Raw genomic sequence first — 144,179 nt, 5'->3', positions numbered from 1 at the left:
AGAGGACACAGGGGATTTGTGCATGGTTGTGGGGGTGCTGACTGCTTGTGAGGGGTGTGTTGTGATAAGCGTGCTGGTGATGGACGTAGTGGATGAGGATGTAGTGCATGCAGGTGTGAGTGGAGACGATACTGGGAGGGGGTGGACGAGGAGGAGGGGGACACAGTGGAGTCAGTGGGTGTTGGTGTGTGTGCATGGGCATGGTGCTTGCATGAGTGCCTGTGTGATGAAGTGTGGTGCTTGTGTTTATCTGGGCCACTTCTGTGTATTGTTTTGGGTGATTGTTGGTTTGAAGGTGTGCTTGGGATAGGCTGGGGTTGAGGGGATTGGGACTGGGTAGAGGAAGTTGGAAGGGAGAGGCTAGACACAGGAACAATGGCTGCCATCAGCCTGAAATGCTCTCTGTTGGGCCGCCATGCCAGAATGAATGCCCTCCAGGTATGCATTTGTTTGTTGCAAATGCCTCTCAACACCCTGGATGGCATTCAGAATGGTTGACTACCCAAAAGGTGAGGGATCTCAGGAGGTCAATAGCCTAGTCTAGGGCAGCAGGGCTAACTGGGGCAGGGTCTGAGGTGCCTGGGGCAAAGGAGATGCCCACCCTCCTGGGTGAGCGGGCACGGGAAGCACGCTGAGGGGCTGCTGGGAGGGCGGTGCTGGTAGGGGGGGTGACGGCTGTACCTGTTGTTTGTGTGGGCACAGAGGTGTCCGCCAGGGAGCTTCCATCGGAGGAGGAGTCGCTGTCACTGGTCTCCCCTCCTGTCCCCGATGTGGTGCTCCCCTCGGTCTCCACCCCATTGGTGCCTTCACCCTCGGTGGATTCGACCTCATGTGCCATGTGGGATGCATCTCCCGCCATCGCCAGTGCCTCTGCTCCTCCACCAGATGACGCTAATGCACACAAGGACAGGGTGACAAAACAAAATGGGGGGGGGAGACAGAGGCTACACTTGGTCAATGCCAGCAACAACACTACTGTTGGTGTACACAACACAGTGGACGCTGCCCTATGCACTAGGCCATGCCCAACCAGTCACTAAGGTAGTCACAAGCCCATGGGGTACAATGCCTAATGCCAGCATCTGCACACCTGATATCCACAGGACACTGCCCAGTAGCGTATGCCCACTTACACCATTGGGTCTGGAGTACGTCAGAGCCTGCATACAAGGGGCCTACACTGCCATGATCGCAGGGGCACCCACAGCCCACATCCCCCCCAGCTAGCTCCGAAAGTGCACAAAGTCAGGAATCAGAATATGTTATCACCCCCTTGTGGCTGCTGTGATGCCCTCAAGTGCCCATACAACTCCGGATAGGCCACCGCCAGGATGCAGAACATCAGGGGGGTCATGGTGCGACAGGCACCCCTTCCACGTTTGGAGGCCGGCCCCGGCTGGTCCTCTGCTGTTTTCTTGGTCCAGAGGTGCAGGTCCTCCCATCTCTTGCGGCAGTGGGTGCTCTGCCTGTGTTAGACCCCCAGGGTCAGCACCTCCTTGGCACGCCAAATACCCTTTTTCTGGTGTGCGCTGACCTAGAGGGAAAAGACAGCAGAAAAGGAAATTCCTCACCCATCCGGACCGGCATACTCATTGCCCCCCAGTTCCCATCCATGCCCTGACGCATATACACTGACCGGCTCTCATGCAGAACTCAGGCCAAGACGCATCAGCACCCCCCAACATGTGGCTTATATCCAAACATGCATTGCCCACACATCATGATAATAGTGTACACACCTGTTTGTCTGGAGGACCATAGAGTAATGTGTACTGGGGTAGGACCCCATCCACCAGTTTCTCCAACTCCTCTGCAGTGAAGGCAGGGGCCTTTCCCCAGCCATTGCCACTTCCAGACTCAGGTCACTGTAGCATTTGCAGTGTAGGTCCTCTCCTGTTGATGGTCAGGTAGCAAGTGAGTGAATAGTTAGAAAATGGCAGTGACGTCTGCGACGGTGCGTACTGTCACCACCAGCGTACATTGCCATTGGCTCCTGGAACCCGTAGGGCCCAATGATAACCAATGCGAAGTTGCGCGGTGGTCATCAACCACCTACCGTGACGGCGCACAACGCCAGCACACTTATCTCATTTCCACTTGTCCCTCCTCACAGGTCAGGCAGCTGCCATTTTAGGGGGGCACATGGCATGGCACCTAACTGCATCACAGCAGACATTGGCCCATCAACTGACTCTCGACTTCACATACTGCTTGTGTGACCTAAGTTCTGCAACAGTTGTGCATTCTGTGTGGAAATATGACCTTCTGTTCACCGTTCTCCTCCATAGGCTACAACCGATGAGGCAGATGATGAGATGGCGGCATCCTCCGTGTACAGACCCCTGGTGGACCTGTCGACAATGGAGGACAGACACATTATCATCACATATAGACTTGATCGTGCCACAATTCAAGAACTGTGTGCCCAATTGGAGCCAGACCTGATGTCAGCCCACAGGAATTCCCCCTCTAGTGCAGGGTCTGTCAGTGCTGCATTTTCTGGCAAGTGGTTCATTTCAAACTACAGTGGCCATGGCATCAGGAATGTCTCAGACAATGTTCTCCAATGTGTTGTCCAGAGTGTTGTCTGCCCTGCTGAAACACATGCACTGCTACATCGTGTTGCCCCAGGTGGATGATTTGGCCACAGTGAAAGCTGACCTCTATGCCCTGGGACATATCCCCAACATCATTTGTGTCATTGATGGTACACATGTGGCATTTGTTCCCCCCCAGAGAAATGAACCGGTTAACAGGAATAGGAAAAGCTATCAATCGATGAATGTGCACATTGTGTGTTTGGCGGACAGTACATCTCCCATGTGAATACCAAATATCCTGGGTCTGTGCATGACGCCTATATCTTGAGGAATAGCAGCATCCCTTATGTGATGGGCCAATTCCAGAGGCACAGGTTGTGGCTAATAGGTGAGCCCAAGGTCCCACCCACTATAAGTAGGTATCTGGGTATGGGTGTAGGAAGCTGGCCTGGCTTATAGTGGGTACCTAATGGTACTTACACCTTGTGCAAGATCCAGTTATCCCTTATTAGTAGATGAGTAGTGTTCTAGCAGCTTAGGATGATAGAGGTAGCTATACCAGAGCAGCTTAGGCTGAACTAGGAGACATGTAAAACTCCTACTATACCACTTATATCATATAGCACTATATCATAAGAATCGCAATACTCAAAGTAAATAAAAAAATAAAGGTACTTTATTTTAGTGACAATGTGCAAAAATATCTCAGAGGATATACTCCTTTAGGAGGTAAGTAAGATACAGAAAAAATACACACAAACCAAAATCAGGTAAGTAAACAGTTGGAAAAGTAGTGCAAACACTGTAGATTCCAATAGGATGAAATAGGCCTAGGGGCAACAAAAACTATATAACAAGAAAGTAGAATAAGAAACCACTTAGGGACCCCAGGACTAATGTAGAGTGTAGAGGGTCGCTGGGAGTGTAAGAAAACACTAAGGGTGTCCGAGATCCGAGATACCCCACCCCAAGACCCTGAAAAGTAGAAGTAAAGTTACCCTACTTCCCCAGAAACACACTAAAGTTGTGATAGGAGATTCTGCAAAGACCACAACAGACTGCAAAGCACTGAAGATGGATTCCTGGATCTGAGGACCTGTAAAGGAAGGGGACCAAGTCCAAGAGTTGTGGAAGTGTCCAATGGGAGCAGGAGCCCACTAAACCCAAGGGGGAAGGTGCAAAATGGCTGCCTTTGGGTGGAAGAAGCTGAAGATTCTGCAACAACAGAAGATGCCAGGAACTTCTCCTTTGCACAGAAGATGTTCCACGGCATGCTGGAGGATGCAGAGTTGTTCCGACGCAGAAAGATAGCAAACAAGTCTTGCTAGCTGCAAAGGTCGTATGGGGGGATGTGCAAGGGGCTGGGGTGATGGTAGAGGAATGTCCAGTTAGAGTCCAGTCTCTTGGTATCACAGGTGCATTATCGAAGGGGACATAGGAAGTGGAGCAATGGCAGTTCAAGGTGGACAGGGTGACATAGTGGGACAGAAGGTTGACAATCAGGAAGGTCTTATTTCCTGGCGGGGGTCTTTGCAATGTTCTCTGTCTTCTGCCTGGATTGCAGGGGCCGCTTGCAGTGTGGTTCTCCTTCTGCAGGGGGTGGGGTTCTGGTGGCCTGTTGGTCCTGTGGCAGGGCCTCCTGTCCACTAGCGCCTGCGGAGGTGGAAGGCTGTTCCTCAGTTTGGCTAGTGTCAGGCGCCCATTGTTGTGCCACTGCCTCCCTCATGGTCTTGCCCATGTCAGCCAGCACCCCTGCAATGGTGACCAGGATGGTGTATATTTTTGTTTGGTTCTCCCTGATCCCCAGGTACTGTCCCTCCTGCAGCCGCTGGGTCTCCTGTAACTTGGCCAGTACCTGGCCCATGGTCTCCTGAGAATGGTGGTACGCTCCCATGATGTTTGAGAGTGCCTCGTGGAGGGTCGGTTCCCTGGGCCTGTCTTCCCCCGTCGCACAGCTGTCCTTCAGCTTCCCTGCTGTCCTGTGCCTCTGTCCCCTGAACCGTGTTCCCACCTCCATTGACCCCAGGTCCCTGATCGTCCTTGGTTTGTGGGGTTGCCTGGGGTCCCTGTAGTGGTGGACACACTGTTGATTGACGTGTCCTGTGGACGGTGCATGGGCCCACTGGGTGGGTGCTGTGCTGGTGTTTCCTGAGGAGGGTGGCTCAGTGGTGGTTTGGGACTCTGGCAGGGTATCCGACTGTGCGGAGGTCCCTGATGGGCCAGGTTGGTCATCGTGATCCAGGCGTGCAGAGCTGCTGTCACTGTGGGCCTCTTCTGCGGGAGTGGATGTGGCTGGCACCTCATCTCCGGTGACGTTGGGTAGGGGTCCTGTTGGGAGGAAAATGCATTGTCAATGTATCTGCATGTGCCATCTTTCACATGGCTGTGTTTCCCTCTATGAATGTGATTTCCCTATCGGCTTCACCTTGTGTGAGTGGTGATTATGTGGGCTGGGTGAATCTCTCTATGGGGCATGCTGGCGTGATGGGTGCCCATGCAGGTCTGTGATGGGTGTCCATGCATTGGGGTTGCATGCAGGGCTTGGTATTGGGATGGGTGGTTTGTGTTAGTGGGGTATATGTGAGTTGGTGGAGTCACGGGGTAGGAGTTTGTGATGGCATGCTGGTAGGGGGGGATATAGTAGTAAAGCTTTGACTTACCAGAGTCCAGTCCTCCTGCTACTCCTGTGAGGCCCTCAGGATGCATGCTTGCCAAGACCTGCACCTCCCATCTTGTTAGTTGTGGGGGAGGAGGTGTGGGTCCACCACCAGTCCTCTGTACAGCAATCTGGTGTCTTGAAACCACAGAACGCACCTTCCCCCGTAGGTCGTTCCACCTCTTCCTGATGTCATCCCTTGTTTTTGGATGCTGTACCACAGCATTGACTCTGTATACAATTCTCCGCCATAGCTCCATCTTCCTTGCAATGGATGTCTGCTGCACCTGTGATCCGAATAGCTGTGGCTCTACCCGGAGGATTTCCTCCACCAGGACCCTTAGTTCCTCCTCTGAAAACCGGGGATATTTTTGGGGTTCCATGGACGTGGTGTGAGTGATATGTGTGAGGATGTGTGGGGTGAGGTGTGGGGTGCTATGTTGTGGTGTGTGGTGTGATGTGTGTGGATGGTGTATGGGTGATGGTGTTCTGTGGCTCAGATTGAGTGAGTGTTCCTGGCTTGTGTCTATCTCTGTTTGCAATCTTTTTTTCTCATAAAGGGTAGTGGGTAATGTGGGTGTGTGTGTTATATTGGATTGGGTGTGTGGTGTGTGTATATGTGTCAGGTGTGTATAGTTTGAATTGTCCAATATGGTGGTATTTAGTTAGTGTGTGTGTATTTTGAGCGTGGCAGTGTGTACCGCCAATGGTATCCCGCGGTTGAATGACCGCTGCGTTGATTCGTGTGTCGTGATACTGTGGGCATATTCCTGTTGGCGTAACGGTGTGAGGTTTGCCATCGCCAGTTTATCAATGACCTTTGGTCTGGTGGACTTGTGCGGGTGTCTGTATAGTGGCGGATTTCTATGTGTAGATCATAATACCAGTGGCGGATTACCGCCACGGTCAAGGTATGTTGGCGGCATTTACCAGCAGGGTTGTAATGAGGGCCATAGTCTCTCAAGTCTATCAAGGCGGTGGTTTGCCCACTGCTTGGTCCTGGGGAGTGCAAAGCCACAGTCTTTCAAGTCCCTCAAGTGGGTGGTTTGCCCACTGCTTGGTCCTGGGGAGTGTAAGGCTACAGTCTCTCAAGTGGATGGCTTCTCCACTGGTTCTGGAGGTGTAGGAAAGTACCATCTTGCCTGGCATGTTACCCCCATTTTTCACTGTATATATATTGTTTTAGTTGTATGTGTCACTGGGACCCTGGTAACCCAGGGCCCCAGTGCTCATAAGTGTGCCTGAATGTGTTACCTGTGTAGTGACTAACTGTCTCACTGAGGCTCTGCTAATCAGAACCTCAGTGGTTATGCTCTCTCATTTCTTTCCAAATTGTCACTAACAGGCTAGTGACTATTTTTACCAATTTACATTGGCTTACTGGAACACCCTTATAATTCCCTAGTATATGGTACTGAGGTACCCAGGGTATTGGGGTTCCAGGAGATCCCTATGGGCTGCAGCATTTCTTTTGCCACCCATAGGGAGCTCTGACAATTCTTACACAGGCCTGCCACTGCAGCCTGAGTGAAATAACGTCCACGTTATTTCACAGCCATTTTACACTGCACTTAAGTAACTTATAAGTCACCTATATGTCTAACCTTTACCTGGTAAAGGTTAGGTGCAAAGTTACTTAGTGTGAGGGCACCCTGGAACTAGCCAAGGTGCCCCCACATTGTTCAGAGCCAATTCCCTGAACTTTGTGAGTGCGGGGCACCATTACACGCGTGCACTACATATAGGTCACTACCTATATGTAGCTTCACAATGGTAACTCTGAATATGGTCATGTAACATGTCTATGATCATGGAATTGCCCCCTCTATGCCATCCTGGCATAGTTGGCACAATCCCATGATCCCAGTGGTCTGTAGCACAGACCCTGGTACTGCCAAATTGCCCTTCCTGGGGTTTCACTGCAGCTGCTGCCAACCCCTCAGACAGGCATCTGCCCTCCTGGGGTCCAGCCAGGCCTGGCCCAGGATGGCAGAACAAAGAACTTCCTCTGAGAGAGGGTGTGACACCCTCTCCCTTTGGAAAATGGTGTGAAGGCAGGGGAGGAGTAGCCTCCCCCAGCCTCTGGAAATGCTTTGTTGGGCACAGATGTGCCCAATTCTGCATAAGCCAGTCTACACCGGTTCAGGGGACATCTTAGCCCTGCTCTGGCGCAAAACTGGACAAAGGAAAGGGGAGTGACCACTCCCCTGACCTGCACCTCCCCTGGGAGGTGTCCAGAGCTCCTCCAGTGTGCTCCAGACCTCTACCATCTTGGAAACAGAGGTGCTGCTGGCACACTGGACTGCTCTGAGTGGCCAGTGCCACCAGGTGACGTCAGAGACTCCTGCTGATAGGCTCCTTCAGGTGTTAGTAGCCTATCCTCTCTCCTAGGTAGCCAAACCCTCTTTTCTGGCTATTTAGGGTCTCTATCTCTGGGGAAACTTTAGATAACGAATGCAAGAGCTCATCCGAGTTCCTCTGCATCTCTCTCTTCACCTTCTGATAAGGAATCGACTGCTGACCGTGCTGGAAGCCTGCAAACCTGCAACATAGTAGCAAAGACGACTACTGCAACTCTGTAACTCTGATCCTGCCGCCTTCTCGACTGTTTTCCTGCTTGTGCATGCTGTGGGGGTAGTCTGCCTCCTCTCTGCACCAGAAGCTCAGAAGAAATCTCCCGTGGGTCGACGGAATCTTCCCCCTGCAACCGCAGGCACCAAAAAGCTGCCCTACCGGTCCCTTGGGTCTCCTCTCAGCACGACGAGCGAGGTCCCTCGAATCCAGCAACTCTGTCCAAGTGACCCCCACAGTCCAGTGACTCTTCAGTCCAAGTTTGGTGGAGGTAAGTCCTTGCCTCACCTCGCTGGGCTGCATTGCTGGGAACCGCGACTTTGCAGCTACTCCAGCCCCTGTGCACTTCCGGCGGAAATCCTTTGTGCACAGCCAAGCCTGGGTCCACGGCACTCTAACCTGCATTGCACGACTTTCTAAGTTGGTCTCCGGCGACGTGGGACTCCTTTGTGCAACTTCGGCAAGCACCGTTTCACGCATCCTCGTAGTGCCTGTTTCTGGCACTTCTCCGGGTGCTACCTGCTTCAGTGAGGGCTCTTTGTCTTGCTCGACGTCCCTTCTCTCTTCAGGTCCAATTTGCGACCTCCTGGTCTCTCCTGGGCCCCAGCAGCGTCCAAAAACTCCAAACGCACGATTTGCAACTAGCAAGGCTTGTTGGCGTTCTTCCGGCGGGAAAACACTTCTGCACGACTCTCCAAGGCGAGAGGGATCCGTCCACTAAAGGGGAAGTCTCTAGCCCTTTTTGTTCCTGCAGAAACCTCAGCTTCTTCTGTCCAGTAGAAGCTTCTTTGCACCCGCAGCTGGCATTTCCTGGGCATCTGCCCATCTCCGACTTGCTTGTGACTTTTGGACTTGGTCCCCTTGTTCCACAGGTACCCGAGATTGGAAATCCACAGTTGTTGCATTGCTGGTTTGTGTCTTTCCTGCGTTATTCCTCTAACACGACTTCTTTGTCCTTAGGGGAACTTTAGTGCACTTTGCACTCACTTTTCAGGGTCTTGGGGAGGGTTATTTTTCTAACTCTCACTATTTTCTAATAGTCCCAGCGACCCTCTACAAGGTCACATAGGTTTGGGGTCCATTCGTGGTTCGCATTCCACTTTTGGAGTATATGGTTTGTGTTGCCCCTATCCCTATGTTTCCCCATTGCATCCTATTGTAACTATACATTGTTTGCACTGTTTTGTAAGACTATACTGCATATTTTTGCTATTGTGTATATATATCTTGTGTATATTTCCTATCCTCTCACTGAGGGTACACTCTAAGATACTTTGGCATATTGTCATAAAAAGAAAGTACCTTTATTTTTAGTATAACTGTGTATTGTGTTTTCTTATGATATTGTGCATATGACACTAAGTGGTACTGTAGTAGCTTCACACGTCTCCTAGTTCAGCCTAAGCTGCTCTGCTAAGCTACCATTATCTATCAGCCTAAGCTGCTAGACACCCTATACACTAAAAAGGGATAACTGGGCCTGGTGCAAGGTGCAAGTACCCCTTGGTACTCACTACAAGCCAGTCCAGCCTCCTACATTGGTTGTGCAGTGGTGGGATAAGTGCTTGAGACTACTTTCCACTCTTGTCATTGTACTTTTCATAAGAGAAAAATATACAAAACAAGGTCAGTGTATATACACATAGCCAAAAAGTTTTGCATTTCCTCTTTTCACTCTTTTCTAAGTGCTGAAAAGTACTTCTAACTTTCTAAAAAGTTCTAAAAAGTTTAAAAAGTTTTTTTTCTCTGTCTTTCTAAAAGCTCTGACAAACTTTTTATCTTTTACTATCACTTTTACTCTCTCTAAAAATGTCTGGCACAGGCCAAAATGTTGATCTGTCCAAACTTGCATATGACAACCTTAGCTGGAAAAGAGCAAGGAGTCTCTGTATAGAGAGAGGTTTGAGTGTAGGGAAGAATCCTTCCTTGGAACTGTTACTTAACATGCTTAGAGAACAGGATAAGGCCATAGGTGCCTCATCTGTTGAAAAAGTACCTAATAGTTCTCAATCTGATTCAGGGACTCCCCCAGGAAAAGATTCAGGAAAGAAACTTCCTAGCCTGCCCATTACTAGACAGTCTAGCATAGTTGGTAATGATGATGAGCCACACCATACAAATAGTGTTGTCTCACATCATAGCAAAAGCATTTATTCTCACCATACTGGTAGTAATGTTTCTGTTAACCAAGCTGTTAGGGTGGCTTCTGTAAGGGACAGGTCTCCTTCTGTTCATTCCCATCATACCTCTGTATCTAGGAATGTCCCTCCCACCAACCCTGATGACAGAATGTTAGAGAGGGAACTCAATAAGTTGAGGGTGGAACAAACCAGACTGAAGCTTAAAAAGCAACAGCTGGATTTGGATGGACAGTCTTTTGAACTAGAGAAGGAAAGACAGAAGTTGGGTTTAGAAACCCATGGTGGCAGCAGCAGTATTCCCCATAGTCATCCTGCAAAAGAGCATGATTCCAGGAATCTGCACAAGATAGTTCCCCCTTATAAGGAGGGGGATGACATTAACAAGTGGTTTGCTGCACTTGAGAGGGCCTGTGTTGTACAGGATGTCCCTCAAAGGCAGTGGGCTGCTATCCTATGGCTATCATTTAGTGGAAAAGGTAGGGATAGGCTCCTTACTGTGAAAGAAAATGATGCTAATAATTTCCAAGTTCTTAAGAATGCACTCCTGGATGGTTATGGCTTAACCACTGAACAGTACAGGATAAAGTTCAGAGAGACCAAAAAGGAGTCTTCACAAGACTGGGTTGATTTCATTGACCATTCAGTGAAGGCCTTGGAGGGGTGGTTACATGGCAGTAAAGTTACTGATTATGACAGCCTGTATAACCTAATCCTGAGAGAGCATATTCTTAATAATTGTGTGTCTGATTTGTTGCACCAGTACTTGGTGGACTCTGATCTGACCTCTCCCCAAGAATTGGGAAAGAAGGCAGACAAATGGGTCAGAACAAGAGTGAACAGAAAAGTTCATACAGGGGGTGACAAAGATGGCAACAAAAAGGATGGTAAGTCTTCAGACAAGGGTGGGGACAAATCTAAAAATGAGTCTTCAACAGGCCCACAAAAACACTCTGGTGGGGGTGGTGGGTCCAAATCCTCCTTTAATCAGAACAAGGAAAAGAAACCATGGTGCTATTTATGTAAAATAAAAGGCCATTGGACAACAGATCCCAGTTGTCCAAAGAAAGGCACTACTGCTCCTACCACTACAACCCCTACTGCTACACCTAGTGTCCCTACTAATAGCAGTGGTGGTGGGAGCAAACCTACTAATAGCCAATCCAAGGGAGTAGCTGGGCTCACTTTTGGTAATTTAGTTGGGGTTGGCCTTGTAAGGGAGGCCACAGAGGCTGTGTTAGTCTCTGAGGGGGCTATTGATTTAGCCACCTTAGTTGCTTGTCCCCTTAATATGGATAAGTACAAGCAGCTACCCCTAATAAATGGTGTTGAGGTTCAGGCCTACAGGGACACTGGTGCCAGTGTGACTATGGTCATAGAGAAACTGGTCCACCCTGAACAACACCTACTTGGTCACCAGTACCAAGTAACCGATGCTCACAACAACACACTTAGCCACCCCATGGCTGTTGTAAATCTCAACTGGGGGGGGGTTACTGGTCCAAAGAAAGTTGTGGTAGCTTCAGATTTACCTGTAGACTGTCTATTAGGGAATGATTTGGAGACATCAGCTTGGTCAGATGTGGAGTTGGAGGCCCATGCAGCAATGCTGGGCATCCCAGGGCATATTTTTGCTTTGACAAGGACTCAGGCCAAAAAGCAAAAAGGACAGGGAAGCTTGGATCCTGGAACAATGGACCAAGTGCTCCCTAAAGCTAGGGCTAGTAGAAGCAAACCACTTCCTACTATCCCTCCCTCTACAGTGGATTCTACTTCTGAGGAAGAAGAATTCCCTCCCTGTGCAGAACCTACACCAGAGGAGCTGGAAGCAGACACTGCTGAGCTTTTGGGTGAAGGGGGGCCTGCCAGAGAGGAGCTGAGTGTGGCACAGCAAACCTGTCCCACATTAGAGGGTCTCAGACAGCAAGCTGTCAAACAGGCTAATGGGGATGTCAGTGACTCTCACAGAGTTTACTGGGAGGACAACCTCTTGTACACTGAGCATAGGGATCCTAAACCTGGAGCTGCCAGGAGATTAGTGATTCCTCAGGAGTACAGAAAGTTCCTCCTAACACTGGCACATGACATTCCCTTAGCTGGGCATCTAGGACAAATGAAAACTTGGGACAGGCTTGTTCCCCTGTTACATTGGCCTAGAATGTCTGAGGACACAAAGGAATTTTGTAAGTCCTGTGAAACCTGTCAAGCCAGTGGCAAGACAGGTGGCACACCAAAGGCACCCCTTATTCCACTGCCTGTGGTTGGGGTTCCCTTTGAAAGGGTAGGGGTTGACATAGTTGGCCCCCTTGACCCTCCAACTGCTTCAGGCAATAGGTTTATCTTAGTGGTAGTGGACCATGCCACAAGATATCCTGAAGCTATTCCTTTAAGGACCACTACAGCACCTGCACTGGCAAAGGCCCTCCTGGGAATATTTTCCAGGGTGGGCTTCCCAAAGGAAGTGGTATCAGACAGAGGAAGCAATTTCATGTCTGCATACTTAAAGGCCATGTGGAAGGAGTGTGGTGTAACGTACAAGTTCACAACACCCTATCATCCACAAACAAATGGACTGGTGGAGAGATTTAATAAAACTCTCAAAGGCATGATTATGGGTCTCCCTGAAAAACTCCGCAGGAGATGGGATATCCTTCTACCATGCCTCCTTTTTGCCTACAGGGAGGTACCCCAGAAAGGAGTGGGCTTCAGCCCCTTTGAAATTCTTTTTGGACACCCTGTTAGGGGTCCACTCACACTTGTAAAGGAGGGTTGGGAACAACCTTTAAAAGCTCCTAAGCAGGATATTGTGGATTATGTACTTGGCCTCAGATCAAGGATGGCTGAGTACATGAAAAAGGCCAGTAAAAACCTTCAGGCCAGCCAAGAGCTCCAGAAGCAATGGCATGATCAGAAGGCTGTTTTGGTTCAGTACCAACCAGGGCAGAAAGTGTGGGTCTTGGAGCCTGTGGCCCCAAGAGCACTCCAAGATAAGTGGAGTGGTCCCCACACAATTGTTGAAAAGAAGGGAGAAGTCACCTATTTAGTTGACTTAGGCACTGCCAGGAGTCCCCTTAGGGTGCTCCATGTCAACCGCCTGAAACCCTACTATGACAGGGCTGATCTCACCCTGCTCATGGCAACTGATGAGGGACAGGAAGAAGACAGTGATCCTCTAACTGATCTCTTCTCTTCCACAGAACAAGATGCTCTTGTGGAAGGTGTAGTTTTGGCTGATTGTCTTACTGCTGAGCAGAAAGATAATTGCATAAATCTCCTAGATCAATTCTCTGAACTCTTCTCTACTGTGCCAGGTACCACTTCTTGGTGTGAGCACACTATAGATACTGGAGACAGTTTACCTGTCAAAAGTAAGATCTATAGGCAGCTTGACCATGTCAGGGACTGCATAAAGCAAGAGGTCCAGAAAATGTTAGAACTAGGAGTGGTTGAGCACTCTGACAGTCCATGGGCTTCTCCTGTGGTACTGGTACCAAAACCCCATTCCAAAGACGGAAAGAAGGAAATGCGGTTTTGTGTAGACTATAGAGGTCTCAACTTGGTAACCAAAACTGATGCTCACCCTATACCCAGGGCAGATGAGCTCATAGATACACTGGCATCTGCCAAGTATCTAAGCACTTTTGATTTGACTGCAGGGTATTGGCAGATCAAATTGTCAGAAGATGCTAAACCTAAGTCTGCATTTTCTACCATTGGAGGACATTACCAGTTTACTGTAATGCCTTTTGGTTTGAAAAATACACCTGCCACTTTTCAGAGGTTGGTGAACACAGTCCTGCAAGGGCTGGAAGCTTTCAGTGCAGCATATTTGGACGATATAGCTGTCTTTAGCTCCAGCTGGGATGATCACCTGGTCCACCTATGGAAAGTTTTGGAGGCTCTGCAAAAGGCAGGCCTCACTATCAAGGCTTCAAAGTGCCAGATAGGGCAGGGTAAGGTGGTTCATCTGGGACACCTTGTTGGTGGGGAACAGATTGCACCACTTCATGGGAAAATCCAAACTATTATTGATTGGGTTCCCCCTACCACTCAGACTCAGGTGAGAGCCTTCCTAGGCCTCACTGGGTATTACAGGAGGTTCATTAAGAACTATGGCTCCATTGCAGCCCCTCTTAATGACCTCACATCCAAGAAAATGCCTAAAAAGGTATTATGGACAGCAAACTGTCAGAAAGCTTTTGAGGAGCTGAAGCAGGCCATGTGCTCTGCACCTGTCCTGAAAAGCCCTTGTTACTCTAAAAAATTCTATGTCCAGACTGATGCATCTGAATTAGGAGTAGGGGCAGTTCTATCACAACTTAATTCTGAGGGCCAGGATCAACCTGTTGCTTTTATTAGTAGGAGGTTGACCCCTAGAGAAAAGCGTTGGTCTGCCATAGAGAGGGAGGCCTTTGCTGTGGTCTGGGCACTGAAGAAGTTGAGGCCATACCTGTTTGGCACTCACTTCATTGTTCAGACAGACCACAAACCTCTACTTTGGCTAAAACAAATGAAAGGTGAAAATCCTAAATTGTTGAGGTGGTCCATATCCCTACAGGGAATGGACTATACAGTGGAACATAGACCTGGGAGTAGCCACTCCAATGCAGATGGACTCTCCAGATATTTCCACTTAGACAATGAAGACTCATCAGGTCATGGCTAGTCTTATTGTCCTTCGTTTGGGGGGGGGGTTGTGTAGGAAAGTACCATCTTGCCTGGCATGTTACCCCCCATTTTTCACTGTATATATGTTGTTTTAGTTGTATGTGTCACTGGGACCCTGGTAACCCAGGGCTCCAGTGCTCATAAGTGTGCCTGAATGTGTTACCTGTGTAGTGACTAACTGTCTCACTGAGGCTCTGCTAATCAGAACCTCAGTGGTTATGCTCTCTCATTTCTTTCCAAATTGTCACTAACAGGCTAGTGACTATTTTTACCAATTCACATTGGCTTACTGGAACACCCTTATAATTCCCTAGTATATGGTACTGAGGTACCCAGGGTATTGGGGTTCCAGGAGATCCCTATGGGCTGCAGCATTTCTTTTGCCACCCATAGGGAGCTCTGACAATTCTTACACAGGCCTGCCACTGCAGCCTGAGTGAAATAACGTCCACGTTATTTCACAGCCATTTTACACTGCACTTAAGTAACTTATAAGTCACCTATATGTCTAACCTTTACCTGGTAAAGGTTAGGTGCAAAGTTACTTAGTGTGAGGGCACCCTGGCACTAGCCAAGGTGCCCCCACATTGTTCAGAGCCAATTCCCTGAACTTTGTGAGTGCGGGGACACCATTACACGCGTGCACTACATATAGGTCACTACCTATATGTAGCTTCACAATGGTAACTCCGAATATGGCCATGTAACATGTCTATGATCATGGAATTGCCCCCTCTATGCCATCCTGGCATAGTTGGCACAATCCCATGATCCCAGTGGTCTGTAGCACAGACCCTGGTACTGCCAAACTGCCCTTCCTGGGGTTTCACTGCAGCTGCTGCTGCTGCCAACCCCTCAGACAGGCATCTGCCCTCCTGGGGTCCAGCCAGGCCTGGCCCAGGATGGCAGAACAAAGAACTTCCTCTGAGAGAGGGTGTGACACCCTCTCCCTTTGGAAAATGGTGTGAAGGCAGGGGAGGAGTAGCCTCCCCCAGCCTCTGGAAATGCTTTGTTGGGCACAGATGTGCCCAATTCTGCATAAGCCAGTCTACACCGGTTCAGGGGACCCCTTAGCCCTGCTCTGGCGCGAAACTGGACAAAGGAAAGGGGAGTGACCACTCCCCTGACCTGCACCTCCCCTGGGAGGTGTCCAGAGCTCCTCCAGTGTGCTCCAGACCTCTGCCATCTTGGAAACAGAGGTGCTGCTGGCACACTGGACTGCTCTGAGTGGCCAGTGCCACCAGGTGACGTCAGAGACTCCTGCTGATAGGCTCCTTCAGGTGTTAGTAGACTATCCTCTCTCCTAGGTAGCCAAACCCTCTTTTCTGGCTATTTAGGGTCTCTGTCTCTGGGGAAACTTTAGATAACGAATGCAAGAGCTCATCCGAGTTCCTCTGCATCTCTCTCTTCACCTTCTGATAAGGAATCGACTGCTGACCGCGCTGGAAGCCTGCAAACCTGCAACATAGTAGCAAAGACGACTACTGCAACTCTGTAACGCTGATCCTGCCGCCTTCTCGACTGTTTTCCTGCTTGTGCATGCTGTGGGGGTAGTCTGCCTCCTCTCTGCACCAGAAGCTCCGAAGAAATCTCCCGTGGGTCGACGGAATCTTCCCCCTGCAACCGCAGGCACCAAAAAGCTGCCCTACCGGTCCCTTGGGTCTCCTCTAAGCACGACGAGCGAGGTCCCTCGAATCCAGCGACTCTGTCCAAGTGACCCCCACAGTCCAGTGACTCTTCAGTCCAAGTTTGGTGGAGGTAAGTCCTTGCCTCACCTCGCTGGGCTGCATTGCTGGGAACCGTGACTTTGCAGCTACTCCGGCCCCTGTGCACTTCCGGCGGAAATCCTTTGTGCGCAGCCAAGCCTGGGTCCACGGCACTCTAACCTGCATTGCACGACTTTATAAGTTGGTCTCCGGCGACGTGGGACTCCTTTGTGCAACGTCGGCGAGCACCAATTCACGCATCCTTGTAGTGCCTGTTTCTGGCACTTCTCCGGGTGCTACCTGCTTCTGTGAGGGCTCTTTGTCTTGCTCGACGTCCCCTCTCTCATTAGGTCCAATTTGCGACCTCCTGGTCCCTCCTGGGCCCCAGCAGCGTCCAAAAACACCAAACGCACGATTTGCGACTAGCAAGGCTTGTTGGCGTCCTTCCGGCGGGAAAGCACTTTTCCACGACTCTCCAAGGCGAGAGGGATCCGTCCACCAAAGGGGAAGTCTCTAGCCCTTTTCGTTCCTGCAGAAACCTCAGCTTCTTCTGTCCAGTAGAAGCTTCTTTGTACCTGCAGCTGGCATTTCCTGGGCATCTGCCCATCTCCGACTTGCTTGTGACTTTTGGACTTGGTCCCCTTGTTCCACAGGTACCCGAGATTGGAAATCCACAGTTGGTGCATTGCTGGTTTGTGTCTTTCCTGCGTTATTCCTCTAACACGACTTCTTTGTCCTTAGGGGAACTTTAGTGCACTTTGCACTCACTTTTCAGGGTCTTGGGGAGGGTTATTTTTCTAACTCTCACTATTTTCTAATAGTCCCAGCGACCCTCTACAAGGTCACATAGGTTTGGGGTCCATTCGTGGTTCGCATTCCACTTTTGGAGTATATGGTTTGTGTTGCCCCTATCCCTATGTTTCCCCATTGCATCCTATTGTAACTATACATTGTTTGCACTGTTTTCTAAGACTATACTGCATATTTTTGCTATTGTGTATATATATCTTGTGTATATTTCCTATCCTCTCACTGAGGGTACACTCTAAGATACTTTGGCATATTGTCATAAAAATAAAGTACCTTTATTTTTAGTATAACTGTGTATTGTGTTTTCTTATGATATTGTGCATATGACACTAAGTGGTACTGTAGTAGCTTCACACGTCTCCTAGTTCAGCCTAAGCTGCTCTGCTAAGCTACCATTATCTATCAGCCTAAGCTGCTAGACACCCTATACACTAATAAGGGATAACTGGGCCTGGTGCAAGGTGCAGGTACCCCTTGGTACTCACTACAAGCCAGTCCAGCCTCCTACAGGAGGGGCTTTGTGCCCAGTGTGCTTCATCCTGCCAAGGAGGGGGAGAGTGGATGTAGGAGGCTGGCCTGGCTTATAGTAGGTACCTGATGGTACCAGATCCAGTTATCCCTTATTAGTAGATGAGTAGTGTTCTAGCAGCTTAAGCTGATAAAGGTAGCTATAGCAGACCATCCTTCTTCTTGCCATCCTTGTCACCACCTGTTTGAACTTTTCTGTTCACTCTTGTTCTGACCCATTTGTCTGCCTTCTTTCCCAATTCTTGGGGAGAGGTCAGATCTGAGTCTACCAAGTACTGATGCAACAAGTCAGACACACAATTATTCAAAATATGCTCTCTGGTCCCTAAGTGGTTCACATTCCACTTTCTTAGTATATGGTTTTGTTGCCCCTATGCCTATTGCATTCTATTGTATTTTACAGTGTTTGCACTACTTTGCTAACTATTTACTTACCAGATTTTGGTCTGTGTGTATATTTTGTGTATTTTACTTACCTCCTAAGGGAGTATATCCTCTGAGATACTTTTGGCATACTGTCACTAAAATAAAGAACCTTTATTTTTAGTAACTCTGGGCATTGTTGTAGAAAAGTACCATCTTGCCTGGCATGTTACCCCCATTTTTCACTGTATATATGTTGTTTTAGTTGTATGTGTCACTGGGACCCTGTTCTCCAGGGCCCCAGTGCTCATAAGTGTGCCTGAATGTGTTACCTGTGTAGTGACTAACTGTCTCACTGAGGCTCTGCTAATCAGAACCTCAGTGGTTATGCTCTCTCATTTCTTTCAGATTGTCACTAATAGGCTAGTGACCAATTTTACCAATTTACATTGGCTTACTGGAACACCCTTATAATTCCCTAGTATATGGTACTGAGGTACCCAGGGTATTGGGGTTCCAGGAGATCCCTATGGGCTGCAGCATTTCTTTTGCCACCCATAGGGAGCTCTGACAATTCTTACACAGGCCTGCCACTGCAGCCTGAGTGAAATAACATCCACGTTATTTCACAGCCATTTTACACTGCACTTAAGTAACTTATAAGTCACCTATATGTCTAACCTTTACCTGGTAAAGGTTAGGTGCAAAGTTACTTAGTGTGAGGGCACCCTGGCACTAGCCAAGGTGCCCCCACATTGTTCAGGGCCAATTCCCTGAACTTTGTGAGTGCGGGGACACCATTACACGCGTGCACTACATATAGGTCACTACCCATATGTAGCTTCACAATGGTAACTCCGAATATGGCCATGTAACATGTCTAAGATCATGGAATTGCCCCCTCTATGCCATCCTGGCATTGTTGGCACAATTCCATGATCCCAGTGGTCTGTAGCTCAGACCTTGGTACTGCCAAACTGCCTTTTCTGGGGTTTCACTGCAGCTGCTGCTGCTGCCAACCCCTCAGACAGGTTTCTGCCCCCCTGGGGTCAAGCCAGGCTTGTCCCAGGATGGCAGAACAAAGGACTTCCTCTGAGAGAGGGTGTTCCACCCTGTCCCTTTGGAAAATGGTGTGAAGGCAGGGGAGGAGTAGCCTCCCCCAGCCTCTGGAAATGCTTTCTTGGGCACAGATGTGCCCAATTCTGCATAAGCCAGTCTACACCGGTTCAGGGACCCCTTAGCCCCTGCTCTGGCGCGAAACTGGACAAAGGAAAGGGGAGTGACCACTCCCCTGACCTGCACCTCCCCTGGGAGGTGTCCAGAGCTCCTCCAGTGTGCTCCAGACCTCTGCCATCTTGGAAACAGAGGTGCTGCTGGCACACTGGACTGCTCTGAGTGGTCAGTGCCACCAGGTGACGTCAGAGACTCCTTCTGATAGGCTCCTTCAGGTGTTAGTAGCCTATCCTCTCTCCTAAGTAGCCAAACCCTCTTTTCTGGCTATTTAGGGTCTCTGTCTCTGGGGAAACTTTAGATAACGAATGCAAGAGCTCATCAGAGTTCCTCTGCATCTCTCTCTTCACCTTCTGCCAAGGAATCGACTGCTGACCGCGCTGGAAGCCTGCAAAACTGCAACATAGTAGCAAAGACGACTACTGCAACTCTGTAACGCTGATCCTGCCGCCTTCTCGACTGTTTTCCTGGTGGTGCATGCTGTGGGGGTAGTCTGCCTCCTCTCTGCACTAGAAGCTCCGAAGAAATCTCCCGTGGGTCGACGGAATCTTCCCCCTGCAACCGCAGGCACCAAAAAGCTGCATTACCGGTCCCTTGGGTCTCCTCTCAGCACGACGAGCGAGGTCCCTCAAATCCAGCAACTCTCTCCAAGTGACCCCCACAGTCCAGTGACTCCTCAGTCCAAGTTTGGTGGAGGTAAGTCCTTGCCTCACCTCGCTAGACTGCATTGCTGGGAACCACGACTTTTGTAGCTACTCCGGCCCCTGTGCACTTCCGGCGGAAATCCTTTGTGCACAGCCAAGCCTGGGTCCACGGCACTCTAACCTGCATTGCACGACTTTCTAAGTTGGTCTCCGGTGACGTGGGACTCCTTTGTGTAACTTCGGGTGAGCACCGTTTCACGCATCCTTGTAGTGCCTGTTTCTGGCACTTCTCCGGGTGCTACCTGCTGCTGAGAGGGCTCCTTGTCTTGCTCGATATCCCCTCTCTCTCCTGGTCCAATTTGTGACCTCCTGATCCCTCCTGGGCTACAGCAGCGTCCAAAAACGCTAACAGCATGATTTGCAGCTAGCAAGGCTTGTTGGCATTCTTTCGGCGGGAAAACACGTTTGCACAACTCTCCACGGCAAGAGAGATCCGTCCACCAAAGGGGAAGTCTCTAGCCCTTTTCGTTCCTGCAGAAACCTCAGCTTCTTCTGTCCAGTAGAAGCTTCTTTGCATCCACAGCTGGCATTTCCTGGGCATATGCCCATCTCCGACTTGCTTGTGACTTTTGGACTTGGTCCCCTTGTTCCACAGGTACCCTAGATTGGAAATCCACAGTTGTTGCATTGTTGGTTTGTGTCTTTCCTGCATTATTCCTCTATCACGACTTCTTTGTCTTTTTCGTAACTTTAGTGCACTTTGGACTCACTTTTCAGGGTCTTGGGGAGGGCTAATTTTCTAACTCTCACTATTTTCTAATAGTCCCAGCGACCCTCTACAAGGTCACATAGGTTTGGGGTCCATTCGTGGTTCGCATTCCACTTTTGGAGTATATGGTTTGTGTTGCCCCTATCCCTATGTGTCACCATTGCATCCTATTGTAACTATACATTGTTTGCACTGTTTTCTAAGACTATACTGCATATTTTTTGTATTGTGTACATATAACTTGTGTATATTTGCTATCCTCTCACTGAGGGTACACTCTAAGATACTTTGGCATATTGTCATAAAAATAAAGTACCTTTATTTTTAGTATAACTGTGTATTGTGTTTTCTTATGATATTGTGCAAGTGACACTTGTGGTACTGTAGTAGCTTCACACGTCTCCTAGTTCAGCCTAAGCTGCTCTGCTAAGCTACCATTATCTATCAGCCTAAGCTGCTAGACACCCTATACTCTAATAAGGGATAACTGGGCCTGGTGCAAGGTGCAAGTACCCCTGGGTACTCACTACAAGCCAGTCCAGCCTCCTACATTGGTTGTGCAGCGGTGGGATAAGTGCTTTGAGACTACTTACCACTCTTGTCATTGTACTTTTCATAAGAGAAAAATATACAAAACAAGTTCAGTGTGTGTACACATAGCTAAAAAGTTTTGCATTTCCTCTTTTCACTCTTTTCTAAGTGCTGAAAAGTACATCTAAACTTTCTGAAAAGTTCTTAAAAGTTTAAAACGTTTTTTTTTCTGTCTTTCTAAAAAGTTCTGAAAACTTTTTTCTCTTTTTCTATCACTTTAACTCTCTCTAAATATGTCTGGCACAGGCCAGAATGTTGTCCTGTCTAAGATTGCATATGATCACCTTAGCTGGAAAGGAGCAAGGAGTCTCTGCATAGAGAGAGGTTTGAGTGTAGGGAAGAATCCTTCCTTGGAACTGTTACTTAACATGCTTAGAGAACAAGATAAGGCTAAAAGTGCCCCATCTGTTGAAAAAGTAGCTAATGGTTCACAATCTGATCCAGGGACTCCCCCAGGAAAAGGTTCAGGAAAGAAACAACTTAGCCTGCCCATTACAAGACAGTCTAGCATAGTTGTTACTGAGGTGGAGTCACATCATACAGATGATGTGCTCTCACATTACACTGTCAGCCAAGCTGTTAGGGTGCCCTCTGTAAGGGACAGGTCTCCTTCTGTTCATTCCCATCATACCTCTGTATCTAGAAATGTGCCTCCCACCAACCCTGATGACAGATTGTTAGAAAGGGAACTCAATAAGTTGAGGGTGGAACAAACCAGACTGAAGCTTAAAAAGCAACAGCTGGATTTGGATAGACAGTCTTTAGAATTAGAGAAGGAAAGACAGAAGTTGGGTTTTGAAACCCATGGTGGCAGCAGCAGTATTCCCCATAGTCATCCTGCAAAAGAGCATGATTCCAGGAATCTGCATAAGATAGTTCCCCCTTATAAGGAGGGGGATGACATTAACAAGTGGTTTGCTGCACTTGAGTGGGCCTGTGTTGTACAGGATGTCCCTCAAAGGCAGTGGGCTTCTATCCTATGGCTATCATTTAGTGGAAAAGGTAGGGATTGTGAGAAAGTAGCCTCTTTCTAGCCTTGTTACCCGCACTTTTGGCCTGTTTGTGAGTGTATGTCAGGGTGTTTTCACTGTCTCACTGGGATCCTGCTAGCCAGGGCCCAGTGCTCATAGTGAAAACCCTATGTTTTCAGTATGTTTGTTATGTGTCACTAGGACCCTGCTAGTCAGGACCCCAGTGCTCATACGTTTGTGGCCTATATGTATGTGTTCCCTGTGTGGTGCCTAACTGTCTCACTGAGGCTCTGCTAACCAGAACCTCAGTGGTTATGCTCTCTCTTTACAAATTGTCACTAACAGGCTAGTGACCAATTTTACAAATTTACATTGGCTTACTGGAACACCCTTATAATTCCCTAGTATATGGTACTAAGGTACCCAGGGTATTGGGGTTCCAGGAGATCCCTATGGGCTGCAGCATTTATTTTGCCACCCATAGGGAGCTCTGACAATTCTTACACAGGCCTGCCACTGCAGCCTGAGTGAAATAACGTCCACGTTATTTCACAGCCATTTTACACTGCACTTAAGTAACTTATAAGTCACCTATATGTCTAACCTTTACCTGGTAAAGGTTAGGTGCAAAGTTACTTAGTGTGAGGGCACCCTGGCACTAGCCAAGGTGCCCCCACATTGTTCAGGACCAATTCCCTGAACTTTGTGAGTGCGGGGACACCATTACACGTGTGCACTACATATAGGTCACTACCTATATGTAGCTTCACAATGGTAACTCCGAATATGGCCATGTAACATGTCTAAGATCATGGAATTGCCCCCTCTATGCCATCCTGGCATTATTGGGACAATTCCATGATCCCAGTGGTCTGTAGCACAGACCCTGGTACTGCCAAACTGCCTTTCCTGGGGTTTCACTGCAGCTGCTGCTGCTGCCAACCCCTCAGACAGGTTTCTGCCCCCCTGGGGTCAAGCCAGGCTTGTCCCAGGATGGCAGAACAAAGGACTTCCTCTGAGAGAGGGTGTTACACCCTCTCCCTTCGGAAAATGGTGTGAAGGCAGGGGAGGAGAGAACCTCCCCCAGCCTCTGGAAATGCTTTCTTGGGCACAAATGTGCCCAATTCTGCATAAGCCAGTCTACACCGGTTCAGGGACCCCTTAGCCCCTGCTCTGGCGCGAAACTGGACAAAGGAAAGGGGAGTGACCACTCCCCTGACCTGCACCTCCCCTGGGAGGTGTCCAGAGCTCCTCCAGTGTGCTCCAGACCTCTGCCATCTTGGAAACAGAGGTGCTGCCAGCACACTGGACTGCTCTGAGTGGCCAGTGCCACCAGGTGACGTCAGAGACTCCTTCTGATAGGCTCCTTCAGGTGTTAGTAGCCTATCCTCTCTCCTAAGTAGCCAAACCCTCTTTTCTGGCTATTTAGGGTCTCTGTCTCTGGGGAAACTTTAGATAACGAATGCAAGAGCTCATCAGAGTTCCTCTGCATCTCTCTCTTCACCTTCTGCCAAGGAATGGACTGCTGACCGCGCTGGAAGCCTGCAAAACTGCAACAAAGTAGCTAAGACGACTACTGCAACTCTGTAACGCTGATCCTGCCGCCTTCTCGACTGTTTTCCTGCTTGTGCATGCTGTGGGGGTAGTCTGCCTCCTCTCTGCACCAGAAGCTCCGAAGAAATCTCCCGTGGGTCGACGGAATCTTCCCCCTGCAACCGCAGGCACCAAAAAGCTGCATTACCGGTCCCTTGGGTCTCCTCTCAGCACGACGAGCGAGGTCCCTCGAATCCAGCAACTCTGTCCAAGTGACCCCCACAGTCCAGTGACTCTTCAGTCCAAGTTTGGTGGAGGTAAGTCCTTGCCTCACCTCGCTGGGCTGCATTGCTGGGTACCACGACTTTTGCAGCTACTCCGGCCCCTGTGCACTTCCGGCGGAAATCCTTCATGCACAGCCAAGCCTGGGTCCACGGCACTCTAACCTGCATTGCACGACTTTCTAAGTTGGTCTCCGGCGACGTGGGACTCCTTTGTGCAACTTCAACGAGCACCGTTTCACGCATCCTCGTAGTGCCTGTTTCTGGCACTTGTCTGGGTGCTACCTGCTTTAGAGAGGGCTTCTTGTCTTGCTCGACGTCCCCTCTCTCTCCTGGTCCAATTTGTGACCTCCTGGTCCCTCCTGGGCCACAGCAGCGTCCAAAAACGCTAACCGCACGATTTGCAGCTAGCAAGGCTTGTTGGCGTCCTTTTGGCAGGAAAATACTTCTGCACGACTCTCCACGGCAAGAGGGATCTGTCCACCAAAGGGAAAGTCTCTAGCCCTTTTCGTTCCTGCAAAAACCGCAGCTTCTTCTGTCCAGTAGAAGCTTCTTTGCACCCGCAGCTGGCATTTCCTGGGCATATGCCCATCTCCGACTTGCTTGTGACTTTTGGACTTGGTCCCCTTGTTCCACAGGTACCCTAGATTGGAAATCCACAGCTGTTGCATTGTTGGTTTGTGTCTTTCCTACATTATTCCTCTATCACGACTTCTTTGTCTTTGGGGGAACTTTAGTGCACTTTGCATTCACTTTTCAGGGTCTTGGGGAGGGCTAATTTTCTAACTCTCACTATTTTCTAATAGTCCCAGCGACCCTCTACAAGGTCACATAGGTTTGGGGTCCATTCGTGGTTCACATTCCACTTTTGGAGTATATGGTTTGTGTTGCCCCTATCCCTATGTGTCCCCATTGCATCCTATTGTAACTATACATTGTTTGCACTGTTTTCTAAGACTATACTGCATATTTTTGGTATTGTGTACATATAACTTGTGTATAATTGCTATCCTCATACTGAGGGTACTCACTGAGATACTTTGGCATATTGTCATAAAAATAAAGTACCTTTATTTTTAGTATATCTGTGTATTGTGTTTTCTTATGATATTGAGCAAGTGACACTAGTGGTACTGTAGTAGCTTCACACGTCTCCTAGTTCAGCCTAAGCTGCTCTGCTAAGCTACCATTATCTATCAGCCTAAGCTGCTAGACACCCTATACACTAATAAGGGATAACTGGGCCTGGTGCAAGGTGCAAGTACCCCTTGGTACTCACTACAAGCCAGTCCAGCCTCCTACAATTGTATTTCTTATGATATAGTGCTATATGATATAAGTGGTATAGTAGGAGCTTTGCATGTCTCCTAGTTCAGCCTAAGCTGCTCTGCTATAGCTACCTCTATCGGCCTAAGCTGCTAGAACACCTCTAATCTACTAATAAGGGATAAATGGATCTAGCACAATCTGTAAGTACCATAAGGTACCCACTATCAGCCAGGCCAGCCTCCTACATTGGTGGTGCAGGGGTGGGCTAAGTACTTGTAACTGCTTTACCACTTTGTCATTTGTGCTTTTCATAAGAAAAACATATACCAAATACTTCAGAATATACACTGTAATCTTAACAGTTTAACTTTCCTTCTCTAAAACTTTCTAAAAAGTTTCTGAAACGTTTCTGAAAACTTTCAAAAGTTTTCAAAAGTTTTGAAAAGCTTTTTTCTTTATTTAAAAAGTTTCAAAACCTTTTTCTCTCTCTGTCCTAAACCCTTTCTGTCATGTCTGCAGTAGAACTTACTTCCACAGTTGTCCAGGCAACATATGGGAATCTAAACTTTAAAAGTTTGAGGGGTCTTTGCATTGAAATGGGTTTAGCAATTGGTAAGAATCCTACCAAAGATCTCCTCCTTAGCCTTCTCTTAGAAAATGACTCGAACCAGTCTGGCCCATCCTGGGATCAGGAGGTAGGGGAGGAGGGTACCAGGCAAGACTCAGAGGAGTCCCCTGAAGATGCTGGGGAGGGTTCTTCCTAGGACCTGCCAGCTAACAGGCCATCTAGTGACACTGGTAGTGGGAGGGGGGTCACACATTAGTAGGGCACCTTTCAATCCTAAAGGCCAGGTTACCAGAGTACAGCCAGTTAGGGACAGGTCTAACTCTGCCAATTCCATAGATCCTGTTAGAGTGCATGATTCCAGAAACCTGCATAAGATAGCCCCCCCTTAAAAGGAGGGGGATGACATTAACAAGTGGTTTCCTGCAATTGAGTGGGCCTGTATGGTACAGTTGGTCCCTCAAAGGCAGTGGGTTGCTATCTTGTGGCTATCTTTCACTGGTAAGGGTAGGGATAGGCTCCTTACTGTCAGAGAAAGTGATGCTAACAATTACAGTTTTGAAGGATGCACTCTTGGATGGATTTGGATTAACCACTGAAAAATACAGAATTAAGTTCAGAGACACCAGAAAAGAGTCCTCTCAAGACTGGACTGACTTTGTAGACCGTTCAGTGAAGTCCTTAGAGGGTTGGTTACATGACAGTAACGGGAATGACTATCCTGAGAGAGCATATTATGAACAATTGTGTGTCTGATTTGTTGCACCAGTACTTGGTAGACTCAGATCTGACCTTTCCACAAGAATTGGGAAAGAAGGCAGACAAATGGGTCAGAACAAGAGTGAACAGAAAAGTTCATACAGATGGTGACAAGGATGGAAAGAAGAAGGATGGTAAATCTTCTGACAAGGGTGGGGACAAAGATAAAAAACATTCTGAGTCCTCATCAGGCCCACAAACACCGTCTGGGGGTGGTGGGTCTAAATCCTCTTCTCACAATCAGAAAAAGTCATGGTGTTATTTATGTAAAGTAAAAGGCCATTGGGCAAGTGATGCCACTTGTCCAAAGAAAAACACCAAGGCTCCCACTATCCCCCCTAACCACAACTGCAACCTTTGGTGTCCCTAGTAATAGCAGTGGTGGTGGGAAGTCTACTACAAATAGCAAGTCCAAGGGTGTAGCTGGGCTCACTATTGGCAGTGTAGTTGAGGTTGGTCTTGTTAGGGAGACCACAGAGGCTGTTTTAGTCTCTGATGGTGGCATTGACTTTGCCACCTAGGTTGCTTGTCCCCTTAATATGGGTAAGTACAAGCAACTACCCCTAATTAATGGTGTTGAGGTTGAGGCCTGCAGGGACAAAGGAGCCAGTGTAACTATGTTCACCCTGAGCAACACCTACTTGGTCAGCAGTACCAAGTGACTGATGCTAACTAGAACCTCAGTGTTTATGCTCTCTCTGCTTTTTAAAATTGTCACTGCAGGCTAGTGACTAATTTTACCAATTCTCATTGGCACACTAGAACACCCTTATAATTCCCTTGTAAATGGTACCTAGGTACCCAGGGTATTGGGGTTCCAGGATATCCCTATGGGCTGCAGCATTTAATTGCCACCCATAGGGAGCTCAGATAATTCTTACACAGGACTGCCACTGAAGCCTGAGTGAAATAACGTCCACGTTATTTCACAGCCATTTTTCACTGCACATAAGTAACTTATAAGTGACCTATATGTCTAACCCTCACTTGGTGAAGGTTAGGTGCAAAGTTACTTAGTGTGTGGACACCTTGGCACTAGTCAAGGTGCCCCCACATTGTTCAGAGCACATTCCCTAGACTTTGTGAGTGCAGGGACACCATTACACGCATGCACTACATATAGGTCACTACCTATATGTAGAGTCACAATGGTAACTCCGAACATGGCCATGTAACATGTCTAGGATCATGGAATTGTCACCCCAATACCATTCTGGTATTGGGGGGACAAATCCATGCATCCCCGGGCCTCTAGCACAGAACCCGGGTACTACCAAACTTACTTTCCGGGGTCTCCACTGCAGCTGCTGCCAATCCCTCAGACAGGTTTCTGCCCCCCTGGGGCCTGGGCAGCCCGGTCCCAGGAAGGCAGAACAAAGGATTTCATCTGAGAGAGGGTGTTACACCCTCTCCCTTTGGAAATAGGTGTGAAGGGCTGGGGAGGAGTAGCCTCCCCCAGCCTCTGGAAATGCTTTGATGGGCACAGATGGTGCCCATCTCTGAATAAGCCAGTCTACACTGGTTCAGGGATCCCCCAGCCCTACTCTGGCACGAAACTGGGCAAAGTAAAGGGGAGTGACCACTCCCATGACCAGCACCTCCCAGGGGAGGTGCCCAGAGCTCCTCCAGTGTGTCCCAGACCTCTGCCATCTTGGATATATAGGTGTTGGGGCACAATGGACATCTCTGAGTGGCAAGTGCCAGCAGGTGATGTCAGAGACCCCTTCTGATAGGTGCTTACCTTTTTAAGTAGCCAATCCTCCTCTGTGGGCTATTTAGGGTCTCTCCTCTGGGCTACTCCTCAGATAACGAATGCAAGAGCTCACCAGAGTTCCTCTGCACTTCCCTCTTCTACTTATGCCAAGGATCGACCTCTGACTGCTCCAGGACGCCTGCAAAACCGCAACAAAGTAGCAAGAAGACTACCAGCAACATTGTAGCGCCTCATCCTGCCGGCTTTCCCAACTGTTTCCCGGTGATGCATGCTCTGAGGACTGTCTGCCTTCACTCTGCACTGGTAGCCAAGAAGAAATCTCCTGTGGGTCGACTGAATCTTCCCTGTGCTAACGCCGCACCAATCGTCTGCATCACCGGTCCTCTGGGTCCCCTCTCAACCTGACGAGCGTGGTCCCTGGAACACAGGAGCTGGGTCCAAGTGTCTCCCACAGTCCAGTGGCCATTCTGTCCAAATTTGGTGAAGGTAAGTCCTTGCCTCCCCACGCCAGACAGTAATCCTGTGTACTGCGTGATCTGCAACTGCTCGGGCTTCTGTGCACGTTTCCACGACTTCCTTTGTGCTCAGCCTAGCCCAGGTCCCCAGCACTCCTTCCTGCATTGCCGAACTCGCTGAGTTGGACTCTGACGTCGTGGGACCCTCCTTTGTAACACTGAGTCAACCGCTGTCCTCAGATCTTCTAAGTGCCTGTTCTGGTACTTCTGCGGGTGCTGCCTGCTTCTATGGGCTCTCTCTGAGTTGCTGAGTGCCCCCTCTGTCTCCTCCTCCAAGGGGTGACATTCTGGTCCTTCCTGGTCACAGCAGCACCCAAAATCCTCAACTGTGACTCTTGTAGCTAGCAAGACTTGTTTGCAGTCTTTCTGCGTGGAAACAACTCTGCATCCTCCAGCACACCAGGGGACATCTTCTGACCCAAGGAGAAGTTCCTGGCACCTTCCGTTGTTGCAGAATCTTTGGCTTCTTCCACCCAGAGGCAGCTCTTTTGCACCTTTATCCGGGGTTTAGTGGGCTTCTGCCCCCCCCCAGACACTTGCGTGACTCTTGGACCTGGTCCCCTTCCTTTACAGGTCCTCAGGTCCAGGAACCCATCTTCAGTGTTTTGCTGGCAGTTGTTGTTCTTGCAGTATCCCCTTTCTCGACTTTACTGTCTTTCTGGGGTAGTAGGGTAACTTTACTCCTACTTTTCACGGTCTTGGGTTGGGTATCTTGGACACCCTTAGTGATTTCTAACAGCCCCAGCAACCCTCTACAACCTACACTAGGCCTGGGGTCCATTTGTGGTTCGCATTCCATTTTTGGAGAATATGGTTTGTGTTGTCCCTAGGCCTATTCCTACCTATTGCATTCTATTGTGATTCTACATTGTTTGCACTACTTTTCTTACTATTACTTATCTGGTTTTGGTTTGTGTAGGAGGCTGGCCTGGCTTGTAGTGGGTACCAAGGGGTACTTACACCTTGCACCAGGTCCAGGTGTCCCTTATTAGTGTAGAGGGGTGTCTAGCAGCTTAGGCTGATAGAAAAGGTAGCTTAGCAGAGCAGCTTAGGCTGAACTAAGAGGCGTGTAAAGCTCCTACAATACCACTGGTGTCATATGCACAATATCATGAGAAAACACAATACACAGATATACTAAAAATAAAGGTACTTTATTTTTATGACAATATGCCAAAGTATCTCAGTGAGTACCCTCAGTATGAGGATAGCAAATATACACAAGTTATTTGTACACAATACCAAAAGCTGCAGTAATAGCAATAGAAAAAGGTGCAAACAATGTATAGTCACAATAGAATGCAAGGGGGGCAACACAAACCATATACTCTAGAAGTGGAATGTGAACCACGAATGGACCCCAAACCTATGTGACCTTGTAGAGGGTCACTGGGACTGTAAGAAAACAGTGAGGGTTAGAAAAATAGCCCACCCCAAGACCCTGAAAAGTGGGTGCAAAGTGCACCTAAGTTCCCCAGAGAGCACAGAAGTCGTGATAGGGGAATTCTGCCAGGAAGACAAACACCAGCAATGCAACAACAATGGATTTCCAGACGAGAGCCTATGGAACAAGGGGACCAAGTCCAAGAGTCACGATCAAGTCGGGAGTGGGCAGATGCCCAGGAAATGCCAGCTGTGGGTGCAAAGAAGCTGCCACTGGATGGTAGAAGCTGTGGATTCTGCAAGAACGACAAGGGCTAGAAACTTCGCCTTTGGAGGATGGATGTCCCACGTCGTGAAGAGACTTGCAGAGGTGTTTCCGTGCAGAAAGACCGCAAGCAAGCCTTGCTAGCTGCAAGGGTTGTGGTTAGGGTTTTTGGATGCTGCTGTGGCCCAGGAGGGACCAGGATGTCGCCAATTGCGTGAGGAGACAGAGGGGGCGTCCAGCAAGACAAAGAGCCACTCAGAAGCAAGCAGCACCCACAGAAGTGCCGGAACAGGAACTACAAAGTGGAGTGAACCGGAGCTCACCCGAAGTCACAAAGGAAGGTCCCACGATGCTGGAGGACAACTCAGGAGGTCGTGCACTACAGGGTAGAGTGCCGGGGACCCAGGCTTGGCTGTGCACAAAGGAAATCCTGGAAGAGTGCACAGGAGCCGGAGCAGCTGCAAAACACGCAGTTCCCAGCAATGCAGTCTAGCGTGGGGAGGCACAGACTTACCTCCACCAAACTTGGACTGAAGAGTCACTGGACTGTGGGAGTCACTTGGACAGAGTTGCTGAGTTCAAGGGACCTCGCTCGTCATGCTGAGAGGAGACCCAGAGGACCAGTGATGCAGTCTTTTTGTGCCTGCGGTTGCAGGGGGAAGATTCAGTCGACCCACGGGAGATTTCTTCAGAGCTTCTAGTGCAGAGAGGAGGCAGACTACCCCCACAGCATGCACCACCAGGAAAACAGTCGAGAAGGCGGCTGGATCAGCGTTACAAGGTCGCAGTAGTCGTCTTTGCTAATATGTTGCAGTTTTGCAGGCTTTCTGAGCAGTCAGCGGTCGATTCCTTGTCATAAGGTGAAGAGAGAGATGCAGAGGAACTCTGATGAGCTCTTGCATTTGTTATCTAAAGAATTCCCCAAAGCAGAGACCCTAAATAGCCAGAAAAGGAGGTTTGGCTACTTAGGAGAGAGGATAGGCTAGCAACACCTGGAGGAGCCTATCAGAAGGAGTCTCTTACGTCACCTGCTGGCACTGGCCACTCAGAGCAGTCCAGTGTGCCAGCAGCACCTCTGTTTCCAAGATGGCAGAGGTCTGGAGCACACTTCAGGAGCTCTGGGCACCTCCCAGGGGAGGTGCAGGTCAGGGGAGTGGTCACTCCCCTTTCCTTTTTCCAGTTTCGCGCCAGAGCAGGGCTGGGGGATCCCTGAACCGGTGTAGACTGGCTTATGCAGAAATGGGCACCATCTGTGCCCATGAAAGCATTTCCAGAGGCTGGGGGAGGCTACTCCTCCCCAGCCCTGACACCTTTTTCCAAAGGGAGAGGGTGGAACACCCTCTCTCTGAGGAAGTCCTTTGTTCTGCCTTCCTGGGCCAAGCCTGGCTAAACCCCAGGAGGGCAGAAATCTGTCTGAGGGGTTGGCAGCAGTAGCAGCTGCAGTGAAACCCCGGGAAAGGCAGTTTGGCAGTACCCGGGTCTGAGCTAGAGACTCGGGGTATCATGGAATTGTCTCCCCAATGCCAGAATGGCATTGGGGAGACAATTCCATGATCTTAGACATGTTACATGGCCATGTTTGGAGTTACCATTGTGACGCTACACATATGTCGTGACATATGTATAGTGCACACGTGTAATGGTGTCCCCGCACTCACAAAGTCCGGGGAATTTGTCCTGAACAATGTGGGAGCACCTTGGTTAGTGCCAGGGTGCCCACACACTAAGTAACTTAGCACCCAACCTTTACCAGGTAAAGGTTAGACATAGAGGTGACTTATAAGTTACTTAAGTGCAGTGGTAAATGGCTGTGAAATAACGTGGACGTTATTTCACTCAAGCTGCAATGGCAGGCCTGTGTAAGAATTGTCATATGTCCCTATGGGTGGCAAAAGAAATGTTGCAGCCCATACGGATCTCCTGGAACCCCAATACCCTGGGTACCTCAGTGCCATATACTAGGTAATTATAAGGGTGTTCTAGTATGCCAATGTAAATTGGTGAAATTGGTCACTAGTCTGTTAGTGACAATTTGTAAAGAGAGAGCATAACCACTGAGGTTCTAGTTAGCAGAGCCTCAGTGAGACAGTTAGGCATCACACAGGGAACACATACATATAGGTCACAAACTTATGAGCACTGGGGTCCTGGCTAGCAGGGTCCCAGTGACAGATAACAAACATACTGAAAACATAGGGTTTTCACTATGAGCACTGGGCCCTGGCAAGCAGGATCCCAGTGAGACAGTGGAAACACCCTGACATACACTCACAAACAGGCCAAAAGTGGGGGTAACAAGGCTAGAAAGAGGCACTTTCTCACAGTTTGTGTACATATAATTTGTGTATATTACTTACCTCCTAAGAGGGGGTATCCTCTGAGATACTTTTGGCATATTGTCACTAAAATAAAGTATGTTTATTTTTAGTAACTCTGAGTATTGTGTTTTCTTATGATATAGTGCTACATGATATAAGTGGTATAGTAGGAGCTTTGCATGTCTCCTAGTTCAGCCTAAGCTGCTCTGCTATAGCTACCTCTATCAGCCTAAGCTGCCAGAACACCTCTATTCTACTAATAAGGGATAACTGGACCTGGCACAAGGTGTAAGTACCACAAGGTACCCACTATAAGTCAGGCCAGCCTCCTACAACAACAGACTGTGCAACCACATAAAAGCTGTAACGCAACTGATGGCTCAAGAGAAAAAACTGTCAACCAGCTGGTCACACACCTGCATACCGTGCACTCTGTGTGAGACCATGGCCCTGTTTCCTGGACTCAGACCTAAATGTGGTTCAGAGGTATGTGCAAGCCCTGACATATTGCAATATTGTGCAAGCCACAACAGGCTGCTATTACCTTGCATACAACTTTAGGGGTGTACAAGGGAGTGCAGCAGCAACCCCCCTGTTTGGTCAAGACATCTAAATCATAACTTTAGGAGTCGAAAAGTACGCTCTATGATGGCCCGTGTCTGTATGGGTGCTCTATTGTACGTACACTGAGGTACAGTGATTGCACGTCTGTTCGGTGTGAGGAGATGAGGGTGTGACGAGGTTCCTAGTTTGGTAATAGGACTGCATGTTTAAGATGCCAGAATAGTAAAGTGTGGGAGCCTGAGTCTATCCATGCTCCTAGTAACTACCAGCCTAACTCCTGGCTAGGTCACAGTGCCTCACCCAAACCTTCAAACCCACTGGGGTAAAAGGTGATTATGGCAAACTGGACATGACACTTTTACTCCCCAGGGAGCCATTGAGACAGAGAAGTTTTCAATACATTTATTGAAACAATCGAAATCTAACATATAAAGAGTGATCTTCAATATTTAGGCAGATGAAACAAAGCAAGGTAATTACAATTAAAAACATGGTGAAGAAGATGAGCAATCAAACCATGATGTCTGTGGTTCTAGATGTGCTATAGGTTCCTACTTAACCCTATGTCTACTTCTGAGAGAATAGCAGGTGTAATCCTCCGCCCGCCCCGATTTAAGGGATTAGTCCCATCCTCATACCTGGAATGAGTGTAAGGAGTGTGAGGCGGGCTTGGAGGGAGGTAACAGGCAAGTCTGAAGGCTGGTGTCTTTTCAGTAGAGTACAGTTCCATGCACACACCATGAGGGCAAGCTGAGGGAATGAGAGGGGTGCCAGCGATCAGAGCAAGTGACTCGAGTACAGCCTATGGTTGAGGGGGTTACAGTAAATGGACATTGAAGCATGCAAAAAGATGCTTCCATTGGAGGTCCACTTACACTTTCTAAATTGCCAACTTCTTTTCAAGGGGCTTTTCAATGTCCTTTGTGTAACTTAGATTAACTCCATGGCTGGAAGAGGATGTTATATATCTTAGTTAAATAAATCTAAGCGAAAGAGGGTGGAGAATGCCAAAGGCACTCGCACATCAACAAAGGTTTGTCTAATGTCCATCAGTATTGGTCTTTTACAAGCAACAGCTAGTAATGGGTGCCAGGCTAGCCATACACCTGCCACCACAGGTGTCAGAGGACCACAAACTGAACCAGTGAGTGGTTGCCTGTACAACAAAAACACAAAGGCCAGGGCACACCCAAAGTCAAACTCCGGTAGTAAATCCAAGTGGAATTTCAAGCATTGAGTCGAAGTCCGGCAACAGGTGGCACTGGATATTTATTATAGGTGAGAATAAGTAGTCAGAGTTCCAGTCAAATGACCACATGCAACACAAGTCCATACAGCAAAACAGCCGACACGTGTTTCATCTTCTAGACCTTGTCAAGGCTTCAGCTATGCGGACATATGTAAGTGGAGAGAAGTAAACAGGAGTTCCAAACAAATGGTTGATGTAAAACTCCCGGTGAATCAATCATAAGGAGTAAAGGTAGCAATGATGACCATGATAAGCCTAGTAAAGCGTGGAGCAATACCGTGTCGGTTCTCTCTTTTAAACAGAAAAAGAAGACTGAATTACAGTTCATTTGAACACAGGACCAATATCTGAACAAAATGAATGGAATACTCCCATCAGTACCAGGCACTCCAAATCCTTTATAACTGCTTAAGCACCTGTAATATTCTGTGGCCACACCCATAGGAATTGAACAGCTTAGTGGAGAAATTGAGGGGAGTCTATTGGGTTCCCTAACAGTAGAAGCTTTGGACTGTCAACAAACATCACATTGCCCAACATAATCCCTTGTATATATATATTTATAAATACAGCTACCAATAGCATTGCTGTAGCATTGCTATGGTTGCACTTATCCCAGCCTTGGCGGGTTCTTTAATTAAACCAAATCTTTTTAGGAATTATCCTATCTCCAGCTCTCAGCATAATAACCATAGAAGTGTTTTTGAATTAAGGGTGTTGGAGTACTTGAGAGGGAAGCCAGTTAGTGGTGTTTCACCCTTCACTCTACACTGTTGTCTGTATGGCTGTTAACTAGAACTGGGCAGAGTGAGTGGAGTCGCACTATGCAGAACTCCGTGAAGTGGTCCAAAAGCTCTGCCGTGCTACACATAGTTCTGCGGGCAGGTGGAGATCCTCATTGCACCCGTTTGCATTGCATTTTACATCACTACATTCTCACATTCAAAATCGCAAATGAACAGCTCCATGCGGTTTGCATGGACCAGCCACTTTGTTTTTCTTACTCATGCTGCTGGGCCTAGTTTGAATACTTCTTTTATCGTTTTGATCCTCCACCCTCTTAATTAGTCTATACCTAATTTTTACTTATTGTATTAGTGTGCGTTTTTGTGTCTGCGCATTTTACGATTTTTTTTTATAGTGTTTTTGTGACTTTTTGTATTTTGTTTGCATTACTTGCTTATTTCATTTCCTTCCTTCCTTCCCTCCCCTGGTTCTTTTTATTTTCTTTACCTCATCCAGCCCAGTACCATGGTAGTGAACAAGGTTCCTACCTACTTTTTAGTGTCCCTTGTCACCCTTTGTTTAAAAAAAATGTGTTTTACCTTCAAAGACAATCTGTATTTACAGATGAAAGGCGTGGCTATGGGCTGCTGCTTTCTTTAAGAGATTGCAAACCTGGTCATGGATTGTTTCCAGAGAAAGTGGCACTCTATGCAGTGTACAAAATCGAGTACTCTGTGCAGAGGGTTCAGGCAACCACACGTTGGTTTCCAGAGGTAAAAATCAGACCACCTAATGCTCCAATTTTTAAGGTAGCTGGTCGAGCAGTTAGGCTAATCCAGGAGATGTGCTAAGCTTTTGCTGTACTTACAAATCCAGTCCTGCACCAAGCACTCAATGAATAACTTGTGATCAGAATTTATAAAAAATACTTTTATATAAATTTAACGACCAATATCTTTAGAAAATGTTAAGTACTTTTGTTATTAGGACTTTTTAAACTTTTGGCAAAGTTAGTCTTTCATTGGAATCAATGCACAGTCACCTTTAAAAATGCAGTAAAAATCACACATTTGAGTTACCAGTCTCTTCTCTTGCAGGGTGGTCCAAGCAGTCAGCGGGCACACTGTGCCAGATGGAGTCTTATGCTGCTCCTGGTTCCAGCGTGGGCAGCATTGGAGAGGTTCTAGGCACAGGCACAGGGACACCTGGAAGGGCCACTTGGAAAAGGAGCTGGTTTGCAGATTTAAAGATGGTTCCCTGGGGTCCCCTTGGGCTGTTGAGGTCGCAAGGGTTTGGGGACCCGGGGCACACAGCATATTCCACAATGCAATGCCCAGGGCTGCCAGGTGCAGGGCAAGTTGGAGGTCCAGGAGCTGTGTTCAACAGAGTCCTTTGGAGCTGGAGGTGAGTCTCTTTGAGGGCTGCTACAGGACAACGGGGGCACTCTGGTTGGAGGTCTGGGGTGTTCCTGAATGCCTTTGACTGGGGCTTCCTCCTGATCCGTTTTCATCTTGGGGGTGCTGTATTTCTGGTTGACCGATGTCAGCTGACCAGTACCCAGGGTATTAGCTAAACTCAGACACTAGCGGATGCAGTGCCACCAAACTTGCCACAGTTGTCGGTCACATCTGGGCAGTTGTTGGTGTATTGTTGTGTCTGGCTGTGACTTACGGTCGCAGCGATATTGGCAATTCAGTGAAGTGACCCTCACTGGTTTGTTGGTCCTTCATAGGTTTCTTGATCTTCTTGAGTGGTGCCTCCTGGAGGTCTCCTGGGTTACTTGGGGTTAGTTCAGTGTCCAGCTCCTCCACAGTGGCGATTTTCGGGTCCTGGGTGCAGCAGGCAGGATTTTGCGCTTTGTCTTGTGCAGCAGGTCCTCAGTTCTCTTGCTGTGGTCTTCTTTTGGTGATGTTCTTATTTTCTTCTTCGAATCCATTTCATATCTAAATTCTTGGTCTAGGGGAGCCCACTAAATATGGAATTTAGTGGGTGTTTTAGGGGGAACATGGTAGTGTCCAATGGGACACTTATCCTTGGGTGGCTACACCCACTACAGTGACCACTTCCTGTGGGAAGGGTCACTTCCATAAACCCAGTTGGCTATTTTCCTCCATTCCAAGATGGAAAAAACTTAAATGAAGGTTCCCTAGGGGTGGTGCTTGCTCAGTGAGGCCACTTCTACTACCTTATGTGTGGTTTCCCACCTTTGGTCCCTCCAGAAGTGAGGGTTTGCAAAAGGGGAGGCCATCTGCTGCTAGCAGCAGGCCTGGGGGCTGAGTTTCAAGGGCGGTAGCCCTTTGAAGCTCACTGCCAGGGCAATGCACATTCCTGAGGGAGGGGGCATTAGCTCCTCCACCAAGGAAGGGCTTTGTTTCACAAACCAGAGAGGCAGGGCTCTCCCCCAGGGTTTGTGTATTGGCTGTATGGATGTGGCAGGCTTGCTGGAACCAGTCAGCAAACATGCCAGGATATTTGGCTTTTTCAGGGGGCACCTCTAAGGTGACCCGTGGGTAATTTTATAATAAATCCAATACTGGTACTAGTTGAGATTTATCATTCTGAGTAGTTTGATACCAAACAACCCAGGGTTCAGAGTAGCCATTATGTAGCTGCGAAACTAGTATTGACCAGTGTCTAGCACATATATTGAAAAGGCTGCTCTGTTCACTCACTATGTCCCAGTTTAAGCAAGGACACAGTGGGGTCATATTGCTCATGAAATCATGCCCTCAAATATAGTATGTTGCACCCTGCCTTAGGGCTGGAAGACAGGATCCTAGTGTGCCCCAGTGCCCCAGTCCAAGTTACATTCAGAAACCAGACAAAACGTGGGGGGTACTGCAACAAGGAGCCAGTCTCTCACAATGACTTTATGATATGAAAAGAAGACAGAGATCTGATATTATCCTTCCATAAATGGCTCAGTCAATGCACACCAGATTGGAAAATGTCCACGTCTTGCAACACTTAAAGAATCACATTTTTGGATCTGTGGATAGTGTTGAGTTAAGCAATATTGATGTGCGTTTATACACTAAGCCCACAGACAGGGACAGCTTATTGCACTTTTCAAGAGGCCAACCCCACACTCTCAAAGAACATTTTCCTTATGGACATTTCCTCCACATCCGGATAAATTGTACGTATAAGGACGATTATTTTTCAAATGCACAGCAGTTACCAAAAAAACTTGTGAAGGCAGAATCAAAGAGAGTATAGTATGCCCTGAGAGAACTATTGGTCCCTAAGAGCCTCCCTATAGAGGTCCCCTTTGACATGTGTGATCACATACAATCCTAAGGCAACAGTGTCACTTTCTGCCCCCGTCTTACCACCTTTTTTAGATGAAAGCAGGGTATGACTTTGGATCTTGCATGTTCTGGTGTGGCCAAGATAGGGGTGACCCCTTCCAGTAGCCACGGTGCTGCTGACAAGGTGGGTACCAAGGCAGTCTGTGCCCTACAGAAGGAGCCCCAGAGGAAATGAGGGGAAAAAAACTCTGGGCAGGAACTCCAAGGTACAGGGAGAAAGAGCAGCAGGAGACCAGGACTCCAAGGACTGGAACAACAGGAAGCTCTAGGGAGAAACAAGCAGGAACAAATCCTGAAAAAGATGAGAAGAACCCAAGTTCCTTATATACCGATGGACAGGAAGAGGAAAAACAGGAAAAAAGAAAAACACCATATTGATTTGGGAAAGGTGCCATAGAGAAAGCTAGTCAGAATGCTGTCTTGAAAGGGGAATGATAAAAGAGAAGCAGTGGATGCTGGGAAAATAATAGCCCCCTGGGAAAGAGAAAGCATGGCCCCAAAGTCCAGGGGAGGAACAGCTCAAGAACAGGTAAGCATTATGTGTGCATCACGGGGAACTCCTACGATGCAGGAACAGGGTGAAAAGTAACTGTGGTGAGATCCGCGTCCCAACCCCGGGCTGCCCGACCTCACCTCTGGGAAAATGAGAGAAGCTACATGCAGACACATGGCCCGCAGCAGGCCTGATGGGCCAAGAAACACACCCTGGGCCTCTTTGCATGCCAAGAATGTAACACTGTGGGTTGAAAACCCACCCACTGTGTAACAAACCGACTGAGATCCATTATTGAAAGACACTGGAAAATTTTGACTCTATTGGATATTCCCAAACGTCTGTGAACCTTTAAAAGAGGCTGTAACTTACAAGATCTCTTAGTGAAAGCTGCTTTTCCTGTAAAAAGAAAAACATACCTCAGAAAAATGTTTCAACTTCCCCCATTAAGTGGACACTGCAGGTGTAACAATTGTGCAGTCTGGTGTTTTACTGACGACACCAAAACCATTCTAGTGAGCGGCCAGGAACATAAACAACTCAAACGTATATAGGCCTCACTACACAACCAGTGAAATCATGCATACTACAACATAGGCCCAGAATTAGATGCACTCTAAAGGGTGCTCACTTAATGGAGCATTATTCGAGCAATAACCACACAGAAGATGTCAAATGGTGGTCAGTGTTGTTCATAGTCTAGGCAAAATATAGAGGGCCAGCTGTTTACATCCAAAGCCAGACTGATTGAAAAATATGGCACAACATGATATGGTCTCAATTACATGAATGTGATGTGGTCACTTATTCGATGATGGTACATAAGAAGGCAATGTGCTGATGTCTGGTCCATTTCCCCTCCACAATATATAGGGGTATCTTTGACATTGAGGACATATTTAATGGTTTATACATCCTCGTGTGCCTGGCACAGTCCCAGTAAAACATATAATATAGGACCTCTTGAGCCAGATGCATGTAGTTGTATATGGATATTTTGATACACATGCACTCTTATCAGTCTCCTTCCATTTTGTGATGATACTGGTGCTATACTTGCTAAAGTTTTGTGACAGTTTTGTTGTTGACAATTGATGTATTTTGATAGTATATCTCTGTGCCCAGAACCATTTGTATTATGCACTTAAATACATTTATGATGTACCACACTTTTCTGTTTTGTTTTTTTGCTTAGATCAAAGTTTTTGCTGTAGACCTATCGCTAGCCCCTTTCTAGGGCTGTCATCAGTCTCTAGGCCTGGGGGAACACAAATCATAAACTAAGAAAGTGGAATGCAAATGTAGGTTTCTTACCTAGGCAAATGTAGTGTATAGAGGGGTGCTGGGAGTATTAGAAAACATCAAAGGTAAGTAATAGAACCCACCTCAGAGCCCAGGAAAGCAGGAGTAAATCACAGTAACTTCCCAGAACATACAAGAACACAAAAAAGAAGATTATACAAGAACCAGAAAAAACTGCAAGACAGTGGATTCCTGGGCCTGAAGACTTGTTGAAGAAGGTGACCAAGTCCAAGCAGCACAGAAGAGTCCAGGGAGAACAGGAGCCCCTGCTAACTTGAACGAAGTTGCAAAAGAAGAACCCCTGGTGAAGGACAACAGTCAGCACTGTACCCATGATGACAGATGCGGGTTCCTGTTTGGTGCAGATAATGTCCTACACCGGATGGAAGATTGCTGTCTGCTTTGTGTTGCTGGATTCTGCAAACAACTTTGGCACATGCAAAGCTCGCAATTAGTGGAAAATGGTGCTGCCTGGGACCGGGAGGGACCTGGTGGACTCTACCTAGGAGGGGGAGTCAGAGAAGGGTTTAAAGCAACTCAGAGAGCCCCAGAAGACCAGGCCACATGCACAGGATTCCCACAGCATGGGGACAAAGAAGGTGCAAAAGAAGGCCCAAATAGCACTACAACAAAGGGTACCACGCCGCCGGAGAACCACTCAGGAAGATGTGCGTTGCAGGATAGAGTGCTGGGGGCCGGAGCTGCATGGTGCATGAAGAACTTCATGGAAGGATGCCCAAAAGCCTTGGCAACTGCGAAACACACGGTACAAGGGGGTACTGTCTTGCGTGGGAAGACAAGTAGGACATCAGGACCATCAGGACTACTTCAGTCCACCACCCGTGATGCAGGATCCACGCAGCCGGTTGTCGATGCAGAGAGGTGCCTGCTGAAGCACGGGAGTGACTCCATCACTCCAAGGGAGATTCCTTCGTTCTTCTGGTGCAGGCTGAAGACGGGCTGTCCTCTGAGGATGCACGACCAGGAAACAGTTGCAGTTGCTGGCAGGAGCTGAAGCTACAATGTTGAAGAAGTTGTCTTTGATTCTTTTTTGCAGGTTGTAGAGTTCCTGGAGGGCCCAGATGCAGTTTCTTTGGTGAGAAGGTGAAGTAAAGGATGCAGAGGATTCCTGCTGGAGTCTTACAATCTGAATCTGAAGAACCACTCAAGAGAGAGACCCTAAATAGCCCTGATAGCAGGATTGGTCAGCTAAACAGGTAAGCACCTATCAGGGGAGGGCTCTGATATCACCTGCTGGCACTAGCCAATCCGATGCTCCCAGAGTTCCCTGCCAACTTGGAATCCAAGATGGCAAAACCTAGGGACCCTCTGGAGGAGGTCTGAGCACCACGCCTGGGGTGGAGATGGACAGGGGAGTGGTCACTCCCCTTTCCTTTGTCCAGTTTCATCCCAGAGCAGGGACTGGCAGTCCCTAAACCGGTGTAGACTGGATTATGCAAGGAGGGCACCAAATGTGCCTTTGAAAGCCTTTCCAGGGGCTTGGGAAGGCTTCCCCTCCCAGCTTGTTACATCTATTTCCAAAGGGAGAGGGTGTAACACCCCTCTCCCAAAGGAAGTCCTTTGTTCTGCCTTCCTGGGCTTGCGCTTCACAAGCAACAGGAGAACAGAAACCTGTCTGAGAGGTGGCAGCAGCTGGGGCTACCTGGAAAATCTCAGAAGGCTGGAATGGCAACACTGTGGGTCCTTTAAGGAGCCCCCAGAGTGCATGGAATCATACAATCAATGCTTGCAAAAGCATTGGGGTGTGATTCCAACATGTTTGATACCAAACATGCATATGTTCGGAGTTACCATTATGTAGCTGGACATAGGTAGTGACCTATAACCAGTACATGCATAAAATGGCGTCACATCGCTCACGAAGTCTAGGAAAATGATCCAGGAGGTTGTGGGGGCACCTCTGCTTGTGCAGGGGTGCCTTCACACACAGATACTCTGCACCTTGCCCTCAGGGCTGGAGGGCCTGCTCTAGGGGTAACTTATAAGTGAACTTGTGCAGTGTAAATGGCAATGAAAGGGTTTTCACGCTGGCTGCAATGGCATTCCTGCAGAAACCTTGCATGGGCTCCCGATGGGTGGCAAACGTAATGCTGCAGCCCATAGGGATCCCCTAGAGCCTCAATACCCTGGGTACCAAGGTAGTATATACTAGGGACTTATAAGGGGACACCAATATGCCAATTGTGGGTGAAATACTGAGTTACCAGTATGCAACAACCAAATTTAGAGGAGAGAGAGTTTAATCACTGGGGTCCTGGTTAGCAGGATCCCAGTGAATACAGTAAAGCACACGGACATCAAGCAGAAAATGGGGGTAACCATGGCAAAATGAGGGTACTTTCATACACGCTTCACAATCATTTTGGCTTTACCCAGGTTTAGTGGGTTTACAAGGACATACTTAAAGATAATGACACCTATTGCAGAGCAGGGCGGTGGGTAGGGGAGCGACGATGCCAGGCCCTCCAAGGCAGCCAGTGATAACAGCAGCAAACCTTGTGGCCAGTGGTGAAGCCAAAGGGTGCAGCCTTGGCCCATCTTTTGTGAGATGGAGGTGGCAGCAATTGTTTTTTATATGTGGCACCACTTTCCCTCCATGCTAGTAGCTCGGCGCAGGCCTGTCAGCTTGTAGCCCATGCAGTAGCGTCGGTTGATTGAGGGAGGGTGTACCTGTGTGTGCAGTGCACCAGCCAGGTACAACGCACCACTCATCAACTGCACACCACTGGAAGGATATCATGAACTGCGAGCAGGACCTGCTCGACTGTCTAGGTACAGAGATTCTGGGGCTCAGTGAGTATTAACTATATTATTGTGCTTGTTCTTCAATGCCAACTTTTTTTTCTGAACAGCATGCTGCTCACACTCAGAGGTAAGTTACATTTAGTTTATATTAAAAAATATTATTATCTGATCCAATTTGAGCTAGGCGGGTACTCAGCGCTACCTCATCATACTCATCGGAGATCGCTTGGTTGAATATTTAAGAGGCTAAATATTTAAGAAGCCATTGCAATACAGACTCCTCTGTCCTCCTGTGAACATAGTTAATTAGTGATATCAGTCAGTTAGTGTTCTCTGTGACTTTTATCTTTGTAAGTCATACAGTCACAAGCACTTTCACAGTGATATATAGTAATGGTATGCCTCTATGCACTGCAAAAAAGGGAAACTGAGTTGGTCCATCAAGGGGGTTGAGAAATGGTAAGGAAATTTGGAAAGGGATTTTAGGAGAATAGCCAACTCAACAATAGTTGATTTTACTAGTACCATAGGCGATCTGATTTAGATAGGTACAATATTATTACGTTTGTCTGTTACAATCATTTTGTGGAGATTAACTGTACCACAAATCTATTTTTTTAATCTTCTTTAATTCTTACAGCAGCACCAAAGGGCAAGAAGACGGGTACACGCAGAGGTGGGTCCAGCAAGAGCTGAGGAGGAGGCACCGACCACCGGAGCCAATGCTGAGGGCTCTGCTCATCCCAGTAAGTCCTAATATTTATTATTATTATTTCCCCAACTTCTACCTCTGCTCACTATTATACTACATTTCATTTTGCCTTGTTTTTTTATACTATCTCCTTTCTTTTCCTACTCCTCTATCCAATTTCTGTTTAATTCTTGTCATCCCTGTATTAACTTTTTGTTCTGTCTTCATTGCGCTTCAGGGATTCAGGGTCATCACTTTGATTACAAAAGGTTTTTGGTTGTCTTCATTACCTGTCTTTTCTAACAGTGTGAACCAACAGAATACACAGAGTGATATTTTTGATAGAAGACACTGCAGTGCTAACCGAACTGTAGCAATGTAGTTTGGTTGCATTTCTTTGACTGAAAACAGGTGTCCTTGTACCTGGCATCTAAAAACCATATGATGTTTTTTTCTAGCCACACTAACCACCAGTGGCTCTGGCTCCAGTGCCACTGCGGGAGGAGATGGAGCAGGGGGAGAAGTCACATTGGCTGCTTATTAACAATTACTATTACTCATTAGCTACAAGGGTGTAATTGTGACCGTGAACCCCCTGTGTTACAGCTACAGTGGTGGTTGCATTACTTATGACTTATTCTATCTGTAACTCACCAAAAGCACACATAGGACCTCATTACAACATTGGTGGCGGCAACCACCGCCCGCCAAGTTGTAACCGCCGTGGCGGGCGCACTCCTGCAGTGCCCATTAAGACATCCCAGCTGGGCCGGCGGGCGGAAACAGAGTTTCTGCCCACCAGGCCCAGCAGGGATGTGAGCCGCAACATGGGCGCCGGCTCCAAAAGGAGCCGGCGGTGTTGCGGCCTTGCGACGGATGCAATTGCACCCGTCGCGCTTTGAAAATCTGTGTGGGCTGTGCCAGTGGGCCCCACGACTCCCCTTTCCGCCAGTCTTTCCATGGCGGTTCCTGCCGCCATGGAAAGGCTGGCGGGAAGGGGACTTGTAATCTCCTGAGCAGCGCTGCCCTGGAGGATTAAAACCGCCGGGACCACCGTGGTGGAAAACTGCCGGTCCCGGCGGTGCGACGGCGACGCTTCCCCCGCGGTCGTAATATGTGAGTTTGTACCGCCAGCCTGTTGGCGGTACAACCTCCAAAACAGCCCTGGCGATCTTTAACCGCCAGGGTTGTGATGAGGGCCATAATGTATGCTAAAAGTTATGGCTTGATGGAAACAGGAAAGAATGGAAGGTTAAAAGAAAGGATGGGTGAAATGAGTGACAGGAAAGAGTTCATGGGTGGGTGAAAGGATGCTTAGGTAAGTATTGAGTAAATGGATGGATGGGTGAAAAGATGATTCAAAGAAAGGGTGGATAGTGGATACTGAAAGGATGGATAATGGATTCTGGATGAAATAAAGTAAAGCTTAAATCATGGTGGCTGTGAGTGAGTATAGATGAAAGAATGAAAGGATGATTGAATAATTGCTTGGATGACGAAACAAGGAAGCTGTTCTGGAGAGATGCATGCTGCTCACCTCCTTCTCTTATTTTGTTTTATGGTTATCAAAGCTATGGTTCAAAGTGGGGGGTATTTTAATTTGTGTTCTATTTGTTAAGCGAGGCACATATGTTTGCCACCCATCATCATTCAACAACACTCTCCATGCCCATGGCATTTTGCCACCCATGACCAAAGAAGTGCAGCATTGTTCAATTTGTGACTGCAGTGTTGGCTGTGCACTGTGCCTCTGCTTATTTTAATGCAGCATTTACAAAGTTTTGAACGTATTGTAAATCGTACACACAAGGTTTGTTTACATTTGCCCACTCTCAGTCAGTTCATAGCACTTCATTCCTTGATTCTATCCAAAGTTCTTCCATCCCAGCCTACCAAACAAATTGTAAAACCCATTCTTGGCAGGTGCCACATTTTTATGGCCATGTGAAGTGTTTCCAAAATATATTTCAAAGTTTCCCATAACAGATTTATTTTATGCCTGTTCAGATTTTTCCCTTTAGACTCTCATCTACAAAGTAACTGAATAATCCAAAGCTTAGGCACATGATGAATCGATTAATGTTGCCACCCCTCTATTCTATAGCAAAAGCTTTACCTACATGCCTAATCCCTCTGCCTTACTCTGCAGTCAAGTTTCCTTTCCTTAATGGCTAGCAAATTAATTTCTTTGAAAGAATGAGTGTTAGTGGGTGAGGTCTGTGAGTAAAGTGGGACTAGTAAATGCCAGATTTGATTTCAAGTTTGAAGTATGGGATAATCTGAGACGATCACTTTCAGGAAAAAATGATCATCCATCAACACCCGAACATTGCAAATCACCGAAAACAAGATTACAAATGTGTTGAGCTCTCCCCAACATACATCATCAATCATCACTCACAATCAATCAATATATAACCAGTCATTGGTGCAATAGTTCTGCCCATTGTTTCATCTTCCCATACCAATATACCAGTGGGTTCACATACACCTTTTTTGGGTCATCCAGATACTCCTGGAACATCCTCTGAAGTATCATTGGTACTGCCATTCACTCGTCCTCTTTTGCCTTTGCCTTGGCACTGGACTTAAGACCTACCACTTGAAACCAAGCCAATACAGAGGTTGGGCTAAACTTTTCTAAAGTTGTTTTTGCTGGTATTCATGTTGTCGGTTTTGACTGCTGTGAGACAAGACTGTCCTCTCTGGAAGTTGAAGGTGGCACCCCAGAACTGCGGATTAGGACTCTAAATTCCAGCCATTCTTCTTCCAGTTCTTCAGTTTGCTCAACAATCCACCACTTGTATTTTGAAACATTCCCTTCAAAGAAAGGAATGGAAGTGAGATGAATATGTTTGTAGTGTGAATCAAGTAGGGAGGCACAGATGTACTCTGTGGATAAGATAACATAATTCTGCAGCCTTGCATTAAAAGCCAAGTGAAGGTTTTAGCTCTAAACTAAGGCATACTCTTCTAATTTTCTGTGCGCACCTCTGACTGTGAACCTTCCAAACACCTTCTTTAGCAGCTCCTGTAGCAAATGCAATAATGAGAGAGATTATCCCATTATACTATCCTCCTTGCTAACTTCCTGCATGAAAACCTCAAAAGCGAGCAGCATCTCTTTCAGGCATTTGACTAGGCCCTATTTGCCTGCATCCATTGTCATATCTTTCCCAATTGCATCCCCTCTTAGAATGACATAGCCAATGAGCATATCCGTCTGTACAGCTCAAACAGATGTTGCAACATATAATAGGTTGAGCTCCAACGTGTTGTCACCTCTTGTATCAGAGCTTTACCTGGTACTCTGTTACCCCACTCAATATACTGCAACTGCTTCCAGCTTTAAAATAATGGCTGAAATGAGTGCAGATTAGTCTGAGAAAGTCTCAAACAACCAAGTTGATGCAGTATAACCACCTTCTGCCATGGCCTTGACTATGTTACTGCCTGTGGCAACAAATCCAATTTGGCAGTCTCTGGGCTGCAGCTATTCAGTTAACTCGCTCTTAACTTCATCCAAGACGTTTGAAGCTGTATGTGATTTCTTCATGGTGAACATGGCTACTTTTGCATGCCGCCACACGTTCTTAAAAATTTCTTCTGGGATAAGACCTGTAGATAGCTTTTGTTTTACCCGCACAAAAGAGATCCAGTGTGCAGTGTTGCATATGTATTCTGTAGCCGGACAACTGGTCCACATTCCTGTTGTCAGGTAGATAGTGTGGACAACTTCTTGCTGCACAGCATGACTAAGCAATTGCAGCACATTGTTATACAGCACTGGAACAGATGGCGGCCACAAACTCTAAGAATCCCACTCCTTCTACAAAAGAAAAAGGGAGGAGCTCCAGCGCTAACATATTTGACAGCTTCTCATTGTACAAATATGCCATTGGGTGGCTGCGTCATAGGGCTCCCCCTGTCTAAACATGCTCGTAGTTGTAGCCCACATTTTCTTATTTTTGGGGGGCACTGACACAGTCTACTTTTGAGATGTAGGTGGTGATAGATTCAATGCCCATCATAGTGCAGTCACTGTATGCTGTATGCTGTGGTGTCTCCATCTGACTCTGAGTCTTCCTGTGACATTGTGAGGTCACTGAGGCAAGTGATTCTGGCATACTGCTGGGGACATGGGCTGCTTTGCACGAGGATGTCACCCTCTTCTTCCTCATCTTTCATTGCAATTTGATCAGATGTAGCTGATATTTCCTGGAACTTCTCACCTTCGCCACCGTGACCACGTTCAGTAATTTTTTAGGTGCTCTTCTCTCCGAATTGCGTCATGTATTTTTATCTGGTTATCTGGCCTCCAGTACCATAATGTGAACTAGGCTTACCTCAATGAGCACTCACATAGCGAATGGAGCATATCGCAATGTTCCCCACCTGTTTGCTAAATGTAAAAAAGTCCCAAACTGGGGAGGAGTACTTTCATATAGGGCCAGTGCCAATGCCTGGAGAAGAACTGGAGATAGATTGGTGTGTTGATTGCCTCTCTGCAGAGCCTACTGCTACTGAGGTATGGGTTGTTGCAGGTCTCAGCTGGGGCCTTACAAGTATGAGAGCAGGTGGTTCTGCTTGTGCCACATCCCTTACAGCAGGTTGTATAGTAATGTCGAACTCCTCTGTGGCCAATTCCACAATGACTGGCTCGTCATCATCATCCTCCTCACCATCATCCCCTATCCATGATTTTAAGGCTTTCTTGAACTCTTCTTCTCCCTTGCCTCTCCTGGCAACTCCCGGACTCTGCCGGAGTCCACTCCTTGTCCCTATCATCATCATCAAAAGCAGTACTTGAAGAAGATGGTGGAGTAGTACCCTTCACATTTCTTGCTGGAGTTCTGGAAGCCTTTGCTGGAGTTCTGAAAGCCTTTGAAAAAAGAGAAGATTCTTGCTCAACAGGAAGCTCAACCTCCTATTCTGGTCCAATTTCGGGAAGATTTACTATTGCTGGCTGTGGCTGCTGTCCACTCTGCTCAATTTCCTGAAATGATTGGGTACTATTTTTTGAAAGAGACAAATCCAAATCAACAGTACTGCTTGTCAGCGTTGCCATGATTTGCAGTGGCTGCCTCACTGACAGCCATGGTCTTGGGTTTAGGGTGGTGGTGCTGCATATGCATCTTATGTTGGGGCCATCTTAAAGCTCTCATTTGGCAGTGGCACTAAGCCGCACAAGCAGAAGAGATTTGAGGAGCAACTGCCCGGGCCTTCTTTTTGGCAGTATTGCAGGTGATGTGATGTCTTTTCTCTTGAAAAACATGTAGTTGGCGAAACATGGTATTGATGCTGGTTGAAATAGTACAGACAAATGCAATCTTTGTACAGTTGGTTACTCATGTGATAATACCAATTTAATCAAACAATCTAAAGCCAAACCACACAACGACACCACCACACTATTTCAAATGAGGCAGCACAGCATGTAGCTATAGCTCTTTGCTTGTTCTCCAACTATTGTAGTGGAGACACCTGGGGTAGTCAGAGAGACGAGCATGGGTAAATGGAATAATACTTAAAAAACCTATGGCGGCAAGTTGGTCCGGGGGAAATCGAATAATGATTGAAAAAATGAATTATGCTGCTGGTTTGTCTGCAGTTCACTGCCTCCAGGGTGTCCTGGAGAAAACTGAATTATTATACACCTAAAGAACCTGACAGCTGTGGAGCAGTGGCTCCCAACCTTTTGGCTTCTGTGGAACCCCCTTTATTAATACTGGACTATGGGGACCCCCACTGAATCATTGATGGAATCCCCAAATGAGTCATTACTGAAAGCTGGGGATCTACTCTGTTAATATTACTGAATTTTCCAAGCAGTCGCGGTCCCCCAAGGAGGCTTCATAGACCCCAGGTGACCCCGGACCACAGGTTGGGAACCACTGCTGTAGAGCAGCTGTGCTCCTTTGGTGGATGGATGGATGGATGGAGAAATGGATGTGGATGGATAGATGGATCAAGGCAAAATGCAGAATTAAATAAAATGAAATAAAAAAATAAAAAACAAAAATACAAAAAATAAAATAAAACTTTAAAATGAAAAATACTAAATTAAATAAGAAAATAAGAAAATTAAAATAAAAAATGAAATGAAAATGAATTAAAAATATTTAATAATTAAACATATTAAAAAGACATACTACACAGGATGCACAAAATGGCTTCCAGTCACATGGTCAAACAACAACAAGGAACAAGGAGGCATGGCAATCAAAGAATACATGCAAGCCTATGTCAAAGGGACACTGGCTGGATGGACAAAATGGCCACCAGGCACATGGTCAAACAACGCCAACAAGGAGCAAGGAGGCATGGGGAACAAAGAAGAATCTGTGCAGGCCTATGGCAAAGACACACTGGCTGGATCCTCAAAATAGCTGCCAGCCACATGGTAAATCAACATCAAGGAACAAGGAGAACAAAGAGCACATGTGATCCTATGGCAAAGGGACACTGGGTGGATGGACAAAATGACCGCCAGCTGCATGGTCAAACAACAACAACAACAAGGAGCACGGAGGCATGGAGGACGAAGAAAGAACAGATGCAAGCCTATGAAAAAGTAACACTGGCTGCATGCACAAAATGGCTACCAGCCACATGATCAAACAACAACAAGCAATGAGGCATGGCAAACAAAGAACACATCCAAGCCTACGGCAAAGGGACACTGGCTGGACGGACAAAATGGCCACAGCCACATGGTCAGACAGCAACAACAAGAAGCAAAGAGGCATGGGGAACAAAGAAAGAACAGATGAAAGCCTTTAACAAAGGAACCCTGGCTGAATGCACAAAAAGGCTGCCAGCCACATGGTCAAATAACAACAGCAAGACGCAAGAAGAAGAAAGAAGAACACATGCAAGTCTATGGCAAAGACACACTGGTTAGATGCAGAAAGAAACACCAGCCACATATTCAAACAACAACTGCAAACAAGGAGGCACTGAGAACAAAGAACACATGCAAACCTGTGAACATAGACTACGTAAAATTGCCCCTGGCTACACAGCATAGAGAAACAAGACAAATGGTGGATGAAGACAAACACACACAGACCATAGGGAGGCAGGGTGGTAACACTGAAGAAAACACTAACATAGTTCAGCAATGCAAAGCATGAAAATTAACTGAGTTATAAAACTTTGACAGCAATAATACACATATCCTTCTATGCCATCAAAAATTACTACCCACATGTAAACCTATACCACTGATATAATTATTTTAAGCACTGATGACTATTAGTACTGGGCTTATTGGCTAGATGGCCCTTTGGAAATCTAGGCCACATAGTAAAACATATTACAAATGTTATAAACATGTAGAAAGGAAAGGTACTGAGCTGTGCAACTATTTTCCTTTACAAAAGATGAAAAATCAATAAAATGCAAAATATATAACTAGGCCCATACTTACACTCCAGACCACCTTTATTCAACTTACTTGTGTGATTTCACAGAACCAAAGCCCTTAAATCCAAAGGTATATCCAGCAGACAAAAAGAGTGATCCTTCTCCCTTCTACTTTGAAATGCAAGTGAAAAGTGAACAGGAGATGGCCAAAGCACTGGGAGGAGACTGATGGACAGGAACAGCAAGTTGGAGTCTCTGGGGCACTTCCTTGTAGTTTGAAAAAAAAGAAAGGGTTCTCAATCTAAAAAACAACTTGAAGCGTCAATTGGGGAAGAAAACACACTCAAAAACTACTTTTTCACTAGGTTTAAATGTGTCTTGAGTAGAAATTCTACTCCAGGTGCATTTTCATTCACAAGCAAGACTGTTTTGGCCACCATAGAGGCCATAAGCAGCACAAGTACATGCAAAGTCTTGCATGTGCACCCGGAAACAGCAAGAGTGAGCACAAAATCTCATGTGCGCTCACTAGCGGCCCAGGAGTATCGTGGTTCTTGCAAGAGAGCTCCAAAACCCAACCTCGGACTCTCAAATGAACTCCTCTCTGCACCAGATTTAAGAATTCATAAACACCGTGGTACTCAGCATAGCAGGAAGTGCCCAAAGTCCACAAACTCAATGGGCGAATCATAGTTCCATGCCTGGGCCTACTGTTAACATATCTGTGATCATTTGATATGTAGAAAAACAGCTATTTTGCACTCTTTAATGTGACTGTTACAGCTAAGCTGGCGGCACAGCTCTGTTTGTCATGAATCCCATAATGATGATGGCTTAAAGTGTGTGTTCAATGGACAAATGGATGCTAATCCTGTAAGACAGTTACCTTTCTCCAGAGTTGGTTTTTCTTAATAGTTTTCCCTTTCAAATGTTTGAATTATTTACCCACCAATGTTTCAAAACTACATTACAATCTTGCATGCGAACAACTGTGTCAAACGCTATGAGTGTGGGAGCTGGTGAGTCAGCCTTCTATAATCCAGGTACCAAGGCTTGCAATTCTGCATGTTGTGCGAGGCTGTCACCTGTGATAATGATGTTGGTGCACTGTGAGTGGAACTCATCACTTTTCACTATAGCCTGCATAGCTACCAGACTGTGGAGTACCGCTGGTTGAGCTGATCTGTCCATATAGAACAAGCTCTGGTATGATTGAGTAGGTAACATTTTTGGAGTTGAAGTAAAGCTCTGTTCGCATTGTAGTAAAGCTTGTATCTGAAGAGTTGGATCATACTGAAACTTTATATCAACTACACTTAATGAAGAAGTCCACTACACCCATCTCGGGTGTAGTGCAGGATCATAAGAAATGTTTGACTTTGTGGCTACCTCTAGAGATGGTGGAGGAAAAATGACTATCAAAGTTTTTCCATGTGCCAAGGGATACTTCTTCAGAATAGCTGTTTGAACAGCTGCCCAAATTCTTTCAATGGCAGTGAAACATGTTTCTAGTGGAAAATATAAGTGTGCTTGTTTGCTGTGGGAAATGTTTGTCCTCATTGTGTACATATGTGTAACCCAAATAACTTGGTATGACTCTTAATACTAGGCTTGTTTTGCTGTCCATTTTGTTGTCATTAATTTTTAAATAGTTGTATCAACAATTGTGGCCGTGTGAGAATGGTGCGCACTTCCAGAGTATTTTATGGTCTTGAATATCGAGAGTTCTTGATGAAAAAGTCTTGTTTGAAGAAGGGAGTGCTCAAATGGTTATACACCCAGCCACAAGGTGTGTACGCTGTTCCCTAGGCAAGGTCACAGTCCATATATGAAAAGAAAGAAACCACGGCACATCGTAGGCTCAGGGTGAAATCCATTTATTCTTTGATGATGTCTCAGGACAAGAGTCCTCAGATTTCATGAAACACACTTAGTAGGTGATTTGAAAGCACAAAACACCTTTCATGTTTGTGGAAAAACAGCCAACACGTGTTTCGTCATCATTGACTTTTTCAAGGCTTATTGAATATAAAGATTGTGGTTGTATTTAGACGGACTCCAATATTCAAAGAATATGAGAACAAATACAGATTGTAGCATGGAAGTAATCAGAGTCCAGAGACCATGGTAAGTCTTCAATCCGTCCGAGTGGCTATGTAGTCTGTGTGTGGCGTCGCGTAGGCCTTGACTTTGAAAAAGTCAATGATGACGAAACACGTGTCGGCTGTTTTTCCACAAACATGAAAGGTGTTTTGTGCTTTCAAATCACCTACTAAGTGTGAGAGTCTGGTGCACTATTGTTACTTTAGCAAAGCTGCTTAGAAGACCTCTCATCTCCGCAAAGGTATCAATAGATGATACGCCATGTTTGTTAGAAGGTCCTGCCTCCTCCTTCTTTTTAAATTGAGTTTTAGAGTCTGAACCTTTCCCTTACCTCTTCAAACTGATTTCAACCTCTTGCTCCAATACAGATGTTTACTTGATATATTCTTCTTTTCTTCTGGACTCATACCAACTCCGTCTCTTTGTCCAATTACTGTTGGAGTCCTAAAAAGAAAAAGAACAGTGATGATCAAAATGCTAATACCATTCTAGTGTCTTCATTTTGTTATGGCCCCTCAAATTATAATCATCCCAAATAGATTCCTGAGATACTGGAGATGTAGTCTGTGTTTCTTTTCTCTACCCTTCTGCTTCTTCTTACCTTCTGTTAGGCTTCTCACTATCGTTATCAACATTGTTTTTTAGTTTTTAATGCAGTTTAAAGGAACATGTACCCAATGTATTACAGCTGACAGAGGTGTAGACTTTAAAGGATGTGTTTTGTAGTTTCTGTTCATAAATCTTGACTAGAACAACTGCAAGCTTCTGGTTAATGTGCAGGGCTCATGGTTCTACCTTAATCTTGCTTTCGATTATTAAGGAGACTGCAGAAAAGGTTCTTATTAACTTCACACTTAAGCCACAGCCAATGCAGCTCTCTGCCCAATGAACATGTACCATAAATGTTAATATACATCCCCAGGTGTTAAACTCCTCTTTAGGTAGCCCCATTCCAAGTGGAAGACACATAGGGCCTGATTTAGATATTGGCGGAAAATCTAAATCCCGTTATGTCCTAAGGGATTTGGATTTCAGTGGACAGGATATCCATCACTGCTGTGACAGCATAATCTGTCTGTCAATAAGTAAATCAGGCCCATTGTCATGATTTTATGCCTTTCTTGCTTCTAATTTTTTCTTTTTCTTATGGCCAGTAAAGAAGTCAATTTTTGTCGTGCTTAGGGGGCATTCCCTCCAAAATAGCATTTTTGTCTGTGAACTGGTTGCTTCTATTACAACCTGGCCCCTGCACTACTGATCCTGCTAGGGCTGGTCTAGTGTTCAGGGTTCTTAGCACATAATGAATTAGCTTCCTGTGATTGAGACACAATTAAGGACTGTGGATGGGCTGTGTAGGAGGCTGGACTGGCTTGTAGTGAGTACCAAGGGGTACTTGCACCTTGCACCAGGCCCAGTTATCCCTTATTAGTGTATAGGGTGTCTAGCAGCTTAGGCTGATAGATAATGGTAGCTTAGCAGAGCAGCTTAGGCTGAACTAGGAGACGTGTGAAGCTACTACAGTACCACCTAGTGTCATATGCACAATATCATAAGAAAACACAATACACAGTTATACTAAAAATAAAGGTACTTTATTTTTATGACAATAGGCCAAAGTATCTTAGAGTGTACCCTCAGTGAGAGGATAGGAAATATACACAAGATATATATACACAATAGCAAAAATATGCAGTATAGTCTTAGAAAACAGTGCAAACAATGTATAGTTACAATAGGATGCAATGGGGAAACATAGGGATAGGGGCAACACAAACCATACACTCCAAAAGTGGAATGCGAACCACGAATGGACCCCAAACCTATGTGACCTTGTAGAGGGTCGCTTGGACTATTAGAAAATAGTGAGAGTTAGAAAAATAACCCTCCCCAAGACCCTGAAAAGTGAGTGCAAAGTGCACTAAAGTTCCCCTAAGGACAAAATAGTCGTGTTAGAGGAATAATGCAGGAAAGACACAAACCAGCAATGCAACAACTGTGGATTTCCAATCTAGGGTACCTGTGGAACAAGGGGACCAAGTCCAAAAGTCACAAGCAAGTCGGAGATGGGCAGATGCCCAGGAAATGCCAGCTGCGGGTGCAAAGAAGCTTGGACTGGACAGAAGAAGCTGAGGTTTCTGCAGGAACGAAAAGGGCTAGAGACTTCCCCTTTGGTGGACGCATCCCACTCGCCTTGGAGAGTCGTGCAGAAGTGCTTTCCCGCCAGAAGAATGCCAACAAGCCTTGCTAGGCGCAAATCGTGCGTTTGGCATTTTTGGACGCTGCCGGGGCCCAGGAGGAACCAGGAGGTCGCAAATTGGACCTGAAGAGAGAGGGGACGTCGAGCAAGATAAAGAGCCCTCACTGAAGCAGGTAGCACCCGGAGAAGTGCCAGAAACAGGCACTACAAGGATGCGTGAAATGGTGCTCGCCGAAGTTGCACAAAGGAGTCCCACATCGCCGGAGACCAACTTAGAAAGTCGTGCAATGCAGGTTAGAGTGCCGTGGACCCAGGCTTGGCTGTGCACAAAGGATTTCCGCCGGAAGTGCACAGGGGCCGGAGTAGCTGCAAAGTCGCGGTTCCCAGCAATGCAGCCCAGCGAGGTGAGGCAAGGACTTACCTCCACCAAACTTGGGCTGAAGAGTCACTGGACTGTGGGGGTCACTTGGACAGAGTCGCTGGATTCGAGGGACCTCGCTCGTCGTAATGAGAGGAGACCCAAGGGACCGGTAATGCAGCTTTTTGGTGCCTGCGGTTGCAGGGGGAAGATTCCGTCGACCCACGGGAGATTTCTTCGGAGCTTCTGGTGCAGAGAGGAGGCAGGCTACCCCCACAGCATCCACAAGCAGGAAAACAGTCGAGAAGGCGGCAGGATCAGCGTTACAGAGTTGCAGTAGTCGTCTTTGCTACTATGTTGCAGGTTTGCAGGCTTCCAGCGCGGTCAGCAGTCGTTTCCTTATCAGAAGGTGAAGAGAGAGATGCAGAGGAACTCGGATGAGCTCTTGCATTCGTTACCTGAAGTTTCCCCAGAGACAGAGACCCTAAATAGCCAGAAAAGAGGGTTTGGCTACCTAGGAGAGAGGATAGGCTAGCAACACCTGAAGGAGCCTATCACAAGGAGTCTCTGACGTCACCTGGTGGCACTGGCCACTCAGAGCAGTCCAGTGTGCCAGCAGCACCTCTGTTTCCAAGATGGCAGAGGTCTGGAGCACACTGGAGGAGCTCTGGACACCTCCCAGGGGAGGTGCAGGTCAGGGGAGTGGTCACTCCCCTTTCCTTTGTCCAGTTTCGCGCCAGAGCAGGGGCTAAGGGGTCCCTGAACCGGTGTAGACTGGCTTATGCAGAATTGGGCACATCTGTGCCCAACAAAGCATTTCCAGAGGCTGGGGGAGGCTACTCCTCCCCTGCCTTCACACCATTTTCCAAAGGCAGAGGGTGTCACACCCTCTCTCAGAGGAAGTTCTTTGTTCTGCCCTCCTGGGCCAGGCCTGGCTGGACCCCAGGAGGGCAGCTGCCTGTCTGAGGGGTTGGCAGCAGCAGCAGCTGCAGTGAAACCCCAGGAAGGGCAGTTTGGCAGTACCAGGGTCTGTGCTACAGACCACTGGGATCATGGGATTGTGCCAACTATGCCAGGATGGCATAGAGGGGGCAATTCCATGATCATAGACATGTTACATGGCCATATTCGGAGTTACCATTGTGAAGCTACATATAGGTAGTGACCTATATGTAGTGCACGCGTGTAATGGTGTCCCCGTACTCACAAAGTTCAGGGAATTGGCTCTGAACAATGTGGGGGCACCTTGGCTAGTGCCAGGGTGCCCTCACACTAAGTAACTTTGCACCTAACCTTTACCAGGTAAAGGTTAGACATATAGGTGACTTATAAGTTACTTAAGTGCAGTGTAAAATGGCTGTGAAATAACGTGGACGTTATTTCACTCAGGCTGCAGTGGCAGGCCTGTGTAAGATTTGTCAGAGCTCCCTATGGGTGGCAAAAGAAATGCTGCAGCCCATAGGGATCTCCTGGAACCCCAATACCCTGGGTACCTCAGTACCATATACTAGGGAATTATAAGGGTGTTCCAGTAAGCCAATGTAAATTGGTAAAAATGGTCACTAGCCTGTTAGTGACAATTTGGAAGTAATGAGAGAGCATAACCACTGAGGTTCTGGTTAGCAGAGCCTCAGTGAGACAGTTAGGCACCACACAGGGAACATATACATGCACACCTATGAGCACTGGGGCCCTGTGTGACAGGGTCCCAGTGACACATACATATAGGCCACAAACCTATGAGCACTGGGGTCCTGACCAGCAGGATCCCAGTGACACATAACAAACATACTGAAAACATAGTGTTTTCACTATGAGCACTGAGGCCTGGCTATCAGGATCCCAGTGAGACAGTGAAAACAGTGACAAACACCCTGACATACACTCACAAACAGGCCAAAAGTGGGGGTAACAAGGCTAGAAAGAGGCTACCTTCTCACACAACCCCCCCCCCAAACGAAGGACAATAAGGCTAACCTTGGCCAGTTGAGACTTTATTGTCTAAGTGGTGATAAGTAGAGAGTAGCTCTGCAATAGACTGGTTACTCCCTTTATCATCCACTATATGGTTACTTCCCTGTGGGGATGTAAACCACCCTGTTTGACGTTTTTTAGCTAAGCAACAATGTGAAGATGTATTTTCAGAGTTTCTATCAGTAAGTTTTAGTTTAGAGCAGTGGGAATTGTCCACTGAACCTATTTGTAATGATGGGAATGCCAGACAGGGATGCTGTCTCAGAAAAGCCATAGCTGGGCAAAAACTTTGTCCAAATGGCTGGAAGAGAGAACAGGGATGCTGTTTCTCTTGAGTTGGAGCAGGGCAGGGATGCTGTCCTATGAGCTCCACACTAGGGCAGGGATGCTGTCCTAAGTGTTGTGAGGCAGTGCAGGGTTTCTGCACTAAAGTTTCTCTGGGAGGGTTGGAGGGATGCTCCATGTTAACTAAAATGGTGCTCTTTTTTTCACCAATGTTAGTTATCCCACAGAGAGGTACTTCTACCTCAGGGAGTCCAGCTTTGCCAGCTGATGATTCCCTTGGAACAGGTGCCACCCCAGGAGAGGTTTCTCCCACCACAGGAATGGTACCCTGAATGGTAGGGTGGTTAGGGGATACTGTGATACCCTTTTTACCTGTTGATGGAGAGGGATCCTGAGTTTTCAGGCCTTCTCTCCTTTGCTTTTTCATTTCAGTAGAAATGAGAGGGAACAATTCCTCAGGGATGCCCAGCATGGCTGCATGGGCATAAAACTCTACATCTGCCCAACCTGAGGCCTCTAAGTCATTACCTAAGAGACAGTCTACAGGTAAGCTAGGTGAAACCACCACCTGCTTAGGGCCAGTAACTCCACCCCAACTAAACTGAATTATAGCTAAGGGAAGAAACTTAGTGGAGTTATGGACATCAATAATCTTATACTGTTGTCCAATGATGTGTTGATCAGGGTGCACTAGGTTTTCAGTCACCAAAGTGATACTGGCACCTGTGTCCCTGTAGGCCAAGGCCTCAACACCATTTATTGAAACTGTCTGCCTGTACTTATCCATTGTAAGGGGACAAGCAGCCAGTGTGGCAAGGCCAATGCCACTAGGTGTGACAGAAACTGTCTTGGGACTGACTACCCCAGTTTCAACTATGGACCCAAAAGTGAACCCAACTACACCCTTAACTTGACTGTTGCCAGCAGTCCCACCACTAGTACCACTACTGCTAGGGGCACTAGAGCTTGATGTATTAGTGGTGGTAGGCTCAGGGGGTTTACCTGGACAGGACTTATCCCCTGGCCTATGGCCTCTGTTTTTACACACAAAGCACCAAGGCTTTTTAATGTGTGCAGGTTGGGAAGAAGAGGAAGAATTTGTTTTATCCCCACCCTCTGAAGAGTGTTTAAGATTTGAAGTGGGATCTTTGGTTTTACCCTTATCCCCATGTGTATCTTGAGATTTTTCACCATCTTTCTTCTTATTGCCATCTTTGTCACCCCCTGTATGAACTTTTCTGTTCACCCTTGTTCTGACCCATTTGTCTGCCTTCTTTCCCAATTCTTGGGGAGAGGTCAGATCAGAGTCTACCAGGTACTGATGCAACAAATCAGACACACAATTATTAAGTATATGCTCTCTCAGGATTGTGTTTTACAGGCTTTCATAATCAGTAACTTTACTGCCATGTAACCACCCCTCCAAGGCCTTCACTGAATGGTCAATGAAATCAACCCAGTCTTGTGAAGACTCCTTTTTGGTCTCTCTGAACTTTATCCTGTACTGTTCAGTGGTTAGGCCATAACCATCCAGGAGTGCATTCTTAAGAACTGTAAAATTATTGGCATCACTTTCTTTCACAGTAAGGAGCCTATCCCTACCTTTTCCACTAAATGATAGCCATAGGATAGCAGCCCACTGCCTTTGAGGGACATCCTGTACAACACAGGCCCTCTCAAGTGCAGCAAACCACTTGTTAATGTCATCCCCCTCCTTATAAGGGGGAACTATCTTGTGCAGATTCCTGGAATCATGCTCTTTTGCAGGATGACTATGGGGAATACTGCTGCTGCCACCATGGGTATCTAAACCCAACTTCTGTCTTTCCTTCTCTAATTCAAAAGACTGTCTATCCAAATCCAGCTGTTGCTTTTTAAGCTTCAGTCTGGTTTGTTCCACCCTCAACTTATTGAGTTCCCTCTCTAACATTCTGTCATCAGGGTTGGTGGGAGGGACATTTCTAGAAACAGAGCTATGATGGGAATGAACAGAAGGAGACCTGTCCCTTACAGAAGGCACCCTAACAGCTTGGTTTACAGAAACATTACTACCAGTATGGTGAGAATAAATGCTTTTGCTATGATGTGAGACAACACTATTTATTTGGTGTGGCTCATCATCATTACCATCTATGCTAGATTGTCTAGTAATGGGCAGGCTAGGAAGTTTCTTTCCTGAATCTTTTCCTGGGGGAGTCCCTGAATCAGATTGGGAACTATTAGGTACTTTTTCAACAGATGGGGCACCTATGGCCTTATCCTGTTCTCTAAGCATGTTAAGTAACAGTTCCAAGGAAGGATTCTTCCCTACACTCAAACCTCTCTCTATACAGAGACTCCTTGCTCTTTTCCAGCTAAGGTTGTCATATGCAAGTTTGGACAGATCAACACTTTGGCCTGTGCCAGACATTTTTTAGAGAGAGTTAAAGTGATAGAAAAAGAGAAAAAAGTTTTCAGAACTTTTTGGAAAGACAGAAAAAACTTTTTCAACTTTTAAGAACTTTTTTGAAAGTTTAGAAGTACTTTTCAGCACTTAGAAAGGAGTGAAAAGAGGAAATGCCAAACTTTTTGGCTATGTGTATATACACTGACCTTGTTTTGTATATTTTTCTCTTATGAAAAGTACAATGACAAGAGTGGTAAGTAGTCTCAAGCACTTATCCCACCACTGCACAACCAATGTAGGAGGCTGGACTGGCTTGTAGTGAGTACCAAGGGGTACTTGCACCTTGCACCAGGCCCAGTTATCCCTTATTAGTGTATAGGGTGTCTAGCAGCTTAGGCTGATAGATAATGGTAGCTTAGCAGAGCAGCTTAGGCTGAACTAGGAGACGTGTGAAGCTACTACAGTACCACCTAGTGTCATATGCACAATATCATAAGAAAACACAATACACAGTTATACTAAAAATAAAGGTACTTTATTTTTATGACAATAGGCCAAAGTATCTTAGAGTGTACCCTCAGTGAGAGGATAGGAAATATACACAAGATATATGTACACAATAGCAAAAATATGCAGTATAGTCTTAGAAAACAGTGCAAACAATGTATAGTTACAATAGGATGCAATGGGGAAACATAGGGATAGGGGCAACACAAACCATATACTCCAAAAGTGGAATGCGAACCACGAATGGACCCCAAACCTATGTGACCTTGTAGAGGGTCGCTAGGACTATTAGAAAATAGTGAGAGTTAGAAAAATAACCCTCCCCAAGACCCTGAAAAGTGAGTGCAAAGTGCACTAAAGTTCCCCAAAGGACAAAATAGTCGTGTTAGAGGAATAATGCAGGAAAGACACAAACCAGCAATGCAACAACTGTGGATTTCCAATCTAGGGTACCTGTGGAACAAGGGGACCAAGTCCAAAAGTCACAAGCAAGTCGGAGATGGGCAGATGCCCAGGAAATGCCAGCTGCGGGTGCAAAGAAGCTTCTACTGGACAGAAGAAGCTGAGGTTTTTGCAGGAACGAAAAGGGCTAGAGACTTCCCCTTTGGTGGACGGATCCCCCTCGCCTTGGAGAGTCGTGCAGAAGTGTTTTCCTGCCGGAAGAACGCCAACAAGCCTTGATTGGCACAAATCGTGCGTTTGGCGTTTTTGGACGCTGCCGGGGCCCAGGAGGGACCAGGAGGTCGCAAATTGGACCTGAAGAGAGAGGGGACGTCGAGCAAGACAAAGAGCCCTCACTAAAGCAGGTAGCACCCGGAGAAGTGCCAGAAACAGGCACTACGAAGATGCGTGAAACGGTGCTCGCCGAAGTTGCACAAAGGAGTCCCACGTCGCCGGAGACCAACTTAGAAAGTCGTGCAATGCAGGTTAGAGTGCCGTGGACCCAGGCTTGGCTGTGCACAAAGGATTTCCGCCGGAAGTGCACAGGGGCCGGAGTAGCTGCAAAGTCGCGGTTCCCAACAATGCAGCCCAGCGAGGTGAGGCAAGGACTTACCTCCACCAAACTTGGGCTGAAGAGTCACTGGACTGTGGGGGTCACTTGGACAGAGTCGCTGGATTCGAGGGACCTCGCTCGTTGTGCTGAGAGGAGACCCAAGGGACCGGTAATGCAGCTTTTTGGTGCCTGCGGTTGCAGGGGGAAGATTCCGTCGACCCACGGGAGATTTCTTCGGAGCTTCTGGTGCAGAGAGGAGGCAGGCTACCCCCACAGCATGCACAAGCAGGAAAACAGTCGAGAAGGCGGCAGGATCAGCGTTACAGAGTTGCAGTAGTCGTCTTTGCTACTATGTTGCAGGTTTGCAGGCTTCCAGCGCGGTCAGCAGTCGTTTCCTTATCAGAAGGTGAAGAGAGAGATGCAGAGGAACTCGGATGAGCTCTTGCATTCGTTACCTGAAGTTTCCCCAGAGACAGAGACCCTAAATAGCCAGAAAAGAGGGTTTGGCTACCTAGGAGAGAGGATAGGCTAGCAACACCTGAAGGAGCCTATCACAAGGAGTCTCTGACGTCACCTGGTGGCACTGGCCACTCAGAGCAGTCCAGTGTGCCAGCAGCACCTCTGTTTCCAAGATGGCAGAGGTCTGGAGCACACTGGAGGAGCTCTGGACACCTCCCAGGGGAGGTGCAGGTCAGGGGAGTGGTCACTCCCCTTTCCTTTGTCCAGTTTCGCGCCAGAGCAGGGGCTAAGGGGTCCCTGAACCGGTGTAGACTGGCTTATGCAGAATTGGGCACATCTGTGCCCAACAAAGCATTTCCAGAGGCTGGGGGAGGCTACTCCTCCCCTGCCTTCACACCATTTTCCAAAGGGAGAGGGTGTCACACCCTCTCTCAGAGGAAGTTCTTTGTTCTGCCATCCTGGGCCAGGCCTGGCTGGACCCCAGGAGGGCAGCTGCCTGTCTGAGGGGTTGGCAGCAGCAGCAGCTGCAGTGAAACCCCAGGAAGGGCAGTTTGGCAGTACCAGGGTCTGTGCTACAGACCACTGGGATCATGGGATTGTGCCAACTATGCCAGGATGGCATAGAGGGGGCAAGTCCATGATCATAGACATGTTACATGGCCATATTCGGAGTTACCATTGTGAAGCTACATATAGGTAGTGACCTATATGTAGTGCACGCGTGTAATGGTGTCCCCGCACTCACAAAGTTCAGGGAATTGGCTCTGAACAATGTGGGGGCACCTTGGCTAGTGCCAGGGTGCCCTCACACTAAGTAACTTTGCACCTAACCTTTACCAGGTAAAGGTTAGACATATAGGTGACTTATAAGTTACTTAAGTGCAGTGTAAAATGGCTGTGAAATAACGTGGACGTTATTTCACTCAGGCTGCAGTGGCAGGCCTGTGTAAGATTTGTCAGATCTCCCTATGGGTGGCAAAAGAAATGCTGCAGCCCATAGGGATCTCCTGGAACCCCAATACCCTGGGTACCTCAGTACCATATACTAGGGAATTACAAGGGTGTTCCAGTAAGCCAATGTAAATTGGTAAAAATGGTCACTAGCCTGTTAGTGACAATTTGGAAGTAATGAGAGAGCATAACCACTGAGGTTCTGGTTAGCAGAGCCTCAGTGAGACAGTTAGGCACCACACAGGGAACATATACATGCACACCTATGAGCACTGGGGCCCTGTGTGACAGGGTCCCAGTGACACATACATATAGGCCACAAACCTATGAGCACTGGGGTCCTGACCAGCAGGATCCCAGTGACACATAACAAACATACTGAAAACATAGTGTTTTCACTATGAGCACTGAGGCCTGGCTATCAGGATCCCAGTGAGACAGTGAAAACAGTGACAAACACCCTGACATACACTCACAAACAGGCCAAAAGTGGGGGTAACAAGGCTAGAAAGAGGCTACCTTCTCACAGGCTGCACAGGGCTTCAAGTCCTATTTCACAGTCCAAGGTGTCATACATTCGCTGGCATTAGTCGATGGTGAGGGGCGTGACCGGGGTGTGCCCTTTCTATGGTCAGAAAAGGCAGGGCCTTACCTCTTGGCTAAACATTTTTGGATCTACTGGAACTTTTGAGGTGCCGTTTTGCCTTGATGAGGAATTTCGCATGTTCATTTCCTGGCAGCTAGCTAGCTCTTTGCAGCATGGGTAAATGCAAGAGTAATTTACACATAGAAAGTGCCAGCATGAAATGTGACACCACCAAGTCCATTAAAAATTACTTATCTTCCGCAATGGGTGCTATTGATTCCAAAAAGAGGGGGTGGAGGCCAGGTTCAGATGTAATACCTTTCCTATGAGCTCTCAAACGGTGAGTCTAAGGTGACTTTGTCTGAACCCCAAGATGGGGTTCAAATTGAAAAAGAAGGTGCCTCCTACAAATGGGGCACTAAAAATCCATGCATGATATGAGACCCAGGGACTAACATTGTTACCTCAGCGTCTTTTACCCCTTCTGATTGTCCACCAATAAAAAAAGCAGGAAAAGGGAGCAAATAGCCTATGAGGTCAGAGGCAGGGCAAAAATCCCACCCTGAATCCTTGTAAATTACCTCCGGTCCCCCACGCAAAAGTGAGGAAATTAAAAAAAATACCTGCCGCTTATGACCAAGTTTGAAGATAGCCTTATGATCATTGTAAGCAAATGCATGTATAAGGTGGATACTTTGGATAACGTGTTCAATACATTTTGTTCTCAAATATTAAGCAGAATATGAAACTTGAATGATAAGATCACATCCTTCTATGGAGCTCTAGTAATAACCCTGCACTGTCAGTGAGTGAAAAACCTGATAATTCTTCCACTTGTTTATTGTCAAGTGAGCACCTAGATCAAAGCCCAGTTCAAAGCCACTTATTGACTGATGTTAGGCACAGAGGAATTGAAGATTCATCGGGGGCTCTTCTGGACTTTAGAGAACATGGCACCCCAAGGAATGCAACACAATTTGAGCAACATGTGTTTTTTGAGCCCTGTAAACCAACAAAGCCCAGTGTCAAATGATGCATACCTCTCAGAATTTGTACCATACATTAAAGTGCTGGAGAATGTTCCTAAATTATTGCTTTCCCAGAAGGAAAACCATGGGGCATATTTATACTCTGTTTGCACCGGATTTGCACCATTTATTTTGACGCAAATCTGGTGCAAACTTAACTCCATATTTGACGCTAGACCCATGTAGCGTCCAAATATTAATGTTAACGTCACTTTTTGCCTGCGGAAAACTACCTTCCATCAATGAGGTGCAAGGTAGGCATTCCCGGGCAAAAAATGACTCTAAGGCCCTTGCGCCTTATTTATCCTCCAGTGCAAAATTAATGCACAGGAGGAGGAGGGCCTTAAATAATGGTGCTAAGCCTGCTTAGCGCCATTATTTAACGCCTGGGTCAGGGCTGGCGTTAGGGGACCTGTGGGCTCATTTCCATGGTCAGAGCCCATGGAAGCAGCCCACAGGTGTCCTTTCCTGCCCCCAGGGACACCCCCACCCACACCTGGAGGACACCTAAGAATGGGAGGACCCATCCCAGGTAAGTCCAGGTAGGTATTTTTTATTTTTCTTTCATGTAGGGAGGCCTAACTTGGGCCTCTCTACATGGCACTGGGCCCAATGGCCAAGCCCAGGGGACATAAGTCCCCTGAGCATGGCCATTGGACTGGGGGGCATGACTCCTATCTTTACTAAGACAGGAGTCATGTCCAGGGGGGTTGTGCATCAAAACAATGAGGCTAGTCAAGTTAGAGTCATTTTTCTGACTCTAACCTGACTAGCACCATTCCTTGACGCACAACCTCCTGTTCCACCTACACCTCCCCAACCCAGTTAGTGTCATTTATTTTGACGCTAACCGGGCCTTACTGCCAGCTATCGCCATTCCTCAAATATGACGCCCACCTGGCGTCCAGGAATGGCGCTAGCCGGCAGTATACTTTTTGACAGAAACCTGAGCTAACGCAGACTCAGTTGCTCCTATTCATATTCTGGGGGTAGGGGGGTTTCATTTTGTGTTATGTCACTGCTGCTGTCAACCATCTACACAACTACTAGAGGCAGATCAACTTGCTTCATATCTTGCCTCAAAGGCAAATGGGTCTAGTAACCCGTCTAGGAGAGCTGGCACGTTCCCCAGGTGGCAGAAGCTCCAGGAAAGCTCAGCTATGCTTTGACAAAACTAGCAGAAGCACCCTGCTTAAGTCTAAGGAAAGAGCTCAAAGCTGCTCAGACAAGTGAGAGGAGAAAGGCCATGATTTCTCACCACTAGATTCAAATGCGGTGCATGCTTTTTCTATGTATATACCTTTTTGTACCACTTCACATGTATGTGCAGTAACTCTCTCAATAAATATTCAAAGACATCAAGCATATCATGAATCTTATTGTGATGACTTATTTTTCCATCATTAATTCAGTATAGCTCCTTTTGAAGTCTTTTTTCTAAACCCATCATGTTTATAGGCGTTTTATTGAGGGTAACTGAGATGGAGCGTGGGTCAAATACTGCAACCAGGTTCCACTCGGACAGAGATTTTACCTTGAACCTTAGTCTCAAAAATTAAACTATTGCCAAAGAGGGATCCACAAGTCTGGATAGCTGTTGGATGAGGTTTCAATGAAGTTGCTGGTTGTTGACAGGAAAGTTCCAAGTAAGAAAAATGTATATTTTGCGCCAAGCAAGATCCTTCACTAGCCATATACCTTTGGCTCCTTCATCAGCTCAAGATTTCTTCATTCTTGCTTACTTACATTTTTGGAGCTCAAATTCTTCTAGAGGAGCAACGGTACAGGCTGTAGCCAGAGAGGGCTCAATAAGGCCGGATCGCTTCTCTAGATTTTCAGCCCAGCAACAGCCTCGGTTGAATCAGCCTGGCTGCATTGTCCCCATCCTCTGCTTGTCTTTGGGGCAAAAAAGTTTTCAATTTCCAGGGTTTCAGGATGGTAGTAGAAGTCCAGCTAGACACAGTCAAGGGTTCCAGAACCTCAAAACAGCATTTAGGGGGCAGGATGCACTCAAGCAAAGGCACCAACAAAGTCCAGGGCAGGTCTTTGTAGCTTTACAGGAGGTCAGTCTTGTGATACTTTGTCCTAGGTACATGAGAGAGAAGATCCAGTCCAAAGAGCTCTGATCCACTCTAGTACTTTAGGTTCTGTTCTAATCTGACCTTCCTTCAGTCCAGTGGTGTGCTAATGAAGGTACTGAGAATGCCACATTTATGCCTGGCACGAGCCTATGGGTCAGGGTGACTCATGGCTCCTCTGTAACCAATGGTGTAAGGACTCACTGGGGTTAGCCTATCCACTTTGGTAGCATTTCCTGTGTGCAAACAATCCTTCAATGCCCCTCTGTGCCTGCACCCAGGATGGTGTAAATCTTCTCCCCCCTTTGAGCAGCTATTCCTCCGTTTCCACTCAAAACCAGTTCTGGGGGCAGCTCCCCATTCCTGCATTGCCTTACTAGGGGAACAAAAGAAGGAACCTCTTGAGGTATCATCTGATAGCCACCTGTGATAAGGGAGAACGCTTTGAAGAAAATTATGTTCCTGAGCACAGCCTTAATGGTCACCTGACAGAGGAACAAGAACACCTCTCCACACCTAGGCAGTTGCCTCTCAAATTAGCCTCCATAGTATTTAGGCAAGGAAAAGGTAACTTTCCAAAAGTGCCTTTCCCAACAATTTAATCAACTTTTCTAATGAATTGGGATTTTAATAAATAATACAACAAAAGTGTCTTGAATTTAGGCCCATATTTATACTTTTTTAGTGCTGCATTTGCGTCGTTTTTTGATGCAAAATCGGCACAAACTTACAAAATACAATTGTATTTTGTAAGTTTGAGGCGATTTTGCGTCAAAAACGACACAAATGCGGCGCTAAAAGAGTATAAATACGTGCCTTCGTTTCTAGGTGCTTTCTAGCCAAAGATAACATTATTATATTTAATAGTGCATCACACTTGTCTTTATCAAACAGGCAGCCTTGGAAAATGAAAATAGCTTTAGGTGCTAGCCACTGTAAGGACATGTTTAACATTAACTTCTACATCTCTTACTTTTAAATACTGCGTACTTTGCGTTATGGGCTAAAAGGCCTTCATAGGGGTGACTTGTTAATTTTAAAAGGAAAATTTTTACTAGTCAAAAGGGTTTGTTTTTACTTCTAACGCCACATTTGACAAAAATATAATCTCCAGGGTAAAGTATATCAACTCAACACATTTCATTTTTCATTACTACCACCACTCAGAATCCTTAGAAATAGGATGAGCCCCAGTGGTGCCCACCCATTGTGCGCGCTGACGTCACAGGGGGGGGTTGGGGGTTGGTGCCCACCCATTCAGGTCTATGAAAATATTTGCTAACAGAGGCCAGGAGTGGTTTAGAAGATGTTGGTTCTGAATAGAGGACTTAGTAGCTGGTGTCTCCACCGGAGTCACTCTTGCTTTACACCTGTGTGTGAAAATGTGAATAAATGAGGGAGAGAATAGAGGAGGAAATAAATTAGAGAACAAGCGCCTGAGGGGATGATAATGGACGAAAGGATGGAAATAAAAAGAGACATGGAGGAGGGAGTGTATCAAAATGAAAAAGAAAGAAGTTAGATGTACAGAGGTAGACGAGAGCAGATAGGATAGGGAAAGAGAAATGCAACTAACCAGTAAATGTACCCCAAAAAGAATAATATAAGGTCAACAAGGACTTGTCGTATATGCACATAACAACCCCACAAGGAATGTGTGGGTGTTTAGAGAGTCTGACAATTTGGTATCAAAGAATGGGTGAAATTGACCTCTGCTACAATTGCACTTTCTGAAATTCAGGGCACATAAAAGCTCCACATGCATGTCACACCATTTCTGTGAAGTAGCCAGATTCAACCATGCATTTCATTTTATGCAAGATGAGGAGACCAAGGCAATACGAAGTTTTAAACCCATTCTGCACTTTTAACAACACATGCACAGCACTGCTTTTAATATGGTCATTCAACACACACAATGCATTGGGCCAATAGTATAGCAGCATAAATTCCAACAATAAGTGGTCTTGTATCTGAGACCTATTGCCTTTGCAGATGCCTTTTGGCAAAATGTTTTTCTTAATGCTGCTGTCCAGTCTGCAATCCCTCCACTGATGTAAGGCTCCAAGACAATGATGCAAGGCCCCTGGAAAGTGAAATCTCCAATGATGCAGAGCCCAATGATGCCAAACTCCAAGGCAGCACAGTGTCAACCATGGCTAGCTTGGGCAGGACAAAGTAATAAGGGTCTTATTTACAAGCCCCTAGTGCCACCCATGCATCATTTTTATTTTTTTTGGCACAGCAGTGGCACTAAGCAGTCCCCTACAGTGTGCCACAGTTACAAACTGGCACAATGGGACCATTGCACCAGTTTGTAAAGCCTTGTGCCACATTATACCGGCGCCAGGCATATTGTATGTGAGGTAGGAGTTCCCCTGTTTAAGCCATGCAGAACTGACTACAAGATTTCACTACATTGAACTGCACCTTCACTGTATTTAAAACTTAAAGCCTGCTCAGAGCAGTCATTAAACTGATGCAAGGCTTTTTAAAATTAGAGTCTTCCATGCATTTCTGGAGTAGCATAATTCTTAGTCCAGCAATGCATGGTTTTAGCGCCACAGATGCATCAGAATTTGTGACGCATCTGTGGAAAAAGTGCACTATGGAGCTCTGTGTAGTAAAAACAGAGCTATCATGGTGTCGTTAGGGAGACGTAGGTCAGACCAAGAAATCTGACGCATCGGAGCTGATGCTTTCGATTCTTGTAAATGAGGCCCTAAGTGTTGTAAGAAATAAGGGTGTTATTATGACCCTGGCGGGTGGTGATAATGTGGCTGTAGTACTGCCAACAGGCTGGTGGTACTTAATGCCACATTATGACCATGGCGGTCCCACAATGGTAATACCACCAATACCGTCAGGCTGCCGCCAGCCTGGAGCCTGGCGGTCCTGGTGGTTGTACAGCGCTGCCCTCGAAATTACAAGTCCCCATCCGCCAGCCTGTCCATGGTGGTAAACACCATGATGGAAAGGCTTGTGATATTGGGGACTCGGGGAACATGGGGGACACTGCAGTGCCCATGCACTTGGCATGGGCACTGCAGGGGCCCCCATGCACAGCCCCATCGCTGTTTCACTGCCCGTATTACGGGCAGTGGAATGCGCGATGGGTGCTGCTGCACCCGACGCAAATCAACATTGCCACTGGCTCGATTACGAGTCGGCTTCAATGTAGTTGTGACTTTTCCAGTGGGCCAGCGGGTGGAAATGCTGTTTCCATCCACTGGCCCAGCGGAAATGTCATAAAAGGGTGCCAAACATGTGCCCAGCACTGGCTGTATTGGAGCCTGTGGCATCAACGGTCTTGGGAAAAGACCGCCAATGTCATAATGAGGGCCAAAGTGTCCCTTTAGATAGCATGGACAGGATAGGGTGCTCAGTGTTTAAGGATTTAAGCCACCCCATAGATGGGGATCATCTTGAGAGCAACCACAGGGGAAATGCAGGAACTCATGGTCGAACGCTCTTGAGAACACCAAAATTTCACGAGAACAAGCGGCCAACTTGGATGTGGCTACTTAAGCTGCGCCAATGTTCTGAAACATTGCTTGCTGTTTGGAACCTACTGGGAAGAGGTTGAATGTTCACTCTCCTGAACTGAAGGCTTCAGATGTCTTCAGCATCTGCTCCTATGCACCTGGACTCCTTTGCAACCCTGACCACCTGCAAGGGAGAAGAAATGACACATTTAACAAGATATCTTTAGACAGTAAAATGGAATCACTTAGGGCGCTAGGAAGCTTACTGGGGTTTAATCTTGCTTGAACAATACGTACCAGGTGGCGTATCAGCACCAATCAGATTTCCTGAAAGGCAAAAGAGACATAGGTTATACAGTTAATAGTTTTTACAAGATGCCATCGCAAAATGAAGGAATGACTTCCACAATATAGGTGTACTGATATATGTTTGAGGACATGGGTATGTCTAGTTTTTTAAACTCATATTAAGAACACAGAATATTGATGCAAGGATATATGATACATCAGAAAGTTCAAAAGTCTGGTATGTGAATTGTCTAAAGAATGTGAGGATTTGATGAGTCAAGTGTTGTTGGATTACACTGTTAATGAGTTGTAATCATTTAAGGAAAACCAAAGGAAAGATGGCTATATTGTGAAACAAGAGGGAGAAAGGGCATCACATGCAGAAAAGGTGGATCAGGCAGGTACAGACTTATGCAGTGACAGATTCACTTAGTAGATAGAGGGAAGCAGGATCTTGATATTTTATATCTAAAGTGTTTGTTTATATTACAAATGCACCACAAACTATTCACCAGAGCACTCCACTGAACTTGCAGTGTGACGGACAGCAGTAACATTATCAGTTTTCTCGCCCACTCTTTCTCTCCATCCCATTGCCCCTCACCCTCTGACACCACATTCACAGCTATATATCATTCACAGAGGAGGTGTGGTCCAGTAGTGGCACTGGGACCCAGAATGCAAACCTTCTGCCTTGCTCCTGCAGGATACGACTGGTGAGTCCCTGACAACTGCTCAGCATTGATAAAACAAATGTAAAAAAAAGGTGCAATAACACGCTCTCCCTTTGCCATGGCGTGACTGCCAGTCCAGAGCAGGCTCCCCTTGTGATGTTGTGAGTTAACTAGAGAGTGGTCCAACAAGAAAAAGTCAACTAGAGAGGGGTCCAATAGTCACATTCCAAAAATTCTACAGTATTGGTACTAATCATTTGTGTGTTATGTCTAACGTTGCCACCGTTGGACCATGTTGTGGATTACCTGGAGAAAACACTGTTGGGTGGCAGTCTAGATATCAAATACCTCACTCAGGACGTATTGTGGCCTTCAGTGTACCACACCATCATTGTGGGATGACCCTAGCAAAGGGGGCATACACTCATCCACCTGTAGGGCAGGCAAAATGGTAGGCAGAAAGTGTCAAATGGGGCTGTCTAGATGACAGAGCACCTGCAAGTCCTTCTCTATCATAGCAAGTGTCTTCAAACAACCTGCCTTTTGCTCAGAAGACTCCCCTGGTGCTGTTCTCAGTCACACCTAAAGATTGGGGGGAGAGCAAGAAGAGTTTTGGAGTGGCAACTGAGACTCAGAGGGAAGTACATCAGAGTAGGATGGTGACACCACCATCAAACCTCTAAAATATTCCTTCAAATATCCCCACGCTGCAGTGTATGGCAAAGCCTGGTGGTGGGGTGCTTTCAGTGCCTTCAATCTCAGGAGCTCCAAGGAAATGCCCCTGATGCCACCACCACCATTGTGGCCTATTAGTGGGCTGATTTGCAGTGCAATGTTCTGTCACTCAAGTTGGAGGGCTGGTGTCACAGGATCTCAGCCAGCAGCAAAGAACAGCTTCTTTCTGCTTGCAAAACTGGCAACTCTTGTACATGTGCCCCAGACTAGTGATCATATGATGTTATTAGAAAGATGTCAGATGGAAAACAGAAGTGAGTTGTAGCTTGAGCCATTCCAAAAAACAAAGACCATCACAAAATAAATCCGTCACAACAGAACAGCCTGATTGCAAGAGTTCAAACTCTCAACTTCTGTAATTGTCTAGGTTCAAGAAAGAAATATCATAGTTCCAAACATCCTCTGTAAATGGTCTCAGAATTTTCTACTCACTGCCACCAGAGATGCATACCAAATCTTCGATCTGTTGCCTTCAAAACATGTATTAAATATTTTCTGTTTGAGCAATTCCTAATTCAACTGATCTTTTAGCTTGTGCTTTGAAGACAGATTATGTTTTCCCTCCTACAGTGAAAAAAATAAATACTGTGCTCATGTGTATATTAACTTTGATCTGATAAATCAATGACAACAGTGTTCCCCATAGATTACTGTCTCTGCTACATAATGATGCCCTTACCTAGCATGAGTGTAATACATATGCATCTGCCTTCTTGCTGAGTCCTTTGTGTAATGTATCTGATATGCGCATGTGGCTCTGCTGGCAGCAGTTTTTTTCTCTGTTAGCTGTTGTTGTTAAGTGTACTGTACAGGGCTCTCTTATCACTGTGCTTTATATGTGCTCTACTTAACCTCTAATGAATAAATAACTACGTCTATTACTTTGAAATATCATGTGAAACCTTTAAGTTCGATAGAAGAATGAGAGAATAAGTATCAGTTGGTTTGAGTTTGAATTGTAGAGAGCAAGCAACATTTATTCAATGTTTTAAAGTAGGACATGTAGACATATGTTGGGTTGTCTCTACAGTGACAAGCCAACACAATGATATTCTCACAGTGAAAGCTCTGGTTTGTCCTAGAGGAAAACTAGACTGCATATTGATCTATCAATTGTGCTGTCTCTGGATTGGTACATACTAGAAAATGATTCAACCACTATTTTAATATTCATTGATTTCTAGCAAATATTTAGGAAAAGTGACTTTTAGAAAGTTATATTTTCCCTGTCTGAAGTTCCTTGGGGGCTAGTTTGTATTAATGTTGGCTGTATGTGAAATATACAACATCTCTCAGCACAAGAAGACCATCTGAGAGGGTTCATGACTTTCATTTACTTCAATGGGGCAAGAGTGAGGTATGCCCATTCATAGGTAAGTGAAAGGGGGGGTCCTTGGGTAGGCCCTCTAAACCAGTTGGGCTCCAGTCCAGTGGGAGGGAGTGCTCGTTCTGAAATCAGTTTGGTATAGACGTGGACCATGGAACTACATATTTCTTTACATTCAGAGTGGAATTTTTATTATGTTCGGTTTTTAGGACTTTTTAACTGCTTTGGTGCTTCTCAATACTTTACACATTTTCTCTCAGTTAAACCTGTCTTCTCTGGGTTGCCATAGCTACCAGCCAATGAGCTCATGTTTACAACTTGTGTTGAACCTAACAAGTTGGTGAATATATTACTTTTGGTGGACTACCAGCCACTCCAATTAGTAAATCATCCTTTTACACTCATTGTTCATGCAACACAACACAGCAACCAAATTTGACATGTAGAGTTCTGCAAACGAGCAAACAATAGCTAGGAGCTATTTCTACTCAGACTGGCCTCATTCTGCTGTCATTCTCTACCCTGGCACTTCAAAATGTTACCTTGAGAAACCTACAGCCTTGCAGGGATGAGTGTGCACTGTTTAGTATACCCTTCCAATACAAGCTCCTATATCTAGACAAACACAGAAGGATCCCACGCATTGGACATGCACTTTAAACTTCAGGCATGGGTATTTTGCATTTGTAAATGCCTGTTTTAAGGAGTAGTTACTTTTTGCGGCCCAGCCAGGTCAGGCAAACTTAGTAGATCAGCTTTGCTTAAAAAAACAAAGGATGTTTGCACTGTGCAACTGTGTGTACTGACGGCACTGAAATTGCAAAATATACTCACATATATCAGAACACACGCAAACACGACTGTTGTAGCCTCACGTGAACTGTTCCCTCTTGAGAAAATACCTTTACCAGCAACCTGACCTTTATATGGGCATTTGCTATTCAATGATACTGTACAGGTTAGAAAGTGCACCTACATCCAAGGGACTGCTCAAATGATCAATATGATAACTTTCTTCCTCTCTTACCTGCTATATCCTTGGTCAGTTTACAGTGGAATATTAAAAAGAATGGCCAGAAAATCTACAAATATTCACATTATAATTGAAAAAATGTATGTTGATGCATGCAAGTAAGTATGTAAGTAGGTATGTGTGTATGCATGTATGTATGTAAAGACTACAGACCATCCAGAACACTACTACAAGACTGGTCCAGGATCTCCATTGTCGCACCTACAGCACCCCCACCTCAAAAAACTCTACTGGCTCCTGGTTCAGAAGAGATGCCATTTCAAGCTCCTCACACACGCGTTCAGGGCCCTGCATGACCCTAGACCTGCCGACATCAACAACAGCCTAGGATTCCACAAACCCTCCAGACCCTTTGGGGGTCTGCCTCCCTTGCTATGGCCCGTAGCCTCTGCATACAACACAGCAGTGCAGTGGGACACTCCTTTTCCCAGCTTGCAGCCAAAGCCCTGAAAGTCCCCACTCTGCGTGTCAGGACCTTCCCTACTCTAAAGGATTTCCATAGGATGCTGAAAATCTAGCTCTCTGCCTGAGACTTGAGACCCTGTCAGCCACTGGATACCTTCACTGATGACAAATCACTCTCTACAAGTTGACTGACTGATTGATTGATTGATTGTATATTGAATTTCAATTGTGTGAACCTAGCCAAAAGGCATTGGAACATTGTACATGATTAAAGAAGAGCTTTAGGTCAAGCTAGGTTGTGGGTGGTTAATGCTTTGGGAGATAATGGTATTTAAAGAGGTACGTCTTCACCTCTTTCTGCAATTTTAGTAGTGTTGGGATGGTGCTGATGGATTTGTGGATGTTGCTCCAGATCCTGGGTGCATAGATGGAAAAGGACTGTTGTCTTATTTTTTTATTTTGTACAATTATTAGTCTGCAATCCAATGGTGTACTGGCTGCTGATGTGCCAAGAACCACCAGAGATGGGGAGCGCGTCTACACGTTCAGGGAAGGTGATGGTTATGATGCCTTGGTAAGTTAAGCAGCTGGTTTTGAAGATGGTGTGGCCCAGCAATGGGAGCCAATAGAGTTCTACCAAGATGGGCTTTGGTATGATCAGATTTCTTTTTTCCCTAGATGAGACATGGGGCAGTGTGAAGGATGCCCCTTGAGCTTCTTGTAACATTCCTTTAGTGATCATAAATAATCATCTTAATAAGAAGTGACTTTGAAGGAAATGAGTGGGTCAGCCAGATATAGGAAAGATACAGCTTTGCAGGCTAACCATTGCAGCATTATATTAGAAGTGACACGTTACAGAAATGAATCAGGCTTGTTATCATTCATATGCTGTTGGATCATCCGTATTTTTTCACTGAAGAAGATTGTGATGGCATTGTGATGGCATTGTGATTTTATGCTGAAAGAGGAATATGTGGGCTTGATGGGGGTTAAATACAGTCATTGATTGTCTTGAACAGCATCTGCTTCTGTTGGTGGCTTCACTGATGATGATCATGTTTTGGCTAATGTGATGAGCTGGGTGTGTATTGCAAAGATGGACTTCAGCATCAAAAGGTGCTTGGTAGTTCTGTTTTTTGTCTACTTTTTCTATATTGATTTAAGAACGACAGTTCAATCAAAGATATATGAAATAGCAATCATATTAACCAAAACAATATAAATATCCTAAACAGAAAATGACATGAATTAGAGACCCAAATGCAGACATTTAGCAGAAGGCCAATTTTCCTAATTGATTGTCACTTGTTACTTTAACACAGGTGAAACCTCAAGAAGGATTTAACAGTATGAAAAGAGTGATAATCTTGTAGTGTTTGGGAAGAGATTGTAAAAAGGACCTCAGACACCCCCGCTAAGGTTGGATTTAAACTGGATGCCGATATTAATGTACTACAGGGCAAAAATATGTCAAATTTTCCAAAATTGAGACACATGGCTGATCTCTTGGAAATTGAAAAGGAATTAGCAGAGTTCAAGAATGAATTGACCCAGCTTCACCTGCTGGACTCTGTAAGAAATTAAGTTTCTGGTTGACCGAGGTATGCAACCTGATCAAGTAGGAACCACAATACTAGTCAGTGTAAGAATCAGGAAAACCCTAAATTACCCTGTGCTCACCCTCTGGTAGCTTGGTACAGAGCAGTCAGGCTTAACGTAGAGGCAATGTGTAAATTATTTGTGCAATATTTTATGTAGTAAAACACTGAAAATACCACATGAAAAGATACAACAACTGGTTAGGAAAATACAACTTAATTAAATTAATAGTCCAAAATGACAAAAATCCAATATGTAAAATGTGAGCTATGACGTTTTAAAGAACAAACTATAAAGTAGCACTTAGAAGAAAGCACAAACTGGGACATCTTGTCGCTCCGGACTGGGACAAAGTCAAAAGTTCAGACTGACCACAATCGAGCACAGGCACGATACAAGGACCCAGTTAGGCTAGTAAGGCCTGCTAAACAAAGGTACCTTCATTCTGGTTGCATTGATGACAAAGATACAGGGTGCAGCTAAAGTAATGCACCAATGTCTAACCAAGTAGTGGAGGAAATGCATTAACTTTTCCCATGCAGTAGAGGAGATGTGTTGTTTTTTTTCATGCAGCAGCGGTGGTGTGTTGGTTCTGAGATGCAATGGTTCTGAAGTTAATATGCCGCTTCTGTGCCTGCAACAGCGGTGATATACCACTTCCGATCTGTGCAGCTACAACAATGTGCTGGCTTGGCAGAGGATGCATCGGTTTGGCTGCAGCAAGCACCTTAGGCCACCTCCAAGGGTCATGGAAAGGGGTGACACAACTTGGCAGAGAATAATCACAGATGGCAGAGTCCAGGTTCAGAAGAAGTTCAATTGGAAATCTTTTTTGACACCGAGATTTCAGATCAGTCAGCTGGCCACTAGAGTCACTCTAGGTTCTGGGTTGTAGAGATGCAGGTCCAGAACTTTTCACTTCTAGGCAAGAGGCCAGCAGGCAGAAGGTCAGCACATCAAAGCAGGACTCCAGCTGAGTGCTAGTCCTTGTATCAGCTAGTCCTTCTTCCTGGCAGGGTATCAACAGATCTAGACATGAACTGACATTGTGGGGTCTCAGGTCTAGTTCTTATACCCAGTGGCACCTTTGAAGTTGGAAAGGCTTAAAAGAAGGGTCTTTGAAGTACACAGAGGCTCTCCATTCTTTCCCTGGCTCCAGACTCACTACAGGGGTCTATGCAGCCCTCTGTGTGGGGACAGGACAGAGCCTTTACAGGTGTAAGTATGAAGCTGTGCCCAGCTCCTCTCTCCCTCATGTCCTCCAAGGAAGGCACATCAGATTACAACTAAGCTCCCATTGTGTGTGACTGTCTAGAAGGAATACACATAGCCCAGCAGTCACCCAAACTATATGTGCAATTAGTGACAGGTTACAGCCACACAGGGTGAAGAGCAAGAAAATGTCAACTTTCTAAAACTGGAATTTTCAAAATTGTGAGGAAAAATCCAACTTTACCATTGCTAAGGATTTATATTAGAAATTAAGTAGGTACCAAGCATGACAAATCTACCACCTTTCAATTAGGAGTTACATCTCATTAAAGGTAATAATGATTCCCCTATGTTATCGAATGATAATGGTAGGCCTCCTAGTACTGAAAAACAAATTTGGGAGATTTCACAACTTTAAAAATTAAAAAGCACATGTCTTACTTTTTAATTACATAGCACTCTGCCCTATGGGCTTCCTAGGTCCTACCTTATGGGTGCCTTATATGCAACAAAAAGTGGAAGTTTAAGGCTTCGGAAGGGGTAGTAAATGCTAAGTCAACTGCAGGCCGCAATGGCAGGCCTGGGACATGTTTTTGGAGGGCTTCTTAAGTGGATGGCTGTGTGGGAAAACTGGGCTGATTGCAGAAGCCCCTTTACTTTTTGTACTGAATTTTCACTCATGCTGGTGTTTTTCTAACTCTGATGTTGCCCCTGGCACTTCTAAACAGTCCCAGGGCCTATGCTCTAATTAAAATGGTATATGGAAATTAGGTTAATTAAAATTGGCTGCACCAACCTACCTCTAAGTCCCTAGTATATGGTAGGACATGTAGGTTTAGAGGCCCCAGCATTGGTAATGCACCCATAGGTGCACTGTGGAGGTGTCCGGTGCCATTATAAAGGCAGACCTGCATTGCTGGCTGCTTTTAAGTTAAAGTTAACCCCAAATTCTATTTTGGAATTAAAGTACTTCCAAAGTCCTAAGATACCTTATTTTCACATATAAGTCACCCCTAAAGTATGCCCTAAGTGCCCCCAGGGTTCAATGCAACATAACTATCATCAGGGACTTTATAAAATATGTTTTATAAGCCTTGGTGAGGGAAAAATAACCAAATTCAATGTAGTAAATGGGCTCCATAGGCTAAGAGAGAGTTTATTTTAAAATAATGAAGTCTTAATTTCTATAGGAAAAAGCTAAATATAGTAAATTTGGTACCAAATTAAAAGTTATAATAAATCCAACTACGTGCCAGTGTTGAATTTAATATAACTTGGACTAGCAAAGAGTTTTAGAATTCTTGCTAAAAGTTACCAACTTCAGCCCTTCACTAATTGGTCAGCATCTAGCAACCTGAGCCAGGATGCTTTGATTAGCTGCGAAGTGACATGGGCTGCAACAAAGGAACCATCTGGTGGGAGGGGATCAACCGATGGTAGAACAGGATGAGAGAGACCAGCCAATCTGGACTTCAAAGGAGGAAAGGACATTTGGGACAGCAACTGTACCTCCCCCATTTCCTGCAAACCCAGACAACCAGGTGCCCCCTGATTAGATTAAGAGAAGGCTGGAAAGGTGTGTGTTAACAGAACTTAGCCACACCAGTGTGTGTGCTCAGCTAGACCTAAACTCTAATATTTAATTTTTGCCACCTTGGATTTTTGGAGAATGGGATTATTTTTCCACACTTCTCAGGAAGTGGTCACTAAGGAGGGTGATGGCCTGAACGTGACTGGACGGGAGCACCTCCCTGCTTTCCACCCTAGGAGCAAAGATACATTTGGCAGAGCTGACCCACACTTCAGATCACTACTGGAACAAGACAAGAAGAAGAAGGACTGCCCTGCTGGACCCCTGGCCTGCACCTGGACACTGCACTCAGAAGTACTGTACCAGCTGCATACTTTGGGCTTCACCAAGAATAGGACTTTGCCTGACTTCTAATACCTCAAGAAGGGACTCTGTGAGAGCTACGGGTAAAAAGACGCTGACGAGGAGTCCCCAGCAACAATTCCTGCCAAAATTACCAAGCTGACCAGTCTACAGTGGTTATTTTTTCATCCTCTCTCCACTCCACTTCCCAACAGTTCAGGGTTTCTACCCTGCCACTAGTCCTCCAGCCTAGGGACTGGTCCCATTGACTGAATAGGGGTCAGCGGAGAGTCCTTCCTCCCCCTTCCCTTGCTTCTAGGGTTTCGCACCCTCCTTTTGAGAGTGGTACACCCAGAATCTAGAAATGCCAGGGTGCTGGTGTCAGTGATCCTGCTCAGCTTACCTACCAGCTCAAGGGAGCCCCCCTGTAACTGGCTTCCCAACCTAGGGTCCTCCCCCTCAGGCTGAGCTGGGGTCACGGGAGAGATGTTCCTCCCCCTACCCTTTCTCCTATAGTTCTTCACCCTCCTACCAGGAGTGATACCCCTAGAAGTATAAACGGTAGAAAGTCAGGGGACAGCTGTCTCTACCACCAATACAAGCTGTACCCTTGGACTGCCCATGAGTTAGGAGAGATCTGCCCCCACCTGCAAGCCCTTCCCCTGAGAAATGGTACCTCTTGAGGACAAAATAGTTGGGACGCTCAGGCAGTTATCTCTACTTCCAGGTCAAGGGGATTGCACTGAACCTGGTTTCCCCACCTAGGGTCTGTACCCTTGGTGAGACTGGAGTCAGGAGACAGTTGTCTCCCTCCTGCAAACCACTCTGTGGAAGCTTCTGTACCCCCTCTTGAGGGGTGGTACTATGGGTCAGTAGAGCTGGTGGGTGTAGGAAAGTACCATCTTGCCTGGCATGTTACCCCCATTTTTCACTGTATATATGTTGTTTTAGTTGTATGTGTCACTGGGACCCTGCCAGCCAGGGCCCCAGTGCTCATAAGTGAGCCTGAATGTGTTACCTGTATAGTGACTAACTGTCTCACTGAGGCTCTGCTATCCAGAACCTCAGTGGTTATGCTCTCTCATTTCTTTCAAATTGTCACTAACAGGCTAGTGACTAATTTTACCAATTTACATTGGCTGACTGGAACACCCTTATAATTCCCTAGTATATAGTACTGAGGTACCCAGGGTATTGGGGTTCCAGGAGATCCCTATGGGCTGCAGCATTTCTTTTGCCACCCATAGGGAGCTCTGACAATTCTTACACAGGCCTGCCACTGCAGCCTGAGTGAAATAACGTCCACGTTATTTCACAGCCATTTTACACTGCACTTAAGTAACTTATAAGTCACCTATATGTCTAACCTTTACCTGGTAAAGGTTAGGTGCAAAGTTACTAAGTGTGAGGGCACCCTGGAACTAGCCAAGGAGCCCCCACATTGTTCAGGGCCAATTCCCCGGACTTTGTGAGTGCGGGGACACCATTACACGCGTGCACTACATATAGGTCACTACCTATATGTAGCTTCACAATGGTAACTCCGAATATGGCCATGTAACATGTCTATGATCATGGAATTGCCGCCTCTATGCCATCCTGGCATAGTTGGCACAATCCCATGATCCCAGTGGTCTATAGCTCAGACCCTGGTACTGCCAAACTGCCTTTCCTGGGGTTTCACTGAAGCTGCTGCCAACCCCTCAGACAGGTTTCTGCCCTCCTGGGGTCAAGCCAGGCTTGTCCCAGGATGGCAGAACAAAGGACTTCCTCTGAGAGAGGGTGTTACACTCTCTGCCCTTGGAAAATGGTGTGAAGGCAGGGGAGGAGTAGCCTCCCCCAGCCTCTGGAAATGCTTTCATGGGCACATTTGGTGCCCATTTCTGCATAAGCCAGTCTACACCGGTTCAGGGACCCCTTAACCCTGCTCTGGCGCGAAACTGGACAAAGGAAAGGGGAGTGACCACTCCCCTGACCTGCACCTCCCCTGGGAGGTGTCCAGAGCTCCTCCAGTGTGCTCCAGACCTCTGCCATCTTGGAAACAGAGGTGCTGCTGGCACACTGGACTGCTCTGAGTGGCCAGTGCCACCAGGTGACGTCAGAGACTCCTTCTGATAGGCTCCTTCAGGTGTTGCTAGCCTATCCTCTCTCCTAGGTAGCCAAACCCTCTTTTCTGGCTATTTAGGGTCTCTGTCTCTGGGGATTCTTTAGATAACGAATGCAAGAGCTCATCCGAGTTCCTCTGCATCTCTCTCTTCACCTTCTGCCAAGGAATCGACTGCTGACCGCGCTGGAAGCCTGCAAAACTGCAACAAAGTAGCTAAGACGACTACTGCAACTCTGTAACGCTGATCCTGCTGCCTTCTCGACTGTTTTCCTGGTGGTGCATGCTGTGGGGGTAGTCTGCCTCCTCTCTGCACTAGAAGCTCCGAAGAAATCTCCCGTGGGTCGACGGAATCTTCCCCCTGCAACCGCAGGCACCAAAGAACTGCATTACCGGTCCCTTGGGTCTCCTCTCAGCACGATGAGCGAGGTCCCTTGAATCCAGCAACACTGTCCAAGTGACTCCCACAGTCCAGTGACTCTTCAGTCCAAGTTTGGTGGAGGTAAGTCCTTGCCTCCCCACGCCAGACTGCATTGCTGGGAACCGTGACTTTTGCAGCTACTCCGGCCTCTGTGCACTTCCGGCGGAAAACCTTTGTGCACAGCCAAGCCTGGGTCCACGGCACTCTAACCTGCATTGCACGATTTTCTAAGTTGGTCTCCGGCGACGTGGGACTCCTTTGTGCGACTTCGGGTGAGCACCTTTTCACGCATCCTTGTAGTGCCTGATTCTGGCACTTCTCCGGGTGCTGCCTGCTGCTGAGAGGGCTCCTTTTCTTGCTCGATGCCCCCTCTGTCCCCTGATGCAATTGACTACATCCTAGTCCCTCCTGGGCTACAGCAGCATCCAAAATTCCTAACCGCATGATTTGCAGCTAGCAAGGCTTGTTGGCGGTCTTTCGGTGGGAAAACACTTCTGCATGACTCTCCACGGCGTGACGGATCCGTCCTCCAATGGAGAAGTCTCTAGCCCTTGTCGTTCCTGCAGAAACCTAAGCTTCTTCTGTCCAGTAGAAGCTTCTTTGCATCCACAGCTGGCATTTCCTGGGCATCTGCCCATCTCCGACTTACTTGTGACTTTTGGACTTGGTCCCCTTGTTCCACAGGTACCCTCGAATGGAAATCCATCGTTGTTGCATTGCTGGTTTGTGTCTTTCCTGCAGAATTCCCCTATCACGACTTCTATGTCCTTAGGGGAACTTTAGTGCACTTTGCACTCACTTTTCAGGGTCTTGGGGTGGGCTATTTTTCTAACCCTCACTATTTTCTAATAGTCCCAGTGACCCTCTACAAGGTCACATAGGTTTGGGGTCCATTCGTGGTTCGCATTCCACTTTTGGAGTATATGGTTTGTGTTGCCCCTATCCCTATGTGTCCCCATTGCATCCTATTGTAACTATACATTGTTTGCACTGTTTTCTAAGACTATACTGCATATTTTTGGTATTGTGTATATATATCTTGTGTATATTTGCTATCCTCATACTGAGGGTACTCACTGAGATACTTTTGGCAAATTGTCATAAAAATAAAGTACCTTTATTTTTAGTATATCTGTGTATTGTGTTTTCTTATGATATTGTGCAAGTGACACTAGTGGTACTGTAGGAGCTTCACTCGTCTCCTAGTTCAGCCTAAGCTGCTCTGCAAAGCTACCATTATCTGTCAGCCTATGCTGCTAGACACCCTATACACTAATAAGGGATAACTGGGCCTGGTGCAAGGTGCAAGTACCCCTTGGTACTCACTACAAGCCAGTCCAGCCTCCTACAGTGGGACACTGATTCCAGTTGACCCCCCATTTTCTCCTGACACTAGGGGATCACCTTCAGTGGATGACTTCCCGACATGGACTAAGTTCCCACCCTGGGGCCCTCTCAGAGTTGCCTTCCAGGGACTGCGGTGGGGCACAGGACCATCTAGAACCTACACCCTCCCCACTTTGAAACCTGTCTGGGTTACTTGGAGCCCTCCCCACCCTCTAGTGGGGGGATCCTAAGCCATTACTTTTTTTGTCACTCCCCAGTGCCTTACCCGCTCCTCTAGCACTCAGCCAGAGGTCGGCCTCCTTTGCAAGTTCCCTTAGGTCAGAGAACTTACTCTGTGACAGGTGTTGGTGTAACCCTGGGAAACAGCAACGGAACATGTGCTCTCTGACAATCAGATTGAACAGCCCTTTATAAGTGTTTGCTGTGCTACCCTTTACCTATCCTTCTAGTGCTTTGCAACAATCCTCCACAAAGTCCTTCCAAGACTGGTGAGACCACTTCCTGCTGCCTCTGAACTTCAACCTGTAGTCTTCAGGGGTGAGATCATACCTTTTTATCAGGGCCTCTTTGATGAACGGATACTCCTGCATGTCACTCCCTTCTAGGAGCTGTAGCGCATCCCTCCCCTCCCGGTATTTGCTGCGCTCTATACTACTGCACACGGTACACCAACACTTGCCAATTTACCGAAAGTGTTTAAACAAATTTAAGATGAATTCAGGGCTGACCCGGCCCTAGATTTGGGGATGCAATTAATGGGCAACTTTGCCACAGTATCCTCAATTATTTTAAGTAACCTTAAAGGGGAAGCGGTCGCACTAGTGGTGCACATGCGGTTCCGGGATGTCCCTCAAAAGGAACAAGAATGTGAGTTTCCAAAGATTATCGCGGAGACCTACTCTAGTATTGGTTGAGATAGTCTGGGGGCCAGACCAACAAAACCATAACTTCAGTAAATCTAATAAAGATTTTTTAAAGCATGCTCCTGAGGGTATTAAGAAATGCTGGGATAAAAAACTGCAAACTCCTAAAAAAGAGAGGGGAGAATCTCCTAAAACGGAGACCCCAAAGAATAAATATAATCTCAGAAATAGAGATAATATAAAAACTCCTGACAGATATCAATATACTGATACACGCCAATCTCGTTCCTTTCTGGACTCATCGGAAAAACGCAGAGAGAGAGGTGGGTGGTCAGAGCGAAGAACAGAGTACGTGAAACTGAGACAGGAATCACAACTCTCAACAAAGGTTTCTGTTAAAAAGGAAGAGCAACCTCCCCAACAAAAACCCCAATATAAAAACAAAAAAGGTGGCAGCGGTTGCAGTTCGACATGCCACTCAAGAAGAGGGTCCTCTTGAAGAACAGGAAATGGGCACTAGCACTGCTAGACAGCACGTCAGAGGTCACAAAAGTTCGCCGGAATCTTCTAGAGCATCTGGAGGTGAAAGCAACTGTTGACTTTCTACAAGTAGAAGCTGCAAAAATGTGTGTCTCCACGCCCAGTCGGGTGTACAAAGTAACGCTACAGTTAGAAGGAGACATTGAACACACAATAGACGCAATCTTTTGGGATCGCGTGGTAAACACATATGATATTTTGTTGGCCGAACAAGACTGGCCACCTGAATTTGTCCGTACCTACCCATATGGGGAAGATGTCATGAAACTTTCTTTCTTGCCCCTTGTTCCAGAGGAGCTCGCAGAACCCTACGCCATTGATTGGGCATTGGCGCAGGCACCGGCATTATATTGCAACCACGTAGGATGGGACAAAGATTCCCCCTACCATATAATACCTATTAAAAATCAACCCAAACTTTAACAACAGTATGCAATAAAACATGATGCTAAAGCACCTGCGAGAGAAATTCTCACAGTTAGAGTACCAAGGCGTAATTGAACCCTGTGTCTCACCGATAAATAATACCTTATTCCCAGTAGCTAAACCGGACCATTCGAATAGAATAGTCTTAGGTTACAGACATTTAAACAGTCATACACGCACATATGCTATACAAAACTCACATAGCACAGCACTCATGAACAACATAGTGCGCACAAAATTTAAAACAATACTGGAAATTTCCAATGGTTTCTTCTGCCAAAATATAGTGCCTGAGAGTAGAGACTTAACAAGTTTCAGCGCACTAGGCTCCCAGAAAAAAGTCTGTGGTTTACCCCGGGGTACAACGACAGTCCAGGACTATTCGCAGCTCGTGTGACTTCAATCTTGCACGACATCGATCCTGAAGCATTGTCCTACGTAGATGATATCTACTTCACAGATGATGAATTGCTGCAACATTTAAGACGGGTAGCCCGCATAGTTGTAGGATTTGCAGAGTTCGGCTATAAATTAAATTTAAAAAAAACAAAAATAGCCTTCCTTAGTGCCCTGTTTCTGAGATATGAGCTATCAAGTGAAGGGAAGAGCCTAGCGCCACAATTCTTGAAAAAATGCACACAATTACAACCTCCGAATACGATAAAAAAATTCCAATCTCTATTCGGTTTTCTAAATTTTGGCAGATGTTACATTCCTGATTATGTTTCATGCATAAACCCTTTATATGACTTAATACGTCCTGATTTTTCAAGTAAATTCTGGACTGTTGAACATACATGCATTCTCAGAGACCTGCATACAGATATACTTGCAGCACAACGTTTAACCCCTTAGCTGCCATGCCTTTTCCCTCTCAGGTGCCAGGCCTTTTTTTGGCTATTTGGGGCAGGGCGCACTTAGGCCCTCATAACTTTTTGTCCACATAAGCTACCCACTCCAAATTTGCATCCTTTTTTTCCAACATCCTAGGAATTCTAGAGGTACCCAGACTTTGTGGGTTCCCTTGAAGGAGACCAAGAAATTAGCCAAAATACAGTGAACATTTTGTTTTGTTTTTTATTGGGAAAAAAGGGCTGCAGAAGAAGGCTTGTGTTTTTTCCCCTGAAATTGACATCAACAAAGGGTTTGTAGTGCTAAAATCACCAGCTTCACATCTTTCTGGAACAGGCAGACTTGAATCACAAAACCCAATTTTTCAACACAATTTTGCCATTTTACTGGGACATACCCATTTTTATGATTTTTTGTGCTTTCAGCCTCCTTTCAGTCAGTGACAGAAATAGGTGTGAAACCAATGCTGGATCCCAGAAACCTAAACATTTCTGAAAAGTAGACAGTATTCTGAACTCCGCAATAGGTAATTTGTGTAGATCCTACAAAGGTTTCCTACAGAAAATAACAACTGCAAAAAAGAAATATTGAAATTGAGGTGAAAAAACAGCCATTGTTCTCTACGTTTTACTCTGTAACTTTTTCCTGCAATGTCAGTTTTTTAAAGCAATATACTGGTATGTCTGCTGGACTCTTCTGGTTGCGGGAATATATAGGGCTTGTAGGTTCATCAAGAACCCTAGGTACCCAGAGCCAATAAATTAGCTGCACCTTGCAGTGGGTTTTCATTCTATACCGGGTACTGTCACGTACTGCGCTGGACTTCTCACCTCTGGATTTTGGTTTGGCGACTACACCAAGTCTTCTACAGGTCCTGGATACTCCCAGATAAGGGCGACCCCTTCTAGTAGCCACGGTGCCGCTTCACAGGCTACGCCAAAGCAGACCGTACCCTCCAGAAGGAGTCCCAGAGGGAAAAAACCCCAACACTAGGGAAAAAACCTCTAACAGGAACTCCTGAAGGAAAACAAGAAAAACAGGACTTGACAACAGGAAACAAAAATAGGGTAAAAGGCAGGAAAAAAGGAACAGGCAAAAATATCCCAAGGCAAAAGACATATCACATTTTCCAAAAGAAAACAGAGGTGTTTTTTGCAAAGTGCCTACCTATGGATTTTGGCCTCTAGCTCAGCTGGCACCTAGGGAAACCTACCAAACCTGTGCATGTTTGAAGACTAGAGACCTAGGAAATCCAAGATGGGGTGACTTGTGGGGCTCTCACCAGGCTCTGTTACCCAGAACCTCACAATTTGGCTAAAAAAACACTTTTTCCTCACATTTCGTTGACAGAAAGTTCTGGACTCTAAGAGGAGCCACAAATTTCCTTCCACCCAGCGTTCCCCCAAGTCTCCTGATCAAAATGGTACCTCACTTGTGTGGGTAGGCCTTGTGCTCGTAACAGGAAATGCCTCAAAACACTATCTGGACAAATCAAAATTATCAAATAGAAAACCACCTGTTTTTGCAGGGGGGCACCTCCGTTTTTGGTCCTGGGCTCAGCAGCCATCTAGAGAAACCTACCAAACCCAGACATTTCTGAAAACTATACACCCGAAGGAGTCAAGGGAGGTGTGATTTGCGTGGATCCCCCAAAGTTTTCTTACCTAGAATCCTCAGGAAACCTGAAATTTAGCTAAAAAAATCACATTTTCCCCACATTTCTGTGTGGGATCACTGCACCGGGACAAATTTCCTACCACCCACCGTTCCACTCAGTCTCCCGGTAAAAATGATACCTCACTTGTGTAGGTGGGCCAAGAGTTTGTGACAGGGAAGAGCATAGAACACTTTGAAATTGAGGGGGAACCAAAGTGGGTCCAAAAGGGCAGTTTTAGAAAGAACATTTTTAGGCTGACAAGAGCAGCAGAAATTTTATCGGTATAGATGAGACAATGCTGGATGGTAGGAATTTTGTTGATCCCTGCAGATTCCGGAAGGTTCCATCACAAAAAATTTGGGAAAAATATGTGCTTTCCAGGAAAGTTGCAGTTTTGCAGGGCATTGTGGGTAAGGAAATGGTGTGGGTGCATGTGAAGCACACCACCCTGGATTCAACTAGATGTTCAGTTTTAAGATGTGTCTAGGTCTTGTGGATTTTTCTACATGGCAGCGTCCCAAAGTAAAAAAAAGTGCAGCCCTCACCATTCCACATGGGACGATTTTGAGAGTTACCAAGCTTTCATGGCCCAAATGTAAAACAAAAACCAAAAATAATCAAATGTCCTCTTGCTTGCTATGGGATAAGATGTTTTAGTGTGTGGGGGGAAATGACTGTTAGCCCCTTCAATTAGGTTGGGGGCATAACCAGGCCCATACTGGTTGATAGCCACCACCCCACTATTTTCTTTTTTTTTTTATTCCTTGGCATCTAGTAGACTTTCTGTCCACCCGGGGTGTGGATCGGGGGTAATTGCCAAATCTTCCCACTGGTGGGCAGAACAACTTTGGCCCCATTTATTTGGGGTGGGGGTATGGCTGCCAACAAGCCTTGGCAACTGCAAAACACGCGGTGCATGGGGGTACTGTCTTGCGTGGCAAGCTCTTACCTCCACCAAAGTTGGACACTAGGACATTAGGCCCATCGGGACAACTTCAATCCACAGGCTGTCCTCTGAGGATACACGACCAGGAAACAGTTGCAGTTGCTGGCAGGAGCTGAAAATACAATTTTGCAGAAGTCATCTTTGCTTCTTTATTGCAGTTTGTAGAGTTCCTGGAGGGTCCAGATGCAGTTTCTTCGGTAAGGAGGTGAAGTAAAGGATGCAGAGGATTCCTGCTGGATTTTTGCAATCCAAATCTGAAGAACCACTCAAGAGAGAAACCCTAAATAGCCCTTAAAGGGGGATTGGTCAGCTAAACAGGTAAGCACCTATCAGGGGAGGGCGTCTCCTGCTGGCACGGGCCACTCAGATGCTCCCAGAGTTCCTTGCCAACTTGGAATCCAAGATGGCAAAACCAGGGGACTCTCTGGAGGAGCTCTGAGCACCACCACTGAGTGGTGATGGACAGGGGAGTGGTCACTTCACATTCCTTTGTCCAGTTTCACGCCAGTGCAGGGACTGGGGGTCCATGAACCGGTGTAGACTGGATTAATTAATGAGGGCACCATATGTGCCCTTCAAAGCCTTTCAAGAGGCTTGGAGAGGCTACCCCTTCTAAGCCTGTAACACGTATTTCCAAAGGGAGATGGTGTAACACTTTATGGCCCTCATTACGAGCCTGGCAGTCTGTGACCGCCAGGCTCGCGGTTGGCGGGAGCACCGCCGACAGCCTGGCGGTGCCCCTTAGGGCATTCTGACCGCGGCGCTTTGGCCGCGGTCAGTGCAGGAAAACCGGCGGTCTCCCGCCGGTTTTCCGCTGCCCGTCAGAATCCTCCAAGGCGGCGCAGCATGCTGCGCCGCCTTGGGGATTCTGACACCCCCTACCGCCATCCTGTTCCTGGCGGTTCGCCCGCCAGGAACAGGATGGCGGTAGGGGGTGTCGCGGGGCCCCTGGGGGCCCCTGCAGTGCCCATGCCAATGGCATGGGCACTGCAGGGGCCCCCGTAAGAGGGCCCCGCTTGTATTTCACTGTCTGCATAGCAGACAGTGAAATACGCGACGGGTGCAGTAGCACCCGTCGCACCTTCCCACTCCGCCGGCTCGATTCCGAGCCGGCGTCCTCGTGGGAAGGTTGTTTCCCGCTGGGCTGGCGGGCGGCCTTAAGGCGGCCGCCCGCCTGCCCAGCGGGAAACTCAGAATGCCGGCCGCGGTCTTCAGACCGCGGTGCGGTATTCCTGCGGCGCAACTTTGGCGGGCGGCCTCCGCCGCCCGTCAAAGTTGTAATGAGGGCCTATGTGTTCTGTTTTCCTGGGCTTGAGCTGCTCAAGCAACAGGAGGGCCGAAACCTGTCTGAGAGGTGGCAGCAGCTGGGGCTGCCTGAAGGACCTCAGAAGGCTGGCATGGCAATACTGGGGGTCCTTCATGGAGCCCCCAGAGTGCATGGAATCATACAACCAATGCTTGCCTATGTTTGGAGTTACCATTATGTAGCTGGACATAGGTGGTGACATATGTCCAGTACACACATAAAATGGCGTTCCCACACTCATGAAGTCCAGGAAAATGGTCCTGGAGTTCGTGGGGGCATCTCTGCAAGTGCAGGGGTGCCATCACACACAGGTACTCTGCACCCTGCCCTCAGGGATGGGGGACCTGCTATAGGGGTGACTTATGAGTGAGCTGGTGCAGTGTAAATGGCAGTGAAAGGGTGCATGCACCTTTTCACGCAGGCTGCAATGGCAGTCCTGCCAAGCCTTTGCATTTGGCTCCTTATGGGTTGCAGAAGATATACTGCAGCCCATTGGGATCCCCTGCAACCCCAATGCCCTTGGTACCTAGTTACCATATACTAGGGACTTACAAAGGGGCACCAGTATGCCAATTGTGGCGAAATTCTAGATTATCAGTTTCCTAACACCATAATTTGAGGGAGAGTGCCTAACTACTGCGGTCCTGATTAGCAGGATCCCAGTGGACGCAGTCAAACACACTGACCAACAGGCCAACAGTGGGGGTAACCATGCTATAAAGAGGCTACTTTCCTACACCCAGCCCGTAGGGCTAGCTAGGGCCTACCTTAGGAGTGACTTACATATAGTAAAAGGGGAGGTCTGGGCTTGGCATGTAAATGTAGATGCCAGGTCCCTGTGGCAGTAAACTGTGCATGCATGCCCTGCGCTAGCAGGCCTGAGAAAGTTTTAAAAGGCTACTTCTGTGGGTAGCACAAGCAGCGGTGAAGGCCCACTAGTAGCATTTAATTTATACACCCTGTGCATAGAGATACCCCTGTACAAGTGACTTACAGGTGAATTAAATGTGCCAATCAGGTATAAGCCAATCATACCAAGTGTATAAGGGAGAGCACCTGCACTTTAGCAATGATTAGCAGTGATAAAGTGACCAGAGTCATATCGCCAGACAAAAAGGGTCAGAAATATTAGGAGGAGAAGGCAAGAAGTTTGGGGATGACCCTGTAGAAAGGGCCAGGTCCACCACTTACAGTTCAGTGAATGAACAGAAAAAAACAAAGGACACACAGTTCAAATATAAATGACAAAAAAGTATTTATATAGTGTAGGAAAGTACCATCTTGTCTGGCATGTTACCCCCATATTTCACTGTATATATGTTGTTTCAGTTGTATGTGTCACTGGGACCCTGCCAGCCAGGGCCCCAGTGCTCATAAGTGTGCCCTGTATGTGTTACCTGTGTTATGACTAACTGTCTCACTGAGGCTCTGCTATCCAGAACCTCAGTGGTTATGCTCTCTCATTTCTTTCCAAATTGTCACTAATAGGCTAGTGACCAATTTCACCAATTTACATTGGCATACTGGAACACCCTTATAATTGCCTAGTATATGGTACTGAGGTACCCAGGGTATAGGGGTTCCAGGAGATCCCTATGGGCTGCAGCATTTCTTGTGCCACCCATAGGGAGATCTGACAATTCTTACACAGGCCTGCCAGTGCAGCCTGAGTGAAATAACATACACGTTATTTCACAGCCATTTACCACTGCACTTAAGTAACTTATAAGTCACCTATATGTCTAACCTTTACCTGGTAAAGGTTGGGTGCTAAGTTACTTAGTGTGTGGGCACCCTGGGACTAGCCAAGGTGCCCCCACATTGTTCAGGGCAAATTCCCCGGACTTTGTGAGTGCGGGGACACCATTACACGTGTGCACTACACATATGTCACGACATATGTGTAGCGTCACAATGGTAACTCCGAACATGGCCATGTAACATGTCTAAGATCATGGAATTGTCATCCCAATGCCATTCTGGCATTGGGAAGACAATTCAAGGATCCCCCGAGTCTCTAGCTCAGACCCGGGTATTGCCAAACTACCTTTCCGGGGGTTTCACTGCAGCTGCTGCTGCTGCCAACCCCTCAGACAGGTTTCTGCCCCCCTGGGGTCCAGCCAGGCTTGGCCCAGGAGGGCAGAACAAAGGACTTCCTCAGAGAGAGGGTGTTACACCCTCTCCCTTTGGAAAAAGGTGTCAGGGCTGGGGAGGAGTAGCCTCCCCCAGCCTCTGGAAATGCTTTGATGGGCACAGATGGTGCCCATCTCTGCATAAGCCAGTCTACACCGGTTCAGGGATCCCCCAGCCCTGCTCTGGCGCGAAACTGGACAAAGAAAAGGGGAGTGACCACTCCCCTGACCTGCACCTCCCCTGGGAGGTGCCCAGAGCTCCTCCAGTGTGCTCCAGACCTCTGCCATCTTGGAAACAGAGGTGCTGCTGGCACACTGGACTGCTCTGAGTAGCCAGGGCCAGCAGGTGACGTCAGAGACTCCTTCTGATAGGCTCCTCCAGGTGTTGCTAGCCTATCCTCTCTCCTAAGTAGCCAAACCTCCTTTTCTGGCTATTTAGGGTCTCTGCTTTGGGGAATTCTTTAGATAACGAATGCATGAGCTCATCAGAGTTCCTCTGCATCTCTCTCTTCACCTTCTGCCAAGGAATCGACTGCTGACCGCGCTGGAAGCCTGCAAAACTGCAAGAAAGTAGCAAAGACGACTACTGCGACCTTGTAACGCTGATCCTGCCACCTTCTCGACTGTTTTCCTGGTGGTGCATGCTGTGGGGGTAGTCTGCCTCCTCTCTGCACTAGAAGCTCAGAAGAAATCTCCCGTGGGTCGACGGAATCTTCCCCCTGCAACCGCAGGCACCAAAGAACTGCATCACCGGTCCTCTGGGTCTCCTCTCAGCACGACGTGCGAGGTCCCTTGAACTCAGCAACTCTGTCCAAGTGACTCCCACAGTCCAGTGACTCTTCAGTCTAAGTTTGGTGGAGGTAAGTCCTTGCCTCCCCACGCTAGACTGCATTGCTGGGAACCCCGTGATTTGCAGCTACTCCGGCTCCTGTGCACTCTTCCAGGATTTCCTTTGTGCACAGCCAAGCCTGGGTCCCCGGCACTCTAACCTGCAGTGACTTTGGGTGAGCTCCAGTTCACTCCACTTTGTAGTGCCAATTCTGGCACTTCAGCGGGTGCTGCTTGCTTCTGAGTGGGCTCCCTGTCTTGCTGGGTGCCCCCTCTGTTTCCTCCCTCAATTGGCAACATCCTGGTCCCTCCTGGGCCACAGCAGCATCCAAAAACCCTAACCGCAACCCTTGCAGCTAGCAGGGCTTGTTTGCGGTCTTTCTGCACGGAAACACCTCTGCACGGCTCTTCACGACGAGGGACATCCATCCTCCAAAGGGGAAGCATCTAGCCCCTGTCGTTCTTGCAGAATCCACAGCTTCTACCATCCAGTGGCAGCTTTTTTGCACCCACAGCTGGCATTTCCTGGGCATCTGCCCACTTCCGACTTGATCGTGACTCTTGGACTTGGTCCTCTTGTTCCACAGGTACTCTCGTCAGGAAATCCATTGGTGTTGCATTGCTGGTGTTGGTCTTCCTTGCAGAATTCCCCTATCACGACTTCTGTGCTCTTTGGGGAACTTAGGTGCACTTTGCACCCACTTTTCAGGGTCTTGGGGTGGGCTATTTTTCTAACCCTCACTGTTTTCTTACAGTCCCATCGACCCTCTACAAGGTCACATAGGTTTGGGGTCCATTTGTGGTTCGTATTCCACTTCTAGAGTATATGGTTTGTGTTGCCCCTCTCCCTATGTGCCCCCATTGCATTCTATTGTGACTATACATTGTTTGCACTGTTTTCTATTGCTATTACTGCATATTTTGGTATAGTGTACATATATCTTGTGTATATTTGCTATCCTCATACTGAGGGTACTCACTGAGATACTTTTTGCATATTGTCATAAAAATAAAGTACCTTTATTTTTAGTATATCTGTGTATTGTGTTTTCTTATGATATTGTGCATGTGACACTAGTGGTACTGTAGGAGCTTCACTCGTCTCCTAGTTCAGCCTAAGCTGCTCTGCCAAGCTACCTTTTCTATCAGCCTAAGCTGCTAGACACCCTATACACTAATAAGGGATACCTGGACCTGGTGCAAGGTGTAAGTACCCCTTGGTACCCACTACAAGCCAGGCCAGCCTCCTACATATAGGTAGTCTGCATCCATTCAGGCCTAGCACTTTACCAAAAAATAGAATTAGGCAATCAGGGGGGGCGACCTTGATTGCAATGAAGATCTCTGGCCTTGGTAGGGCTCTGCGGACAACTGCTCCATTACTGAGAAAATTATAGCTTCAGTTGCTTCTTTTTTCCCTTAAATCTGCTGGGAACTCTCAGGGGTGTGCTGAGAGCAATCTGAGACATTTGTGGTGGCAGGGGAGGACTGGTGCACTCTGCCCACAAGCTTCAGACCAGCAGGCGCTACATGCAAGAGCGGGCCGGGGAGGGGAGCAGCTTGGGGCGTAGATACAAGCCACAGCGGCTCCTCAGATCACTGCAGATATTGTTCCACAGTGATGAAAGTTTTCTATCACACAACAGTGAGTTTGTTTTACAGCACCTACCTCTCACACATCATTACAATGCAGCAAGTCTACATACTCACAAGCATAACTTTTGCCCGAGGTAATGTACAAACAGATCCTTTCATCTTAGCTTCAAAGGTGAAGCGCTGTGTTCATCACACAACAAATATGTACACTGTTTAATGTATGACTAAACCTTTTTCACTCTCTTAGATCTTTCTTGTTGTTCTCATACTTTTGTGTTGAGTTTTATGTGATGGTCTTTAAGAATTGTGAAAGGCTCAAAGTCATGAAATTGTCTGCAAATGGTTGGAAAGTTCAACCATCCGGTTCAACCCCTGCAAGACACGATGATTTTGCAAAACCTAGAGATGGGAGCTCTTCTATATTAGGTTTCAAATCAATTCCAAGCTACACCTTAGTCAGAATCTAATTTCTCTAACTCTTCCCTCAATTGTTTCTGCCTTATAGATTGTGTTTCAAGACATCCAAAGGTTTTAACACACCCTTTCGGGCATACTCTTTTGGAATAGGATTTGCACATATTATGGATTGGTTTTTAACTCATTTATTGCTTTGCTTTCATGGCATTTCAGTACCTCGCATGGCATTTCAGGACATGTTATGTCATTGCAGTACATATTTCTGCATTATTTCCTATGGTTTGTTGTTTCAGCCCTCCTTATGGATTAGTGTTTCAGCATACCCTGTGCTTTAGTGTTTCAATACATCTTTCTGAATTCTGTATTATGTCTCAGCACGTCATATTTTTCTTTTTTCAGCAAACCCATTTGGATTGCTTTTTCAGCATATGCTATGGGTATAGCATTCTGGGATCCCTCATACCTTAAGGTTTGGTGTTCCAGCACATTCATTGCTTTGCTGTTCAATCCACCTTATGCATTTCTGTTTAATAGAGTATGCCAAATGGGGATAATTTCTTATGCATAAGAAATTAAGCAAACTTTTGGGAAAATTACACGAACATTTTCGTAACTATGCAAAATTGCAATTCTCATTGAGCTCTCTGTTTTAGCGTGAAATGTGTCCTTGCAACAGCTTGTGACTCAAAGGCTCGTTTTGTGCCATCACATAGCAAAACACAAGTATCGTCATTGTTTCCTGCACTCCCGTACTGTACACTTGCCACAAACCGGTGTAATGATTTACGTGGCGAATGGTGCAATTTCAGGTATTTCATTTAACAAGCAAAGCATAAAATGCCCAAAATTTCATGAATTATGCCAGCCTAGTTTACATTTTAATTTGACCTAGACTATTCTGGATTTTTTTTCCACATGGCTCTGATAATCCTCATGGTTTTTGCATTTAGGTAGCTCCTCCTTGAACCACATTTGTTGGTTCTTTAGATATGAATGTCAAAACTAAAATACACATTTATTCATGTCAATATTCATGTGATAATCAAGTCTGTTTGAATATATTCATATTTTTTTTTTAAATCAAAATCTGTTTTTAAGTAATTGTTTTGGAGTTATGAACAATGTTTCATGGAATCTGATCATTTTGTTCCTCATGTATTATTATTAAACAATTCAACAACAATCAGATATGGGATCAAAATGAAAAACAGAGTGTGATAGGGGAGAGGGGAATTTTGTGCCAGAGAATCAAGTCAGGCCATGTAAAATGGTCTCACTTTTCTTTGATGAAAGCTACGAGGGCCAACAAGATGATGGATGGAATTCTGAAATAATCTCAGACACTGGCAATCACTCTGGCTGCATCCTAGTCCCTCATTTTTCACCCACAATGCCACCTCAGTAGGGACCCTGTTGGCCAGTTGTCCTGGCTTTCCCTCCTTCTACATGGAGCATCAGATCTTGAACCATGGTGCTGCTGTACCGCTCACATGATTTCAACAAATCCCGCTGGACATGAAGGGCGCGTTCGGTATGTAAACCACGCCTATCTTGCAGTTCACTATTTCCCTGAGTACCTGGAAGGAGTCGGTCCACCTTGCAACCGACTTCATCCGCTTACCTGATTTCCAGTGACGGATTTCAATATAACACACTTGCAACAACAGGACTAGAAAGAATGTCACAAACTGAGGTCCATAACACACTTGGGGCTAGCAAAGGGTTTTACCCATTCTGTGTCTATGGGAAAATGTGTTCGTACATATGGCCCTTGATCACAGAGACTAGAACTGCGAGAGGATTTATGCAAAAAACTTTTCATTTAAGAGATTTCCCTTCGAAATTACAATAGGCGATAGAGTCTTGGGAAAAATAAAGATAACAATCATCGGTGTGGGTATGAACACTGGACTGCGAAAAATTCACTGCACCACTCAAAGGAGCTGAAAGCAATAGCCTGAGTGCAAGGGATGACATAACTAAGTGTACAATGACAATCTACTAGAATGAGGTGTTGCTAACATTAAATTGTTGCGGTTTTAGTTGACTGCACTCAACAAATAACAAAGACTCAGGAGAGATTATCTAAAGCCTTTCCCTATACTTAAAGCCAGTGCTTAATTTGTGCTTGTTGTTTCCGGTGCTGAGCACCAGCACTTATTTTTGAGGGCCGGCGCTTATTCTTCTGCCTCAGGCATTTGCTGAGAGCAAAAGACACATATGGGAAAGACGGAGGAAGAGAAAAACGAAAAAGCGTCACAAAGGAAAAAAGAAGAAATCTGCTAGAGTGCACTAAAGGGACAGGGAGTGGCTTCAAATAGATTGAAGAGGCCCGAGATGGCTTCAGGATTACGCTGCCTCAGAATTCCGTGCTTGCACATTTAAATGCAGCCGCCGCATGTTTCAGAGCAGGGCTTTGGGCACCGGCACCTTTGTATTTACAAATTAAGCACTGCTTAAAGCAGCGCAACCATCCCTTACCCACAAGCAAGTTGATCATAGATAGTTATACCAGGATAATGATAGGCTCGTGAATAGGAGGAGGAGTTCTCTCTAGCAGAATAATAAGGAAAATTTCCCAATCAATTAAGACAAACTCCTGTGTGCTTGAGAGAACAGCAAATTTGGTTGCTGTGTTGTGTTGCCTGAAACATGAGTGTATTAGTTGCAGCGGCTGGTAGTCCATCAGTAGTATTTACATCACCTACTTGTTAAGAACTTCACAAGGTTTAACTAATTTAAACATGAGTTCAACTCCTGGTAGCTATGGCACAGAACAGACAAGTATAGCTTAGAGAAAATGTTTAAAGTATTTAAAAGTACCAAAGAAGTTAAAAAGTCAAAAGTACCACTCCAAGTTAGTGAAATGAGCAGTCCCCTGTTCCACTACTACACAAAACCTGTACATGGAGCAGCTCTCCCTCCCACCGGGTTGGTGCCCAACTTGTTACAGAGGGCCTAACAAAAAAGTCCTTCTCTTTCCCAGGACTCCTGTTATAGTTAACTATGAATAGGCAGGTCGCTGGATTGGCCTGTTTAAGTAAATTAAAGTCATAAACCCTTCCAGATACCCTTTCTAGGCTCTAGCCCAGCCCATCCTGACCAACATTAATACAAATTAGCCACCAGTAGCTTCAGAAAAGGAAAATACACTTTTCTAAAAGTCACCTTTCCTAAATATTTGAATGCAAATCTACATTCACTATTGAATTAAACATATTTGAACAATTTTTCTAGCTTTTCCTAATCCAGAGCTAGCAAAAGTAATAAATTAATAAATGAATATGCTCTCTAGTTTTCCTTACCGAACAGCCAAAGATTTCCAGAGTGAAAATACATTTTGTGGGCCTGTCACTTTAGGAACATGGCAACATTAAACCCAAACTATTGATACTTATTCTCTTATTCTCGTATGGAACTTAAATATTTCACATGCCATATCAAAGTAATGTATTTATTTATTTATTAGAGAATTTATAGAGTATGTCCTAAACACTTAATAGCAGCGGGTTACAGAGAGAAAAAACAATTGCATCAGAGCCATCTGAGCATATTTGATACTATATACAACGTACTCAGTAAGAGGCCAGATGCATGTTTTCATCTAGTGCACCTATAATAAGCAGATGCCCTGCGAGCAGTATATATTTTTAAAAGGTAGAGGGCTGCTAGAAGCAGCACTTTGTCTTTCACCTCTTAGGTGACACTAGACCTGCACTTCAAAGGAGAGGACAGAGATACCCTGCAGACAGCTGCAGTTAGTCCCTGCACAAGCAGCGCTGCCCTGGTGGATTATAACCGCTGGGACAACGATGGCGGAAAACCGCCGGTCCCGGCGGTGCGACCGCAGCACTACCGCCGCGGTCATAATGTGGCGATTTGTACCGCCAGCCTGTTGGCGGCACAATCGCCAAAACAACCCTGGCAGTCTTTGACCACCAGGGTTGTAACGAGGGTCTATATTCTTAAAGGATATTAGCAATTATACGAATAACAATTACACATACAATTAATATACTGACTAATTCATAATAAGATATTGAAGAAACCATTTTTATTACAACTATACTAATGTAAATTATGTTAAATACAATAATATGCTTAAAAACAGCATTGTGTACCATAAAACACAATAGTCTTAGCTTAGATATTCTGCATTGCATAATGATATTATTTTTGACACAATATTCATGTAACGTGATATTTTTAATTCAATATTTGCCATTCACTGAATATGACAAATGTTAAAATGAATATGGTCTACTGATATGAATATCACATACATTAAAATAAAGGTAAGATGCTTTTAAATATTTTGTTGTTAGTATCTGTTTCAACTATTAGCGAGAGGCAAACTAGATATTTTTTATGATTTCTCTATTGATATGAGAAAGAGATCTCAATCATGGACATATATAACACAGCAAACATACTACCTATGTAAAAACATAATAATATCCTTAATAGGAAATGACATAAAATAGAGGACCGATGCATATATTCAGCAGAAGGTCACAGTTTCCTAATTAATTGTCATGTGTTACTTTGAGACAGGTACAACTTAAAGAGAGATTTAACAGAAAAGATAGATAATTTTGTAAGATTTCAAATTCCAAAAGCACCTCAGCCACATCCGCTAAGGTGAGATTTAAACTGGAAGCAGATATGTACTATATGGCATAAATATTTCAAATTTACCAACATTGAGATCCCAGGCTGATCTGTTGGGAAATGAAAAAGAATTAGCATCAGTTGAAGAAAAATTTCACAAACAGTCATTCAAGTGGGTATGAACACTGAATTGTGAAAAATTCACTACGCTACTCAAGTTGTTCGAAATCAATAGTCTGAGTGCATGAGATGATGTAACTAAGTGTATGATGACAATCTAGTAGAATGAGGTGTTGCTAACAATATATTATTGTGTTTTTAATTGACTACACTCAACTCGATAAAGAAGACTCTAGAGAGGTTCTCTAAAGCCTTTCCCTATACTTAAAGCTGTGCAACCGTACCTTACCCATAAGCAAGTTGATCCAGGCAGCATTAGCAGGAAAGCAGAGGGCTGATGAATAGGATTAGGAGCTCTCTCTAGAAGAATACTAAGAAAGATTAGTGTTTTTAAGGTTAGACAACACTTTGAAAATAACTGGATAAGGAACAGCTCAATCAACCGGACCCTTTTCCCTAGTCTCAACCTGTCTTCCTTGTAGAAGATTGGTTACAAGTAAACAGGTAGGGCACGAACACTTAAGATAATGTTGCACATGATTCTGATAGAAGGCAAAGCTCACAGTAACTCCTTTGCCTAGACGATATGGATTCCCAGAAACTTACTCTTAGGGATGTTGCCAATCTGTTAACACCAGTACAGGTGGATATTATAGCCTTAGGCAATTACATCATGGTGAATCAATGACATCTGGCAGGCAAGGGTGGCAATCCTTGGATACTTCCAACCCCCAGTTCATGCTACACCACATAAACCAGGGGTGAAGCCAGCCTGGTTTCATCCCTCTGATGGTGCCCCAGCTGCTTCACATTCCACGTCTGCTACTGCCACTCAAATTCACATTGTTACTCATTTCACAATACCCCTAACTCCACCCTAACGGTTTCGGAAAGGTAGCACTTAGCTTTGAATTTTCATGAATCACTTTACCCATGCAGCCGATAATGATCTTTTGAATTTGAAGCATGGATCTCCTGATTTACTGCATTACATATCAACCTTCAATAGGTTAGTGGTAGAGGCCAACTGGCCTGAAAACAAAAGGGTGTTGTTGTTTCACTGGACGTTCTGGAAGGAATTGAAAGACCTTTTGTCACAAATCTTACACCCTCTAAAAGACTGTGCATGGTTCATAGACGTAGAGCTACATTTACACGGATTAGGGTATTGCAGTGCAGCAAGTAATACAATACAGTGAATATCTGCCCTTTCCCCTTGCGCTGCTGCCGTTTCGGCAGCCTAGTGTTAATTGAGGAACCATTGCACAATGAGGTACCCTGTCTTAAGGGTAGGATTGTTTTTTGTGTAGGAAGGGGCACCTTTCTGCACAGAAACAATCCATAGAGGCATTTTCCACGTGCTATGTGTGCTGCAGAATGCAGCACAGACGAAAAGAAAAAAATACTAGAAGAAATTAGGATAATTCTCATTCCTCCTGCTCTGGGGAGGCGTAAGATTTTGGAACATCCCCAGGTTTACAGCCTCTGGGGATGTCTCAAAATCCATGAGTGTTGCGTGGGATAACCCACTGCAATGCCCATGGAAGGCCTCTCTGTGCAGAGCAAGCCAACACAGTAACTTGTGCTGCCTTGCCTTACTGCATATCTATGAGGTCATTCAAATCCCTGCAAAACAGATATGTGAGTGTCTGTAGGGGCTGGCCACAGGGCCTGTCTCTCTGGGTGTGAGAGGGTCTATGTGGGTGTGAGAGCAGGTGTCAGAGTGTCCATCTGTATATGGATGTAGGAGTGAGAGGGAGTACTTGGGTGTAAGAGTGAGTAGGAAAGTATCTCTGCGAGTGGGTGCATGAGTGTTTGAGTGGGTTGGTGAGTGGGTGTGTGAGCTTCTCAGTGGGTCTGTGAATGGGTGTGTGACTGGCTGATTGGGTCTGTCAGTGGGCGCATGAGTGTCTGAGGGGGTATATGAGTGGGTGTGTGAGTGTCCAAGTGAGGCTGTGAGTGGGTGTCTGAGTGGGTCTGTGAATGGGTGTGTGAGTGCTGAGTGGATATGTGAGTGGGTATGTGATGGGCTGAGTGGGTTTGTCAGTGGGTGTGTAAGTGTCTGAGTGCATCTGTGAGTGGGTGCATGACTGACTAAGTGGATCTGTCAGTGGGTGCATGAGTGACTGATTGGATAGGTGAGTGTGCTTATGTTTTGTTTGTTTTTTGTCCAGATTTTCACAAATTTGCCACAACGCTACACAGGGGGAGGCAATGGGCATTGGGCAGATTAGTGAATGTCGACGTCATAACAAAAAAAATGTATGGATGCATGAGTGTCCGTGTAGCTCTGTGAGTGGGTGCCTGAGTGTGGCGGGGGCACAAGTCCGCAAGCCAATGGCTAAGCTAACTCCTGATATCCCATTAAAACAAACTAGGATTCACTACACCCTCCCCATTGCCGTAACAAGTAGGACTCCATAACTGAACGCCACTGAAGGTGAATGAATCCAAACACTAAAATTACTCTGGACTAAAAAACTAAAAGCATAAAAACTAGCTAAAAACGTTTTAAAAATGTGTTAAAAGTTAGTAATTAAAAATATTAGTTAAAAATACATACAGAGAAATTTAATGTCAACCATGACAAGCACAACAGGCCAAAGTAAAGGCAATTGGAATTCATACTTTAAATCAGGAATGGTAAGCCTAGTCATCAAATTATTTGCCATAGTCATGATCTCGAAGAGTGTTATCGAAGTCACCAATCAAGGACCTCAAGAATGAGTTCCCATCGTCAGATGTTAGATCGATCGCCGGGCGGGCAAACGGATCCACAGAGCAGTAGTGCATGTCAGTCTCTTGTGCAGGTCAACCTGCAGCAGTGCCATTTTCCATAGTAGATATTAGAACCAAAGGCTCATAAGTGGCCTCGCGGAGCAGCATTAGTCTCAAGGGGCACAACCGTGAATGAATCCTCATCGGGGACATCAGCAGTTCTTGGTCCACAGGAGATGCCGGTGCAACAGCAAGACACACCATAGGCAGGTGTTCGAAGAGCCAGCACACGCAGCGGAAAACTGGTTGTATGCACCAGAGAAGTGGCCAAAATTACAACGATCAATCAGGCTCCAATTACACCAGCAAAGAGGCATCGAAGATCCGAACCATGCGTTCACAGCACAGTTGAGTTGGTGGGAGCGGCTCCATTGCTCTGTGTAACTGGAAAGAAACAACCACTGCGAATCAGAAGAAATAGCAGTAGAAGTCCGCCAATCAATGCCAAAATAATCAGAAAACCGCCAAACACGCTTCAAAAGATTGAATGGATGGCTGATGGGATGACTCCGAAAACAGTCTGGAAGATGGAAACGAATCCAGACCGACAGACTTAAAGAAATGGACAATCCCAGCAGTGCTTGAAGCATTGAATATTCCAGATACCAGTTATCCAAAGTGCTTGGGGAAGTTGGTATTAAATAGGGATTGTGTCTCAGCTGATGATCTCACAATCTGGAGAGCATAAGTCTCTCTAGCGGATGTCAACGCGACCTGTTTTTGAAACAGTTGTGCCATTAGTTTGCTCAGCTTGTCATAATTTACATTAATAGTATCTATGTGGGGCCACATGTCAGATACTTTTATCTCTCGTGTGGGGGGGAATAAAACATATCCACAACACGTAACGACCTTCGAGACCGAGATTGCGTAGGCAATTCCTGGTCACATGCCACAACTATGATCGCTCAGTACCACATAACTTCCATTGGAAAGTACATGAAATACCAGTCGAATCAAAGGGACGGGAGTACCCTTCAGAAAACAGGCCAAGTTTGCGACCCCCGCATTCCAAAGGCCATGAAGGGACACCTGCTTACATATCATTGAATGACTAACAGTAGTCTCACATTTGCTTCCGCTTAGAAAAACCTCTGTTTCGCCGTTCAAACATTTATAATCAAAGGGCAGCTCCCACTTTTTCTTAATATAGCTATCACCTAGTTGCTCCAACCTTCTCACTGCAAGATGGTTCAAGCAATTCAAGAAACTAAAGGTTGAAATGGGCAAATTAATTATGCCAGCCAAGAGCCAAATTGTGGAAGGACTCTCTGCTACCGTGAAGGGCAACTTATCTAACTTTTCAATATGAAACATGGTGAAACTAGCTTCCCTTTGAGCCATTTTAGCCATTGTCTGCTGTTCCCTAGAAAGATTAAAAGCAGTGAACAATTCACTGCCATTAATATACTTCTATGGAATGCAGCCATTTTTCAGTGTCTAAATATCCAACCCAGCTGCATGATGGAACGCAGCTGAGTTTGTCCATGATATAAACGGGACATGACTGTCTTAATGATATCAATAGCAGACGACACAATGTTGGATACTGAATAAATCCTGTTGGATGGAGTGTTCATGCCATTGTCGACAACTACTAAAGCCTTCCCTAAGTTTTCCTTATCTAATTGCCTCAAAAGTGCAGCAGCTTCCAACTGCGAAAGTTTCCAGATTTCATTATACTTAGCATACAAGAACCTTTTAGAGCGCTGTTTCCTAGGACCTACCAAAAAATCCTGCAAGTCTACATATTCAGAAAGAACCGTTTACCCACACTCTATGTTGCAACTATACCTGTGTGTTGACCCAATACAAAGCAAGGGTCTGGCCTTAATTGTAAAACCCCCTGAAGAGTTCAAAAAACGTGCTTGACATCTATTGGTGTCATTTGGCCACATTAACCACCCTCCTGGACTGGAAAGTGAAGAATTATAGGTACCAGCCTTAACCATTGCATCTAGCATTTCCTCAGTGATGTTAAGGAAATATTGCTAATCATTGAACTTCGCCAGTGTGGGTATACTGGGCGTGTTCATGTCTTTAATTTTAGCTAACCCCAGACAGGATATCTGTTGAATTGTGACATTTAAAAAGATCCTTTGCACAGGAATTAGGCATGCTCTAAACAAAGCTTCCATACCCTGAATTTGCCAATCTTGTATTCCCTATACACTTTTTAAGTCAGTAGTACTCTTCCAGTATTCGTAACCTTCAACTGCGAGCCGGGAAACAAAGGGATCTGAATAAATCAGTTTTGTGTTAGTTAGCAAAAATTTTCTAATCTGCGACTGTGTCATGCCAGTGAAATATGTAAGTTTATCTGTATAGTGTTTTGGGCTCCCCACTGGTGGTGTTAAACAGTGTTCCCACTGTGTATAGTTCAATACTGGCCTGTGTCTAGTGGCACGGTGTAGTTAGTAATGTCCCCAATTGTTGCACAGAACATTTCCCCATAATTCATTTTATGTTCATATACATCATCACATTCAAATATGGAATAGTCCTTAAATTCAGTTAGCATGGAATCAACTGTTTGGCCATCCCAATCATCAGATACAACATCAGGTGTAACCACATCTGTCATAGATATTTTGAACACATATGGAATTTGAATTACCTCAGAAGGTCTGTATATATCAAAGGGAACATTGTCCCATACAATCCCATCAGAAATCGGTATTGCTGAAATGTTCACAAGGGACAAGTCTCTTCTGACCTTATGTGAGGAATATTATGGAGTCAAGACTTCATCTACAGGCTCGACAGAGGAGTGTTCAGGAATGTAATGACCACTTCTAAGCGAAAAGAGAACAGTCACAAAACCAACCCAAACAAATAATGCAATAAATGTCAAACAGAACCATAAATAGATCAATGGGTAGATAAAATAGTCCTTTTAATGCCATTGATACAGCTTACGTGTTTTCAAAACATTGTCAATCATAATAGTGGATGAGTCTGAAGAAAAATCATCAATGTCTATGAAATAGCCAGACGCAGTCTCTGCAAATGCTGGAGCTGGTGCATTATTCGTAGATTGGTCCACTTCACGTGGAGGCTCTTCGTAGACCGCGTCATCAGTCTGTGTAGTGTTATTGTAAAAAAACAGCCAAATCTTGGACATGTGTTGTAATTGAAGTGGTAACTGGAACTAGCAAAAGTTTGTTTTCCGCCCGCCCCCATGGTCAAGGAGGTCTCTGTGACAGCGTTGGATATTGTTGCATAGTCCGTAGTAGTGTTGTTCAATCTACTATGTAGAGGTATGACCTGTTGGGTAGTGAGAGGGGATCGGGAACTACCCAAGGGACCTCTTGGTCTACTGTGACGGATCGGCCACATGGTCATCAATGGAAATGAATCTATTTGTTCTGGAACCAGGCAGTGGTGGTAAGACGACAGTTCTGGTACCTTGAATTCCCAAGACTGGGAAAGGTGCTCTGTATGATAGACTGAACTCCTTCTTCACAGCGATCTTCTCACAAACCAGTTCCCCAACTTTAGGAGTCCAGCCAGTCGAAGTTTTTGCTAAATCCCTTATTCCTAAGGTGGCAGCACTGGTAGATGATTTATCATCACAAAATTGCTGAAGCTCCTGTAAGACAGTGAGACGTTCATGTATGTCAAATGGTGTTTCTGCTGCCACCAAACCAGAGCCATCAAGATCTGGGACATGGATAGGTATCCCAAAGAGAACCTCATAAGGAGTGTGTCTCCCCAAGGACCGTCTTGCCAGATTATTCAGTGCTCTCTGAACCCCATATAGGTGATGATGCCAACTGCGGACAGAACCTAATACACGAGCTGTTAAGTATTGCTTTAGATCACGCTTCCGCCTCTCCACGACCAAATTTCCCTCGGGATGGTATGGTGAGGAGTAATGGAGTTCAATACCCATTGTCCCCATGGTGTCCCTGAATGCCTTAGAGGAAAATGCAGGGCCCTGGTCCGAATGGAATGCTGCAACCGCATATGTACCAATAAAGATCAGCAAGTCTTTTATAACAGTTTGAGCGTCAGCCGGCTGCTGTGGCCATACCCACAGGAATCTAGAACAAGAATCTACAGTAACTAAAATGTATTTGCATGCACCATCAGGTTAAAGTGGACCGCAAGGGTCCAGGTAAGAGGGATGTCTGTGGTGGGTGTTTGATATTGGAGGCTTTTATTTTCTGGCAAATGTCACAATAAAGGACAAACCTTTTGGCCGTCTGCATAGACCAGGCCACCAGAAGCATTTCTGTAAGAGTGTTATTGTGGCCGAAATACCAGCATGTGCAGAAGTGACACTCTCATGCGCTGCTTTTACTAGATCTAATCTCTGGTCTTCGTTGGGGGTCACTCGATCTCCCATCCCAGGAATTGTTGCATAGGCAACATTCTATGCATTGATAAGATAAGAATAATTTGTAGGGTATCCTTTCGGGAGGTGTAGGAGGCTGGACTGGCTTGTAGTGAGTACCAAGGGGTACTTGCACCTTGCACCAGGCCCAGTTATCCCTTATTAGTGTATAGGGTGTCTAGCAGCTTAGGCTGATAGATAATGGTAGCTTAGCAGAGCAGCTTAGGCTGAACTAGGAGACGTGTGAAGCTACTACAGTACCACTCAGTGTCATATGCACAATACCATAAGAAAACACAATACACAGTTATACTAAAAAAAAAGGTACTTTATTTTTATGACAATATGCCAAAGTATCTTAGAGTGTACCCTCAGTGAGAGGATAGGAAATATACACAAGATATATATACACAATAGCAAAAATATGCAGTATAGTCTTAGAAAACAGTGCAAACAATGTATAGTTACAATAGGATGCAATGGGGAAACATAGGGATAGGGGCAACACAAACCATATACTCTAGAAGTGGAATGCGAACCACGAATGGACCCCAAACCTATGTGACCTTGTAGAGGGTCGCTGGGACTATTAGAAAATAGTGAGAGTTAGAAAAATAACCCTCCCCAAGACCCTGAAAAGTGAGTGCAAAGTGCACTAAAGTTCCCCTAAGGACAAAATAGTCGTGTTAGAGGGAGAATGCAAGGAAAACACAAGTCAGCAATGCAACAACGATGGATTCCTGTCTGAGGGTACCTGTGGAACAAGGGGACCAAGTCCAAAAGTCACAAGCAGCTCGGAGATGGGCAGATGCCCAAGAAATGCCAGCGGTTGGTGCAAAGAAGCTCTTACTAGGCTGAAGAACTGTGAATACTGCAGGAACGACAAGGGCTAGAGACTTCCCCTTTGGAGGATGGATCCCCCACGCCTTGGAGAGTCGTGCAGAAGTGTTTTCCCGCCGGATGGACGCCAACAAGCCTTGCTACACGCAAATCGTGCGTTTGGCGTTTTTGGACGCTGCTGGGGCCCAGGAGGGACCAGGAGGTCGCAAATTGGACCTGCAGAGAGAGGGGACGTCGAGCAAGACAAGGAGCCCTCACTGAAGCAGGTAGCACCCGGAGAAGTGCCAGAAACAGGCACTACGAGGATGCGTGAAACGGTGCTCGCCGAAGTTGCACAAAGGAGTCCCACGTCGCCGGAGACCAACTTAGAAAGTCGTGCAATGCAGGTTAGAGTGCCGTGGACCCAGGCTTGGCTGTGCACGAAGGATTTCCGCCGGAAGTGCACAGGGGCCGGAGAAGCTTGCAAAGTCGCGGTTCCCAGCAATGCAGCCCAGCGAGGTGAGGCAAGGACTTACCTCCACCAAACTTGGGCTGAAGAGTCACTGGACTGTGGGGGTCACTGGGACGGTGTCGCTGGATTCGAGGGACCTCGCTCGTCGTGCTGAGAGGAGACCCAAGGGACCGGAGATGCAGCTTTTTGGTGCCTGCGGTTGCAGGGGGAAGATTCCGTCGACCCACGGGAGATTTCTTCGGAGCTTCTGGTGCAGAGAGGAGGCAGACTACCCCCACAGCATGCACAAGCAGGAAAACAGTCGAGAAGGCGGCAGGATCAGCGTTACAGAGTTGCAGTAGTCGTCTTTGCTACTATGTTGCAGGTTTGCAGGCTTCCAGCGCGGTCAGCGGTCGATTCCTTATCAGAAGGTGAAGAGGGAGATGCAGAGGAACTCGGCTGAGCTCATGCATTCGTTATCTAAAGTTTCCCCAGAGACAGAGACCCTAAATAGCCAGAAAAGAGGGTTTGGCTACCTAGGAGAGAGGAAAGGCTACTAACACCTGAAGGAGCCTATCACAAGGAGTCTCTGACGTCACCTGGTGGCACTGGCCACTCAGAGCAGTCCAGTGTGCCAGCAGCACCTCTGTTTCCAAGATGGCAGAGGTCTGGAGCACACTGGAGGAGCTCTGGACACCTCCCAGGGGAGGTGCAGGTCAGGGGAGTGGTCACTCCCCTTTCCTTTGTCCAGTTTCGCGCCAGAGCAGGGGCTAAGGGGTCCCTGAACCGGTGTAGACTGGCTTATGCAGAATTGGGCACCTCTGTGCCCAACAAAGCATTTCCAGAGGCTGGGGGAGGCTACTCCTCCCCTGCCTTCACACCATTTTCCAAAGGGAGAGGGTGTCACACCCTCTCTCAGAGGAAGTTCTTTGTTCTGCCATCCTGGGCCAGGCCTGGCTGGACCCCAGGAGGGCAGATGCCTGTCTGAGGGGTTGGCAGCAGCAGCAGCTGCAGAGAAACCCCAGGAAGGGCAGTCTGGCAGTACCAGGGTCTGTGCTACAGACCACTGGGATCATGGAATTGTACCAACAATGCCAGGATGGCATAGAGGGGGCAATTCCATGATCATAGACATGTTACATGGCCATATTCGGAGTTACCATGGTGAAGCTACATATAGGTAGTGACCTATATGTAGTGCACGCGTGTAATGGTGTCCCCGCACTCACAAAGTTCAGTGAATTGGCTCTGAACAATGTGGGGGCACCTTGGCTAGTGCCAGGGTGCCCTCACACTAAGTAACTTTGCACCTAACCTTTACCAGGTAAAGGTTAGACATATAGGTGACTTATAAGTTACTTAAGTGCAGTGTAAAATGGCTGTGAAATAACGTGGACGTTATTTCACTCAGGCTGCAGTGGCAGGCCTGTGTAAGAATTGTCAGAGCTCCCTATGGGTGGCAAAAGAAATGCTGCAGCCCATAGGGATCTCCTGGAACCCCAATACCCTGGGTACCTCAGTACCATATACTAGGGGATTATAAGGGTGTTCCAGTAAGCCAATGTAAATTGGTAAAAATGGTCACTAGCCTGTCAGTGACAATTTGGAAAGCAATGAGAGAGCATAACCACTGAGGTTCTGATTAGCAGAGCCTCAGTGAGACAGTTAGTCACTACACAGGTAACACATACAGGCACACTTATGAGCACTGGGGCCCTGGGTTACCAGGGTCCCAGTGACACATACAACTAAAACAACATATATACAGTGAAAAATGGGGGTAACATGCCAGGCAAGATGGTACTTTCCTACACAACCCCCCCCCAAACGAAGGACAATAAGACTAGCCATTACCTGATGAGTCTTCATTGTCTAAGTGGAAATATCTGGAGAGTCCATCTGCATTGGAGTGGCTACTCCCAGGTCTATGTTCCACTGTATAGTCCATTCCCTGTAGGGATATGGACCACCTCAACAATTTAGGATTTTCACCTTTCATTTGTTTTAGCCAAAGTAGAGGTTTGTGGTCTGTCTGAACAATGAAGTGAGTGCCAAACAGGTATGGCCTCAACTTCTTCAGAGCCCAGACCACAGCAAAGGCCTCCCTCTCAATGGCAGACCAACGCTTTTCTCTAGGGGTCAACCTTCTACTAATAAAAGCAACAGGTTGATCCTGGCCCTCAGAATTAAGTTGTGATAGGACTGCCCCTACTCCTAATTCAGATGCATCAGTTTGGACATAGAATTTTTTAGAGTAACAAGGGCTTTTCAGGACAGGTGCAGAGCACATGGCCTGCTTCAGCTCCTCAAAAGCTTTCTGACAGTTTGCTGTCCATAATACCTTTTTAGGCATTTTCTTGGATGTGAGGTCATTAAGAGGGGCTGCAATGGAGCCATAGTTCTTAATGAACCTCCTGTAATACCCAGTGAGGCCTAGGAAGGCTCTCACCTGAGTCTGAGTGGTAGGGGGAATCCAATCAATAATAGTTTGGATTTTCCCCTGAAGTGGTGCAATCTGTTCCCCACCAACAAGGTGTCCCAGATAAACCACCTTACCCTGCCCTATCTGGCACTTTGAAGCCTTGATAGTGAGGCCTGCCTTTTGCAGGGCCTCCAAAACTTTCCAAAGGTGGACCAGGTGATCATCCCAGCTGGAGCTAAAGACAGCTATATCATCCAAATATGCTGCACTGAAAGCTTCCAGCCCTTGCAGGACTGTGTTCACCAACCTCTGAAAAGTGGCAGGTGCATTTTTCAAACCAAAAGGCATTACAGTAAACTGGTAATGTCCTCCAATGGTAGAAAATGCAGTCTTAGGTTTAGCATCTTCTGACATTTTGATCTGCCAATACCCTGCAGTCAAATCAAAAGTGCTTAGATACTTGGCAGATGCCAGTGTATCTATTAGCTCATCAGCCCTGGGTATAGGGTGAGCATCTGTTTTGGTTACCAAGTTGAGACCTCTATAGTCTACACAAAACCTCATTTCCTTCTTTCCATCTTTAGAATTGGGTTTTGGTACCAGTACCACAGGAGAAGCCCATGGACTGTCAGAGTGTTCAACCACTCCTAGTTCCAACATCTTCTGAACTTCTTGCTTTATGCAGTCCCTGACATGGTCAGGCTGCCTATAGATCTTACTTTTGACAGGTAAACTGTCTCCAGTATCTATAGTGTGCTCACACCAAGAAGTGGTGCCTGGCACAATGGAGAAGAGTTCTGAAAATTGTCCTAGGAGATTTATGCAATTATCTTTCTGCTCAGCAGTAAGACAATCAGCCAAAACTACCCCTTCCACAAGAGCATCTTGTTCTGTGGAAGAGAAGAGATCAGGTAGAGGATCACTGTCTTCTTCCTGTCCCTCATCTGTTGCCATGAGCAGGGTGAGATCAGCCCTGTCATAGTAGGGTTTCAGGCGGTTGACATGGAGCACCCTAAGGGGACTCCTGGCAGTGCCTAAGTCAACCAAGTAGGTGACTTCACCCTTCTTTTCAACAATTGTCTGTGGACCACTCCATTTATCTTGGAGTGCTCTTGGGGCCACAGGCTCCAAGACCCACACTTTCTGCCCTGGTTGGTACTGAACCAAAACAGCCTTCTGATCATGCCATTGCTTCTGGAGCTCTTGGCTGGCCTGAAGGTTTTTACTGGCCTTTTTCATGTACTCAGCCATCCTTGATCTGAGGCCAAGTACATAGTCCACAATATCCTGCTTAGGAGCTTTTAAAGGTTGTTCCCAACCCTCCTTTACAAGTGTGAGTGGACCCCTAACAGGGTGTCCAAAAAGAAGTTCAAAGGGGCTGAAGCCCACTCCTTTCTGGGGTACCTCCCTGTAGGCAAAAAGGAGGCATGGTAGAAGGATATCCCATCTCCTGCGGAGTTTTTCAGGGAGTCCCATACTCATGCCTTTGAGAGTTTTATTAAATCTCTCCACCAGTCCATTTGTTTGTGGATGATAGGGTGTTGTGAACTTGTAAGTTACACCACACTCCTTCCACATGGCCTTTAAGTATGCAGACATGAAATTGCTTCCTCTGTCTGATACTACTTCCTTTGGGAAGCCCACCCTGGAAAATATTCCCAGGAGGGCCTTTGCCACTGCAGGAGCTGTAGTGGTCCTTAAAGGAATTGCTTCAGGATACCTTGTGGCATGGTCCACTACCACTAAGATAAACCTATTGCCTGAAGCAGTAGGAGGGTCAAGGGGGCCAACTATGTCAACCCCTACCCTTTCAAAGGGAACCCCAACCACAGGCAGTGGGATAAGGGGTGCCTTTGGAGTGCCACCTGTCTTGCCACTGGCTTGACAGGTTTCACAGGACTTACAAAATTATTTTGTGTCCTCAGACATCCTAGGCCAATGAAACAGTGGTACCAATCTGTCCCAAGTTTTCATTTGACCCAGGTGCCCAGCTAAGGGAATGTCATGTGCCAGTGTTAGGAGGAACTTTCTGTACTCCTGAGGAATCACTAATCTCCTGGCAGCTCCAGGTTTAGGATCCCTATGCTCAGTGTACAAGAGGTTGTCCTCCCAGTAAACTCTGTGTGAGTCACTGACATCCCCATTAGCCTGTTTGACAGCTTGCTGTCTGAGACCCTCTAATGTGGGACAGGTTTGCTGTGCCACACTCAGCTCCTCTCTGGCAGGCCCCCCTTCACCCAAAAGCTCAGCAGTGTCTGCTTCCAGCTCCTCTGGTGTAGGTTCTGCACAGGGAGGGAATTCTTCTTCCTCAGAATTAGAATCCACTGTAGAGGGAGGGATAGTAGGAAGTGGTTTGCTTCTACTAGCCCTAGCTTTAGGGAGCACTTGGTCCATTGTTCCAGGATCCAAGCTTCCCTGTCCTTTTTGCTTTTTGGCCTGAGCCCTTGTCAAAGCAAAAATATGCCCTGGGATGCCCAGCATTGCTGCATGGGCCTCCAACTCCACATCTGACCAAGCTGATGTCTCCAAATCGTTCCCTAATAGACAGTCTACAGGTAAATCTGAAGCTACCACAACTTTCTTTGGACCAGATACCCCCCCCCAGTTGAGATTTACAACAGCCATGGGGTGGCTTTGTGTTATGTTGTGAGCATCGGTTACTTGGTACTGGTGTCCAAGTATGTGTTGTTCAGGGTGCACCAGTTTCTCAATCACCATTGTGACACTGGCACCTGTGTCCCTGTAGGCCTGGACCTCAACACCATTTATTAGGGTTAGTTGCTTGTACTTCTCCAAGTTATGGGGGCAAGCAACCAAAGTGGCTAAGTCAATAGCCCCTTCAGAGACTAAAGTAGCCTCTGTGGTCTCCCTAATCAGACCAACCCCAACTAAATTACCAAAAGTGAGCCCAGCTACTCCCTTGGATTGGCTATTAGTAGGTTTGCTCCCACCACCACTGCTATTAGTAGGGACACTAGGTGTAGCAGTAGGGGTTGTAGTGGTAGGAGCTGTGGTGCCTTTCTTTGGACAACTGGGATCTGTTGTCCAATGGCCTTTTATCTTACATAAATAGCACCATGGTTTCTTTTCCTTGTTCTGATTAGAGGAGGGTTTGGGCCCACCACCCCCACCAGAGTGTTTTTGTGGGCCTGATGAAGACTCATTTTTAGATTTGTCCCCACCCTTGTCAGAAGACTTACCATCCTTCTTTTTGTTGCCATCTTTGTCACCCCCTGTATGAACTTTTCTGTTCACTCTTGTTCTGACCCATTTGTCTGCCTTCTTTCCCAATTCTTGGGGAGAGGTCAGATCAGAGTCCACCAAGTACTGGTGCAACAAATCAGACACACAATTATTAAGAATATGCTCTCTCAGGATTAAGTTATACAGGCTGTCATAATCAGTAACTTTACTGCCATGTAACCACCCCTCCAAGGCCTTCACTGCCTGGTCAATGAAATCAACCCAGTCTTGTGAAGACTCCTTTTTGGTATCTCTGAACTTGATCCTGTACTGTTCAGTGGTTAAGCCATAACCATCCAGGAGTGCATTCTTAAGAACTTGGAAATTGTTAGCATCATTTTCTTTTACAGTAAGGAGCCTATCCCTACCTTTTCCAGTAAATGATAGCCATAGGATAGCAGCCCACTGCCTTTGAGGGACATCCTGTACAGCACAGGCCCTCTCAAGTGCAGCAAACCACTTGTTAATGTCATCCCCCTCCTTGTAAGGGGGAACTATCTTATGCAGATTCCTGGAATCATGCTCTTTTGCAGGATGACTATGGGGAATACTGCTGCTGCCACCATGGGTATCTAAACCCATTTTCTGTCTTTCCCTCTCTATTTCTAAAGACTGTCTATCCAAATCCAGCTGTTGCTTCTTGAGCTTCAGTCTGGTTTGCTCCACTCTCAATCTATTGAGCTCCCTTTCCAACAATCTGTCATCAGGGTGGGTGGGAGGGACATTTCTAGATACAGAGGTATGATGGGAATGAACAGAAGGAGACCTGTCCCTTACAGAGGGCACCCTAACAGCTTGGCTACCAGTATAATGTGAGAGCACATCATCAGTATGATGTGATTCAACCTCTGTACCAACTATGCTAGACTGTCTAGTAATGGGCAGGCTGAGAAGTTTCTTTCCTGAACCTTTTCCTGGGGGAGTCCCTGGATCAGATTGAGAACCATTAGCTACTTTTTCTACAGATTGGGCACTTATGGCCTTATCCTGTACTCTAAGCATATTAATTAATAGTTCTAAAGAAGGATTCTTCCCTACACTCAAACCTCTCTCTATGCAGAGACTCCTTGCTCCTTTCCAGCTAAGGTGATCATATGCAAGTTTGGACAGTTCAACTTTTTGGCCTGTGCCAGACATTTTTTAGAGAGAGTTAAAGTGATAGACAAAGAGAAAAAAGTTTTCAGAACTTTTTGGAAAGACAGAAAAAAACTTTTTAAACTTTTAAGAACTTTTTGAAAGTTTAGAAGTACTTTTCAGCACTTAGAAAAGAGTGAAAAGAGGAAATGCAAAACTTTTTGGCTATGTGTATATACACTGACCTTGTTTTGTATATTTTTCTCTTATGAAAAGTACAATGACAAGAGTGGTAAGTAGTCTCAAAGCACTTATCCCACCACTGCACAACCAATGTAGGAGGCTGGACTGGCTTGTAGTGAGTACCAAGGGGTACTTGCACCTTGCACCAGGCCCAGTTATCCCTTATTAGTGTATAGGGTGTCTAGCAGCTTAGGCTGATAGATAATGGTAGCTTAGCAGAGCAGCTTAGGCTGAACTAGGAGACGTGTGAAGCTACTACAGTACCACTCAGTGTCATATGCACAATACCATAAGAAAACACAATACACAGTTATACTAAAAATAAAGGTACTTTATTTTTATGACAATATGCCAAAGTATCTTAGAGTGTACCCTCAGTGAGAGGATAGGAAATATACACAAGATATATATACACAATAGCAAAAATATGCAGTATAGTCTTAGAAAACAGTGCAAACAATGTATAGTTACAATAGGATGCAATGGGGAAACATAGGGATAGGGGCAACACAAACCATATACTCTAGAAGTGGAATGCGAACCACGAATGGACCCCAAACCTATGTGACCTTGTAGAGGGTCGCTGGGACTATTAGAAAATAGTGAGAGTTAGAAAAATAACCCTCCCCAAGACCCTGAAAAGTGAGTGCAAAGTGCACTAAAGTTCCCCTAAGGACAAAATAGTCGTGTTAGAGGGAGAATGCAAGGAAAACACAAGTCAGCAATGCAACAACGATGGATTCCTGTCTGAGGGTACCTGTGGAACAAGGGGACCAAGTCCAAAAGTCACAAGCAGCTCGGAGATGGGCAGATGCCCAAGAAATGCCAGCGGTTGGTGCAAAGAAGCTCTTACTAGGCTGAAGAACTGTGAATACTGCAGGAACGACAAGGGCTAGAGACTTCCCCTTTGGAGGATGGATCCCCCACGCCTTGGAGAGTCGTGCAGAAGTGTTTTCCCGCCGGATGGACGCCAACAAGCCTTGCTACACGCAAATCGTGCGTTTGGCGTTTTTGGACGCTGCTGGGGCCCAGGAGGGACCAGGAGGTCGCAAATTGGACCTGCAGAGAGAGGGGACGTCGAGCAAGACAAGGAGCCCTCACTGAAGCAGGTAGCACCCGGAGAAGTGCCAGAAACAGGCACTACGAGGATGCGTGAAACGGTGCTCGCCGAAGTTGCACAAAGGAGTCCCACGTCGCCGGAGACCAACTTAGAAAGTCGTGCAATGCAGGTTAGAGTGCCGTGGACCCAGGCTTGGCTGTGCACGAAGGATTTCCGCCGGAAGTGCACAGGGGCCGGAGAAGCTTGCAAAGTCGCGGTTCCCAGCAATGCAGCCCAGCGAGGTGAGGCAAGGACTTACCTCCACCAAACTTGGGCTGAAGAGTCACTGGACTGTGGGGGTCACTGGGACGGTGTCGCTGGATTCGAGGGACCTCGCTCGTCGTGCTGAGAGGAGACCCAAGGGACCGGAGATGCAGCTTTTTGGTGCCTGCGGTTGCAGGGGGAAGATTCCGTCGACCCACGGGAGATTTCTTCGGAGCTTCTGGTGCAGAGAGGAGGCAGACTACCCCCACAGCATGCACAAGCAGGAAAACAGTCGAGAAGGCGGCAGGATCAGCGTTACAGAGTTGCAGTAGTCGTCTTTGCTACTATGTTGCAGGTTTGCAGGCTTCCAGCGCGGTCAGCGGTCGATTCCTTATCAGAAGGTGAAGAGGGAGATGCAGAGGAACTCGGCTGAGCTCATGCATTCGTTATCTAAAGTTTCCCCAGAGACAGAGACCCTAAATAGCCAGAAAAGAGGGTTTGGCTACCTAGGAGAGAGGAAAGGCTACTAACACCTGAAGGAGCCTATCACAAGGAGTCTCTGACGTCACCTGGTGGCACTGGCCACTCAGAGCAGTCCAGTGTGCCAGCAGCACCTCTGTTTCCAAGATGGCAGAGGTCTGGAGCACACTGGAGGAGCTCTGGACACCTCCCAGGGGAGGTGCAGGTCAGGGGAGTGGTCACTCCCCTTTCCTTTGTCCAGTTTCGCGCCAGAGCAGGGGCTAAGGGGTCCCTGAACCGGTGTAGACTGGCTTATGCAGAATTGGGCACCTCTGTGCCCAACAAAGCATTTCCAGAGGCTGGGGGAGGCTACTCCTCCCCTGCCTTCACACCATTTTCCAAAGGGAGAGGGTGTCACACCCTCTCTCAGAGGAAGTTCTTTGTTCTGCCATCCTGGGCCAGGCCTGGCTGGACCCCAGGAGGGCAGATGCCTGTCTGAGGGGTTGGCAGCAGCAGCAGCTGCAGAGAAACCCCAGGAAGGGCAGTCTGGCAGTACCAGGGTCTGTGCTACAGACCACTGGGATCATGGAATTGTACCAACAATGCCAGGATGGCATAGAGGGGGCAATTCCATGATCATAGACATGTTACATGGCCATATTCGGAGTTACCATGGTGAAGCTACATATAGGTAGTGACCTATATGTAGTGCACGCGTGTAATGGTGTCCCCGCACTCACAAAGTTCAGTGAATTGGCTCTGAACAATGTGGGGGCACCTTGGCTAGTGCCAGGGTGCCCTCACACTAAGTAACTTTGCACCTAACCTTTACCAGGTAAAGGTTAGACATATAGGTGACTTATAAGTTACTTAAGTGCAGTGTAAAATGGCTGTGAAATAACGTGGACGTTATTTCACTCAGGCTGCAGTGGCAGGCCTGTGTAAGAATTGTCAGAGCTCCCTATGGGTGGCAAAAGAAATGCTGCAGCCCATAGGGATCTCCTGGAACCCCAATACCCTGGGTACCTCAGTACCATATACTAGGGGATTATAAGGGTGTTCCAGTAAGCCAATGTAAATTGGTAAAAATGGTCACTAGCCTGTCAGTGACAATTTGGAAAGCAATGAGAGAGCATAACCACTGAGGTTCTGATTAGCAGAGCCTCAGTGAGACAGTTAGTCACTACACAGGTAACACATACAGGCACACTTATGAGCACTGGGGCCCTGGGTTACCAGGGTCCCAGTGACACATACAACTAAAACAACATATATACAGTGAAAAATGGGGGTAACATGCCAGGCAAGATGGTACTTTCCTACAGGAGGGACTTGCCTTCAGCCGAAGCTTTCACGGCAGTCAGTATTTAATTATCCAATCTCATCTGTGAACGAGTCACTGCAGCCACGAAGCCGTAGCTATTGCAGATTTGGCTGCTTCATCAGCCAAAGTGTTGGCAATAACGTGTACTCCTACACGTTGATGGCCCAATGTACGTACTACAAGGACACACAATAGCTTATCCTTAAGATCAGCCACCCTCCCCCACAATGTTTTGTGTTTTATGGTGTTCCCTTTGGAATCGCTAAACCTGTTCAGCTTCCAATGATTAAGATAATCATTGTATGGCTGGACGCAGTAGTACGAGATGCAGACTATTAAAGTCAGGCATCCTGGCTCTGTGTGTTCTAGTGCTAATATAAGAGCTGTTGTGAGGGTGGAAGACTCCATATTCCATCACACCGCTCACGGTTGCTCAAGCGGCTGAGTGTTGATGTTTGGTACCTACAGCTGGTGGTGCTGAGCTATCAGTGTAGATGACAGTATGATATCTGTCAAGTGGCAAGATATTTAGAGGAGCGGGGTACTCCTGTTCATACTGGAGAAACTCTTGTGTCTGAAGTTTTGGATCAAAGATTTAATCAACATCAGTGGCGGTCAGAGATGTTGCCCACAGAATCCAACGTGGATGTAATGCTTTGGCATTGGGAACGCTTGCTTTGGTGACAGCCTCTAAGGTCCGCACCGGGGTAACAGCAATAATGGGTTTCCCTTGGGCAAGTGGCCTCTCCTTTATAACAGCGATTTGAACTGCAGTCAGAATCTTTTCTGTAGGTGCAAAACGTTGTTCTGCAGTTGAGTATAAATGTGATTTATATGCTATGGGTACTGTGTCGCCTTCATTGAAGGAGACATAAGTAAATCCAATGGCACCAGCAATTATTCTGATGACCAAATTTGTTGTATTGTCATGAGTGTGCAAGTGTTTAGCTTCTAGCATGTCCTGTTGCAATTCCCTAAGGATGCGTGTGTGTTCAACTGTCCAGTGTCTGCTAGAAAAGTTTGGCAAGATCAAGTCATAAAGTGGCTGGATAAGCTGTGCATAGTCTGGGATGTATGTTCTGCCAAAGTTGAAGAAACCTAGTAATGACTGTAGTTTCTTGAGAGTGTTAGTAGGGTGCAATTGTGCACATTTCTCTAGAAAGTGCGGGGCCAAGTTCTTCCCCTCGTTCGATAGCTCGTATCCCAGGAACAATACACTGAGAAAGGCAATCTTACTTTTCTGAAAGTTGAATTTGTAACCAAGGTCTGCAAATCTCAAAATGAGCAGCTCGACCCTTACAAGATGAATGTTGAGGTCGTCGTCCATGAGGTATATGTCATCCACGTAGGATAACGCATCGGGATCAATATGTAATATTGATGTTACTTGGGCTGAGAATAGCCTTGGGCTGTTCTTATAGACTCGGGGTAAACGGCAAAAGCGTTTTTGTGAGCCAAATGAGAATGCATTCATCCATTAATCCTGACTTTCATGTGCTAAGTTCTGGCAGAAAAACCCATTAGAAATATCTAACATTGTTTTATATTTTTTACTCACTACATTGTTTATTAGTGCCATGCTGTGTAAGTTTTGTATAGCATATGTACGTGTATGATATTTAAATGTCTGTAATCTATGACTATTCAGTAGGAATGGTCTGGCTTTGCAACAGGGAATAACGGGTTATTCATTGGAGATGTACAGGGCTCAATTACTCCCTGGTACTCGAGCTGAGTGAGGATTTCCCTCACCGAAGCTTTAGCTTCATGTTTAACAGGATATTGTGGCTGAGGTTGGCGTGTAGACCTAATAGGAATTGCATGACAAGGAGAGTCCTTGTCCCAACCTACATAATTGCGGTATAATGCAGGTGCCTGCGCTAAAGCCCATTCAACAGCATACATTTTCTTTTTGCTTCTTGAACAAGATTAGAGAAAGAAGGCAAAATGACATCTTCCCCATATGGGAGCTTACGGACGTGCTCAGGTGGCTAGTCTCTTTCAGCCAACAGGATATCACTAGTAAGTTCATCCCAGAATATCACACTAATGGTGCGCTCTACGTCTCCCTCTATTTGAATTTTGAAATCATGAACCCTGTTGTGGGGGAGAACGTGGCCGTCTGCAGTCTCAACTGCAATAAAATCGCTAGTTGCTGTCGCATCCAGATGATCTTTCAGACTCTGGTGACATATTGTGACCTCTGCTGCACTGTCTAACGGTGTCACTGCCCACGTCTTGCTCTTCAACAATGTTCTCAAGTGTACTGGGATTTTTAACTGAAAGTGCTGCCACCTTTTTCTTTTTAAACTGTGGCTTCTGCTGAGGAGTCTTTTCTTCTTTTTTGTCTGTAGACTGTGTTAAGTCTTTCTTTTGTTTCATATATTCAGGACGTCAATCAGCACGCCCCCTTCTCTCGCTACGTCTATCCGGTGCATCCGGAAAGTAACGAGAGGGACGTGAATCAGTATATCTATCAGGAGTTCTTATATTTTCCCTATTTCCGAGATTGCATCTCCTTTCGGAGTTCTCCGGGTGTCACTCTCTTATTTCATCTATCCTTAAAATCTTTTTGTTTTTTCCGAGCGCTTTTTAGAGCCCTCTTGTGCCTGCTTTGTACCTTCCTTAAGGGTGGTACTTTGTAATTCCAACTTCTTTGGTTTGGCTCCCAAACTATCCCGCCCTATACTAGTATATGTATCTGAAATTATTTTTGGTAGCTGTCTCTCCTGTTCCAATTGTGGAATTTCTCGTAGACGCTGGCGTATAGCCAGTGCTACCACTTCCCCTTTAATGTTAATAAGTATTATTGAGGAACTTGTGTCAAAGTTACGCATTAATTTCATCCCCAAATCTAAGGCTGGTGCAGCCCGTGCTCATTCTATATTGGTTTTAACACTTCCGGTAAATTGGCAAGTGGCGGGGTACCATGTGTGGTAGTATATATAGCAGCGAAGACTGTACCCCATGAGGCGCAGTCATCCACCGAGGAAGCCATCCCGAAGGGCAAGCGCATTGTGAGAAGTCTATGTTTTTCCTGTGATCCCGTATGGGGAAACACAGCTTCCAGCTGGTTCGTTTTCTGGGCTATCCAGAACGGTATTTTCTCTCGTTCTGTGGGTATTTTATCCATGATAGTATGCACTGTTTATGGATTAATACCAGTAGCCAATAGGTGTCCACCAGGTGCTGGTGGAGCTGGATGCACTGGTGTTGTGTTCACATTACGAACTGGACTAGTCATCTATAAAGTGTTACTAACTCATTATATAAATTTCGCAGATCTGCTATTGGAATATTTTGCATGCCTGGGTGAGGTGTGTATGTGGCAAACATAGGCCACGTTGGTCCATCATTACTTAAATGACCTAGTCTCACTCTTTGTAAGACATATGGTAGGGTGCCTTCAAACCAGTTCTGATGCTCCTGGTATGTGAGCGATATTTTATGATACTGGTGTGCTTTGTACCGTTGACGTACGTTTGCAATTTCGTATGTGTGGAATGTATGTGTTCTTTGGTCCACCTCAGGAAAGGTGACCCAACAGTAAAATGTTTCTGTTTGATATGCTTCATTAGCTTCTATTATAAGAGTAACATCCCTGACCTCTTTTGTAAGGACATGCACTAGTAGGTGTTGTGTTAATGCTTGTCTAGCATTCTCAGGAATTTCCATGGCGTTAGCCATATTTGTAAAATTGGTCAGAGAAATGGAACACCAAATGGGGAGTAAAGTCCTTTTATGAGTTCGAGTTTGAACAACCTACAGCCTAATCAGGTGTTACCTTTTCAGCTGAAGACGATCTTCCCCAAGACCACGGACGTCTCCGTTTAATGGTACTTAGGGTACCTGCTGTCTGTGAGACAGTGATAGTCAGGGTATCCGTAAATTAGTGCCTAAACACCATCATTGGTGGCACCATGTCGTAGTTGGACTCTTGCTCTAGGCAAGACTGCTGGTTTAAGGATGACAGTACTTATGCTTGTGGGCGACTATGCCTATCCTACAACAAGTCGCAACTGTCGCCCCAACCCTTCCGGCTCACTAGCAGCACCTCACCAAAAACCCAAACAGTAAAAGGTGATTTATGGCAGCTTTTACGCATGGACTCGAGAGTATGCATCTCAGGGAGTGTCGTGGATAAACGGAGATTACCCCTTTCTCACACATATATCATGTCTCATCCAAACACAGGCAGAAACGAAGATGCAATAAAGTTTCAATAGTTTTTATTTAACACAACTGCATTCTGCGATAAGTTGCATGGGCTGCAATGATTAGGATAATGAAAAGTGCAAGAAACAGAATTGTAAAGACAAAAGTCATTATTTCGAAGACCCCCACCATCTTGCAATAACATGAAAAGACATAAAGGGGGTCATTACAACCCTGGCGGACGGTGTTAAAGCGGTGGTAATACCGCAAACAGGCCGGCGGACAAAAAAAGGGAAGTATGACCCTGTCAGAAACCGCCAACAAAGACAGCCACTTTAACACACCACCCACCACGGCGGTACATACAAGCAGCGCGGCGGTCACCGCCAACAGACAGGCGGAAGACAATGTACCGCCCATAGTATCACAGCCCGCCAATCCGCCACCTTTCCGGGGTGGATTCACCGTGGATAAAAACACGGCGGAAACAGTTTCTGCAATGGGAAAACGCTCACCTGAACACATCCCACGAGGAAGGAGGACTCCACGGGAGCCGGAATTACAAATCCTACCGGCCCTTGTATTCCTACTCATCTACGAAGAGCAACGCCGGCGCCGGCGAAGACAATGGTGAGTACTGCACCTACGACATTGGGGAGGGGGTAGGCAAAATTTAGGGGGACACACACGCAACACCCCCACCCTCACCCCCACCCTCGCATAGTACTACACACACACCAATGCATTCACAAAAATCTCAGGAACAACCCACAACCCCCCCGGAAGAATGCAAAGACAAAACTAAATCAGTTCAAACATTGTAATGTATCAATATACATGTCTCAAAAATATACAGATATATCATTAAATCAGTCAAAAGTATATACATTACGAGAAGTAGTGCAGATATGCAGATATCAATGTCCGTGCACCACTAGTCCAAAAATGCATGGGCGAGGACCACAAAAGATACCTGTCCACAAACGGAGAGAACACTGCCGGGGCATCAGATAGAAATACTACAGGCACCTCAGGGGGAAGGGAAGGGGGGGCACCTCAGCCGGATGACTGCAAAGCCAGATCCACGACGGGGCTCCATGCCCATTGATGTAACCTGGGGAGTGCAAAGCCACAGTCTCTCAAGTCTCTACAGTGGCTGGGTTGCCCACTGGACCATCCTGGGGAGTGCAACGCCACAGTCTCTCAAGTCTCTACAGTGGGTGGGTTGCCCACTGGACCATCCTGGGGAGTGCAAAACCACAGTCTCTCAAGTCTCTACAGTGGGTGGGTTGCCCACTGGACCATCCTGGGGAGTGCAAAGCCACAGTCTCTCAAGTCTCTACAGTGGGTGGGTTGCCCACTGGACCATCCTGGGGAGTGCAAAGCCACAGTCTCTCAAGTCTCTACAGTGGGTGGCTTGCCCACTGGACCATCCTGGGGAGTGCAAAGCCACAGTCTCTCAAGTCTCTACAGTGGGTGGGTTGCCCACTGGACCATCCTGGAGAGTGCAAAGCCACAGTCTCTCAAGTCGATAACAGCCTCCACTGGTTCTGTAGGGGGACTGGTGCCCAGACAGGTCTAGACTCCCCGTGACAGTTCCTATCCCGTCACTGTCCCAGCTGCACATGGGATAACAATGCGTGATGTGGCGGCCTTTTCATTCTTCCCCGATGCATGCCCTGTTCAGCGGTGTAGGAAAGTACCATCTTGCCTGGCATGTTACCCCCATTTTTCACTGTATATATGTTGTTTTAGTTGTATGTGTCACTGGGACCCTGGTAACCCAGGGCCCCAGTGCTCATAAGTGTGCCTGAATGTGTTACCTGTGTAGTGACTAACTGTCTCACTGAGGCTCTGCTAATCAGAACCTCAGTGGTTATGCTCTCTCATTTCTTTCCAAATTGTCACTAACAGGCTAGTGACCATTTTTACCAATTTACATTGGCTTACTGGAACACCCTTATAATTCCCTAGTATATGGTACTGAGGTACCCAGGGTATTGGGGTTCCAGGAGATCCCTATGGGCTGCAGTATTTCTTTTGCCACCCATAGGGAGCTCTGACAATCCTTACACAGGCCTGCCACTGCAGCCTGAGTGAAAAAACATCCACGTTATTTCACAGCCATTTTACACTGCACTTAAGTAACTTATAAGTCACCTATATGTCTAACCTTTACCTGGTAAAGGTTAGGTGCAAAGTTACTTAGTGTGAGGGCACCCTGGCACTAGCCAAGGTGCCCCCACATTGTTCAGAGCCAATTCCCTGAACTTTGTGAGTGCGGGGACACCATTACACGCGTGCACTACATATAGGTCACTACCTATATGTAGCTTCACAATGGTAACTCCGAATATGGCCATGTAACATGTCTATGATCATGGAATTGCCCCCTCTATGCCATCCTGGCATAGTTGGCACAATCCCATGATCCCAGTGGTCTGTAGCACAGACCCTGGTACTGCCAAACTGCCCTTCCTGGGGTTTCACTGCAGCTGCTGCTGCTGCCAACCCCTCAGACAGGCATCTGCCCTCCTGGGGTCCAGCCAGGCCTGGCCCAGGATGGCAGAACAAAGAACTTCCTCTGAGAGAGGGTGTGACACCCTCTCCCTTTGGAAAATGGTGTGAAGGCAGGGGAGGAGTAGCCTCCCCCAGCCTCTGGAAATGCTTTGTTGGGCACAGAGGTGCCCAATTCTGCATAAGCCAGTCTACACCGGTTCTGGGACCCCTTAGCCCCTGCTCTGGCGCGAAACTGGACAAAGGAAAGGGGAGTGACCACTCCCCTGACCTGCACCTCCCCTGGGAGGTGTCCAGAGCTCCTCCAGTGTGCTCCAGACCTCTGCCATCTTGGAAACAGAGGTGCTGCTGGCACACTGGACTGCTCTGAGTGGCCAGTGCCACCAGGTGACGTCAGAGACTCCTGCTGATAGGCTCCTTCAGGTGTTAGTAGCCTATCCTCTCTCCTAGGTAGCCAAACCCTCTTTTCTGGCTATTTAGGGTCTCTGTCTCTGGGGAAACTTCAGATAACGAATGCAAGAGCTCATCCGAGTTCCTCTGCATCTCTCTCTTCACCTTCTGATAAGGAATCGACTGCTGACCGCTCTGGAAGCCTGCAAACCTGCAACATAGTAGCAAAGACGACTACTGCAACTCTGTAACGCTGATCCTGCCGCCTTCTCGACTGTTTTCCTGCTTGTGCATGCTGTGGGGGTAGTCTGCCTCCTCTCTGCACCAGAAGCTCCGAAGAAATCTCCCGTAGGTCGACGGAATCTTCCCCCTGCAACCGCAGGCACCAAAAAGCTGCATTACCGGTCCCTTGGGTCTCCTCTCAGCACGACGAGCGAGGTCCCTGGAATCCAGCGACTCTGTCCAAGTGACCCCCACAGTCCAGTGACTCTTCAGTCCAAGTTTGGTGGAGGTAAGTCCTTGCCTCACCTCGCTGGGCTGCATTGCTGGGAACCGCGACTTTTGCAGCTACTCCGGCCCCTGTGCACTTCCGGCGGAAATCCTTTGTGCACAGCCAAGCCTGGGTCCACGGCACTCTAACCTGCATTGCACGACTTTCTAAGTTGGTCTCCGGCGACGTGGGACTCCTTTGTGCAACTTCTGCGAGCACCGTTTCACACATCCTCGTAGTGCCTGTTTCTGGCACTTCTCTGGGTGCTACCTGCTTCAGTGAGGGCTCTTTGTCTTGCTTGACGTCTCCTCTCTCTTCAGGTCCAATTTGCGACCTCCTGGTCCCTCCTGGGCCCCAACAGCATCCAAAAACGCCAACCGCACGATTTGCGGTTAGCAAGGTTTGTTGGCGTCCTTTCGGCGGGAAAACACTTCTGCACGACTCTCCAAGGCGAGCGGAATCCGTCCACCAAAGGGGAAGTCTCTAGCCCTTTTCGTTCCTGCAGAAACCTCAGCTTCTTCTGTCCAGTAGAAGCTTCTTTGCACCCGCAGCTGGCATTTCCTGGGCATCTGCCCATCTCCGACTTGCTTGTGACTTTTGGACTTGGTCCCCTTGTTCCACAGGTACCCTAGATTGGAAATCCACAGTTGTTGCATTGCTGGTTTGTGTCTTTCCTGCATTATTCCTCTAACACGACTATTTTGTCCTTAGGGGAACTGTAGTGCACTTTGCACTCACTTTTCAGGGTCTTGGGGAGGGTTATTTTGCTAACTCTCACTATTTTCTAATAGTCCCAGCGACCCTCTACAAGGTCACATAGGTTTGGGGTCCATTCGTGGTTCGCATTCCACTTTTGGAGTATATGGTTTGTGTTGCCCCTATCCCTATGTTTCCCCATTGCATCCTATTGTAACTATACATTGTTTGCACTGTTTTCTAAGACTATACTGCATATTTTTGCTATTGTGTATATATATCTTGTGTATATTTCCTATCCTCTCACTGAGGGTACACTCTAAGATACTTTGGCATATTGTCATAAAAATAAAGTACCTTTATTTTTAGTATAACTGTGTATTGTGTTTTCTTATGATATTGTGCATATGACACTAAGTGGTACTGTAGTAGCTTCACACGTCTCCTAGTTCAGCCTAAGCTGCTCTGCTAAGCTACCATTATCTATCAGCCTAAGCTGCTAGACACCCTATACACTAATAAGGGATAACTGGGCCTGGTGCAAGGTGCAAGTACCCCTTGGTACTCACTACAAGCCAGTCCAGCCTCCTACATTGGTTGTGCAGTGGTGGGATAAGTGCTTGAGACTACTTACCACTCTTGTCATTGTACTTTTCATAAGAGAAAAATATACAAAACAAGGTCAGTGTATATACACATAGCCAAAAAGTTTTGCATTTCCTCTTTTCACTCTTTTCTAAGTGCTGAAAAGTACTTCTAAACTTTCAAAAAGTTCTTAAAAGTTTAAAAAGTTTTTTCTGTCTTTCCTAAAAGTTCTGAAAACTTTTTTTTCTTTTTCTATCACTTTAACTCTCTCTAAAAAATGTCTGGCACAGGCCAAACTGTTGATCTGTCCAAACTTGCATATGACAATCTTAGCTGGAAAAGAGCAAGGAGTCTCTGTATAGAGAGAGGTTTGAGTGTAGGGAAAAATCCTTCCTTGGAACTTTTACTTAACATGCTTAGAGAACAGGATAAGGCCATAGGTGCCCCATCTGTTGAAAAAGTACCTAATAGTTCCCAATCTGATTCAGGGACTCCCCCAGGAAAAGATTCAGGAAAGAAACTTCCTAGCCTGCCCATTACTAGACAATCTAGCATAGTTGGTACAGAGGTTGAATCACATCATACTGATGATGTGCTCTCACATTATGCTGGTAGCCAAGCTGTTAGGGTGCCCTCTGTAAGGGACAGGTCTCCTTCAGTTCATTCCCATCATACCTCTGTATCTAGAAATGTCCCTCCCACCCACCCTGATGACAGATTGTTAGAAAGGGAGCTCAATAGATTGAGAGTGGAACAAACCAGACTGAAGCTTAAAAAGCAACAGCTGGAGTTGGATAGACAGTCTTTTGAATTAGAGAAGGAAAGACAGAAGTTGGGTTTAGATACCCATGGTGGCAGCAGCAGTATTCCCCATAGTCATCCTGCAAAAGAGCATGATTCCAGGAATCTGCACAAGATAGTTCCCCCTTATAAGAAGGGGGATGACATTAACAAGTGGTTTGCTGCACTTGAGAGGGCCTGTGTTGTACAGGATGTCCCTCAAAGGCAGTGGGCTGCTATCCTATGGCTATCATTTAGTGGAAAAGGTAGGGATAGGCTCCTTACTGTGAAAGAAAATGATGCTAATAATTTCCAAGTTCTTAAGAATGCACTCCTGGATGGTTATGGCTTAACCACTGAACAGTACATAATAAAGTTCAGAGAGACCAAAAAGGAGTCTTCACAAGACTGGGTTGATTTCATTGACCATTCAGTGAAGGCCTTGGAGGGGTGGTTACATGGCAGTAAAGTTAGTGATTATGACAGCCTGTATAACCTAATCCTGAGAGAGCATATTCTTAATAATTGTGTGTCTGATTTGTTGCACCAGTACTTGGTGGACTCTGATCTGACCTCTCCCCAAGAATTGGGAAAGAAGGCAGACAAATGGGTCAGAACAAGAGTGAACAGAAAAGTTCATACAGGGGGTGACAAAGATGGCAACAAAAAGAAGGATGGTAAGTCTTCAGACAAGGGTGGGGACAAATCTAAAAATGAGTCTTCATCAGGCCCACAAAAAACCTCTGGTGGGGGTGGTGGGTCCAAATCCTCCTTTAATCAGAACAAGGAAAAGAAACCATGGTGCTATTTATGTAAAATAAAAGGCCATTGGACAACAGATCCCAGTTGTCCAAAGAAAGGCACCACTGCTCCTACCACTACAACCCCTACTGCTACACCTAGTGTCCCTACTAATAGCAGTGGTGGTGGGAGCAAACCTACTAATAGCCAATCCAAGAGAGTAGCTGGGCTCACTTTTGGTAACTTAGTTGGGGTTGGTCTGATTAGGGAGACCACAGAGGCTACTTTAGTCTCTGAAGGGGCTATTGATTTAGCCACTTTGGTTGCTTGCCCCCATAACTTGGAGAAGTACAAGCAACTAACCCTAATAAATGGTGTTGAGGTCCAGGCCTACAGGGACACAGGTGCCAGTGTCACAATGGTGATTGAGAAACTGGTGCACCCTGAACAACACATACTTGGACACCAGTACCAAGTAACCGATGCTCACAACATAACACAAAGCCACCCCATGGCTGTTGTAAATCTCAACTGCGGGGGGGTAACTGGTCCAAAGAAAGTTGTGGTAGCTTCAGATTTACCTGTAGACTGTCTATTAGGGAATGATTTGGAGACATCAGCTTGGTCAGATGTGGAGTTGGAGGCCCATGCAGCAATGCTGGGCATTCCAGGGCATATTTTTGCTTTGACAAGGGCTCAGGCCAAAAAGCAAAAAGGACAGGGAAGCTTGGATCCTGGAACAATGGACCAAGTGCTCCCTAAAGCTAGGGCTAGTAGAAGCAAACCACTTCCTACTATCCCTCCCTCTACAGTGGATTCAACTTCTGAGGAAGAAGAATTCCCTCCCTGTGCAGATCCTACACCAGAGGAGCTGGAAGCAGACACTGCTGAGCTTTTGGGTGAAGGGGGGCCTGCCAGAGAGGAGCTGAGTGTGGCACAGCAAACCTGTCCCACATTAGAGGGTCTCAGACAGCAAGCTGTCAAACAGGCTAATGGGGATGTCAGTGACTCTCACAGAGTTTACTGGGAGGACAACCTCTTGTACACTGAGCATAGGGATCCTAAACCTGGAGCTGCCAGGAGATTAGTGATTCCTCAGGAGTACAGAAAGTTCCTCCTAACACTGGCACATGACATTCCCTTAGCTGGGCATCTAGGACAAATGAAAACTTGGGACAGGCTTGTTCCCCTGTTTCATTGGCCTAGGATGTCTGAGGACACAAAGGAATTTTGTAAGTCCTGTGAAACCTGTCAAGCTAGTGGCAAGACAGGTGGCACCCCAAAGGCACCCCTTATCCCACTGCCTGTGGTTGGGGTTCCCTTTGAAAGGGTAGGGGTTGACATAGTTGGCCCCCTTGACCCTCCTACTGCTTCAGGCAATAGGTTTATCTTGGTGGTAGTGGACCATGCCACAAGGTATCCTGAAGCAATTCCTTTAAGGACCACTACAGCTCCTGCAGTGGCAAAGGCCCTCCTGGGAATATTTTCCAGGGTGGGCTTCCCAAAGGAAGTAGTATCAGACAGAGGAAGCAATTTCATGTCTGCATACTTAAAGGCCATGTGGAAGGAGTGTGGTGTAACGTACAAGTTCACAACACCCTATCATCCACAAACAAATGGACTGGTGGAGAGATTTAATAAAACTCTCAAAGGCATGATTATGGGTCTCCCTGAAAAACTCCGCAGGAGATGGGATATCCTTCTACCATGCCTCCTTTTTGCCTACAGGGAGGTACCCCAGAAAGGAGTGGGCTTCAGCCCCTTTGAACTTCTTTTTGGACACCCTGTTAGGGGTCCACTCACGCTTGTAAAGGAGGGTTGGGAACAACCTTTAAAAGCTCCTAAGCAGGATATTGTGGACTATGTACTTGGCCTCAGATCAAGGATGGCTGAGTACATGAAAAAGGCCAGTAAAAACCTTCAGGCCAGCCAAGAGCTCCAGAAGCAATGGCATGATCAGAAGGCTGTTTTGGTTCAGTACCAACCAGGGCAGAAAGTGTGGGTCTTGGAGCCTGTGGCCCCAAGAGCACTCCAAGATAAATGGAGTGGTCCCCACACAATTGTTGAAAAGTCACCTATTTAGTTGACTTAGGCACTGCCAGGAGTCCCCTTAGGGTGCTCCATGTCAACCGCCTGAAACCCTACTATGACAGGGCTGATCTCACCCTGCTCATGGCAACTGATGAGGGACAGGAAGAAGACAGTGATCCTCTACCTGATCTCTTCTCTTCCACAGAACAAGATGCTCTTGTGGAAGGTGTAGTTTTGGCTGATTGTCTTACTGCTGAGCAGAAAGATAATTGCATAAATCTCCTAGATCAATTCTCTGAACTCTTCTCTACTGTGCCAGGTACCACTTCTTGGTGTGAGCACACTATAGATACTGGAGACAGTTTACCTGTCAAAAGTAAGATCTATAGGCAGCCTGACCATGTCAGGGACTGCATAAAGCAAGAAGTTCAGAAAATGTTGGAACTAGGAGTGGTTGAGCACTCTGACAGTCCATGGGCTTCTCCTGTGGTACTGGTACCAAAACCCAATTCTAAAGATGGAAAGAAGGAAATGCGGTTTTGTGTAGACTATAGAGGTCTCAACTTGGTAACCAAAACTGATGCTCACCCTATACCCAGGGCAGATGAGCTTATAGATACACTGGCATCTGCCAAGTATCTAAGCACTTTTGATTTGACTGCAGGGTATTGGCAGATCAAATTATCAGAAGATGCTAAACCTAAGACTGCATTTTCTACCATTGGAGGACATTACCAGTTTACTGTAATGCCTTTTGGTTTGAAAAATGCACCTGCCACTTTTCAAAGGTTGGTGAACACAGTCCTGCAAGGGCTGGAAGCTTTCAGTGCAGCATATTTGGACGATATAGCTGTCTTTAGCTCCAGCTTGGATGATCACCTGGTCCACCTATGGAAAGTTTTGGAGGCCCTGCAAAAGGCAGGCCTCACTATCAAGGCTTCAAAGTGCCAGATAGGGCAGGGTAAGGTGGTTTATCTGGGACACCTTGTTGGTGGGGAACAGATTGCACCACTTCAGGGGAAAATCCAAACAATTATTGATTGGGTTCCCCCTACCACTCAGACTCAGGTGAGAGCCTTCCTAGGCCTCACTGGGTATTACAGGAGGTTCATTAAGAACTATGGCTCCATTGCAGCCCCTCTTAATGACCTCACATCCAATAAAATGCCTAAAAAGGTATTATGGACAGCAAACTGTCAGAAAGCTTTTGAGGAGCTGAAGCAGGCCATGTGCTCTGCACCTGTCCTGAAAAGCCCTTGTTACTCTAAAAAATTCTATGTCCAAACTGATGCATCTGAATTAGGAGTAGGGGCAGTCCTATCACAACTTAATTCTGAGGGCCAGGATCAACCTGTTGCTTTTATTAGTAGGAGGTTGACCCCTAGAGAAAAGCGTTGGTCTGCCATTGAGAGGGAGGCCTTTGCTGTGGTCTGGGCTCTGAAGAAGTTGAGGCCATACCTGTTTGGCACTCACTTCATTGTTCAGACAGACCACAAACCTCTACTTTGGCTAAAACAAATGAGAGGTGAAAATCCTAAATTGTTGAGGTGGTCCATATCCCTACAGGGAATGGACTATACAGTGGAACATAGACCTGGGAGTAGCCACTCCAAGGCAGATGGACTCTCCAGATATTTCCACTTAGACAATGAAGACTCATCAGGTCATGGCTAGTCTTATTGTCCTTCGTTTGGGGGGGGGGTTGTGTAGGAAAGTACCATCTTGCCTGGCATGTTACCCCCATTTTTCACTGTATATATGTTGTTTTAGTTGTATGTGTCACTGGGACCCTGGTAACCCAGGGCCCCAGTGCTCATAAGTGTGCCTGAATGTGTTACCTGTGTAGTGACTAACTGTCTCACTGAGGCTCTGCTAATCAGAACCTCAGTGGTTATGCTCTCTCATTTCTTTCCAAATTGTCACTAACAGGCTAGTGACCATTTTTACCAATTTACATTGGCTTACTGGAACACCCTTATAATTCCCTAGTACATGGTACTGAGGTACCCAGGGTATTGGGGTTCCAGGAGATCCCTATGGGCTGCAGCATTTCTTTTGCCACCCATAGGGAGCTCTGACAATCCTTACACAGGCCTGCCACTGCAGCCTGAGTGAAATAACGTCCACGTTATTTCACAGCCATTTTACACTGCACTTAAGTAACTTATAAGTCACCTATATTTCTAACCTTTACCTGGTAAAGGTTAGGTGCAAATTTACTTAGTGTGAGGGCACCCTGGCACTAGCCAAGGTGCCCCCACATTGTTCAGAGCCAATTCCCTGAACTTTGTGAGTGCGGGGACACCATTACACGCGTGCACTACATATAGGTAACTACCTATATGTAGCTTCACAATGGTAACTCCGAATATGGCCATGTAACATGTCTATGATCATGGAATTCCCCCCTCTATGCCATCCTGGCATAGTTGGCACAATCCCATGATCCCAGTGGTCTGTAGCACAGACCCTGGTACTGCCAAACTGCCCTTCCTGGGGTTTCACTGCAGCTGCTGCTGCTGCCAACCCCTCAGACAGGCAGCTGCCCTCCTGGGGTCCAGCCAGGCCTGGCCCAGGATGGCAGAACAAAGAACTTCCTCTGAGAGAGGGTGTGACACCCTCTCCCTTTGGAAAATGGTGTGAAGGCAGGGGAGGAGTAGCCTCCCCCAGCCTCTGGAAATGCTTTGTTGGGCACAGAGGTGCCCAATTCTGCATAAGCCAGTCTACACCGGTTCAGGGACCCCTTAGCCCCTGCTCTGGCGCGAAACTGGACAAAGGAAAGGGGAGTGACCACTCCCCTGACCTGCACCTCCCCTGGGAGGTGTCCAGAGCTCATCCAGTGTGCTCCAGACCTCTGCCATCTTGGAAACAGAGGTGCTGCTGGCACACTGGACTGCTCTGAGTGGCCAGTGCCACCAGGTGACGTCAGAGACTCCTGCTGATAGGCTCCTTCAGGTGTTAGTAGCCTATCCTCTCTCCTAGGTAGCCAAACCCTCTTTTCTGGCTATTTAGGGTCTCTGTCTCTACGGAAACTTCAGATAACGAATGCAAGAGCTCATCCGAGTTCCTCTGCATCTCTCTCTTCACCTTCTGATAAGGAATCGACTGCTGACCGCGCTGGAAGCCTGCAAACCTGCAACATAGTAGCAAAGACGACTACTGCAACTCTGTAACGCTGATCCTGCCGCCTTCTCGACTGTTTTCCTGCTTGTGCATGCTGTGGGGGTAGTCTGCCTCCTCTCTGCACCAGAAGCTCCGAAGAAATCTCCCGTGGGTCAACGGAATCTTCCCCCTGCAACCGCAGGCACCAAAAAGCTGCATTACCGGTCCCTTGGGTCTCCTCTCAGCACGACGATCGAGGTCCCTGGAATCCAGCGACTCTGTCCAAGTGACCCCCACAGTCCAGTGACTCTTCAGTCCAAGTTTGGTGGAGGTAAGTCCTTGCCTCACCTCGCTGGGCTGCATTGCTGCGACTTTTGCAGCTACTCCGGCCCCTGTGCACTCCCGGCGGAAATCCTTTGTGCACTGCCAAGCCTGGGTCCACGGCACTCTAACCTGCATTGCACGACTTTCTAAGTTGGTCTCCGGCGACGTGGGACTCCTTTGTGCAACTTCGGCGAGCACCGTTTCACGCATCCTCGTAGTGCCTGTTTCTGGCACTTCTCCGGGCGCTACCTGCTTCAGTGAGGACTCTTTGTCTTGCTCGACGTCCCCTCTCTCTTCAGGTCCAATTTGCGACCTCCTGGTCCCTCCTGGGCCCGAGCAGCCTCCAAAAACGCCAAATGCACGATTTGCGGCTAGCAAGGCTTGTTGGCGTCCTTTCGGCGGGAAAACACTTCTGCACGACTCTCCAAGGCGAGAGAGATCCGTCCACCAAAGGGGAAGTCTCTAGCCCTTTTCGTTCCTGCAGAAACCTCAGCTTCTTCTGTCCAGTAGAAGCTTCTTTGCACCCGCAGCTGGCATTTCCTGGGCATCTGCCCATCTCCGACTTGCTTGTGACTTTTGGACTTGGTCCCCTTGTTCCACAGGTACCCTAGATTGGAAATCCACAGTTGTTGCATTGCTGGTTTGTGTCTTTCCTGCATTATTCCTCTAACACGACTATTTTGTCCTTAGGGGAACTGTAGTGCACTTTGCACTCACTTTTCAGGGTCTTGGGGAGGGTTATTTTGCTAACTCTCACTATTTTCTAATAGTCCCAGCGACCCTCTACAAGGTCACATAGGTTTGGGGTCCATTCGTGGTTCGCATTCCACTTTTGGAGTATATGGTTTGTGTTGCCCCTATCCCTATGTTTCCCCATTGCATCCTATTGTAACTATACATTGTTTGCACTGTTTTCTAAGACTATACTGCATATTTTTGCTATTGTGTATATATATCTTGTGTATATTTCCTATCCTCTCACTGAGGGTACACTCTAAGATACTTTGGCATATTGTCATAAAAATAAAGTACCTTTATTTTTAGTATAACTGTGTATTGTGTTTTCTTATGATATTGTGCATATGACACTAAGTGGTACTGTAGTAGCTTCACACGTCTCCTAGTTCAGCCTAAGCTGCTCTGCTAAGCTACCATTATCTATCAGCCTAAGCTGCTAGACACCCTATACACTAATAAGGGATAACTGGGCCTGGTGCAAGGTGCAAGTACCCCTTGGTACTCACTACAAGCCAGTCCAGCCTCCTACAAGCGGTGCCTTGCCATGGCCGTCCCTGGACTGTTCAGCGGTGCTTAGCCATGGCGGTTCTGGACTGTTCAGCGGTGCTTTGCCATGGCGGTCCCTGGACTGTTCAGCGGTGCTTTGCCATGACAGTTCTGGACTATTCTGCGGTGCTTTGCCATGGCGGTTCTGGACTGTTCAGCGGTGCTGTGCCATGGCTGTCTCTGGACTGGGCATTGGTGTGTGGCATGACGTTCTCTGGACTGGGCATTGGTGTGTGGCATGACGTTCACAGGACTGGGCATTGGTGTGTGGCATGATGTTCCCTCATTGCCCAGCGGGCTGTGGCAGCCGGGGCCCTCCTGGGCACTGACTCCGGCGGTGGTCTCCTGACCAGTGATGATACTTGGGCCCTCCTGGGCACTGACTCCGGCGGTGGTCTCCTGACCAGTGACAATACTTGGGCCCTCCTGGGCCATGACTCCGGCGGTGGCGGTGGTCTCCTGACCAGTGACGATACTTGGGCCCTCCTGGGCAATGACTCTGGCGGTAGCGGTGGTCTCCTGACCAGTGACTATACTTGGGCCCTCCTGGGCAATGACTCTGGCGGTGGCGGTGGTCTCCTGACCAGGGACGATACTTGGGCCCTCCTGGGCTATGACTCCGGCGGTGGTCTCCTAACCACTGACGATACTTGGGCCCTCCTGGGCAATGACTCTGTGGTCTCCGGACCAGTAACGACGGTGCTGGCGGTGGCGTCCCGACCGCCGGGAAGGATGCCGCCCTTCTCCGCTGTGATGCTCACACCAGGCTGTGCAGACTTCCTCTGGTCCTTACCCACCTTTGGAGGAGTCACAGCTGCCTCTGCAATCCCCCTGGAATCCCTGTGAGTTGTTTTGCCTCCAGGAGTCTTCACACAGTCCCGTCGCCCACTTTCCAATTTCAGAGCCTTTACAGGGGGTGGGCTGCCAGTGCCTTGGCTCCGGGCCACACTGCCTGCCCTGGTGGCCGGTGCACTCCACACACCTTAAACAGGCACCACTGGTACTGGAGGCTTTTTGGCTGAGGCGCTATGACGGGACTGATGAATTGGAGGGGGGGTGGGGGCAAAAAGGTCAATTTTGCAGAGGGACAATTTCTGACGAACACTGGGATGGGTAGTTGGAGGGGGTCTGGGAGTGGAGGAAGAGGAGGTGGTTGTAGGAGGTGTCACTTTAGGTGTTTTGGGTGCAGGTACTGGAGGCTGTCGTGAGGTGGATGGATGTTGGGTGTGTGGTTGCCGGCGTTTGTGTAATTTGGGTGAGGGCGTCACAGACACACTGGGAGAGGACACAGGGGACGTGTAAATGTGAGTGGAGGTGGTGAGTGCAGGTGAGCGGGTTGTGGTGCTGGGTGTCCTGGTGCGATTCCTGGTGTCTGTAGATGTAGTACATGCAGGTGAGAGTGTAGACGACACTGGGAGGGAGGAGGCAGACGACGAGGAGGGGGACACAGTGGAGGCAGTGTGTGTTGGTGTGTCTGCATGTGTGTGATGCTTGTTTGAGTGCCTGTGGGTTGTGTGGTGCCTATGTTTGCCAGAGCTTCCCTTGGGTGTTGACGTGTGTGCATGCTGGTCTGTAGGTGTGCTTGGGATGGGCTGGGGTACAGGGGATTGGGTCTGGGTGAAGGAGGTTGGAGGAGGGAGGCTAGACACAGGGACAATGGCTGCCATCAGTGCTGAGGCCAGAGATTGCAGGGTTCGCTGAAGGACAGCCTGACCAGAATGAATGCCCTCCAGGAATGCATTACCATGTTGCAACTCTCTTTCTACACCCTGGATGGCATTCACAATGGTAGACTGCCCAACAGTGAGTGACCTGAGGAGGTCAATGGCCTCCTCTGTGAGGGCAGCAGGGGTGACTGGGGCAGGGCCTGAGGTGCCTGGGGCGAAGGTGATGCCCACCCTCCTGGGTGAGCGGGCATGGGGTGAACGCTGAGGGGCTGCTGGGAGGGCGGTGCTGGTAGGGGAGGTGGCAGCTGTGCCTGTAGAAGTGGGGCACGCAGATGGGGCCGTCACCACAAGGGAGCTCCCATCAGCGGACGAGTCCGTGTCGCTGGTTGGTGATCCGGTGGCCGACGTGAAGCTCCCCTCGCCCTCCGTCCCACTGGTGCATTCTGAGTCTGTGGTGTGGCCCTCCATGGCCATGTGGGATGCAGCTCCCTCGTACTCCGGTGCCACTGTACCTCCGCCTGATGATGCTGATGCACAAAAGAACAGGGAAAGCACAAAAAGGGGGGAGGAGACAGAAGAAGAACAGGTTGAGTGCATGGCATACCGCTACCGTTGGCGGACAATACAGACACAGCTGCCCCCTGCACTATGCTGTGCTCCTGGAATCTGCAGATGCAATTCCTGGGATGTGGCCCACATGGCTCTGGTGGACATCTGCACACATGGATGTCACAGGGGCATCTATACCTGTACTTTGGCACTATACTGCAGTGGGGTAGAGTGCCACATGGCCTGTATTACAGAGGGGCCTAGTCTACGTATTTCTGCCTGGCCTAGGTACACCCACAGGCCTCCTCCCCCACCCAGACCCCTCCACTGTGCGCAAAGTCCGCAGAATGAGGTTGTACTCACACCCTTGTGTCTGCTGTGATGCCCTCAAGCGCCCATCCAACTCAGGGTAGGCCACCGCCAGGATCCGGAACATCAGGGGGGTCATGGTGCGAAGGGCACCCCTCCCACATTGGGTGGCCATCCCCAGCTGAGCCTCCGCCGTCTTCTTGCTGCAGCGGCGAATGTCCTCCCATCTCTTCCGGCAGTGGGTGCCCCATCTCTGGTGGGCCCCCAGGGTCCGGACGTCCTTGGCGATGGCACGCCAAATGTCCTTCTTCTGGTGGGCGCTGACCTACATGACATGCACAAGGGATGAAGAGAAGCCATTACCAACTGCACCGTAGATGTAAGTGTCCCCCCTCCCTACCATTGCCATTTGGCACATGCAATCATGTTCCCTGAACTCTGCCCCCTTCCCTCTTACAACCAGCCCTCTCCACCCAGCTCTAGCCCATACAACGTGCTCCCTGTGTACTTACCTGTTGGTCTGGAGGACTGTAGAGTAGCGTGTACTGGGGGAGGACCCCGTCTACTAGTTTCTCCAACTCCTGAGCAGTGAAGGCAGGGGCCCTTTCCCCAGACGCAGCAGCCATCGTCGCTTCCAGACCGAGGTCACAGCAGCACTTGCAGCGTAGGTCCTCTCCTGTCGAAGGTCAGGTATCTAGTGATTGAACAGATAGAAAATGGCGGTGACGTCTGCGGCAGTGACGTCCGCGGCGGTGCGTATCATCACCGCCGGTGCACTTGTTCATTGGCTTCTGGGACCCATAGGGTCCGATGTTAACCAATGCAGCATTACGCCGCGGTCTACGACCACCTACCGCGACGGTGTGCAACGCCAACGCAGTTACCCCACAATCCCATTGTCCCAGTGTAGAGGTCAGGCAGCCGCCATTTCAGGGGCCCACATGGCTTCATTTACTTCTGCGTCACACATAGCTAGGCCTACACTCAACACACATGCAGGAAGGGTTTTGTGTTCGGTGTCGTCTTCTGTGTAACTGTGGGTACATACCTTGCTAAAAATTGACTCGGTTGTCGCTGTTGTCCTTCCTAGGCGCCGTCAGCTGGGACATTTGTGAAGATGGCGGAATCCTCCGGTTCACCGACTGCTGGTGGACCTGTTGATAATGGAGGAGTGACATGTAACGGTCACCTACCGGTTTGACCGTGCCACAATCCAGGAACTATGTACTCAGTTGGAGCCAGACCTGATGTCACCAATCCGCCATCCTCCTGGAATCCCCCCTCACATGCAGGTGCTGTCAGTGCTCCATTTTCTTGCAAGTGGGTCTTCTCAGACAACAGTGGCCATGGCATCAGGGATGTCCCAGCCTATGTTTTCTAACGTGCTGTCCAGAGTATTGTCTGCCCTGCTGAAACACGTAAGGAGATACATCATTTTCCCTGAGGTGGAAGATTTGGCTACAGTGAAAGGTGACTTCTATGCCCTTGGACATATCCCCAACATCATAGGTGCTATTGATGGGACCCATGTAGCTCTGGTCCCCCCCCCCACAGGAGTGAACAGGTGTACAGGAACAGGAAGACTTATCATTCTATGAATGTACAGATGGTCTGTTTGGCAGACCAGTACATCTCCCAGGTTAATGCTATGTTCCCTGGCTCAGTGCATGACGCCTACATCCTGCGGAATAGCAGCATTCCTTATATGATGGGTCAACTCCAGAGGCACCGTGTATGGCTATTATGGGACTCTGGTTACCCCAACCTGTCCTGGCTATTGACCCCAGTGAGGAATCCGAGGACCAGGGCAGAGGAACAGTACAATGAGGCCCATGGGCGGACTAGGAGGGTGATCAAACGCACCTTCAGACTCCTGAAGGCCAGGTTCAGGTGCCTCCATATGACAGGTGGTTCCCTATTCTACTCACCGAAGAAGGTGTGCCAGATCATCATCGCCTGCTCGATGCTTCACAATCTTGCATTGCGACGCCAGGTGCCTTTTCTGCAGAAGGATGGTCCAGATGACGGTGTTGTGGCAGCTGTGGAGCCTGTGGAGCCTGTGGACAGTGATGAGGAGGAAGCTGAGGAAGAAGACAACGACAACAGGGAGTCAGTCATACAGCAATATTTCCAGTGACACACTGGTGAGAACATTTTCATTTTTACCATTACATTCACTGTCACACGGCTTTCTCTATCCTGTGTTTAATTTCATAGCATTATTTGGTAACTGAGTTGTTCCTTTCCATTACAGTTTCACAGGTGTGGTTACCAGAAGATGTGTCATCTGCATGCATCCTTCAAGGACTTGTGATGTGTGACATAGGTATGTTGCATTTACAAGTAGAAACGCTTTTTTACACTGTCATTGATAATACATATTACCAAATCATAGACTGACTCCAGATTGTTTAGTGGTTCAAGGGTGTTTATTGAAGTGCTCAAAAATGGAGGGGGGTTGTAAAATTTTGATGGGTGATGGTGTAGGAATGTCCATGGCAGAGTCCAGTCTATTAGTCTCACAGGTACACTGCCCATCTGGGCATAGGAAGTGGAGTTGGGGCACTTTAAGTATGGACAGGGTAACAAAGTGGGACAGTGGGAGGACAATCAGGGTGGTCTCATTTCCTGGCGGGGGGCTTGCCATCTTGCTCTGTTCTGTTCCTGGATCTCAGGGCCCGCTTGCGTGTTGGTTGTCCGTCTGCAGGGGGTGGGGTGCTGGTGTGGTGGTCCTGTGGCGGGGCGTCCTGCCCACTAGCGCCGGCGGAGGTGGTGGGCAGTTCATCCTCCTGGCTAGTGTCAGGGGCCCCTTGGAGTGCCACGGTGTCCCTCAAGGTCTGCTGTATGTCCTTCAGCACCCCTACAATGGTGCCCAAGGCGGAGCTGATGGTCCTGAGCTCCTCCCTGAACCCCAAATACTGGTCCTCCTGCAGGCGCTGGGTCTCCTGAAACTTGACCAGTACCGTCGCCATCGTCTCCTGGGAGTGGTGGTATGCTCCCATGATAGAGGAGAGGGCCTCGTGGAGAGTGGGTTCACTTGGCCTGTCCGCCCCCTGTTGCACAGCAGCCCTCCCAGTTCCCCTGTGTTCCTGTGCCCACTTCCACTGCCCCCAGGTCCCTGTTGCTGTTGGGGTGGTGGGTTACCCTGGGCTCCCTGTAGTGGTGGACACACCGCTGATTGACCTGTCCTGGGTACAGAGGTTTGGGCCCACTGGGTGGGTGCTGTGCTGGTGTTACCAGAGGGTGGAAGGTCAGTGTTGGGCTGTGCCTGTGCAAGGGGAACCGACTGTCCTGAGGCCCACGATGGTCCGGGCTGGTCATCAGGATCCAGTAGGGCAGAGCTGCTATCGTCACTGTAGGTCTCTTCTGTGGGTGGAGTGGAATTGTCTGGACCCTCCGGGGTGTTGACGGTCCTTCGTGATCCTGCAGGGGCATAAGGGCATGATTATTGCATGTGTGTGTGTCATGGTGTGCAATTGGTGGCTCACCGTGTACCCCAGTGCAAGCATTCCTGTGTGGGGGCTTGTGTGATGATGGTTGGGGGGGTGTTCTGGGTATGTGCAGTGAGCATGGTTTAGTGATGGGCGTCCATGCTTAGTTGTGTCATGCAGGGCTTGGTGTTGGTATCTGTGGTTTGTGTTATGAGTACATTAGTGAGGATTTGGAGTGATAGGGGAGGGTGGGGGTGTGTGATAGCATGCAGGTATGGTGGGGGATATGAAAGTTAAGTATTGACTTACCAGTGTCCATTCCTCCACCGACTCCTCCGAGGCCCTCTGGATGCATGATGGTCAAGACTTGCTCCTCCCATGTTGTTAGTTGTGGGGGAGGAGGTGGGGGTCCGCCGCCAGTCTGCTGAGCAGCAATGTTGTGCCTGGAGACCACGGAACGCACCTTCCCCGTCGGTCGTTCCACCTCTTCCTGATGTCCTCCCGATTTCTTGGATGCTGTCCCACAGCGTTGACCCTGTCGACTATTCTGCGCCATAACTCCATCTTCCTGGCTATGGATGTGTGCTGCACCTGTGAGCCAAATAGCTGTGGCTCTACCTGTAGGATTTCCTCCACCATGACCCGGAGCTCCTCCTCGGAAAAACGGGGGTGTCTTTGGCGTGACATGGGGTGGTGTGGGTGATGTGTGGGGTGGTGTATGTGTTGATGAGTGTGGTGATGTGTGGTGGTGTGTGGTGTTTTGTGCGTGGAAGTAGTGTGGGTGATGGTGTGGTGTGCCTCTGTGTGGTGGGATTGTCTAATCTGTGCTATCTCTCTGGCCTTCGTCTCTGATTTTTGGTCGTAGGGGTTTGTGGGTGATGTGGGTGTGTGTTTTATATTGTATTGGGTGTGTGGGAGTGGTGTTTGTATGTGTATCAGGTGTGTGTATTTTGAATTGTCTAATGTGGCGGTGTTTTGGAGATGTGTGTGTATTTTGAGGGCGGCGGTCTGTACCGCCAATGGAATACCGCGGTTGAAAGACCGCCGCGTGGATTCGTGTGTCGTAATAGCATGGCCGTGTTTCTGTTGGAGTGGAGGTGGAGGTTTTGTTTTCCCCAGTTTAACACTGACCTTTGGTGTGGCGGACTTGTGTGGGTGTCTGAATTTCTGCGGATTCCGAGATGTGGGTCATAATAGCTGTGGCGGAATTCTGCAGCCGCGGCGGTGTATTGGCGGTCTTCTGTACGGCGGTAAGCGCCTTTTACCGCCAATGGTGTAGTGACCACTAAAGTGTGTAATATGTCCTAATACCCTATCATGATAGGCCTAACCTCCTACCTAAAGGAGAGCTGGGTGTGTTAAACCTAATCTGCCAATGCCATGTCGATGAGAGGAGCCCTCAACCCTTGTTACCTTGAAATGAGGTCTCTATCTCTCCGCAGGAACACAAAGACAGAGTCAGTGTCAAGACGACATGCAGCATCGATATCAGTGATGGTGGCGATGCCCTCTGGTCGGAATACCTCTGATTATCTATCTAAAGTGTGATGTATTTATACAGATCTACTTGGACCGATGATGTTGGTGTGTTCCCAAAACATAGATAATGGCATGCTTGGGGCGGCAATTAATATAAACAATTCTCTTGAAAGCATGAAGAGGGAAAGTCCCTAAATGTGAACACCTACAGTTTGTTTGTCTTTGTCACTTGATTTTGACGCCTTAACGCGGTGGCACTGATAATGCAAATCATAGCAAGTGGCCTAACTATAAACAAGGCAGCCATCTTAGAAGAATTAAATAATTAAATGGGCTAAGACAGAGCAAGCTAAGTAGGTTAAAAGTCATTATGTGACGTGGGCACGAGTCTGCGAGCCAATGGCTATGCTAACGCCTGTTATCCCATTAAAACAAACTAGGATTCACTACAGTGGAATTCACGCTAGGGGCCCATGTGTCATTTACTTTGCGTTTGTGGATGTTTTAGACACATTTGCGTTATATTTTTTTACTCAATTTCTGATTGCATGTTTATTTGCATTGTCCTTAGATGCAGCCTAAATCAACATACATATGATATGGGCTGTGCTGCAGTGTGGCATTTTGGGCATGGCCACATGTGGTAGTCCATGCAACAATGTGACAAGAGTGTGATTGGTCTGTTCCACCAATGTGTGTGTTACAGACTCAACAGCATGCAAATTGTTGCACGTTGTGCATATATATGCATGTGTGACAACAGTGTATCCACATATGTTTGGCATTCAGTTCAATGCAATAGTTCTGATTTGTGATTGTGTATTGTGTTTTTGTCTGTGATGTGTGATGTTGTCATACAGAGCATAATATTTAAAGCTACATACACAGGACAGGCATTGTTGATGATGGGTGAACCATTGCTACCTAGGAATTATTACTCAACAACTGTCTCCGTATGTAGATTATGAGTTTATAGAGACTAGTGTGAAGCCTGCATATCTGTCTGACATGTGTACATCTTTGGTACATAGTGTATATGACAAACCCTGCCTTCATTCCACCCAGAATATGTTTTGATCACAAAAAATGTTATTAAACTTGTTGCAATTACCAATGGTTGTTGGTTTTGTGTGGTGGACCTGCAGCCCCAACTGCATATGTTCTCATCCATGCTGATGTGCATTCCACAGACATGTCTGTTCAATCTGTCGGGTAATCTGTCCCCTGTGTC

This window comes from Pleurodeles waltl, chromosome 2_1 (genome assembly GCF_031143425.1).
Source record: "Pleurodeles waltl isolate 20211129_DDA chromosome 2_1, aPleWal1.hap1.20221129, whole genome shotgun sequence".
NCBI lineage: Eukaryota > Metazoa > Chordata > Amphibia > Caudata > Salamandridae > Pleurodeles > Pleurodeles waltl.
Note: the sequence above shows the minus strand (reverse complement) of the source record.